The sequence below is a fragment of the Trichosurus vulpecula genome, chromosome 3 (genome assembly GCF_011100635.1).
Source record: "Trichosurus vulpecula isolate mTriVul1 chromosome 3, mTriVul1.pri, whole genome shotgun sequence".
NCBI lineage: Eukaryota > Metazoa > Chordata > Mammalia > Diprotodontia > Phalangeridae > Trichosurus > Trichosurus vulpecula.
This window is the reverse complement of record NC_050575.1, coordinates 257769696-257913874: the sequence shown is the minus strand read 5'-3', so window position 1 is coordinate 257913874 and position 144179 is coordinate 257769696. Positions and strand designations below refer to the sequence as shown.

The 144179-nt window shown below is 36.2% G+C and overlaps 1 protein-coding gene across 1 annotated transcript; it reads right to left on the bottom strand.

Moving 5' to 3' along the window:
* Positions 1 to 63887: 63887 nt before the first annotated feature.
* Positions 63888 to 141156, bottom strand: AGPAT5 (1-acylglycerol-3-phosphate O-acyltransferase 5). The gene is made up of 8 exons (XM_036750287.1): positions 140459 to 141156; positions 129305 to 129374; positions 118667 to 118782; positions 113631 to 113720; positions 101233 to 101323; positions 86870 to 87031; positions 74428 to 74551; positions 63888 to 66557 (listed from the first exon to the last, which is right to left on the bottom strand). Exons 1-8 carry the CDS (start codon positions 140678 to 140680, stop codon positions 66332 to 66334), a joined length of 1101 nt encoding a protein of 366 aa, XP_036606182.1. The 5' UTR covers positions 140681 to 141156; the 3' UTR covers positions 63888 to 66331.
* Between the last annotated feature and the right edge of the window lie 3023 nt (positions 141157 to 144179).

The following is a 144179-nucleotide window of genomic DNA, read 5'->3' as shown; positions in this document are numbered from 1 at the left end:
AGCCCCTGGCCCACACAATGGGAGAAATCAAGGGGCAGATTAGAGTGGGAGTTCAGGGAGTGCTTTACAGGCACAGAGGCAGGGTTCTCTTGCTTTGCCCTGCTTGGATCTGGGTCGCAGTCCTAGTTGGCAGTTCTTGGGGAAGGAGGAGTGCTGGTGTGGCAGAGCTTGCAATGATTATGGAGAGGGAGTCCTCCTACTAGTTACACAGCAGAAAGGAGTACTCACACTCACAAACTGAGCACAGACCAGGAGAGGAACATCATAACACCTCAGAATAGAAGTAGCTCCAAAAACAGTAGTGCAAAACCCCTGAAACTTAGGACAAAGCACTCTCCACTCTGAAAGGAGTCATACCCTGATAAAAAGCTCAAAAGTCAAGTAATTGGCTGGGGAAATGAGCAAGCAGTGTAAAGGGACTCAGACTATAGAATCTTTTTTGGAGACAAAGAAGATCAAAACATACAGCCAGAAGAAGTCAACAAAGTCAAAGATCCTACATCAAATGCCTCCAATAAAAATTTGAATTGGTCTCAGGCTATGGAAGAGCTCAAAAAAGATTTGGAAAAGCAAGTAAGAGAAGTAGAGGAAAAATAGGGAAGAGAAATAAGAATGATGCAAGAAAACCATGAAAAACAAGTCAATGACTTGCTAAAGGAGACCCCAAAAAAATACTGAAGAAAATAACACCTTTGAAAATAGACTAACTCAAATGGCAAAAGAGCTCCAAAAAGCCAATGAGGAGAAGAATGCCTTGAAAGGCAGAATTAGCCAAATGGAAAAGGAGGTCCAAAAGACCACTGAAGAAAATATCACCTTAAAAATTAGAATGGGGCAAGTGGAATCTAGTGAATTTATGATAAATCAAAAAATTATAAAACAGAACAAAAGGAATGAAAAAATAGAAGACAATGTGAAATATCTCATTGGAAAAACCACTGACCTGGAGAATAGAACCAGGAGAGATCATTTAAAAATTATTGGTCTACCTGAAAGCCATGATCAAAAAAAAAGCCTAGACATCATCTTTTGAGAAATTATCAAGGAAAACTGCCCTGATATTCTAGAGCCAGAGGGTAAAATAGAAATTGAAAGAATCCACCAATCACCTCTTGAAAGAGCTCCCAAAAAGAAAACTCCTATGAATATTGTTGCCAAATTCCAGAGTTCCCAGGTTAAGTAGAAAATATTGCAAGCAGCCAGTAAGAAACAATTCAAGTATTGTGGAAACACAATCAGAATAACACAAGATCTAGTAGCTTCTATATTAAGGGATCAAAGGGCTTGGAAAATGATATTCTGGAGATCAAAGGGGCTAGGATTAAAACCAAGAATAACCTACCCAGCAATACTGAGTATATTATTCCAGGGCAAAATATGGATTTTCAATAAAATAGATGACTTTCAAGTATTCTCGATGACAAGACCAGAGCTAAATAGAAAATTTGACTTTCAAATACAAGAATAAAGAGAAGCATGTAAAAGTAAACAGAAAGGAGAAATTATAAGGGACTTACTAAAGTTTAACCATTTTGTTTACATTCCTACATGGAAAAATGATATTGTAATTCATGAGACCTTTCTCAGTATTCGGGTAGTTGAAGGGAATATACATATATAAAGACAGAGGGCACAGGGTGAGTTGAATACGATGGAATGATATCTAAAAAAAATTAAGGAGTGAGAGAGGAATATATTGGGAGAAGGAGAAAGGGAGAGATAGAATGGGGTAAATTATCTCACATAAAAGTGGAAAGAAAAAGCAGTTATAGGGGAAGGGAAGAGGGGGCAGGTGAAAGGGAGTGAATGAATTTTGCTCTCATCAGATTTGACTTAACCAGGGAATAACATACACACTCAATTGGGTATCTTGCCCTACAGGAAAGTAGGGGGGAAGGGGATAAGAGGGGAAGATGATAGAAGGGAGAGCAGATTAGGGGAGGAGGTAATCAAAAGCAAAAACTTTTAAACAGGGACAGGGTCAAGGGAGAAAACTGAATAAAGGGGGACAGGATAGGATGGAGGGAAATATAGTTAGTCCTTCACATCATGACTATTATGGAAGTCTTTTGCATCATGATACATGTGTGGCCTATGTTGAAGTGTTTGCCTTCTCAAGGGGGATGGGTGGGGAGGGAAGAAAGGAGAGAATTTGGAACTGCAAATTCTAGAAACAAATGTTCAATAAAAGTTCTTTTTACATGCAACTGGGAAATAAGATATACAGGCAATGGAGTATAGAAATCTATCTTGCCCTACAAGAAAGTAAGGTGAAAGGGGATGGGGGGAGTGGGGTGACACAAGGGAGGGCAGAGTGCGGAAAGGGGAAATCAGAATATGTGCCATCTTGAGGTAGGAGAGGGTAGAAATGGAGAGAAAATTTGTAACTCAAAATCTTGTGGAAATCAATATTGTCTATATTAAAAATATTAAATAATAAAAAAATAAATTAAAAAATAAATATCTAAGGCTGGAAGGCAACATGGAACAGGGGTGGGGTAGGGTGGGAGAAGGAAATAAGCATTTATTAAGTGCCTACTATATGACAGGCACTGTGCTAAGCACTTGACAATTATTATTTCATTTGATCCTCTCAACAACTCTATGAGATAGGTGCTATTATTATCACCATTTTACACATGAAGAAACTGAGACAGAGGTCTTCACAGAACTAGTAAGTGTCTGAGGCTGGATTTGAACTCAGGTCTTCCTGACTCTAGGTTCAGTGTTTTATCCATTTTGACACCTAGCTACCCTAAGAATAATGGAGAGACAGACAATCAATCTGAGTCAGATATAACTGAATTCATGCCCTGCTGCTGACACACACTGGCTGTGTGACCCTGGGCAAATCTCTCAATCTCCCAGTGCTCCCAACAACTAGAGCCCCAACATTATAACTTGCAGAGGAGGTATCTGTCAGTCTGTACTGATAAAAGGAGTTTCCTCACCAAGACTATTTGCCAATTCGTCTGGTTAAAAATAAACTGGAGGGGCAGCTAGGTGGTGCAGTGAGCACTGGCCCTGGAGTCAGGAGGACTTGAGTTCAAATCCGGCCTCAGACACTTGAGACACTTACTAGCTGTGTGACCTTGGGCAAATCACTTAACCCCAATTGCTCTGCCTTCCTTGCAAAAAAAAATACAGTGAAAATATCCAAAGCCCATGTCACTGTTCCTCCCCATGTATTATTTTTCTTCATTCCCTCTTTTCTGTTTCAGCTATCTCGTGAAGGCACACGACTGAAATGATGACAGCAATAACAATAATTGGTATTTCTAAAAAGTTCACACGTCATACAATATCATATTTGAGCCTCACAACTACCTCGTGAAGGGGTAGTAAAGAGATGATTATCCTCATTTTACAGATGAGGAAACAGCAGCAAAAAGAGGTTAAATAGCTTGCCTATGGCCGCATAGCTAGCCACTATCAAAGGCAGGAGGACTTCCTGGCTCCAAGTTGATCACTGTATCCACCATGCCACACATGCCACTCTTAAATCATCTAGATTTATCCACTATTTTTCTGATATTGGGTCTTATACTAGCATGGCCCTATATGGGTTTGGAGTTTGGATCAATTACCAACACTTTCCGTGACCTTGATTTTCAGAGTCAACATAATATTAATCATTATCTTTGGATTATCCAAGTAGCCAGTGAGATGGGAAATACCAAATAAAATTGAAGTTTACAATCCAGATTGAGAGTTAAGGACATCTCCCATGGAAAAGTACCATGGAAAAAGCCATAATTTCGACCACACAGATACATGCATTATGGTGCGGTCATAATTACAGCATTGCCCCTCAGGGTTTCCATCATAAATGGGGATACAATTCTTTCCAGCTGGAATACACCACTGACAGGTTTTCTGTCCCATGGGAATTTTAATGATTTGTTTTGCAAATTGAGGGTGGGGATAGGGACAAAAAAGCTATGAACAGAATGAAAGACACGGAATTTTATACTTAGCTAATTCTTTAAATTGAAACCACACACTCAAAATAATAATCCATAGCCAGCCATGAAAGTTGGTCAAGAACATAATGCCAACCCTAAAGTGGAGAAATTAATGTGGTGTACCAGAAAGGGCCTTGGAGTCAGATGTCCAGGCCTGGTTTGGCCATCAACAAGCTGTATGAACTCGGGCAAATCACATTCTCTTTGGTTCTCCATTCTTTCATCAGCAAAAATTGGAAAATAATACCTGCCATTCTCATCACAGATGGTGGTTGTGAACAAAGTGCTTTGTATATTGTGCAGCTCTAGAGAAATGTAAGATACTGTTAAAATCAGTTCGGCAAACACTGATTAAGCAACTACTACATGCCAGACACTGTGCTTAGTGCTGGGGATACAAAGATAAAATAAAAACAAAATTTAAAAAAGGAGGTCACAGTCTAATGAAGAAGGCAATATACAAATGACAATGTACATATATATATATATATTCATATATACAATATATAAAGATATCTTGTTTGTACATGTTGTTGTTGTCCAACTCTTTGTGACTCCAATTGGGGTTTCTTGGTAGAGATACTGGAGTGGTTTGTCATTTCCTTCTCTAGCTCATTTTACAGATGAGGAAACTGAGGCAAACAGGGTTAAGTGACTTTCCTAGGGTCACACAGCTAGTAAGTCTCTGAGGCCTGATTTGAACTCATCTCCCTGACATCAGGTCTGGCACTCTACGCACTCTACTCACTACCCTAGTTGACCTACATAGTTTGTATGTGGTTATTTACATATTATATATATATATGAATATACTGTACATTTGTATTTGCATATTTACGTGTGTATGTATGTATAGGTGAAGTATGTGGAAGTTAGAGAGAAACCAATGTTGATTCAATTAAAGTTAGAATTTTCAATCTAGAAGTACCTAAGAATTAAGTTGGGTGCCTCTTGGGGGTTAGCAACTTCCTTACTACAGGAAAGAAGCCATTTCATGGAATGAGGATTGGACCTGAAGTCATGGTTAAACTTGGGTTCAAATCCCAACTGACACTTGCTAGCTGTCTATTTCTAGGCAGATCATTTCACTTCTGAGTCTTAATAGGGGTAATAAGACCCTTAGCATGTACCTAATAAAGTTGTTGTGAGGATCAAACAAGCATATCAAGCCCTTTCCACAGTGTCTGGAACATAGTAGGTGCTTAATAAAAATTTAATGAGTGACTAAAAAACTTAAAGCACTTCATAAATGTCAGCTATGATCCTTCTCATGGATCCTGGGCAGCTAGGTGTAGTGGATAAAGTGTGGGTCTGGTGTCAGGATGATTCACCTTCATGAGTTCAAATCTGGCCTGAGACACTGTGTGTCTCTGTGTGACTCTGGGCAAGTCACTTTACCCTGTTTGCCTCAATTTCCTCATCTGTAAGGAAGCTGGAACCGGAGAAGGAATTAGCAAACTGATTCAGTATCGCTGCCAAGAAAACCCCAAATAAGGTCACGGAGAGTCAGACATGACTGAAAAATAACAACAACATGATCTTTGTCACAAGCAGAGGCTGGATGGCCATTTGTCAGTAACGTTATAGTCTAGATTCATCCCCCCACATACAAAGTTGACCTAAATGACCAGAAAATTCTCTTAGAACTCCAATATTGTATAATCCTAAGAGTGCCCATAGAGAGATAGTAGGTAAGGATGAGGGAAGTAGTGATAGGGAACTAGTATAGGAATAAGAAAGACCTATGTTCAAGTACCGCTTTTGATGTCTGACAGACTGTGTGACCCTGGTCAAGCAGCAAACTCTCAGAATCACAGATCCAGCTTTTTAAAATACCATATTCATACTTTAAGAACCATTGATTTCATCGGTGTCAATACTTCCACAATCACGAAGCAGTGTGACATATTAGAAACAGTACTTCAAATCATAGGATTTATATTTGAATCTTGATTCTGGTACTTAACATCCCAGTTGACTTAGTCAAATTATTTAACCTCTCTGGGCCTCAGTTTTCTCATCTGCAAAATGAGAAAGTTAGACTAGATATTCCTTCCTAGTTCTAAAATCTATGATCCTATGAAACAACTTTTCATCCTCTCTACAGTAGATATTGAGAATTTCTGTGGTTGAAAAATTCATCACATTGTGGCCTCTAATAACAACAAAAGGACATGGAGCAAATCTAATATTTAGGGAAAGGAATTCCCAGTGTCTATGTGAGGTTTCTCTGTATGGTGTTACGGTATAGACACAAATGAGTTCAACAAAAGTATTCAGATCCAAGATGTCATTCTCAAAGGTATTGAGTACATGAGGGTCCGTTGATTTTTCCCTTGGCATTTGGAATGTAGGGTGATTAAATCTAGAAAAGGAGTTAATGGAAAAAAAGATCCAAATTGAACTTGGTAAGCCTACAAAGACTTTTCTCAGGATTTGGGTAATTGATTCAATATTTAATCTGGCTAGGTTTGAGTTGGATCTGAAATGAATGGTCAATTCTCTTTTTGTTTTATTTTACTTAAGCAAATATCCAGAGAGAGTATGGCATAGTCCAGGATGCAGGGTGGGCCCTAGAGTCAGAAAGATCTGGGTTCAAAACCTGACTCTGATACATACAGGCTGTGTCTCTGGGAGAGTCACTTAATCTCTCTGGACCCCAGGCAATTTTATAAGACTTACAGATAAGTTGCTTTTTTGCTTTTTGTTTTTTTTTGTATAGGTGGAGAGTATTTCCTATACTGACGAAATCATAGGCCTGGACCATACATATAGATATATAGTCATAATTGTAAATTATAAAAAGCCAATTCCTTATAAAGACCAACATTCCATTGACATTTTAATACATTTAGCAGATGTTGTTGATCTTGTTTACTGCCATAATGAATACAGTTGCTGCTATCTATTTTAATACAAACATGTCAAGTTGTGCTCACATTTTTTTTTCATAAATGTGTTAGAAATTGCCATGCTTTTCCTCTAGCATACAGTGTGACTTAGAGATTCTTAGAAGACAAAATGCCTTTATTATTTCAGGCTGCAAATATCTCCCCTAAAAAACAGACCAAAAGTTCCAGGAACTGTGGTACCACTAGGTGGCACTCTTTCCCCTTAGTCAACCCTGCTTACCAGCCCTGGTGGCCTGAAGATGGAGAAGAGACCATTTTCTCAGCCTCAGCTCATTTATTTAACCTCCAGATGCTCCCCTATTGCATTCAGCCTTCTAAGCATCAATTTGCTTAGGTTAAACTTAGGCACATCTATCAGTTTTTATTAAGTGGTGGTTATATTAGACATCCTGGAGTTTGCTCCAAAGTATCATCACCACAAGGGCTAAGAGTGCTCTATTTCCCAAGATTTGCTGGACCAAATATGGAATTGAAGGAGTATTCAGAGAATTTTAGTTGTTTTACTACACCTATTCATTGTTCTCACCTCACCACCCCCGTGCCATATCCCCTCTCCCCCCAAAAAAGATCAGAAATTTCCAAAGGACCTTAGAATCCATCCAGTCTAACCTCTGAATTTTTTGAATAAGGAAAATGATCCAAAGAAGTTGGATGTGTTACCCAAGGTCACTCAGGCAGTAACAGGTTCTGTGATTCCAGAGTCAGTGGTCTTTCCACTATACTATCATGCCTCCTTCCATATAGATTCAATATTTTGTTTAATGTTTTGAAATCGGAAACAAACAACTGGAAATTTAGGCTGGGATACTTTAACTTCTGAAAGAATGGAGCAGGCATTTCCCTCCATCTAGATGCTACAGAAAGGCTCAAGTATGAAAATTTTACATAGACTCTCACGGTTACCAAAGCACTTTACATAATTAGCTCATTTGATTCTTACAACAAACCTGTAAGGTGGGTGCTGAAATAACCTCATTTTATGAATGTGAAAACTTAGGCTCAGGAAAGTTAGGAGACTTCCTTTGGATAACACAACTAGTAAGGGTAGGAGGTTGAATTCAAACCAGGGTCTTCCTGATGCCCTACCCAAAGTTCTATGTACTATGCCACTCTTTTCTGAATGGATCTGAGAGATCAAAACGTATACTTTTTGTGAGAATACACACACCAAACTCTCACTTAGTGTTTCAGTCTATTTGGAAGCTACACAGGGAGCTTGAACATTGGGAGGTTTGATTCATTCTCTCTAAGCTTATTCTATAGACCAGTTTTCTATTCTATAAGTTCTCTAAGCCTTTTCTATTGTCTGGTTTTCACTTCTGAGCTGTGAGCTTATCTGTGCTGAAGTCACTTCTTCACCCCATCTTCCTATAAGTTCTAAATTTGGGACTCATTGATGGCAAGGAAGAGGAAGGTAGCCCTTCATAGTCAAATCTGTGCAATATCTCCTGACCAAAAGTTCAGACCACTTTACCAATGGTAAGGAATGTTCCTGGCTGGGAAACCACAGGACAGAAATTCCTAGCTTAGCCCTGAGTCTCAAGGACACTAGGACACAGACCCATTAAATGATTGGCTCTGGACTGTCCCACGGTTTCCATAGCAAAAGCAGAACAAAAACGAACTCTCCTCTTGCCTCTCCCAGGACTGACTTCCAACTATTTTGGCCAAATAATTTATGGAGGGAAGTGAGCATTTTGTAGTTCAGAAAGAGCACACTTGAAGTTCCCATAAGGTCTTCTTGAATAAAAAGCAAACAAAGGAACTGATCATTTGAATCTTTCTGGTAGGGAGAGGTGGGGAGAGAAGGTTACTGGTTCATAGAAGTCTTCATCCTTGGGGGCCACAGCAATGAGAAGTCTCCCCACCATCCCAGAGAGCTAGCCAGTGGACCATGATATATTTACTGAGAAAATTTTAATAAATAAACCACAGACTTGAACCCAAGAGCTTTTATAAACCAGCCAATTCCCAGGGGGAGTTCAGGAGTTTTTAATGGAGAAATACTGTGTTCTCATGAGAATTTTATTAGAAATCAGAGACTTGCAATACACCAGGGCAGGGAATTTATGAGCCTACGTGGGAACCATCACTTCTTTCATTCCAACACTCTTGCCTGGGAAGAAGCTGTCTCTGCATTGTGTTACTGAGTAAGGCATATACTCTGTACAACTTTAATAACAGTCCTTATCTCTGATCCCTCAGCAAATTCCAGACAGCTCCTTAGTTTCACAAACTATTCCCTTTGCATTTTATCCTTGAAAGGAGATAAATGGTATTTGATTCTCTACAAAAGAATCCTAACCTTCCCTCCTCCGAAATTTTTTTAATTGTATGGGAAACAAATGTTGCCAGTCAAAAACATTTCATGCCAGGCCATTCCAAATGTCAAAAAATAAAGGAACACTAAGCATCATCTATTAAGGGTGTTTGGGGTTTATTGAATTTTTTTGACAATTGTATATTTGCCTTTAATCAAAATTTTAATTTTCAGCATTATTGCTTGAGATGTTGTCTAAATGCTTTTAAAATTATCTTTTGTGATAAGTCCAGTTGAAATTTCACCCCCTGAAAAACCTGTTGTTTATCATCGTGTAAAGAGATTTGGAAGAGAGCCAAAACCCCAGAATAGATGTTTGTGCCGGTGAATTGGAGAGGAAGCACTCTAAACAAGTTTCTCCTTTTGGGTAGAAGCCAACATTGCATTAAATTGTCTGTGCTAATGGGAGGGGAAAGAAGTGTGAGCCAGGATTGGCCCAAACTATAATCTAATGACTCACTATTTAACCTTTTACAAACCAACTGACCCTCATGGCTGTCCCTGTCCCCTCCTTGGCGTCTACATCCCGGGCAAAATTGAAAGGCCGTTAATTCCAGGAAGATGGACAAACTCAGTCCAAGGTTATGTTTTTCCAAATAAATACTTTCGTTAATGCTTCAGGTTTATTCAATTGCCAAGATAGTGTAGTTTGCTTAGTTAATTCATTTGGGAAGGGGTGGGTTGCAGGAGTAGGTTCGGGAAATCTACCCATTGCCAAAAACTTGTTGAGGAATCACACAACAAATGTGTGTGTGTCTCTTTACAAACACACACACACACACAAGACAATGTATGATTAAGAGTTGACCTTAAAGGCAAGAAGACCTAGGTACAAGTCCCATCTCTAATACTTGATAGTTTTGTTACTTTGAGCAAGTCACTGAATCTCTGTGTTTTGGGAACTCACTTCATTTATGAGTTGAAGAGAAGTACTAATCTGTATAGATAGTGGGAGTGTCTTCATCTAGGTGTTCTATATGTCAATAAATTACAGGTTCAGCCTCTATACTATACACACAGGCATTCAGAATGAAGCAACTAAAAGAAAAAGCAACACTCCACACTTATCACTATCATTTTTACCAGGCACTTTCCAATGGAGCCCCATTATCTTCTTAACTCTCTACAATCTAGTTTCCGACCTCATCACCCAACAGAAATTGCCCTCTTCTCCAAAATTACTAACAATCTCTTATTTGCCAAATCCAATGGCCTTTTCTCAATCTTCATTCTTCTTGACCACTCTGTAGCCTCTGACACTGTTAATATCCACATCCCACTCACTAATCATGAATATCCCACAGGACTTTTATTCTGGACATTCTCTTCTCCTCTCTCCTGTTTCAGTTGGTATTCACATCAGTTCCCAAGGATTCAATTATCGTATCTGTAATGATGATTTTCAACTCTACTTATTCAACCGTATCCTCTCTGCTGATCTCCAGTTTTGCATCTCCAACTTCCTTTTGGACATCTCAAGCTTAATGTCCCATAGACATCTTTAACTATATCCAAAATTGAATTCATTCTTTCCCTTGAACCTCCCCCTCTTCCTAATGTCCCTATTAACATCAAAGGTACTATCATCCTCTAAGTGACCCAGAACCACAACCTCTATGTCATACTCAACTCCTCCCCTATCACTCTGTTTGGTGTCCTCTCCCTACCTTTTTAGTCTTCTTACACCTTATACCCCCTTACATACTCTACAATCCGGTGACACCAGCCTCCTTGCTAAACAAAACATTCCATCTCCTGACTCCATGCATTTTCACTGGCTGGCCGCCATCCCTGGAATATTCTCTCTCATCTCTGCCTCCCAACATCCTGGCTTCCTTCAAGTCCTAGCAAAAAATTCGTCTTCTACAGGAAGTCTTTTCTGATCTCCCTTAATTCTAATGTCTTCTTTCTCTTGATTAACTCCAAGTTATCCTCTATATAACTTGTTTATATGTAGCTGTTTGCATGTTTTCTCTTCCATTAAACTGTGAACTCCTTGAGAGCAGGGACTATCTTTTGCCTTTCTTTATACTCCCAGTTCTTATCACAGTGTCTGATATATAGTAGGTGCTTAATAAATTCTTACTGCTTACTAATTGAATGACTAATAGAACCACTTCCTGACTGATAGAACCCCTTGCTCCAGGGCTCTTTTGAATTCAAAGAGCATATCAGTTAGTCAACAAGCAGGAACTAAGAGTACCAAACTAGGCCTAATGAGGAAACAGAAAATGTCATCTTCACTCTCAAGTTCATAAACTAACTGGTTAGAAAATACATGTATCAGAACAAATTAAATTCAAAAATATTTTAACAATACTTTTTTTTATTTAGTTATCTATGTATACAATGTGCTTCTCCAATAGACTGTAAGTTCCTTGAGGGCAGGAACTATTTAGTTTCTGACTCTGTATCCCTAGCACTAAGCACAGTGGATCATAGTACTAAGAGTAAACTTTTAATAAATGCTTATTGAAAGTTCGACACTGGAAAAGTCTAGGCAAGAGACCTAAAGTAGTGAAGCCCATGACAGAGCTATCCTCACTGGGGTGACCTTCATTCAATAGTATGGCAGAAATGTGCAATGTATCATGCTTACTTTCCTAATCTGTTACATAAGGAGGGAGGAAGGGTAAGACTAGATGATATTTAAGGTCACAGGATTCACCCAATCTCAGAGTTGGAAGGAACTTCAGACGTTACTTGGTCCAATCCCTATCTTAACAAGGATCCTCACAATTTACCCAAGGGATTACCCATCTTTTGCTTGATCCTCATAGCAATTAAAATTATAGGTAACCAAAAGTAAAACAGAGTGACAGATTGAAGGCTGAAGTAAGCTGGCACATGTATGCCAATCACGACTTACATTCAAGAAATGGTCTAAAAGCCATCATCATTCACTCAATCAATCAACAAGTATTTATGAAGTACCTGCTATGTGTCTGAAATGAGTGAGGCATTGAGGATACAAATACAAAAGTTAGACAATCCCTGCCCTCAAGGAATTTGTGGGGGGAGGGAGGGATGGGCAGAAGAATCTCAGGGAATGCATTTTGGAGAAGTTTGGCATGAAGTGACTTTGAATGCCTGTTTAATATAGGAGAGCTGTTGTATCAAAGATATAAATGATCAAAAAAAGGATTGATCTTGTAGCAACAGCACATGTTACATATGAAAAAATCTTCCTAACAATTAGAAATGTCTATGGGGGTATGGCTGCTTCTCTAGAGTCAGTGTGATACCTGTCACTGAAGGTCTCCATGGAGAGGCTAGAAAACTACTCCCTTTATTAAGGGAGAGGGGATTCTTGCCTCCCATGAATGTATTGGAACAAATGAAACAATGTAAAGTGATGGATGACAGAGAGAGACAGAGAGAGAGAAAGAGAGAGAGAGAGAGAGAAACAGAGAGAGTGATGATGATGATGGCATGTGTAATCACCTCTGAGTTTCCTTCCAACCCTCAGATTTTCTAGTTATATAATTTTATTCCTAAGCCAGGCCTCTAGATAGTGGCAAAATCAGGACTAGAAGATTTGTTGACCCAGTCCAGTACTTATTCCACTATGCCTTGCTATCAGCAAATAATGATAATAGCAATAGCTAGGACTTATATAGCACTTTGTATATGTTATGTCATTTGATTTAAAGCTCCTACAGCTTTCTCTCCCTGTTGGAAAAAAAAAAGTTTGGAGAGTCAAAATTGAATCTCGGAGATGTGCAGGAAGGTGGGCATGCTTGCATATATTCTGTATCAAATCCAAAAGATTAATGGGTTACAGGGAATAACTTGTGAAGAAAGACTAAAAAACAAAATCTAGAGAACCTGACTCTGTGACAGTTAAGAGGAAGAGACTATGACAATTCTACAAACAGCTAGAGAAAAACAAAAGGAGAACAGTGTTATTGAGCTTAGCACTCAGGGGTTACAGAGGAGCACCTCAATGAATGTGTAATATTATCGGTGCAAATCACAACCAAGTTATTCTTTGTAGAAGGGATGCCCCATCCTAATGTTGAGGTGCTGCTGGGTTTTTTCAGTAGTCCTGTCTATAGAGAGTGTCAGTGAGACCAGTAGAACCTGTGGGTTCTCAGATCTGGGAGTCAGGGGGAAAGTAATGGCTTCTATTAGGTAAAAGGACTTGCAGACTTTCCCCACATCCCTAGTTTGGTCAGCAAAAGACCAACAACAGGACAGTTTCAAGCCCTCCTGGAAAGAAAGACAAAAACCCTCCTGCCAAGATGGCTGCCTAAATGGAAGGCAGACTACCTCTGTCCTCCATACCTACTATGGCAAAACTCTTAACTTTGCACCAGACCTAATAATTATCAAGTATTTTAAAGAGGAACTAAAAATAACTGATCTTTTATACCACAGAATGTCACAAAAAGTCAGCCAGAAGACTATGGGCAATAGGAAAGTGATTGCCTCAGGCAAAAAGGCAAACCAGAGACTAGATACATAAAGCCTTCGAGGTTGTGGGTATGGAGGCAGCAAGCGCAGAGGACTCCTGAGAAAACCCAAAGGTGGTGAGAAAGCCCAAGGGTAGGGAGCTTGGAAGCCAAAGGAACAGCAGTACATAACAACCAACCGGCTGGCAACTACCACTCAGACTGGCACAGTCCCAGGCATTCTAAGGTCCATTATACTCTGTCCCAAAGCATCATAGAGGCCCCTAACAATTGAGTGCTCAGAACCTAAAAAAATTCAACAGGTTCAATCCCCAGGAGATACAGATTCAAGAACTCAGGGGACCCAGGATAAGACCAAACAAGGCCAACATCTCTACCCAAAAGTAATGAAAGTATAGGAGAGGGAATTAGCATCTATATAGGCTCTGCTATATGCCATGCACATTCTAAGCATTTTTTTTACAAATATTATCTCCTTTGATCAGAAGATGCTGGCAGAAAGCCCCAATTCATGAGTTAAAGCTAGAGAGATGAGTAAGTCAAAGAAAGTACAAAAAACAAATCATTGCAAATCTAATTCTACATCAACTACAAGTGAAGACTCAAAGGAAAAAAAAAGATTTTCAAACAGAACTACATAAACACAAAGAAGAAATGAAGCAGGAATTTTTTTAATGAAATAAAAACTCTGGAGGAAAGAATGGGAAGAAGAATAAGTAGGTTTGAAGAGAAAAATGTGGTCATTACCCCAGAAATGTAATCCCTGAAAACTAGACAAGATCAAATAAATGACTGTACAAGAAAACAAGAAATACTAAAACAATCTAAAAATTAAAGCTATAGAAGAAAATGCTAGATATATAGGATATCAAAACAACAAACTTAGAAAACAGATGATGGAGAGTTAATTAAAGTTTCATTAAACTACTTGAAAACCATGATAAAACAATTTTTCAAGAAATTTCAAGAAACCATAACTTAAAATTGACCAGAGAACAAAGTAAAGACAAAAAGAATCCACCAATCACCCATATTGGTAATTAAGGCACTTAATTAATTTAGCATTCTAAAACAGCAAAAAAAAAAACCCACCTTAATTACTACTACATCACCTTATGAAATGAATTTCAGAAAGAAAAGTCCCAGGAGTGTCATAGCCAAAATCCGAAGTTCCAACATCAAAGAAAGAATATTGTAAGCATCCAGAAAAAGAAGCAGTTCAAGTACCAAGGAACCACAATCAGCATCACACAAGACCTTGTGGCTTCTACTATAAATTAAAGGAGATCTTGGACTACAATATTCCAAAAGGCAAAAAGGGTAGGCTTACAACTAAGAATAACTTATCCTGCAAAACTGAGTATAATCCTACTGAAGGTGGGGAGGAGGAATAGATTTTTAATGGAAGAGAAGACTTTCAAGAATTTCTGATGAAAAGACCACAGCTAAACAGCAAATTTTGATATACAAATACAAGAGTCCAGAGAAACCAAGAAATGTACATTTATTTGAGCGATTGGAGGGGGCTATAGGATGACATAGTGCTAACTTTCTAATGAGAGAGAAGAAACAAGTGTCCCTTCAGAACCTTAATGCCTTCAAAAGAAGGAAGGAAAGAAACAAACTTTCATTAAGCACCTACTATGTGCTGGATATTGATAAGCACTTTAGGAATATAACCCCATTTCATCCTCATAACAATTTTGTGAGGTAGGTCATTCTACAGATGAGGAAACTGAGGCAGACAGAGGATAAATTACTTACTCAGGGTCACATAGTTAGTATCAGAGATCAAATTTGAACTCAAGTCTTCTGACTCCAGACCCAATGCTGTATCAACTTTGCCACCTAGCTGCCTCTGGACAGCGAATGAAATAAAGAGGAAGTTAAATAAGATTAACAATGGTGGGAGGTGGGATGGGACATTGGCTCTCTTCTGAGGGTTTTAAGAGGGAAAAGTGAGGGGGATGATAGAACAAAGAATACACTATTAATAAAACAGAAAAGAAGAGAAGGGGATAGAACTTGCCATTTGTCATAATTGGAGAGTACACAAGAAGATCAGAGAGAAGAATGGAAGATCATCGAGAAAGATGGAGGGAGAGGAAGTGGGCATCAGATGAATTTCATTTTTATTTGAATGGATAATAAGGGGTGGAATACAAACAGACAGAGAGAGAGAGAGAGAGAGAGAGAGAGAGAGAGAGAGGGAGAGAGAGAGAGAGAGTTTCATGCAGAACTATATCAAACTCAATGGGGGAAAGAAGAAGGTATAAGGAAGTACAGGTCAAGGAGGATAACACCAGAGAGGAAATAGACATAAACAAAATCTAATTCCTGTTTTCCACCTCCTGACCAAGAGGTGATAGTCACAAAGTGCAGAAAGATACACACATTTTTGGACATGGATTTGTTTTGCTTGACTATGCTTACTTCTTACAAAGATATACAACGTATATCTCTTTGAACTTCTTTGTTACCTTTTGTCCAATTTCTCACGACAAATGGAGAGAGGAGGATTTAGCAATAGTAATGCCAAAAAAAAGAGGGTCACTGTAACACTTCTCTTTTTTAAAAGGCACAGAAAGATTATAAACTCCCCAAGGGCAGGGACTGTCTTTTGCCTCTTTTGTATCCCTAGCACATAGCACAGTGCCTGGCACATAGTCAGTGTTATGTTTATTGACTGATTGATGTTCAGAAGGAAGCCTAGACAAACAGGACAATTTTGAAAGTAACATGTAGAATTATATTATGTACTTACAAAAAAAAATACAAACAAACCAAGCAACATCAAATGAAGTTTCACAGTTTCGTATAGAATCCTCTTTTTGTGTTCTGCTGTGTATATGGAAAATGCTCTCTCTTTTGGGGGTATTTATGTTCACAAGTTTTAGAAAATGTAATTTAAAAAGAAAGGCCAAGGTATGGCTTTTTGCCTTCACTGCAAGCGCTAAGTGTAATTCAGCCAGACAGGTCAGTTCATTGATTAGGGTGAATTGTCAGAGCTGGAAAAGGAAAGAGAGATTATCAAGTCTAACCCCTTCATTTTATGGAAGAGAAAAATGAAGCTTTCTTCCAAAAGAAGTGGCAAAGGCCAAAAATATTCCAGGGGCTGGACAAGAGCCTAAGTGTTGCAGCTCTTAGTCCCGGTCTCTTTCCATGAGACTACTCCATTTCCCTAGGTTCATTAATCAGGATCATTAACTCTGTGGTCATAAAGGTGTAATTGGGTGAGTGGCAGCTCCAGTGGATTAGAGAGCAAGTGGCAGAGGACAAGCAAGAAAGGAAAAATTTGTGACTGTGAAATACGCTATTAAAAATAGGAAACAATTATAATCGCCAAATTACTATGAAACTATTATGACAGTTATAATAATTTCATATACAATTTTTTATTCCTAAGTAAAATGTCAAGTATATTCAAAATATTGGTCAGATAGAGAACTTGAGGGAGACATAATAGCCAGCTGTTCATTTAACAACCACATAATAAATACTTACTGTGTGCTTTACTCTGTGGGAAATAGGATCACAGAGCTAGTGCTGGAAAGGACCATAGACCATCTAGTCTAAGCCCTTTTATAGAGGAGGCAACTGACATCCAGAGAAGTTAAGTGACTTGCCTAAAGTCACACAAACAGTAATTAGAAGACCCAAGATTTAAAATTTATCTCTAGTCTCAATTTTTTCCTTTTTTTCTTCGCTCCATACACACACACACACACACACACACACACACACACACATATTTATGTCTAATGGTAGCCATCTCTAGGGTGGGAGGAAAGGAGCGAAGAAAAAAAGGAAAAATTGACTCCTAATGGTGAATAGTGAAGGTTTTATTGTGGAAGTGGCATTTGAGCTAGGCCTTAAGAGATGGGTGGAATTTCCAAGGAGGGAGAAGAAATAACAAATACATATGGAAGAGCATGAGCGAAAGCTTCCGGGGAGTATGACACATATGTAGCAAACTATTTTTAGCTAAGGCTACAAAGGTAGAAAGCATGCCTAATTAAGAAATGTCTTGAATTTTAGAAAAAAGATTTCAAAATTTATTTCATAGGCAAACGAAGGTTTTTGAGCAGGGAAATGATAATAGTCATGAGTTATAACCATGTGTTTGGAGAAGATTATTTTGGCAGTTCTGCAAAGAACAGACCAGAGAAGGGGGAGAATGGAGTCAAGAAGACCACTTAGAAGATGTGAACATAATCCAGATGCAGTGATAAAAACTTGAGTCTAGGTGGTCCCTGACTCACTTCAGTGTGGAACTGAAAAAGAAGAATCGAGTGGGCGAGGCACTGGAGTGATGGTTTTGGATTGGTTTCTACTAAGGACTCAGAGGTTGATCCCTTATCTGACCTGTGCTAAGTTCACCTTTTCTCTGAGATCCATGCCTGGGACATAATAGATATTTAATAAGTGTTGATTGACTGGAGTCTACCCTTATTTGAGGTCTATTTTCCCTTTGTGAGCCCTTTATAATATTACTCAAGAGACAGCATATTAGCCACCAACATGGCAATTTGACAGATGCTTTCTTATGCCTCCAGATAGCTGTGTGAACATGGGCAAATAAGCCACCCTTAGCCTCAATATCCTCACATGTAAAATGAGTATAATAACATCCCCTTCTGAAAAAATATGGATAATATCTGCCTTATGGAGTTGTTGTGATACTCAAATGAAATAATGAATGTGTTTCACCAACTTGAAAGTGCTATACAAATGTCAATTTCTATTGGCATTAGTGAATATTAACAACTGTCATTCACAGTTTCACCTCATTCAAAAAGAAAGTGATGATCGTGCAGGGTTAAGAACAAGTTATTTTTCTTTTTGTTTGGCATTACCCAGGGTAAAAATCAGGGAATGCTACAGATACAGTAAAAGGATTTAACAGCCTAACAAAATCCCTATGGACAAAATGAAGACACATGGGCAAGATGACAGTTCAGTTAAACAGATTCACATCTCATTGAATTCTGGGTCCTAAGGAAAATTAATTTTAATGATGTATCATTTGATAATCAATATTAAAATGTAACATTCCCTACCTTTCAGTCTAGCTTTTAGAGATCTCTCCCATTCTAGCTAAAGAATGTCATTAACTTCCCAGGCCCTCCCAAGGTCTGGTCTCCATCTCTCTGTTTACCCTATAAACAGAAGCCAACCTGAGCTCATCCATGTCAACAACAAGTGACCCTTGTGTCCCTGTTCTCTAATCAAAGTAGTGGGTGATTTGGTCCACAAAGGGGAAACTAAGCTAGGGAGATATTGATTAGAGTGGTTTTCTTTGCCCAGATTGCTAGAGGCAACTGAGTCTTAAGACCAGGCCACTTACCTCTGGTGGTGCCCCTCCCCTGCCATGAGGAGGAATTGAAAATTCTTAGGCTTCTCATTAAATGTCCACCAATCACGGTTGCCTTTCATTTGTTAGGGGAAGTAAAATGATATACTCTCAGAAGGAAGACAACTAGATTTAAGGGGGCCTGGGACTCTTACCTGGGGTCTTTGATTACTGAGAGAGAAAAATGACCTCCATTTATTGGTGATTTGCTAGTTTTACTAATAAATTGATTAATCATACCCAGAAATCTGTCTCTTGGAATTTCATCCGTGTTAGTCTAGAGTGACAAACTGGTGGGAGATTCTAGTGAATTGCCATTCAATCAATGAATCAATCAACAAACATGTATTAAATGCTTACTATGTACAAAACACTGTTCTAAGTGTTAGAGATATAAGAAAAAAACAAAAATAGTCCTTGCCCTGAAGGATCTTAAATTCTAATGAGTTCTCTCTGTCCTTGGTCCAATCCTACTCAATTTTTTTTATATGAATAGCTTAGCTTAGTTGAAGATAATGTTTATCAAAATTTCAGATTGCTTAAAGCTAAAGAGATAGTAGAATTGGAATCCAAAAAACAAAATGAAACCAAAAACCCTACATAGGCTGGAATGATTGATCAAACAGGGTTCAAAAAAAAAATCAAATAAACTAAAGTAGGATATGGGAAGCATGGATAAACAATTCACCTCAAAAAAACAGCAGCCAGATAACCTAGTGCACCATTATGCCATGTTAAAAGAAGTACTATTTCCAAGATGAGAGAGGAGATAGTTCTCTTACTCTGGCACAGACAACTAACATTTGAAAATTTGTGTTCAGCTCTTCACTTGGGGTCAGGTGTTTCAATGGAGGAGACAAAGGGGAGAAGAGTGTTATAGGAATTAAATTAGTAACAGAATTCACCCAGAATAGGGAAAACATTTACATTTACATTCTGTAATAAAAAGAGAAATCTTCCTACCCACATGGGCTACCTTAAAATGAAATGCCTTTTTTAGGTTGTGGGTTTCCCATCACTGGAAGTGTTCAAGCTGAAACTGAATAACCAATTGTTGGGGATATCGTAAAAGGGATTCATTCACCGCGCAAAGTGTTGAACTAGATATCCTTTAAGATCTCTTCAATTCTGATATCCTGTGATTTCATGATTTATATCATAGGTTATTTTCCAAATGAAAAGTCATAACAAACATTATTTGACTTAGTTGATAGGAAGAAATAATCCTCATGGCATCACAGAAATTACAGATGGAAAATACCTTCGAGGTAAATCTATCCAATCCCTGACAGGCCAGGGCTTTTCCCCAATGACTTCACTGGCTAGTGTAGTAGGGCTTCCTTCCATTAAGTCTCTAGAGAGATTGGGTACAATGTAATGAACTTTCACAGCTGGACATTTCCTTCCTCCCATTTACTAGGTCACAGTGAAGTAGTGTCATTTTAAAAAGTGGATTCTATTTTTTTTTTTAAAGAGTAGTACATAGCATAGTGGGAAAGCACTGCATTGAAAGTCAGAAGAATTAAGTCCTAAATTTTGGCTCTGTAAATTACTAATTACACGACTATGGGCAAGTCACTTCAGATCTGTGAAATTCAGTTTCCTCATCTATAAAATAGAGACAATAATACCTGTCGCACCTATATCACAGAGTTATTGTGAAGATAGTGTGTTTTTTTTAATTCCCAGTAAATAAGTATTTATCTTCTCCCTTCTGCCTCCCTAACCCAATCACCTATTTAACAAGAAAAAGAAAACCCTTGAAACAAATATGCATAGTCAAGCAAAACAAAGTCTCACATTGCCCATAGGTAGAATAAAATAAACATTTATTAGTCTCCTACTGTGTATTAGGTGTGTGCTAAGTACTAAGGATATGGACATAGGACAGAGTTTTGTAAAACTTAAAGTGGTATATAAATGTGAGCCACTTATTTATTTAAGCTTTAATATGGCAGGTTCTCTTTGAGAGGTGGAAAAAAGGCATCTGTTTTAATATGTACGTGTTTTCCATAGATTTCCAAGTAGTTATCCTTTGAGTTTCAAAGTGGCTTGGGTGAGTCTGGCAATGAAGTCAATTTTGGCCAGATTTCTATAGGTATGAGCCATGTTCAATAGGCAAAGGAATTAAGTAAATTTCCTTTTCAACAAAATCTCATGAAGGACCTGATTCTCAGCTTTAAGCGGCAGTCTTTTTCTCTGTCCTTTCTCTGGAAGCAAAGAGGGATGATTAGAAGAGGAACTTATACTTCACGTTTTCTAGGCATTGTGGCCAATACCTTCTGAAAGTCCCCTTTTCCCATTAGGACACAAAAGCACATTCTTATGTTCTGTTATTCCCCTTTTCTGAGGCAAGAGGGAAATGGACCTGTTATTTTTTATTTGTTTTGGGTCACACAATGAATTTCTCTCCTTTTGCCTCCTGAAACGAAAACAGAGATAGTTACCTTCACATGCTTCATCCAGAGTAGAAACATCCCTCATGTCATAAGTCAACTTCAGCAGGGAGAGTTTTTATTACAAGTGTTCAAGACTTGGTAGGACCTAGGCATCCAAGACTGTGGAGCTGCATTTTTTTATTAAATTTTATTTTTTTCAGTCGACATAAAGCTACCTTCTCTCCAACCCCTAACCCATTGCAAAAGAAAAAAAAAACTCCTGTTACAAACATGTATAATCAAACAAAACAAATTTCTACATTGGCCATGTGAAAAAAAAAATCTCAATCTGCACTCTGAGTCCATCACCTATCAAGAGGTGGTTAACATGTTCCAATATGAGTCCTCTGGACTTATGGTTGGTCATTGTGCTGATCAGAGTTCATAAGTCTTCCAAAGTTGTTTGTCTTTATAATATTTTTGTTATTATATAAATAATTCTCCTTATTCTGCATACTTCACTGTGTCAGTACATGAAAGTCTTCCCAGCTTTCTCTGAAACTGTCCTCTGTATCATTTCCTACATAAAAAATGGTATTCCATCACATTCATATACCAAAGTTTGTTTAGCCATTTCTCTATTGAGGGCTACCCCCTCAATTTCTAATTCTTTACCATTACAAAGAGCCACTATAAATATTTTTATACACATGGATCCTTTTCCTCTTTCTTTGATCTCTTGGATTTGGTAGTGGTATCATTGGGTCAAAGAATACACATTGTTTATGGCTTTCAGGGCATAGTTCCAAATTGCCTTTCAGACTGACTAGACCATTCCATCAATAGTGCATTAATATATCTATTTTCCCACAGCATTTCTAGCATGTCATTTTTCTTTTTCATAAACATTGACAATTTGATGGGTGTGAGATAGAATATGAGTTAAATTTTCATTTTTCTAATTAAGAGTGATTTAAAGTGATTTTGGGGGTAATGTTTATCAATCACTTAGATTTCTTCCTCTGAGAACTGCATATTTATATCTTTGGATCATTTATCATGGTGGGGGGAGAGGGATGGGGAATGGTAGAGTTGCATCTTCACTAGAAAGATTTAGCTAGAAGTTTCTAGTCACAAGCCCCATGCCGTTTGTGCGGCCCCTGATATTACCCAGCCTCAAAATCTTCAGCCATCACCATAGAAGTCCAATGAGTGGTACAGTCCAGTCCTAACCAAAATAGTAGTTATCAAAATTTTCCTTCAGTGGTCCCAGTCTTCTCATTCCATGTTCTTCCCACTGACATCTTCTTCCCACCTCATTCAGGTTCTTGTGCCCTCTTCTTCCCTACTCACTTCATTCACTTAACGCCCTCATCTTCCCTCCCTCCCTCCCTCCATTCTTCTTTGAAACATAAATCCCTGGAATTATAACAGTTCCTTATCTTCTTTAAAAGGATTTTAATTTTATTGAATTCAAAGCTTGAAGGTTTAAAAAAAGGCAACTCTAATAGTAGCGAGCTGGTAGAGGAGGCATTTTAGTCACAGGAGGATTTTTCCTCCAATTACAGGTAATTTCTCCTATGCACAAGGCCACCCCTAACACATAATATAGAACTGTGTCTAGCACAGTACTCTAAAGATAACAGTTGATAGATAAAATATTTGTTCATTCATTCATTTATTCAGCAAACATGTATTGATCCCCTGTAGTATGGACTGAAGGAATTACAAGATTTAATTAAGATCTTGCCCTTGCCCTAAAGAATTAAGATATTGTGGAATAGCACAAGCTAATCCCCAAAGTAAACCAAATGGTACTTGTCCTTCCTTCTTTCTTTCTTTTTTAAAAGAGGAATTTGAGCTGGCCCTCTGAAAACAACTCAGTGAATATCGTTTATAACCAAGGTGAATCTTTTAACTTTCATGAAAAGTCATGTTGACCAGTAACACCAGATTGACCTAAATTGATGCCAAGTGGAATGGTTGGACTCATTTTCCTTTTATTTAAACTCATTTTTGATTAGTTTGGATTCACCCCAGCATTATTTCTTTCTTTCATATGGACTTAGCCTAGAATGGTCACAGAGATTACTAAAGACTAAATTATTTCTACTTTCCCTTCAATGTTTCTAAACAGCTGAGCCATGGATTCAAAGGAAAGCTCACTCAGCTGACTAAAAATTATGTTCAGGGCTTGACTTAATTGGAAACATTTAGTGCCAAAGTAAAAGGGATCTGAAATCCAAAAGGGGTCTCAAAACTGAGGATAGGGATGGGGATGAGAGCATGGAAACAACACAGAAATGTACTATGAGAAAATCTGATGTCACTATAACTACGGAGTCTAAGAAACTGCTGTGTGTGCTGTCTGAACGCTCCTGGATAGAAGATGAGTAAGTCAACAAGTCAGTAAGCATTTATTAAGCACCTACTATGTTCCAGAATACCGTGCTGAGTACTGGGTATACAAGAAAGAGACAAACAAACAGTACCTGTGCTCAAGGAGATCATGTTCTAATGGGGGAGATAGCATGCACAAACTATGTGCAAACAAGACATATACATGAAGAACTGGAGATAATACCAGAAAAGGCTTGCTGCAGAAGATCGAATTTTAGCTGAAACTTGAAGGAAGCCATGAAGTAAAGAGGAGGAAGACAGTTCCAGGTATGGGACACAGTCAGTGAAAATGCAGGTAGGAGTTGGAGTGTCTTGTACAAGGTATAGCAAGCAGGCCAGTGTCATGGCATCATAAGAATATAGGGGCAAGTCAGGTGTAAAGAAAATAGAAAGGTAGGAATAATTATAACAACTGATGTTTACATAGATTTTTAAGGTTAGCAAGGAACTTTGTATATTCCATCTCATTTTATTCTCATAACAACCCTGTGGAGTGACAATTATTATTACTAAGAAAACTGAGACTCAAGAGAAATCAATTAACTTATCCAAGATCCTATTTTTAGTGAGTATGGGAGGGACATGAACCCAGGTCTCACCTGACTTCAAGTCAGTAGTCACCTGCTCTTGCCTCCATATTATGGTGCCTTTCATGACCTGCCTAGAGCAGACCTTAGCTAGGATGAGCCTCATACTGCTTGCGTGACTGATATTGTCGGGCCCTCAGGCCTGTCTACCATTTTCACCCCCACCCCTGTCTCATCTATACAGACATTTCCCAAAGAGAGGCCTCTTGCACTAAAACCAGAAGCTGGGTGGTGTGGGTGGTGTGTGTGTGTGTGTGTGTGTGTGTGTGTGTGTGTGTATGTGTGTATCAGTTAGGACTTTCAGATAGCCTCCTCCCAGGCAGGAAACCCATTGCTGTTTACTGTTGCTTTGATAACACAGACAGGAGGCTCTTCCCAACCGGAGGCGCTGCTGGTGAATCCTCAGCAGGGGGCTTACTGGCAGTAAGCCTCTAAGCTAGAGCATCTGGGCTTCTGGATCACCATGTTTACAAGGCAGGGCACAAATTTTTTAGTACCCACAGACCAAGTCAGTGGTTGAAACAATAGCCACCACATATATCTGATGGAAATTCTCTTTCTGCTTGTGTTCCCAGTGACTAGGGACATACCAGGATGGGACAACACATAATGTGATTACACAGCTCTGGCCCAAAGCAAACTTGTGACTTGTAACATCCTCTACCGTCACTGTCTGCAGAATACCGGATCATCCCATGACAAACAGGAAAGAATGGCAGTCTCAATGGACAACAACATTCCTAGCTGCAGTTCATTCTCATTAAACTTGTGAAAAGGAAGTTTTTTGCAGATAATTGAGGGGAAGTTCCTTTTTACTCCCTGAAGTGGGCAGGAAGAGATCACCAGATTCAGAACTGGGAGGAACTTGAAATATCAGCTAATCCCAACTCTCATTTTAAAGTCACAGAAACTATGACTTAGAAAGATTATTACAATATGCACAAATTAAAAAGTAGAAGAGCCAAGATTCAAATCCTCAGCCTCCACATCTAGTACTCTTTCTTCTACATCATGGTCTAGCCATTGTCCTTTGGTCCCCTTTTTCCATTTAGTGTATAAGATAAACTGAAATAATAATGCCCTGAGTTTACTCTAAGATGCTTAGGATGTTCAGCAGACATATTCTAATTCAGCCTTAGGAAAAGAAAAAGGAAAGCTTTTTCCTTATCTACCCACAGAAACAGACATTGGGTATTACTTGCCTCCTTTGTGTCAGCCATGATTTTAGACACATGCCCAGCAATTCAGACTCATTTCTGATCTCACAACATATCAGATCAGCTCCAACAATAGACCATCTACATGGCAGCTATAAAAGCTAAGTGAAGGGGAGGTAGGCCTCGCCTGTAGGGTGACTCTGCCTCCCAACACAGTCAAAAATAATTGATTTAGAGCTGGATAGAACCTTAGCAATTATCTAATCCAATCCTGTCATTCTATAGAAGGAACTGAGATCCAGAGAAATAAAGTGACTTGTTCAAAATAACCTAAGGACCAAGTAGCAGAGCTAAGATTTAAAATCAGATCCTATGACTATGGTTTTCAGTTCAGTCATGTTTGGCTCTTCATGACCCTATTTGAGGTTTTCTTGGCAAAGAAACTGGAATGGTTTGCCCTATCCTTTGTAGTTCATTTCATAGATAAGAAAATGAGGCAAACAAGGTTAAGTGACTTACCCACAGTCACACAGCTAGTGAGTGTCTGAGGCTGCATTTGAAATCAGGAAGCTGAGTTTTCCCGAAGCCTGGCCCAGAACTCCATCTACTGTGTCACCTAGCTGCCCCTGTTACTCCAAATCCATTGTTATTTCTCTGGTCTAAACCATGCTAGTAAATTGTTTTTAGGCACTCTCATCGCCAATGGATGAGTTCTATCCTCTGCATTTCTGACCATCTGTTTACATCTAGGTTTCCTAGTGTGGTAGCATTGAGGTCATACAGTCCAGTAACAATACAAGAGATATTCATTAGCTTCATTTTGTTTCATTTGGTCAGTTTCAGGCTTTGAGTCCTGACAAAATCTTTATGTTCTGGAAAGAATTTAAGCTATTAATTATCAGTCAGTTATGCCTTATTATATCAGCTTAGTAACTGAAAACAAGTTTTGAAAAGTAAAGAAGGAATCATGAGTAACTTGAAAATCTGAGGGAGAAGGGGAGGATGGATGGGAAAGGACACAGAACAAGAAGGCTGAGGAGTGAAGGCAAACTTTGCTACACGGTTTTAGGACAGAGACCCCTGTTACTTAGCAAAAAAAAAAATTGCCACAGGGAAATCTTGGAGTATGGTCCTCCCATGCAACTGATGCTACTCTTGTAGCAGTGGGTGATACAGCTCATATTCTGTTTTTCTGTGATCATTGTGTGTCATGCCCTAGACCTCAGGTTTAGGACTGAACCATCTTGTATATGTTCTTAAGTAAATATTTTAATGTGGAGTCTCATTACCTGTGTATTCCACAGTGGTAGGTTTTTCAGAGGGGTGACCACAGAGGTGGCATTTTGTAATGAAAAGAACACTAATGTTTGTTTGAAATAGAGGAAATAGGACAACCAAGACATTTCCACAATCCTCCACACTATCCATTTTGTGCAATTTACAAAGGATACTTTCTTGAAGAAGAAATTTTGATAGAAACAGAGAATCTCAGATTTGGAATGGACCACAAAGGCCAAGACTAAACATCCAAAGTGGTACAAACTAATCCTCATATAGCATGAAGCTGAAGACCTTCACTATTCTGATTGCCCTCTTCTAAATGTTCTCTAGAAAATCAATATAATTACTAATCTATGGTATCCAGAACTGAGTATACTATTCTAAATGTGACTGACCAGTACAAAATTCAATGAGACTATAACTTCTCTCATACTAGGAACTATATCTCTCAAAAGAGATTACATTGTAAAGTGCTTAACATAGTGCCTATCACATAGTAGACACTTAATAAATGTATATTCCCTACCACCCTCTCCTATATACAGCCTAAGATCAAATTAGTTTTCTAGGCTTTCCAAACATACTTTTGAGTTGCAATTCACTTTTTAAAAAGCATTTTCAGATGAACTAGTATCTATTCATAGCTCTTCTATTTCATATATATGAAATTGATTTTTTTAACCCAAATGTAAGACTTTTCATTTACTTCTTTTAAATATTTTCTCAATTTGGTTCAATATTCTAGACTATCAAGGATTTTCTGAATCTTGTCTCTGTCATATAGTTTCACATAGATAGCCCATTTAATTCGGTGTCATCTGAAAATTTGATAGGCACGTGCTCTTTCCTTTATCCAAGCTATTGAAAACAATGTTAAATACATTAAAGCTAACATAAGATCCTTAGCGTATTCCCCTGGATAACTCCAAGTTGACATAGAACCACTGGGTCTGACCATTCAACCAGTTCCAAACACAATTAATTATACTCTCTTTTAGCTCACATGCCTCCATCAAGGTTACCATGACAGATTTTGTCACATGTTTTGCTAGAATAGAAGTAAATTATGGCACATTTTCTTTTGGCAGTAACTGTGTAAAATAAAAGGAGATGAGAATATTAGCAAGGAGATTACAGCAACAAATTACAAGGATTATACACTATAACCAGGTTGGTTTTATACCAGAAATGCAAGACTAGTTCAATATTAGGAAAACCATCAGCAAACTGAGTATACCAATGACAAAACCAAAAGAAATCATAAGATTCTCTATAGATGCAGAAAAAGCTTTTGACAAAATCCAATACCCATTCCTATTAAAAAACAGCAGAGAGCATAGAAATAAAAGAGCTTTCTTTAAAATGAGCAACATCTATCTAAGACCATCAAAATGCATTATTCTGTAATGGGGATAAGCTAGAAACATTCCAAACAAAATCAAGGGTAAAGCAAGGATGCCCATTATCACCACTATTATTCAATATTGTACTAAAAATGCCAGCTATAGCAATAAGAGAAGAAAAATAAATTGAAAGAATTAGAATAGGCAATCAGAAAACAACATATCATTCTTTGCAGATGATATGAATGTATGCTTAGAGGATCCTACAGAATCCACTAACAGACTAGCTGAAATAATTAACAATATCAGCAAACACGCAAGATTTAAAATAAACCCAAATAAAATATCAACATTTCTATATATTACCAAAAAGTCCAGCAGCAAGAGATGGAAAGAGAAATTCCACTTAAAATAATGATGTACAATATAAAATAATTTGGAGTCTACTTGCCAAGACAAACCCAGGAGCTACATGAATACAATAATAAAACATCTTTCACATAAATAAAGTCAGAACTAAACAATTGGAAAATTATTAGTTGCTCACAGATAGGCTGAGCCAATGTAATAAAAATTATAATTCTATTCAAATTAACTTACTTATTCAGATTAAACTACCAAAAATTATTATATACAGTTAAAAAATAACAAATTTTATCTGGAAGAACAAAAGGTCCAGAATATCAAAGGAATTAATGAAAAGAAATGCAAGGGAAGATGACCTCACTGTGACAGATCTAAAAATGTATTATAAAGCACCAATCATCAAAATTAGAGTAATAGAGAAATAGAGTAGTAGATCAGTTGAATGGATTAGGTACACAATACCTATAGTAAATGACCATAATAATCTTATGTTTGATAAAGCCAAAGACTCCAGCTTTTGGGACAAGAATTCACTATTTAACAAAAACTGCTGGGAAAACTAGAAAAAAGGCTGACGGAAACTAAGTAAAGTTCAACATCTCACACTTTATACCAAGTTGAGGTCAAAATAGGTACATGATTTAAACATGAAGGATGATACCATGGGCAAATTAAGCTAGCATGGAATAGTTCACCTCCCAGATTAATGGATAAGAGAAGAATTTATAACCAAATAAGCACTATGAGACATAAAATGGAAAATTTTGATTATATTAAATTTAAAAGGTTTGCAGCTAAGATTAGAAGGAAAGCAGAAAGCTGGGAAAAATTTTTATAGCAAGTATCTCTGATAAAGACCCCATTTCTCAAATACATAGAGAACTGAGTCAAATTCATAAGAGTATATGTCATTTCCCAGATGACAAATGGTCAAAGGATATGAATAGACAGTTTTCAGACAAAGAAATTAAAGCTATCTATATTCATATGAAAAAATACTCTAAATCACTATTGATTAAAGAAATGCAAATTAAAATGACTCTGAGGTATCACCTCATACCTATCAGATTGGCTAATGTGACAGAAAAGGGTAATGATAAATGTTGGAGGGGACGGAGAAAATTGGGATACTTGGTTATTAGCTGTTGTCCTTCATTCCCGGAGAACCAAAATGACATCACTATGTTAGAATCAAGTTACTGTGTGTCCAACTGTGGCTGATCAGATCAATACAAGCTTGGAATGCTCTACCACAGGTCAGGCACAAATAGTCCATATGAACATTTGGGGTAGATTCTCTAAATTTGTGTATCTTGCATTTCTTTCGAGCTATTTCAATTCTGCTTTGCTCATAGAGCACAGCACCTTCTCTGATGAGGGCTCACCATACTGGGCAGTCCTGTGCTGGTGTCTCTAATGTCATGCAATCAATTTCAAAGTTCTTAAAAGAGACATCTTTGATATTCACCCAATCCACCTAACTCTCACCTGTGGGATACTAATGCACTATTGGTGGATCTGTGAATTAATCCAACTATTCTGCAGAGCAATTTGGAATCATGGCCAAAGGGCTATAAAGCTGTGTGTACCCTTTGACCTAGCAACAGTATTACTAAATCTGTATCACAAAGAGACTCTTTAAAAGTGGGGGAGGGGGAAATGGATCAATTTGTACAAAAATATTTATAGCAGCTCTCATTTTGTTGGCAAATAATTGAAAATTGAGGGGATGTTCACCAGTCATGGAATGGCTGAACAAATTATGGTATATGATTGTGATGAAATACTATTGTGCTATAAGAAATGATGGGCAACCAAATCACTATTGATTAGAGAAATGCAAATCAAAACAACTCTAGGTACCACATCTCACCTGTAAGATTGGCTAACATGACAAAACTATGACAAATGACAAATGCTGGAGAGGATGTGGGAAAATTGGAACATTAATGCATTGTTGGTGGAGTTGTGAACTGATCCAACCTTTCTGGAGAGCAATTTGGAACTTTACCCAAAGGGCTATTAAAATGTGCATACCCTTTGACCCAGCAATACCACTTCTAGGGCTGTATCCCAAAGAAATCATACAAGTGGGAAAAGGACTTGTATGTTCAAAAACATTTATAATAGCTCTTTTTCTGGTGGCCAAGAATTGGAAATCAAGGGGATGCCTATCAATTTGGGAATGGCTAAACAAGTTGTGGTATATGAATGTAATGGAATACTATTGTGCTATAAGAAATGAGGAGCAGATGGACTTCATAATAACCTGGAAAGACTTATATGATCTGATGCTGAATGAGGGGAGGAGAACCAGGAGAACATTATATGTGCTTACAAACACATGGTATCTCTGATCACTAAGTGTGATAAGACTTGGCTGTCCTCAGCAATGCCAAGGTTCTAAGACAACTCCAAAAGACTCATGATGGAAAAAGCAATTCACATCCAGAGAAAGAATTATGGAGTCTGAATGCAGATTGAAGCAAACTATTTGCTCTCTTTTTTTTTGTTTGTTTTTGGTTTGGTTTTGTTTCTTCTTTCTCATTGTTCATTCCATTGGTTATAGTTCTCCACAACTTGACTATTGTGAAAATATGTTTAGTGTGAAGGTATGTGTAGAACCTATACCAGATTGTATGCCATCTTGGGTAGGGAGGGAGGAGAAGAAGAGGGAGAAAATCTGAAACTCAAAAACTTGAGGAACTGAATGGCGTAAACTAAAACTAAAAATAAATTAATAAAAAATATTATTAAAAAAGAAAAAAAAAGAAATGATGAACAAGATATTTTCATAAAAACCTGGAAGAACTTACATGTACTGATGCAAAGTGAAGTGAGCAGAACCAGAACATTGTACATAGTAATAGCTATACTAAATGAAGATCAACTGTGAATGACTTAGCTCTTCTCAGCAATACAATGATGCAAGACAATTCCAAAGGACTCACAATGAAAAAATGTTACCCACTTCCAAAGAATTGATGGAACCTTAATGCAGATCAAAAAATACCATTTTTTCCTTTAATTTTTAGCCAGTTTTCTTTGATCTGTGTTTTCTTTCACAACATTACTAATATGGAAATATATTTTGCAAGACTGCACATGTATAACCCATATCAAATTACCATCTCAGGGAGGGAGGTGAGAGAAATTGGAACTCAAAAGTTTTTAAAATGAGTGTTAAAAATTGTTTTTACATGCAATTGGGAAAAAATAAAATATAATTAAAAACAAAAAAAAAATTTAGAGGATGTAAGGCTACCATCGCATGACATATTCTTGCTGAAACTATGCTGATCCTTTGCAATCACTTCATTTTCTAGATGTTCACTTACTTTCCCTTTATGTTTTAGAATTTTGCTAGGAATTAAAGACCATGGTATTTTTTGCAGTTTCATTCTCTTCCCTAATTTCCCAATTTCTATCGAGGGTACCACCATCTTCCCAGTCACCCTTAATGTTATCCTGGTTTGAAAGAGGGAAAATGAATAATTCACCTGAATTAACATATCACACAGAACTACAAACCTCCAGTGAGGCCTTAGTGCTTCCAGCTGGTTTCTCTTTTCCTGAGTGTAGGCTGATTCCTTTTCGTAATTCCACGGGGTATATTTCTTCAGGCAACTGTCATTTGACCCAGAATGACCTCTCCATTATGCAGCAATCTAAACGATAGAACACAAAGAACAGAATGTCATTGGAATGTATTTTCTAACCAGCCTTTATCTTCATTTGCCTTTGCATTAAATAGAAAAGAAATCTTCTTCAAGCACCCAAGTCCTAAGTGCCAATGCAATGTAGAAAGTTGGCAAGGGCATGACTCTGACTTGACTATAGTTTCTTGCTATGTGACTCCAAGGGCAGAAAAAAATACTCTCAGTTAAGAAAGTGAGTAATCTGAGGTAATTCCACATAATGCACCTTTAAATTCCAAAGAAAAGGGGAGTAATAAAATTTCCTAAATATGTCTTCCAAGCCAGATATCCCAGAGAATAGCTACAGAAGAACATTAGAGATACCTAGAAATCCATCGAAGACTTGTGTTTTACAAGAAAGGATCCAACAATAAAATCCGTCATCTCTGATATAAATATACATGTTCTACTCATCCTCTCACCTTAAGCTTGGGTCCCCAGAAAGCTATCCTAGATTCTAAGTATTTTGCGGATGAATATATTCTCAAGGTCACAGTTCATAGGCCTCAACTGATGGGTTCTCTTTTACTAATCAGCCAGAGGAGACAAAGTTCGAAGAAGAGCATTTAATTAAATACCACAGCAAGAAAAATAGTAACAAAATGCCATACCCACTATAAACCTAGAGTTTACTGTCTCACAAGGCAAACATCCTTAGTGTATACAATTATGTGTAAATTAGGTATATACAAGATCAAAGAGAAGGCACTAACTTTAAAAGGAATTAGGAAAAGTTAGCTGTGACTTGAAATAAGCCAGGAGGGAGAGATGAGGATGGAGAGTATTCGAGACATAGTGGACACAAAGTAAAACTGCCCAGAGTTGAGAGATGCATTATACTATGTAAAGAATAGCAAGAAGGCCAGTGTTAACAAATCAAAAGACTGGAAATGGAGGAAAGAGCCAGTATATAAATGACTTTAAAAGCCAAAGAGAGAATTTTATATTTGGTCTTGGAAGAAATATGAGCTACTGGAATTTATTGAGTAGGGAGGGGATATGGTCATAAAGTATGTGGAAGAGAGTGAGGGTATAAGGTATAAGAAGACTGACATGATCAGATTAGGAAAATCACTTTGGCAGCTGAGAAGAGAATGGAATTGAGAGACTTGAAGCTGGGGGAACAACCGTAAGACTATTTCAATAGTCCAGGTACGAAGTGATGAGAGCCTGAACCAGGATGGTGGCAATCTCAGAGAAGAGCAAATACATAAAAGATGTTACAAAGGTACAAACTACAGGAATTGGCAAGTGATTTCATATGTAGATGATGGGGGAAAGAGAATGAAAAATTGAGGAAGACACCTAGGGTGAAAGCCTGGGGTGACTGGGAAGATTAACCTCCACAGTAATAGGGAAGATAGAATAGGGGAGGGCTTTAAGAGAAAGATAGTGAGTTCAGAAAAGGATAGAGAACAGGGCTTGGAGTCAGGAAGACCTGAGTTCAAATTTGGCCTCAGACACTTACTAGCTTGTGTGACACTAGGATAGTCCTTTAACCCTGTTGCCTCAGTTTCCTCATCTGTAAAACGAGCAGGAGAAGGAAATGGCAAATTACTTCAGTGTCTTTGCCAAGAAAACCCCAAATGGGGTCAGAAAGGACCAAACATGACTGAAGTAATTCAACGATCTTTGACAATGCAAAGCAAGACCAGAGGTTCAATCTGTGCAAAGAGTGGTATTTGGTGAAAAACAAACAAAATAAAAAACAACTTTTACATTTCCAAAATGTTGATGACCTTTGTAATTTCCAAAAGGAACTCACAAAATAAGAATTAATTTTTGATGACATCAGTATACACATACTAAACAAAAACAAAGAGGTGACTATATTCAGAAATATCTATAGTTTCAGCTACATAACGAAATGAAAGTGAGGTTGCCAATCCCCTGATGAGCTGTTTTACAATGTTAAAAGAAATGTTAACTATTCTAGAGCATCTTACATCATTTGACAATAAAATTGATTATAATTTGTTTTACTTGTCCAGTCCACAAACCAGCTTGAACATTTCCAAAGCATGTGACCTTACTCAAAGTCTCTCCAATGGTGTGAAGCTTTTTTGATTTGGAATCTGATAGGGAACTTTATAGGACTATCTGAAAATAGCTTTGTGCAAATTAGCAAGTCCAAGTTTTAAAAGGATCCTGGCTTTTTCAAATTGACCTTTCTTTCCACAAAAATGAAATTGCATCTTTTGATGCATTTTCAGGATGGACAGATGTGATGTGCTCTTCCAGATTTTCTGGATTCATACTTCACAAGAATTTTTAGATGCAAAAAACACTTTTTGGCTTTTGTGTCCCATCATGTTTATTAATGCAAGTTAACTGAATAATCCATATCTTCATTATATTTCTTTTACTCCAACATTTCAACTTAAATTGGGTCTATAAAGAATATAAAATGAATCTAAAACAAAATAATTGATTCAATTAATGTATTTTTTAAAAAATGTTTTATATTATTTTTAAGTGGTTAAGAAGCTAGGTGGGGCAATGGCTAGAGTACTGGACTTGGAGTCAGGAAAACCTGAGTTCAAAATCTGACTTCATACACTTGCTAGCTGTGTGACCTAGGTCAAGTTACTTAACCTCTATTTGTCTCAGTTTCCTTGATAGTAAAATGGAGATAACACTAGCATCTACCTCCCATGGCTGTTGTGAGGATGAAATAAGGTAATATTTTTAAAGTGCTTAGCATTGTGCCTGGCACATAATAGGCACCATATAAATGATATATAATAAATAATTCATTTGATGTCTGCATAAAATAAGTAATTTGTATTTTAAGTAAAATGTAAGATATTCAAAAATGCATGTAACAAGTAAAGTAAGCCAAGTTTATAATTTTTCCAAAGTATTAACACTTTTAGTGGCTTTTAACCCTCGGATAGACATGCAGATTGCAGCAGTATTTCTAGAGTGAAGTCATTACTAGAATTTGTTTTTTACTGAAAGCAGGGTCTGGTGAAATTCTATGCCTTCGCAGAAATGGTTTTCATTATAAACAACACTTGAACAACATACTAAATGTGGCTACTTAGACATTGCAACAGTATACAAAAAAAGTGCATGAAAAAGTAAATAAATAAAAAACCCTGTCTACCCTCAGAACTTAACAACATGTGCATGATCCCTATCATTATACACTCTATTTATACAAAGTTACTTTAAATAACACACTACAATAGTTAGGTCAGTTATCAGATATCTTTGAACTTGCCTGGTCTACACTCATAGTCCATGTGTCTATATTAGCCATATACATGTCTATCCATATCCTAAAATGCCATGCTGCCTTAATGTTATTTTAAAATTTTCATTTGAATTGCACAATTTTACAAAACTTTGGCAAACAATGAAAATGACTCACCTTTTTTCACACAGTGATCAACAAACAATTGTAGGTGTATGTGTGTGGGTTAGTATGACGAAAATATGTGACTTCACTGTTTGGTGGTTGAATGCTATTAGTTGCAGAGTTTCTCAATAGTTTGCCAGCTACGTTGCATTAGTATTTGTAGATAGGGAGACTGAAATCATATGCAGTTTAGTGACAGGTCTAATAGCCACAGTAATTTTGAAAAAGTGATGAGTAAACAATATTTTGAGATATTTTCAACAGTGATGTGAAAATATTACTGATTTCTGTTGGTGACAAAGTCACTAGCATTGATATGACTGCTGTGATTTGCTACCATGATTATGTTCATAGTTGAAGAACATGATATATTTCAGTTAGTGGTTAATGAAAATAAAGATTTCTTTTTCCTATCCTAGTTTATGAACTCCCTGAAGTCAATATACGAGTGCAACCTCAGGCTAAGAACTCTTGCTCTAAGTGATTCGCTCTCCCTTCTCTGAACTCCTATGATACTTAATTTGTACCTGTCCTGTAGTATTACATTTTTCCTTAAATTTTCATGTATTTTTATATGTCTTTCCTCTCCTTCTTAGATGATGAGCTCCTTGAGGTGTTATAAGTTAAGTAATGATGATAATAGTCAATATTTATATATCATTTAAGGTTTAGATATATTATCTGTGAGAGGTGAGGGGGGAGGAGCCTGAAATAACTGAGGAAACAAAGGTTTGAGCTTCTGAGAATATCAATTTGTTAAGCAATACATACTTGCAATACAAGCCAATTGCATAACAAATTGGGACCAGGCCTCCTCAGCTTGGCACTGGACCCTGAATACAAGGGGAGACAGATTTTTATGCATTAAAAGAAAATGATCAATAGGAAACAAAAGAGGATACAAGATTAGGTAATCTGGTTTCTAATTGAAGGAAAGATTAGGGGCTTTCCATGTTGAGATAGCGAGAGCTAACAGGTGTAATTCCATGAAATCAACAAAAGAGGTGTCCCATTCTCCCTCCACCAAATATTTGTATTCAATCAAAGGTTGACCAGCATAGGGCTAGTTTTCAGGAAAGACATATGGGCTGCTTAAGATGTATAATTGTGAGATATGACTGGGTTTCTGGTCAGCATAACTTAGGTCCTTAGTTAAGAGTTTCTAAGCAACAGGCAGAGGTGGTGCAGATTCCCAGCCATGCATGGCTGGATTTAAACAATGTAATAAAGTTTTTTCATGATTCCACAGTAAATACAGTTTGGACTAGACTTATAATTAAATAGAAAGGGAACTGAGCTAGTTCTAGAATTGAATTACAAGATGGAGTCAGTGTGGTTCCCTCAATTCCCACAACTCCCTCATATCTTATTTCCTCTCCACAACAACCTTTAAGATAAATGTTATTATTAATCCCCATTTTATTGATTAGGAAAAGGTTAATTAACTTGCCCAAGGCCATAGAGCTAGTGACCATGGTAGGATTTTAACTCATTTTCTTTACCAAAGTACAGCACTACTATATCACTTCCCTGCCTGGATTCCCCTTAGTGCATTGTTTGTAGTAAAGAGTTAAGATGTGTTTTATAAATGAATGGCCTATTTCCAGACCCAACAAATGAATGAGATTTTTCATAACTTTTCCTAGGCCTAGATGATCACTCTCTCCTATAAAATCCTGCCTGCATTATTCCTTTGGCACTTAACTCAAGCTTTTCATCATTTTGTTACTTACCATGTGTATACACACACACACAAACACACACACACACACACACACACACACACACACACACACATATATATATATGTATATCTGTTTGTATATCCTGTCCAAGTAAATTATATGCTTTCTATAGTACCTCTTTATGACCCTAGCACCTAACATTATACCATAGAAATTTATCTATGTATTTATTTATCTGTCTGACTACCTATCCACATTGAGTGACACTAAAGGTGAAGGGATGTATAGAGAAGGCTCACAAGGAGTTATATCTATGTTGGCTTTTTAAAAGATGGGTAGGAATTCAGAAGATGAAAGATATAGTAGATATTTGTGGAAGATAGAAGTGTTAACAGAATAATGGACCACAGAATGCTCAGTGTTTTGTGTTAAAGAGCTATCACAAAAAAGGACTGTGCTTTCATCTACTTAGAAGTAAGATAATTAGTTTCCAGCAATTCTTATATTCAAACTTAGATTGGAAAATTCTAGAATATATTATTAAAGATATGGATAAATAATATCTAGAAAAAAAAGCAATGATCAAAAGACATAGGGTGGCTTCATAAAGGTCATAATATATTCATTTTATTAGTTCACATATTTTATTATCTCATTTGATCCACACAATAACCCTGAGAGGTATAGGTGCTACTATTATCTCCTTTTACAGTTGAGGAAACTGAGGCACACAGAGGTTAAGTAATTTGCCCAGGGTCACAGAACTAGTAAGTGTCTGAGGCTAGATTTGAACTCAGGTCTTCATGATTCCAGGCCTAGCATTATCTTCATTGTGCCATTTAACTGACTTAGAGACTTATCACATTCATAGATCAAAAGAATGCTTTTAGTTTGCATAGATTTTAACAAATTTAATAAATTCTCTCATGCTATTCTTGTAAAAAAAGATTAAGTGAGCTTGTATCGCCAAGGCAATATTCACAGTGGTTGCTATTACTATGAGTATGCCAGCATGGTTCTGAATCGCAAAATATAACAGATATTCCATATAGAAGACAGAAGCAAAACATTTATTCAGACACCAGAAAGCCAAATCCCAACACCAGTAAACCAAATTCATCATAGTAGCAAAGAAATCTATACACAATAACAATGCAAGGAGCACCGTCATTCCCAAACCTTCCTCAGCTCTTCCCACCCCACCCCACCCCTCTTTCCACAAACACTCACAGCACAGCTAGCTTACCTCCTCTGTCTCCCTCAGCTCTAACTGCTCTGACCTCACTTCCTCTCAGTTCTGCTTCACCCTTCCTGCTCCACCAGTTCAGCAAGCTCCTCCCACCACGTGACTTAGGCTTGGGTCAGATGGGCCTATTAATGGATGGGAAGATCTTCAAATTAAGCAAAAATACATTAACAATACAGAGCTATACAAGGTGCCCAGCGATGTGTCAAAGCAATGAGTTTGGCATTGTGTAATTTAATGTTTGTCAATGATATGGATAAAGTATTAAAGGGAATACTTATAAATTTGGAAGATGACATAAAGCTGAGAGGGATAGCTAATAGAGTGGATAAAAGAATCAAGACTCATAAAGGTCCTGACAGGTTACAACATTGACGAGTCAAATAAAATCATATGGAATTTAGTGGTTATAAATGTAGAGACTTTCATTTGTGTTCAAAGAATCAACTTTACAAATATAATTTGGTAAAAGTGTAGTTAGATAGCAGTTCATCTGAAAAAGATCTGTGGTGTACTGCAGACATTGTGTCAATAATGTGACAATCAGCAATCCAATTGAACATTTATTCAGCCCTGCAAGGCATTGTACAAGATTTTAGGGATAAAAAGGCAAAAATGAAACAGTTCCTGTTCTCAAGAAGTTTATGTTTTACTGAGGGGATAAAACATGTAAATAAGTGAATACAAAGTATATCCAAAGTAATTTCAAAAGATTGTAGATCTAGAGCTGGAAGGAAACTCAAGACACTGTCTAGTCCAATCCAAGACCATCCACTCCAATCCACTTATTTTAACAATGAAGAAGATAAGGCCTAGGGAAGTTAGGTGACTTGTTCAAGGTGATGAAGTTAAGTCTCAGAGAAAGAATTTGAATCTAGTTTCTCTTGTGGAAAATGTGGGTTAGATAAGGTGTTTACTTATTTCCAATATGTCAAACTGCCTCCCATTTTGGGAGATAGAGCTAATGATTACAGAAGAGGAAAGGGGGGAAGAAGGTGGTAATCAGGAAACATTTCATGTAGAAGACGAAATTTGAGATGACACCTTTGAAAAAAGGAATTCTACAAGAAAGAGGGGAGAATGGTGGTGGAATGTCTTATAGAAAAAACAGCTATCAGGACAATTTGCCTGGAATGAAAAGTGCATGAAATAGTTATTTTAAATAATATGATTGTAATGCTTCTACCTAGTCCCATCTCTACAACTAGCATGATGAGCCTAGATAAGTCACTTTCCCTCTCTAGACCTCAGTTTTTATATTTGTAGAATGAATAGATTTTTGCGATATAGTCAGAGGATCATTCCATGTCATAGAATATGTCGAGAATTCTATATTTTCTTCTTAAAACGTCAAGAAACTGTGGGTATTTGCATAGATAAGAAGAAAAATAATCTGACTGAAGCCTCTTTCACACTCTTTTACTTCCTCTTTTTGATAATTGTGAATGAATAAATGAAAAAGCATTTTTAAGTACTTACTATGTGTAATTAGGTAAAGGTTAAGCACTGGGGATATAAATAGAAAAGCAGTCCTAGTCCATGATCTCATGAACCTATTTAAAAAATGTTATTTTATTTTAATTTATTTTATTTTTAGTTTTCAACATTCACTTCCGTAAGTTTTAAATTTTCTCACCCTTCCTTCCCTCCCCCTCCCCAAGAAAGCACGCAGTCTGATAGAGGTTCTACATATACATTCCTACTAAACATATTTTCACATTAGTCATGTTTTATAGAAGAATTAGAATGAATGGGAGCAACCATGACAAAGAAAAACATAAAACAAAACAAAACAAAAAAAGAAAATAGTCGTCTTCCATCTGCATTCAGACTCCATATTTCTTTTTCTGGATGTGGATGAGTCTTCTGGAATTATTTTAGGTCCTCGTATTGTTGAAAAGAGCTAAGTCTATCAAAGTCAGTCACTGCACACTGTGGCTGTTACTGTGTACAATGTTCTCCTGGTTCTGCACACTTCACTCAGCATCAGTTCACACAAATCTTTCCAAGAGCTCACATCTTAATGAAAAGGCAGTACATAGAGGAGGTTTCATCTGAGGTCAAAATTGAGTGGTCCCATGGTCCTTAAGGAATAGTGAGAAAGCCAATGGCATTGCATCTTCTTAATGTCATCTCTAATGATAATCCCATATGCAGTCAAACTATTTAATAATGCCAGGGACTTTGGTGATGAGAACTTTCTTTTCTGGATCTTCAGGAGTAGCTGCTGAGGAGGCAGGAGCTGCAGCTCCTACAGAAGCAGTTACCAGGTTGCATCTCCACAATGGTTGCTTCACCTGGATGACTGCTCTGGAATCTAAGCTGGGAGCACAGTTGATGGTCTAGGGTGAGAGGGTGGGGAGGGGAAATGCTATTCCCAGGGCACTTGGGCTCAGGTCCTTGCTGCTTCAAACATTTACAATATGGCTCCAATTACTCTTTCTAGCCTAGTTTCACCTTAGTCTCCTGAACACACTCTATATTCCAATCAAACTCATCTACTTGCTGTTCTCTGTGAGGGAAGTCCTATCTTTCACAATTCCAGGCCTGTAACTTTCATGAGCTATCCTCCATGCCCAAAATGTTCTTCTTCCTTACTTCCACCTCTTATAATTCCTAACTCCTTTATAGGCTACACTTAGGTGCCACTTAAAGCCTGTTCTTGATATCCCCAGTTTATGCTCTCTTCCTGTTGTCTCACCCCCAATTACTTTGGATATTTTGTATTTACTTGTGTGTATGTTATTTTTCCCCAGCAAGCTCTTTGAGAACTATTAAGAACTATTTCACTTTTGTCTTCGCATCACCATTGGCTAGCACACAGCAGATCCTTAACAAAGGCTTGGTGAATTAAATTGAAAAAATAGTTGAACACCAAAAAGAGGAATACTTTAAAGGCCAAATCAAAGATTTTATATTTTACCCAAGAGGCAAGAGAAAACCACTGAAGAGGAGAGGAGAGGGTAGGAATGATTATAGCTATTTCTCTTTTTCTGGAATAAAAACTAAGCAGATTTATGGAGGATTGTTTAGAGAGGAGAAAGATTATGCAGATATCAATTAGGAAGCTACTGTAATAGATAAGAGAAGTGATGAAGACATGAAGAGGCGTAGAGAAAGTATGAGTAGAGAGAAGGGGATAGAGAAAAAGTTGTTGGGGATATATAATCAATAAAACTTGGCAACTTGTTGGATATGGAAGTTGAAGGAAGGGGAAGAGACAGAGTGACTACAACATTGTGAGATGAGATGCCTGCAAGGACGATAGTATAGTCAACAGAAATAAGGAAATTTTGAAGAGGGATCAGTTTTGGACATATTGAGTTTGAGGTAGGCTTCCTGTTGAGGCAGTGTGGCAGAGTAAAAAGAATGTTGAATTTGAGGTCAGAGGACCTGGGTTCAAATGTTGACTTACTTGTATGACCTTAGGCAAGTTCTTAACCTTCATGGTTCTCAGTATCCTCATTTGTATAAGCAGAAGTTTGGACAGAATTACCTTTAATATCCTTTCCACCTCTAAATCTATGATTCTATAATTCAGGTAGAAATGGCCAAAGGCAGTTAGTGATGCAGGACTGAAGTTCAGTAGAAAGAGGAGGGATGAATATACAGATGAGAATCATCTTCATAGAGATATTATCTGAACATGTGGAAGCTAAGCTCATTTAGAAACAGAATGTAAAAAGAAAAAAGAAAGAGGGTTAAGGCAGAGTACCCACACTTAGTGGAAATGAAGAGGATATTGATACAGTGGAAATTATTGAAAAATGATCAGACAGGAAGGAAGAGGACCAGAAGAAATTGTCAATGAGGAGGAATGGGATGGTGAACACTGGCAAAAGCAGCATTCAGGTCAATTAAGACTTTGAACTGAGAAAAGATCAATTTATTTAGTAGTTAAGGTTGTTGGTAACATTGGAATGAGTAGTTTCAATCAAGTGGTAGGCTCAGAAGCCAGGCCACCAACAAATATAAACTGTACAGAGGATGAGGAAATTATTACCCAGTTAAGAAAGCTAATCTTAGATACACTAAAACTGAAATAAGAAAGACAGTGTCCAGGACTAAGACAGTGATAGTCTCAGTACTCTGCCCTGATCAGATAGTGTATCAAGAGGGCAGAGTTTATAATCTCAAAGAGGATCATAAACATGTCTGAAAGGTTCGGAACCGCCGGATATAAGAAACTCTCAAAGTAGAAGGCAGAAGAATCAAAACATTTATTTAGGCTCCACAGTAACCAACCCATGAACCAGAAGCCCCATTTTGATATGTTGATCAAAATCTTCCAGGCCCAATAAGTACGCCTTGCAAGAGTAACCAGGAGGCTACAGAGAAGCATGATTGCGTAAAGCAAAATCATGCTTCCCCCTCGATGGTAATAAGATTACCCACTGGCCTGAAGTCTTTGTTCAGCTTCCTCCCGTAGATCAGCTCTGCTACTGGCAGCTCCTGCTTCAGCTGTGTCTGTGGCTGAAACTGACGTAACTGTCGTAACTGCCTCTGTAACTGCCTCTGGCTCCAACTGTCGCTGTAACTGTCGCTGTAATGGCCTGAAGTCTTTGTTCAGCTTTCTCCCGTAGGTTAGCTCTGCTACTGGCAGCTCCTGCTTCAGCTGTGTCTGTCGCTGTGGCTGTAACTGACGTAACTGTCGTAACTGCCTCTGTAACTGTCGTTGTAACTGTCGCTGGCTCCAACCGGAAAAGGAAGAGAGAGAGAATCTTCAAGCTGTCCTCTCCCCTCTTATAGAGTTTTTTACATCATCAAGCTCCGCCCTAATGACCAGGGCCGATTGGTTCCTGAGTTGGCCCCTCCCCCTAGCATAGCCGTTAACACCTCCCCTCAGCCAGCCCCATGACTCATCACACAGGAAGTTGTCTGCTTCCCTGGAATGCTCCTTGGGCCTCCTGCCCCGGAAGAGCAAGCCCCAGCGTCCAGGGAAGCTCAATGGGGTAAACTGAGTCATTCAAAGAAAACAAAGGCCATTCTGGCTACAGATAGCTTGAGCTTTATCAACTAAGAAACATTTATTACTTGCTTACTCTTCACCACGCAATATACTACAGCACTGGGGGCACACACATACATACAAAAAAGGGCAGAAAACAGTCCCTGCTCTCAAGGAGGCAGAAGTCAGAGATAAGGAGTGGTTGCAGACCCTGGACTATGTCCTAAGAGAGAAACAAGTAAAAACACAAGGAGCAGCAATGTGGCTAAGATCCCAAGAGCAGAGTGGGCCTCAGTTTCAGTTTCTATCCCAATCTGAAGCCTGCAGAGAAATAACCAGGGCAAGAATCCCAGACTAAAAAGTTCTATCATTCCAAGCTGGAAAGCTTCCCAGATGGCTGAAAGTGACTAAGTTCAGATGCAGTCTGCTGCTTTTGCAGCCCAAGTTTAGGTTAAGCACTTGCAGAGCTCAGACCAGAGAGGTAGCATTCAGACTTTACCCTGGATCAGCCCACTTTGGTAGCACTAAAAGCTTGCCCCAGAATGAGATATCCATGAGATCCTGTAATAACACAACACTCAAAGGTAAGGGGATGGATCAGAATGCTTCAACTGAAGTAAAAAGAATCATGATCTCATACAAAGCAAAAGCAAAAATTGATCTAATTAAAAGAGATAAAAGAAACTATAATTTGCTAAAAAAAAAAAAAACCATAAACAATGAAGTAATGTCAATACTAAACATATATGCACCAAATGGTATAGCATCAAAATTCTTAAAGGAAAAGTTAAATGAGTTACAGGAAGAAGTAGACAGTAAAACTATACTAGTGAGGGGCCTCAACTTTCCCATCTCAGAACTAGATAAATCTAATCAAAAAATAAACATGAAAGAACTTAAGGAGATAAATAGAATTTCAGAAAAGTTAGCTATGATAGACTTCTGGAGAAAGCTGAATAAGAATAGAAAGGAATATACCTTTTTCCCAGTGGTACATGACCCGTAACCAAAATTTGATCATGTATTATGACATAAAACCCTCACAATCAAATACAGAAAAGCAGAAATGTTAAATACATCCTTTTCAGATCATAATGCAATAAAAATTACATGCACTAAAAGGCCATGGAAAGAGATTAAAAATTAATTGGAAACTAAATAATCTAATCGTTAAGAATGAGTGGGTCAAAGAACAAATCACAGAAACAATCAATTAATTCGTTAAAGAGAATGACAAAAATGAGACAACATACCAAAATTTATGGGATACAGCCAAAGCAGCATTTAGGGAAAATTTTATATGTCTAAATGTTTACATCAATAAAATAGAGAAAGAGCAGATAAATTGGGCATGCAACTAAAAAAAAAAGAAAAAGAACAAATTAAAATTCCTCGACTAAACATCCAATTGGAAAGCCTTAAAATCAAAATAGAGATTAATCAAATTGAAATTAAGAGAACCATCGAACTAAAAAAATAAAATCAGAAATGTTTTATGGAAAAGTCAATAAAATAGATAAACTATTGGTTAATTTGATTTAAAAGAAAGAAATCCAAATTCAAAAATGAAGAGTAAGTTCACCACTAATGAAAAGGAAACTAAAGCAATTATTAGGAGTTATTTTGTCCAATCATATGCCAACAAATCTAACAATCTAAGTGAAGTGGATGAGTATTTACAAAAAAATATAAACTGCCCAGTCTAACAGAAGAGGAAATAGAATGCTAAATAACCCTATCTCAGAAAAAGAAACTGAACAAGCCATCAATGAGTTCCCTAAGGAAAAAATCCCCAGGATCACAAAGATTAACAAGTGAATTCTACCAAACATTGAAAGAACAATTGATTTCAATAATATATAAATTATTTGGGAAAATGGGCAAAGAAGGAGTGCTACCACCTTTTATGACACAAATATGGTGCTGAAACCTAAACTACAAAAAGTGAAAACAGAGAAAGAAAACTATCTACAAATTTCCCTAATGAATGTTGATGCAAAAATTTGAAACAAAATGTTATCAAGAGGATGCAGCAGTATATTACAAAGATCATATGCTATGACCAAGTTGGATTTATACCCAGTAATGCAGGACTGATTCAATATTAGGAAAACTATCAGCATAACTGACCATATCAATAACAAAACCAACAAAACATACGATCATCTCTATAGATGAAGAAAGAACTTCTGACAAAATTCAACACTCATTCTTATTAAAAACACGAGAAAGCATGAGAATAAATGGAGCTTTCCTTAAAATGATAAGTAGTTATCTATTTAAAACCATCAACAAGTATTATCTGTAATGGAGATAGCCTTCCCAATAAGATCAGGGTTTAAAGCAAGGATCCTCATTATCACCACTATTATTCAATCTTAAAATGCTAGCTGGGAGCCGTCTCCAGTTATTCTGATCAATACTGGACCTAGATGGCTCTGAAGGAGAAAGTGAGGCTGGTGACTTTGCACAGCCCTCCTTCACTTAAATCCAATTCACTTGCAAGTTGTGGCAGCACATTCCTGATCTTCGAGAACAAAGGACAAACACCAACTTGTGAGTAGTCCAACCTGCCCCACTGGGGACTCAAATGGCAGTTTCAGTTGGGCAACACAGCTCCTTCCTTCCTTCCTTTTTCCCTTCATTTCTCTTCCATTCCCTTCCCTTTTTCCTTTCCCTCTGTCCACATAGGGTGTCATTGCCTTACCTGCAGGTGCTCTGCCCAAAGGAATTTAAATTTTGATGGCTGAAACCTAGCAAGATATCTTGGGGTTTACAGGCTAGATTTCTTTCTTAAAGACCATGACTTAAGCCCAGTTCACTCTGGATCTCAATTGATTGGCCAACAGTAGGCCCCAGCCTAAGCCCCACTTATTGGTCATTGTTTCTGCCCTGAAGGTTTAATAAGGTAAAAGGGAGTTATTGCTCATCCCATTTCTTACCTAGCCTTAATCACTGAATGAACATTGCCTCAATCAGACTGAGCCTTGAGATAGACCTTAGCTTAAAAAGGCCAAGATCTCCCACTGCATCTGGGGTCATCTCCAGTTGTCCTTATCTATATCTTGCCACTGGACCCAGATGGTGGAGAAAGTGAGACTGGTGACTTTGCACAGCCCTCCCTCACTTAAATCCAATTCACTTCAAGTCATGACACCACCTTCGTGATGTCATGGTCTCCTTTGATAAAGGATAAACAACAAGAAGAAATATTAGATATAGCAATGAGACAAGAAAAAGAAATTGAAGAAATTAGAATAGGCAATGAGGAAACAAAAGTGTCTCTCTTTGCAGATGATATGATGATCTAATTAGAGAATCCTAGAGAATCAACTAAAAAAACTAGTTGAAATACTCAATAACTTCAAGAAAGTTGTAGAATATAAAAAAGCCCACATAAATCATCAGCATTTCTATATATTACCAACAAAGTCTAGCAGCAAGAGATAAATTCCACTTAAAATAATGGTAAATAAATAATATAAAATACTCAAGAGTCTACCTCCCAAGACAAACCCAGGAACTATATGAACACAATAACAAAATACTTTTCACACAAATAAAGACAGATCTAAACAACTAGAGAAATATTCATTGCTCATGGGTAGGCTGAGTCAATATAATAAAAATGACAATTCTACCTAAATTAATTTACTTATTCAATGCCATAGCAATCAAACTACCAAAGAATTATTTAATAGAGCTAGAAAAAAATAACAAAATTCATCTGGAAGGAAAAAAGGTCAAGAATATCAAGAAAATCAATAAACAAAAAAAAATGTGAATAAAGGTAGTCTAGCAGTACCAGATTTCAAACCATATTACAAAGTGGTAATCCATCAAAACAATCTGATACTGAATAAGAAATAGAACAGTGGATCAGTGGAAAAGATTAAGTGCTTGACACATAGTAGTAAATAACCATAGTAAACTCAGTATATGATAAATGCAAACATCCAAGCTTTGGGGACAAGAACTCACAATTTGACAAAAATTGCTGGAGAAACTGGAACACAGTGTAGCAGAAACTATGTATAGATCAACATTCACACTGTACACCAATATAAGATCAAAATGGGTACATGATTTAGACATAAAGAGTGATACCATAAGCAAATTCGGTGAACATGGAATACTTTACCTGTCAGATCTATGGATAAAGGAAGAATTTATGACCAAACAAGAGATAGAGAGCATTGTGAGATATAAAATGGATAGTTTTATTATGTTAAATTGAAAGATTTTACACAAACAAAACCAAGGCAGCTAAAAATAGAAGGAAAGCAGAAAACTGGAGAAAATCTTTTATAGCAAGTTTCTCTGATAAAGACCCCATTTTTCAAGTTTATAGAGAACTGAGTCAAATTTATAAGAATAGGAGTCATTCTCCAATTGATAGTCAAAGGATATGAATGAGCAGTTTTCAGAAGAAGAAATCAAAGCTACCTATAGTCATGGAAAAAAAAATTCTAAATTACTCTTGATTAGAGAAATGCAAATTAAAACAACTCTGAAATACCACCTCACTTGGCTAATATGACATTAAAGAAAAATGACAAATGTTGGAGGGAATGTGGAAAAACTGGGATATTAATGTACTCTTGGTACATTTGGTACAGGCCCTTTCTAGAGCTTAACTACCAAGCATTCAAAATCTAAGCCAGAGAACGCAACTCTGATGAGTTCACCTTGTTGTTCTAATGCCAAATGTAGGTTTGCCTAAAAGACTATTTTATGGAGAACTCACACAAGGCAAGCACATATATAGAAGAAGCAATACAAGGACACTCTCTAAGGACAAGGTCTCTCTAAAGAACTTTGGAATTGATTGTGAGACATGGGAGACACTGGCACAGGACTGCCCAGCATGGTGTGCTGGCAGTAAAGCAGAATTGCAGTAGCTCAAAGGAGGGGTGAAATGCACAAATTCAGAAACATCTCCACTTCAAATGTTCATATGGGCTATTTGTGCCTGACCTGTGACAGAGCTTTCCGACTCATATTGTTCTGATCAACTACAATTGGACACATAGTGTTGAGATTAAGGGGTGTTTGGGACCCCGAAATACCAACACGCCAGGTTCTACCTGAATGAATTCAACCCAAGCCTTCTTTCAGCCAAAGAAATTTATTAAAAACTTTATTAAAGTTTATTAAAAGTTTATTAAAGTTTAGTAAAGATTTGCCATATTGGGTGGACTCTTAAGGAGCCTGAGCATTTGTGACATTTGTATTGACAAGCAGTCTAAGCTAGATTGAATCTGAGCACCTTCATGGAGACAAGATGGATCTTATCTACAGAAAGACTATGGGAGGGATCTAAGGGTGGTTCTGGGGTGATGGGAAGAGGGGTTTAGGGAGGGTCTTAAGGAGAAATCCAAGGAGGATTCTTGATGGTACTGAGGTGATTAGGTCAGACTCCAGGAATTGCATTAAGGGTGGGAAATAGCCGAAGGCTACCTGGAGATAACAGACAAGGGAGGGCTAGGCTAGGTTAAGGGTAATAGAGATTTGGGCCTAGTGATAAAGAAGGCTTATGGCCTCAGGTGAATGCCAGATCAAGTGGGAAGATTCAAGGAGAGTTGGGGGTCAGGGTTCCCAGAGCCTATACCCCATCATTCCCCCCTCAAACAAATGGAACCTAAATTCTTCTGGGGTAATAGGTCAAGGTCCCACCTTCTGAAACTGCTTCCTGCTGGGAAGGGGTATAGAGCTGTTCCTGCTTTGATGGGTCTCAGTCAAGGGATACATAGCCTGAGCAGTCATCTGGAAGTTGATGGCTTGGATCCTGGAAGAGACAAACCCGGCAATGAGGTTAAGCAAACACGGACCAAACAGGCAGTATAGGAGTATAGAGAAAGGACAATTTTCCTGACATAACCCAGGGGGTAGGGATTTGGCCTCTATGGTGTGGTAGAGACTATTTTGTACCTACTTCTCCTAACTACTTGTTCTGTGTACCACACTGCTTCAGGGTTCAGGACTACACAGCACATCTGAAGAATTAGGTCAGGGATATCTAAGAGCAAGGCTAGATATTTGGTGAGCTTGTAGCTAGCCAGCCACTGGAGACCCTCTGCTTCCAGGATGCTCTGAACTTGGTGGGGAATCAGAACTTCCAGGGGTTGGTCAACTAGAAGTTTAGAAGCTTCCTTAATTAGAATGGCTATAGCAGCCACAGAGTCTGATTGTTTTGAAAAATAGGCAACCAGTCTGGGGTCAGGTCCTAAGGACTGGGTTAGGACTCTCAAAGCCTGTCCTCTCCTTTCATCAACATAAAGAGTGAAAGGTTTTTCTAAATTGGGTAGAGCTAATGCTGGAGTAGTGGTCAATTTAGCTTTCAGAGTCTCAAAAGCTATAGCCGGGTTGGGGCCCCACTCTAGAGGGAGTGAGTCAGGACCTTGAGTCAGAGCAAATAATGGTTGCAGTCCTTCCCAGGCCTTGGGCTTACTTGGATAGTGAAGGTGATGGGGGCACACTTTAGGATTTTGAAGGCAAAATATGGCTGGGGTAGTAGAACTGGCTCACTCAGGAATTCCCTGATCCCAAACAATTGCCTCAAGTGTCTCCCACACCTCAAGGGGTACATGGTGTTAAACCTGAAAATTTGGTTGAAGGAAACAACAGAGCTAGGTGATAGAAAAATCCATGTTGTTTATTATTTTCCCTTAAAGCTAGCACGGCTAGCTTACTTGTACGTATAAGGAGTCAGAGTATAAACTCTGGCTGCCTGAACAAAGCAATGAGAAAACTTATATACATTATTTTAGCAGAGCTAGCAAGCCTATATTACCTCATTTTTTATGACCCCCATGTATGTTTAACCATGATACAAGAAGAGGATTTTCCTTAATGGAACAGAGTCATACAGGATGTTGACAAAAGTCAGTTGAAACTACACCCCAGCGTCTCTGTGTCTCATTACATTCCATAACATAGTATATACCTGTAGAATATTAAGCAAGGTAATCTCTCTTGGGGTTAGGGTAATGTCCTTAATGATCTGGCCTTGTTGACAGAGGTAAGGGTATTGCCTGAGCAAACTTTTAGAGAGAACAAAGAAGCCCAGGTCCTGGATCTTCATCCAGTTACTCATTAAATCAGGCTCTGGGTCTGGTTGAAATTAGAAAATGATATAAAATAGTATAATATTTTCCACAATGGGGAGGTCTGGTAAACAGAGGGAAAAGAGAGTTGGAAGGCTTAACTAGAGAAAGTTGGCTCCCCAATTTCACCATCAGGTCCCTTCCCAACAAGGGGGCAGGGCAAGAGGAGAACATAAGGAAGAAGTGTTCAAACAACAGATCCTCAAATAGGCAGGGGAGGAGGTATGTCTAGAGACATCCCTTAATTCCCCTTTCAATGCTCATGACCTGATAGGTTGAGGGGCAGGTAGGGTCAGAGCAACTAGTTAAAACAGAGAACATAGGTGTGATAAAGTGGGTAACCTTACCTTTGGCCTTGAATTTTGCCCAGGGTTTGTCGAGAGAGATGGACAAAGTGGGAATGCTGCCAAGCAGTCATTCCAAGTCTTGAGAAGACTGGAGGACAGAGCCCTCTTAGGGCAGATCCACCACTTTTAAAACCTTAGGACAACCCTTCCTCCAATGTCCCTCCTGGTCACGTGAGCATGGTCCCAGAGGCATCGGTTCCTGGGGCTCCCTCGGGGAGGGGGGAGGGGAGGGTGCCCTGGAGGGGCACTCCTTAGACCAGTGACCGTCCTTGTGGCATCAAAAGCAGGTTTCCCCACTGCCCAAGTCGCTGGGCTTCCTGTGAGGGGGTGCCCTGGAGGAGCTCTCCTTAGGTCTTTTCCTGGCCATGGCAGTAGCCAAAAATTGAGCATGTTCTCTGTCTCTAGCTCTTTTCCCTGCATTCTCTTTCCTCTGTTTTGACTAAGCTTCTATTGTTGAAGACTCCAAAGGCCATCTCCAGTAATTGGGCCTGAGTGTTTGGGGTCCCATTGCCAATTTCTGCAGTTTCCTCCTAATATCTGGGGCAGACTGATTAATGAAATACATGTTAAGGATTACCACCCCTTCCACAGAATCAAGATCTAAGTTCATTCGCTTCTTAATAGCTTCTACTAGCCTGTCTTAAAAAAGGGCAGGGTTTTTCTTTTCTCCCTGAGTAATTTCCTTAATTTTTTGAAAATTTGTTTGCCTTTGAAATGCCTTTCTTAGGCCTTCTAACAGGCAAACTACTACGATAAGATCTCTTTCCCCTATCCGAAATCTTTTGTTATTCCCATCCTGGGTCACTAGTGGGAACAGAAGCTGTTCCTGGGAGATATTTTGTGGGGTCATTGCCAGCCAAATGATCCCCAAATTTTGGGGCTTGTTCCCAGATTCTCTTCTTCTTCTCAGCGGTACAAGAGGTGGAGAGGATATGCAAACCACCCCAAGAAAACTCAAATTGTAGGGACAGATCCCTAAAACCCTCAGTAAACTTAGTGGGGTCATCTGAGAATCTCCCCAGGTTCTCTTTAACTTGAATGAGATCCAAAACGGAGAATGGAACATGCACTCTAATTGTCCCACTAGGGGAGGCAGGCACTTCCCTCAGGGGAAAAAACCCTGAAGACAATGTGGGGACAGGGGCCTGGGGAAGGAGATAGTAAGTCCCACTTCTTGTGAGGGAGGGGCTGGGGGGTCCTAGCTGAACTAGATTAGACTGCAAGACCAGGGGATCCAGCTGGCAAGGGGAAAGATCAGCTGGCACCTGAGGGGGGGTAAGTATCAGAGGGGGACATATTCCAGAGACTGCTGTGGGGGTGGGGCCCGAAGCCTGAGTGGGTGTCACCACAGGAGGAGGGGTCCAAGGGGGAGCTGCCTCAGGGAGACCTGTGGCTGGGACTTGAGCAAGGGTCACTGAGGGGGGAGGGGCCATGGGAGGAGACGCAGGGTAGGAGATGCGGAAGTTGAACAGGCAGAGAACAAGGGGCAGGCTAGAGAAAAAGGGAAGGAAACCAAGGGAAAGACGGGGTGTCCAAGAAGAGGGAGAATGGTAAACAGGGGGTGCTGGGGGAGATTGGGGTAGGGATAGGAGCTGGGAGGGTGGTGGGAATGGGGGCAAGGAAGAGCAGGGAGCCAAAGCCCTGGGGGCCATAAGAAGGGGGTCACCCAAAGAGAAACTAAATTTTTCCCAATTTTGTAAAAGACAACCCAAAGGCAAACTTTTGGGAATCGAAAAGGATTGACCCATTATAGGCGTTGGAGCTGGAAGTCCCTTCCTCCATAAAGGAGAATCTAGAAGTAAGCATCAGGAAACAAACAAGACAAAACAAGATAAAAAACGCAAAAGGGTACTCAAAGTTTTCCCAATTCCTTAGTACCAAGAGAATCAAAAGAATCCAGCATACACACTTCCAGATGGGGCATCTGTACTTGTTCTCCAAGCTTCAGAAGCTATGCCAGGAGGTCCATGGCCTCCAACATAACCACTGGACCCAGAACCTGAGAGTGTCAGGTTGAGTACCAGACAGCTTCCTAGCTGTCTTACCTAATGGGAGCTGAAAGATCAGGCCCTGAAAGTACCTGCAAGTGCTTGGAGGGTAAGAAGGGTATAGGGAGAGGGGAAGGCTTACATACCTTTCAGTTTTGGCTGGAAAAGAACTTGAGAGTGGCAGTTTTTCCTGGTGTCAAGGTTGAGGTTTAGGGGTGCTTGGGATCCCAAAATACTGACACTCCAGTTCTTGCCTGAATAAATTCGACCCAAGCCTTCTTCCAGCCAAAGAAATATAAAGTTTATTAATGATTTGATATATTAGGTGGACTCTTAAGGAGCCTGAGCATCTGTGATACTTATATTGACAAGCAGTCCAGATAGACTCTAAGCTAGATTGAATCTGAGAACCTTCATGGAGGCAAGATGGATCTTGTATACAGAAAGACTACGGGAGAAATCTAGGGGTGGTTCTGGGGTGATGGGAAGAGGGGTTCAGGGAGGGGCTTGAGGAGGAATCTAAGCAGGAACTTGGTGGGACTGGGGTAACTAGGTCAGACTCCAGCAATGGGATTAAGGGTGAGAAATAGCTGAAGGCTACCTGGAGATAACAGACAATGGAGGGTTAGGCTAGGTTAAGGGTAACAGAGATTTGGGCCTGTAGGAGCAAACAAAGTGAGACTTTGTTTTCTTTTGTTTTGGAGTAATTCTCAGTACTGGGGCAATCAGGTGCCTTTGATTGAATTTTGCCTTTGTAGGATAGCCCACACCCTTTTGCAAGTTAGGTCATGAGAGGTGTGGAAACCCTGGAGAGGTGTAAAGCACTCTGAGCCTGAAGAAGAGTACATATACTCTGAGGCTAGCATTTTGTTTGGGGACTGACTCATTGGAAGACTGTTGGTGTGGAGACTCTGGGTAGCTGTTCCTTTCTTTTTTTTTTTTTTGATAGGAGAGGGCCAGGCAATTGAGGTTAAGTGACAGCTAGTAAGTGTGTGAAGTGTCTGAGGTCCACATTTGAACCCAGGTCCTCCTGACTCCAGGGCTAGTGCTCTACTCACTACACCACCTAGCAGCCCACTCTGGGTAGCTGTCAAGCAGCCCCCTCCTCCCACTTTGAAAACCCAGATGTTGGTGCCTCTCTCTGGTAACTATGTAAATCTTTGGTCAGACAGAGTCCTGCTTGTTGATCTCTGTGTGTTGTTTGCTCTGTTTATATAATGTATGCTTATAATTTCTGTTTGTATTTGCCCTGAAGTAAGTGAATGATATATGCATGTTTAACTAAACTGAGATTGTTAACCCCCTAAAGTTGCTTTCCTTGGAAAATCTGATTAAAGAATTTGTGCTATCAACCCTTCTGTGTGCTCTTGTTGTTGGTCTTTCACCCCCACAACAGCTGCTAGAAATATTGTTGTTATAGGGCCTAGTGATAATGGAAGGCTCAGGGGACCACCAGATCAAGGGGAGAGTTCAAGGGGGTTCCCAGAGCCTACACCCCATCAATAGGACCTTGATCACAACAGTCATATCATTTTGGTCCTCTTGGAGGACAACTACTTTGTTAAGTACTTAGGCACTTAAGGCACTAGTCATTAGGTATTTAGGTAAACATGCAATTAGGTAATTAAGCATTTTAATGCTTGGCCCTTAGGTACTTAGCTACTCAGGAAATTAGGTACTTAGTAATTAAGTACATAAGTACTAGGGCACTGGATGATCACTTGTACTGTGTATGGCAGTGGACTTTTTTTCCCAGGGATGGATTGGAAGAGATGGCTGCTGAGATCTTTCGCAACATTGAAAATTCTGTGACTCTTTCAAAAGCTAGTAATTTTTTTACTTGCCTCATAATCTCATCTTTATAACTGTGGATCTAATTATAAGTTTTGCCTAGTCCCTCTCCTTTTTTCTTTTTATACTCTCATTTGATAACCTCATCAGTTCCTAAGGGTTAAATTATTATCTCTATGCAGATGATTTATGGGTCTAGGTATTTTCCCCTAGCATCTCTCCTGAGCTCCAATAACATATTACCAACTAACCACTGGGCACTTCCAACTGGATATACCACCTAGCTGCCATTGTGGACTCCTCATTCTCATGCCACATCTCACTTGTCAGATCATGTCATTCCTATGACTACATTTCTTACATATTCCCTTTCCATTCACACAGCCACTGAATTATTACAAAAGTCTTGTAATGGAACTCCATGCCTCATCAAAACCACCCTCTGAGATAGAGGGACCAAAGTGATTTTTATCAAGTGCAAATCTGACTATATCACCCTTTGCCCTTAATAAACTTCAGGAGTTCCCTATAAATGCTATGATTCTGTCTGGCATTTAAAGGTTTTTATAACCTCACCCTTCCTGCCTTTTCAGTTTGCTTTCATATTACTCTCTTCTAAACACACTGCAGTCCCAACAAACTGACCTTCTTCCTCTTCCCCTTTGTGCCTTGGCATTGGCTACCCTCCATGTCTAGAATTCTCTCTCCTCACTTCTGCCTCTTGGGAGTTCCTGGCTTTCTTCAAAACCCAGCTCAAGTGCCACTTTCTGGAGGCCTTTCCTGGTCTCCTCAGCTGCTAGTGTCTCTTCCAGCCAAGGTTACATCTTATGACTGCTTTCTATTGAGAATTTATATTTAGTGTTGTGTCCTCCAAACGTTACTGGAATAAATGAAACAACCATTTATTAAGTGTCCTAAGCCTTATACAATTATCTCATTTGATACAACAACCTTGAGAGGTAGGTGCTGTTATTTTACAATTGAGGAAATGGAGGCAGAGGTTAAATTACTTCCCCAGGGTCAAACAGTGTCAGAGTTTATGTATTACTAAAGGGATACTTAGTTAAAATCAAGAAAAGGAAGTGATGAGCTCAGAGCCAGAATGGCTCAATCAAGAATGTCTAGCCAAAACAACTTTGATTTTTTTAGTGGGGTGATTAAACTGGTAAATTGGAAGAATTCTGTAGATGCAATTTACCTATATTTTAGCAAAGCATTTGCCCAACTTTATCATGTTATTATTGCAAAAAAATTGTAGAGAGATGGACTAGATGATAGTGAAACTAGGTGGGTTCAGAATTGAAATAATTTGAACCTAATGATCAGCATTCATTAATGGTTGATTCTCAATGCAGAAAATCTCTAATAGTGTCCCAGGGATATGATCTTGGTTTATCATTTTAACCAATAGCTCTAAAAAATACTCTAAAACACACTGATTAGAGAAATGCAAATCAAAACATTTCTGAGGTACCACATCACACCTATCAGAATTGCCAACAAGACAAAACAGGAAAATGATAAATATTGGAGAAAGATGTGGGAAAATTGGAACCCTAATGCATTTTTGGTGGAGTTGTGAACTGACTCAACCATTCTGGAGAACAATTTGGAATTATGCCCAAAGGGCTATAAAACTGTGCATACCCTTTGATCCAGCTATACCACTACTAGATCTGTATCCCAAAGAAATTGTAAAAAAGGAAAGGACCCACATGTACAAAAATATTTATAGCAGCTCTTTTTGTGCTTGCAAAGAATTGAAAATTGAGGGGATGCCCATCAGTTGGGGAATGTCTAAACAAGTTGTGGTATATGAATATAATGAAATACTATTGTTGCATAAGAAATGATGAGCAGACAGATTTCAGAAAAACTTGGAAAGACTTACATGAACTGATGCTGAGTGAAGTGAGCAGAACCAAGAGAACATTATACACAGTAACAACACCATGCAATGATGAACTTTGATACACTTGGCTCTTCTTAGCAATACAATGATCTAAGACAATTCCGAAAGACTCACGATGGAAAATGCTATCCACATAGAGAAAGAACCATTGGGTCTGAACACAGATTGACACATACTATTTTCCCTTTTTTTCTCTCTCGTAGTTTTTTCCCTTCTGTTCTGATTCTTCTTTCACAACAAGACTAATATGGAAATGTGTTTAATATGATTGTCCCTGTATAGGCTATTTAAGATTGCATGCCATCTTAGGAAGGGAGGAGAGGAGGAAAAGGGAAAAATTTAGAACTCAAAATCTTACAAAAATAAATGTTGAAAAAAAATAAATATTTTAAATGCTCTGCATTATTTAATAATTTGATATTCAGTCTGATATGACAGCCAATTAAATATGGTTGGCAGGTGAGAAAAGGAAAATCTGAGTTTAAGAAAAAACTTCCTTATGATTAGAATGCTCCAAAGGAGGAATGCGGTACTTCTCCTACAGGTAGTATGTTGCTCCCCTACCCTAACCCTATTAAAAGTCTTCAAAGCAAACTACTTGTTAGATATGTTGTAGAGGGGAATCTTTATCAGGTACCTGTTATAGTCAATGACCTGAGATCCTTTTCGTATCAAAGATTCTATGATCCAGTTAAACTTTATTTGGCAATTCTTTGATACTTCAATAGAAACAAGATCACATTCACATGAATACATGCAAATTGCAATCTGTGCTCTCCTCTCCTATATTATGATTATTCCTCATACCTTCATATACATTCTACTTAAGAGGACTGATCCAATGAGGAGTCCTTTTGGTTCTTTAAATATGTGCAACACATAGATGATGTACAATCCTTCATTCTTATTACATGACTGGTCTATCTCCTTTCTCAGTTATACATGCTATTGATGTTATCTATTCTAATTGTTATGTATTGTATGATGGTGTATTCTAGAATCTACTTATACCCAATTTGTGCCTTTCATTACCCCTTTGTTGTTAGTCAATTTTTAGCCATATCTGACTCTTCATGACACCATTTGGGGTTTTCTGGGCAGAGATAATGGAGTAGTTTGCCATTTCCTTCTCCAGCTCATTTTACAGAGGAGGAAACTGAAGTAAACAATATTAAGTGACTTGTACAGGATTACAGAGCTAATAAGTGTCTAAAGCCAAATTTGAACTCAAGAAGGTGAGTCTTCCTGACTCCAAGCCTAGCACTTTATCCACTATGACATGAAGCCGCCCTCTACTACCTACCCCCCTTAGGTCATCTGAAATATTATGAGAATCAAGCAATGGTTTGATAACCTCTTTTTGGCTTTGTTGTAGAGAGGGACTACCTGTCCCTTCCAACATTGTGATTCTGTGAGATCAGGGAGTTTTATGACTTTTTATCACATTATAACATTGGGAATCAACTTCTGAAAACATGTCTGGCAACTGATTATATTTCCTTAGTTGTTTTTTTTTCACATTGAGCAACAATTTCAGACTGTTCAGCTCATAAAAATGCATTGGCAATTTTATATTCCGGGTTTTCTTATTTTCCTATCATCTCTCCATAAGCAAATATTCAAATGGAGATCCAAGTAGATAGAATTACTCTTTCCCCAAAGTCCTTACTCCTCTTGCAAAGCAGTGACAGGTGTTTCTTTAGCTCTAGAGTGTACACTCCCTTCTCTCATCTGATACTACCACTATCCTGAAGCAGGCCCTCATCTCCTCGCACTGGACTATTGGCAATAACTTGTGGTTAGTCTTTGCCTCAAATCCCTTTGCTACTCCAGTCCATGTTCTGCTCAGCTATCAAATTAATCTCCCTAAAGCAGGCATTTGACCTTGTAAAAATATTAATAATAATAAACATTAGATAAAATAACCTGCTCCCTTCCTACCTTTCCAGTTTCCTTGCACCATCATGACCATACTTTGCAAACCTGTGACAATGGCCTCCTTCGCTGTTCCTCAGACATGATGCTCCAGCTCCAGACATTCAGTATTTTTGTCTCTTATACCTGGAATGCTCTCTGTCTTCAACTCCACCTCTCCTGGATTCCTTCAAGTTCCTGCTAATATCCCTTCTACAAGAAGGTTTCCAGACGTCCTTTACAGTTAGTGCCTTCCTTCTGTTGATTATCTCACATTTATCTTGTATATATCGTTTGTATAATTGTTTTCATGTTTTCTCCAACTATTAGATTGTGAGCTCTGATAACAGGGAGTTCTTTGTTTTAATTCCTGAGCATTTGGTAAAGTGCTTGGAATATAGCTTAATAAATGCTTGCTGACTTGACTTGCCAACTAGCAGTAATTCTTCCAGTGAAATTCTATCATGACCAAAGATAAACAATTATCTGGAATTCATCATACTTGGATTCCTCTGACTGTTTAATTCAAGTCACAGAACCACAGAATGTCAGTCAAAAGGGATGACAAAGACCATCTTGGTCAGCCCATACCTGAAAAAAATGTACAACACAACTGATAAATGATCAGTCATAGTTTTTGAAGACCTTTAATGAAAGGAAGTTCCTATTCTCCCAGTGCAGCTCATTTCACTTCTGAAAAGTTTTAATTTTGGGAAGTTTTCCTTACTTAGGTCTAAAACACTTGGTCTTTTTAACGTCTATCCATTGCGTCTAGTCCTGTCCTCTGGGACTGAAAAAGAGGAAGTACTAACCTTCCACTTTATAGTTATTCACACACTTGGGGACAGCTAGCATCTCCATCCTAAAAATTTTCTTCAGGTTAAATATCTCCATTCCTTCACAGCAGGAGCTCAAGATATTTTACAATTCTGGTTTCCCTCCCCTGGAGCCAAGAACTGAACATAGTATTCCAGATGTAATTTAAGCAAGAGAGAAAATTTAAACATTTGAGTGCTTATTAATGTGAAAGCTAACAAACTATGTGAATACAAAGAAGAACGAGACATGGACATCATCATTGTCTCAAGACACTCATGATCAAATTAGTTCTGAAATTTATGCTTCTTCAATCCTTCTGCCCACACCCATCGGATAGGGTGGAGGGTGGACATCAGAGAGTTCTATCCAGATCCTCTACTTAAGGAGAGGGCCCAAGGCAGACACCTAATCATTTTCCATCTGGCTGCAGGACTTTATCATTCCCACAGACCAGAGACCAGTTCCCCTTCTACTCCTCTCCCGACTCTTTCAGCGTTGTTGTCTACCATTAGATTATGGGTTCCTTAAGGGCTACAGAGCTTAGCACATAGAAGTACATAGAAGGCATTAATAAATATTTGGCTGACATGATCCATTACCTTAAGAACAACACACACACACATACACACACACACACACAGTTATATAAACTGTGATAATGAACAGGGGAAGAGTGATCCAAGAACTCCCAGAGGGAAGAGATTACTTCTGATTGGGAGAGCAAGGAAAGCACCCATGAAAATATTAGGCCCTGGGGGTTGGATAGGATTTCAATTGATGTAGACTAGAGTCAAATATCCCAGGCATAGGCAATAGAATGAGCACAGGATTTATGTTTATGTAAGAATTATCATTCCTACCTCTGTAATATAAATTTTCTGTGAATCACTTTAACACCCTTCTTTTTTCAACCCCTAAAGAGTTCTCCTGTGAAATATCCTAGTTGATAGACCACTGGCACAAATAAACATTCTATCCTTTTTCATTCAGTACCCTTAGCATCGATATAGTTCTTTTTAAATTTTACCTTTGTTTGCTGGTAATTAAAGACCTACAGAGAATTACCCTGATCTCCCTTTCCATCAAATAGATATTTAAATCAATTTCTCATTACTCTTAAGAATTCAGGTAAATCAGTTTCAATTACCTTTTAATGTAACATTAATCTCTAATAAGGAGGAAAGTACTTACTAAGAGTACTGCTGTTTCCTTTCCAGTGAACTGTAGCATCTTAGTTAAGACAAATTAACTGTTTTCCAATATAAAGTATTTTCTCTCCCTTTTATATATTTGTTCAAGTGATCAAAATTCAAAATCAAATTTTCCACATATTCAAATGAATGTAGAAATTCAGAATAGGATTTCCTTTAGCTTCCATCCTCAAGATATTTACAACCTAGTTGAATAGGGGCATTAAATGTTAAAGTAATAGCAAATAACAGATGATTGACTGAGACTGTCTGAGAGGATTAGACCCACCAGAGAAGGCAGGACTCTTGAGCAGGGTAGTAAGGGGAAAGAGGGATAGGGACAGCTCACATTAAGTAAAAATATCTTTCATATGTAAGGACAAATGTATGAGTTGATGTTTTGTTCTTGAGAACATTAGAAAACCCAGACTACCAAGGGAGAAGGATAATTGTTGGATAAAAAAAAATTGTTAATGCTCCTGCAGTATAGAACATTAAGAACAAAAGAGATCATTATGTTCCCTTCTGACAATTCTCCACTATGATATCCACAATGTCCTATGTGAATACTTTCTTCAAATTTCATTTTCTTTTCTTCTTTCCCTTTTTTCCCCATAAATTTCTTATTTGAAATTTAAACTTTCTGAAATCTCAGGATTTTTTAAATAACCCATTTAATTTTTTTTTTCTGCATACCCCTAAGATATCAACAGCTGAAATTTTCAAAATGGGGAATTCTTCTAGTTGTGAATTATAATGCATTATGTGATTTGATCCATGTTTGAATTTAATCCCTTATGCTTTTAGTTACTATCATAAGACATGTTACCATTCACTTCTAAATGAAGGCCACAGTAATTGTTTAAAATATACTGTATTTGTGACAGGAAAAAAAACAACACTGAAGAAGCATTTCATTTCCATAAGTAATACAAAAGGTAAACTTAATTTTATAAAACTATTTACAGCTCTATTGAATGACAAGGGAAAATAACATAAAATGGAATAATTTTAAAACTTGACATATTTTACCCATATCTTCTATGACTAAAAATATTTTTAAAACAATGAAACTCTGTTCAAAAATTATCAAGCCATACCAATTTAAGCTTAATAGATCACAGTATTATGAAATTCATAAAATTTAGAATAGGATGGTATATCTAGTATAACTCCTTCATTTTATAAATAAGGAAAGTGCGGCCCACAGAGGGGAGCTAACTTGCCTTAGAATGATCACATATAGGTAGTAAGAGTCAGGATTTACATTGAACCCTTCTGATGCCAAACCAGGACTCTTTCTACCACATCAATATTTGAAAACCTCTTACAAAATATGAATACATCTTAGTAAGCAAAAATTGACTCAGTCTGTGCATTTTGTGAAAGATTTAAAAACTTTATAAAATACAATTTTAAAACTGATCTTACCTTTATTAAGATATAGAGGTAGTAGTAAATCTACATTCAAAATTCTGACAACAGAATAGAAGTAAGAACTTTAAGCATGAGCACTTGTCATCCTGAATGGGAAGAGGCTAGCCAAAGTGGCATGAAAACTGCCAGTATCACCAAATACTGCATAACAGTGCTCTGTGGCTTCTTCATGTATGCATAATGTGGGCATGACTATCAGGCAAGTCTTTCCAGCTGGGGCCTGAACACAAATAATAATCATATCAGGATGTAGCATTATCTTCAAATATGAAAAGCTAAATAAACATACTGATACATCTTTTGCACATACACATCTAGAAAGGACATGTAAATTAAGACAGTATTAAAAATTTGGCTACAAAAATTGAGTAAGGAAATGATAATGTCAACAAATTCTTACAAGGGCCCACCTTATCACATCAATTACTATTTTAAGGGTAACTATTTTAAGGGTAGCTTTAAATTTTACAAAGCACTTTCCTCACAACAACCCTGTGAGGTAGGTGATATACACATTATATAGATGAGGAAACTTGTCCATTGCCATATTGCTGGCAAAGGCTGGAGCCAGATCCAGGTTTCCTCTCTCCAAACCACACTCTTTTTTTAATGGAATGGGGTAAAGGAACCTTCTCTTTATATGGGGCTTCCTAGAAAATAGTTTCAGATTTATTTCTCCTCAGGATAATAATCAAATCAATTGACTTAAAATTCAAGTCCTATAGGAATTATGTACTTATTGCAAAAATTTAAAACATATTTTATTTGTTCACACTTCAACTACATGAAATGGATGGCATTTCAAGGTGACCAGTCTGAAAAATAGTAAAGTAATGACATGATCCACAATACTCTAAATTATGCAGCTGAAAAGTGAAAAATTCAGTTAGTAATCTAGATGTACTGCTTGTTGCGTCATCATATATTTGGAAACTTCCTCAGTCAAGATGATCAAATTCCAAGTTATTCATTCACATTTTTTGTATCATGTCTGTATGCGATGCAAATTGCCTTAAATGGCAGGTTGTGATATTGATTTTGCTGAATTTACTCATCGTAAGTAAATTGCCCCAACTAAATACACCTTGAAATATAGTATATACTAATAGACAAATTTCTATGCAACAGACCGAATTGAGTACTTAAAAAACATTTTGCATCACTAGGAAAAATAAATATCAAAGACATTCTTTTCCCCATATACTGCATTTCATCACATACAGATGTTTATTTGATGACTTTCAATATTAGATTTGAAATTATACATACAAAATATTACCTAGACCCAAGTATTTTCAATGAAATATGTGGCTAATACACATCAAGAAGTTTCTAAGAGTCTGCATTTAGTTAACAAAACAATGAAATAGCTAAACTGGTTACTTTGGCCATCTTTACCACATAATTAGTAAAAGGGAAATGAGAAGACTTTTGCATGGAGTTACGCCTTGTTTTTTTATATTTAGAACAGCAAAACCATTCATTAGTTAAAATTACGTAAACAGCAAAAGAAAAAGAATGGCTAATAATATTATTTGGCATGTTTCTTAAAGAAGAAAACATGACAAGAAAATGTAAGGATATCATTGATACGAGGACATCATTTGATATAATGAATGGCTGGAACTAGCATTCTTACTCACTGGACTTTTTTCAGTTATCAAGTGGTTAATTTATTACTGCACTAATGATTGTCCATGAAGTTGCCAGCAAGTTTGCTCCAAAATCCTCCTACCATTAATCATAAATAATATCTGTTGACAGAGACATACAGAAAGAAAAATGATCTTATGCACTTGGGGTATGATCATCTATGAAAAAATACTTATCTCCCCACAACATCTTAAAAAGGAAAGGATTACCATTTTATAAAGCTTGAAAGCATAGCTAATCACAACATCTATTCTCTGCATGTAATTGCTCATGAATTATTTCAGGCTCACAAAATTTTAAGTAGCACAGACATAAGAGTCAAGGAAAGTTTTTATTTTGCTGACTTCCACACAAACCCTCTTGCTGAAAAACATAAAATGCGTGCACAGTGACTGTATTTTGTAAAGAACAACTAAGCAATAATTCATCTGTAAACAATAATGATACAAACAAAAGCTTAAAGAGATATTTTATGAGAACACTTTACTAAAAGTAAAAATGAAAATGAGTATGAGGCCCTTGACTTTAATAAGGAAAAATTCAAGTTAATATCAGTGCATGTTAAGAGCAACTAATTTTCCAAACATCTTGATACATAAGCAAATGAACTTATAAAATAACAATTATTTTATTAGGCTTTTCCAGTCTGTGAGGAAAGTGTCAGTATAGTCAAAAAGTAGAATGTTCAAGATGATATTCATTCTATTCACACTGCTACTTTGTATCACTGCAGATGAACATAATTTAAACAATGTAACGCACTTTAAAATTTTACCTATGGAACACCAACTGAATACCCAGTTATTAGGTGAAAAATAAGTATCATAATTTTTTTATGGAGCTTGATATTATTCTAGCTTAATTGGTGGTGTGTGTGTGTGTGTGTCTGTACTTGTGTGTCTTAAAAACATTTTAAAAGAGAGTAAAAATTTGTTCTAAAGTTCACGGTAAAGGAAGTTTGAAATAAGTTTGGCATCAGAACACTGAACATAAGTCTGCCTGTGTTGGAGTTAAACCAGTTTTATGCTGCTCATGTATGCCATACTTGAGTCTTCACAGCTGTTACTTAAAATAGTTTACTCACTCTAGTTTCAGAGAAGCAGACTGTATTGTATTAAACATCATTCATTGTAATTGTTTTCATGATTCATCATGATTTAATTAGTGTCTCTTGCCTTAGTCACTGATACTATAAATCCAGTAACAAAAACCCAGAGTCAACAAATCTAAATCTAGAATTGTGACTACTATCAACAATAAGAAAGAAAAGTAAAATACTTATTGCAAGCTATATCTTGTTCTAAGGCTGATGAGCTAAATTACCAGTTGCCAAAACACAATTTCTTAATTTGATTCAGTGAGCCACAGACCCATGAAAGCTGAGCAATATTAATCTTTTATTTTGTGGCCAGGTCAAGATTTTCTAACAGAACTGAAAAAAAAAAAAACAATTTTTTTAAGGGAAGATCATTCTCTTAGTCCTGCTTGATGGAATAAATATCCCATTGCCTCTAGGAACAAGAATTTCTTGACGTCAGACAACTGCAAATAGCATTGGCAGTAGTAGTGAGAACCTCCATACAAAGTGTTCAATTTAAACAGGACAAATACTGGTTGGCTATGGCTTTCTTTCACTACTGTATAAACCATACATCTCAACACTACAATCTCCAATCCAAATGAAGATTACTAAAATATGATGGAATTATATGACAGTAAAATAAAGATCATTTTCTTTTTTACAAATAACTAAATTAAAAATCAGACTCGTAGGCAAAAGGCACATGCTTAACAGTTTAGTAGAAACATTTGAGTGCTTTATGTTACCTCAAATATACTCTTGACCCATTAAGTGTAAAAGGATAAACATACAATTCAAATTGATTGCTCAGATAATTATGAAGTAACAGAAAACTTAAATGATCTACTATTTATGGCACGTATGTTCTAGTTAGCTTAGCTGAAATCTTTATTGAACTGAACAATTCTTTTAAATGCTTTCCTACAATTTGGTTAGGTCACAATTTTAGCTTAGACTTAATTTTCATTATACTTTACACATTCTTTTGTGCACAGAACAGGGTGTGAAAATTAGGCTGATTTGATTAAAAATTAGAGACACAGTTAAAATGTTTCACATATGTAAGTAATTAAATCAGCTAGACTTGGTAAACAGAGCTTCTTCCCCATAAACATTTCTTGTTTCTTTATACATTTCATGATCCAGGTAGTAATTTCATAGACTGGTGTGAAACAACACACTGAACAAAAACAACAAAAGTCACAAAATTGTAAAACACTAGCTTTGTTACCTACAATTAGTATACAGTCACAAGTGGTGAATAAAAAACCTGAAATAACAAAAAAGGTGAAAGAATATGTACTGAAAAGTAATATCCAGGAATATATTCACTGATCCACTTGAATTACATAAAAAATAACAAACTGTACAATTCCATTAATCTTCTGTAGTTCATCCAAAACAGACATTAAGTTCATGGGGAATGCAAAGTATAACATAACTCAGTATATCTACTCACTTTACAGCAAATTCAAGGGTAACCATGTAAAATTTTGTATGCTTATCCGAGACCAACCACAAATAGGCTGAAATCACAAATTGTAATTTATCCAATGTTCAATCAATAAGGCTTTATTTACACTTTTTTATAAATTCAGGAAACAGTTTGGTGAAATATGCAGCTGCCTCTCAAGAGACAGGATAGCACATTCCACTGATTGGAGACAGCATTTGCTTACACTTTAATATTAACCAACAAGCAGCCAATTACGGTTCCATATATCCAAGTTTTGACATACAATTTCCTTCCAGACTCTGTCATGAGCATACTAGCAGTCAGACCACCTAAGAACAGTAAAGATGGCAAAGTTTTCTTGAGGCTTAGTTTGGAATTAATACATTTCCCTGGAAACTTGCTTCTTCTTTGGGAATCCGGTGAATCATAGAATTCTATCAGCAACCTATGGATACATGAAATAAAAGTGGAAAATTGTTTGCTTTTTCTGGGTAATTTCTTTCTTAGTAGCTTACATTTAGTATTACAGAATGACAATGTAAATATCTGTTAACATACAATGCCATATAGTTAGGAAGCTTAATGTCATTTTCAAGGAATATAAATTTTTTGAGGTCTACAAAATTTGGATTAATTCAATCTACATTTAATTAACATCATTTCATTTAAAACATCTTTGTTAGAAAAGATGAACCTCTGAGAAAGGAAAGGGGCAGAGACATGGGGGAAAATCTAGGCAATATAAAAATATTTTAAAAATCTAATTAAAAATAGAAAACTGGATAAGAAAGAAAAGAAGATATGGAAGAAACTCAACAATCCAATATTCAATATACCAAGTACATAAATTATGTAGGAAGGAATCTTTATTTGACAAGAACTGCTAGGGAAACAGGAAAACAATTTGGCAGTAATTAGGTTTATATAAAGATCTTATATCATGAAACAAAATCTCTTCTAATCTTGGTTGCAGTGGCTCTGTTAAATTATCCATTTTGCACTTCCTAATGTTCTCTATATCCTGTTTGGTCATAAATACTTCCCTTCTCCATAGATCTGACAGGTAGGTATGACCCTTTATGTCTAAATTAGGTACCCATTTTGGCCTTATCTTGGTATATGGTAGAAGATGTTGGTCTATACCTAGTTTCTGCCATATTATTTTCCAGTTTTCCCAGCAGGTTTGTCAAATAGTGAGTTCTTATCCCAGACTTTGGGTTTATCAAAGAATAGATTACTATAGTCATTGACTACTGTATCTCATGTACCTAACTTATTCCAATGATCCAACCACTCTATTTCTTAGCCAGTACCAAGTAGTTTTGATGATTGCTGCTTTATAATAGTTTTAGATCTGATATGGCTAGGCTACCTCCCTTTGCATTTTTTTTCATTAATTCCCTTGATATTCTGGAACTTTTGTTCTTCCAGAAGAATTTTATTATTTTTTCTAGCTCTATAAAGTAACTTTTTTGGATAGTTAGATTGATATGGCACTGAATAAGTAAATTAACTTAGGTGGGATTGTCATTTTTCTTGTGTTAGCTTGGCCTACCCATGACCAATGAATATTTTTCCAGTTATTTAGATCTGACTTAATTTGTGTGAAGTGTTTTGTAATTCTATCCATATAGTTCCTCAGTTTATCTTGACAGGTAGACTCCCAAATATTTTATGCTGTCTACAGTTACTTTAAATGGGATTCCTCTATCTGTTGCTTCTTTGTTAGTAATATATAGAAATGCCAATGATTTCTGTGGGTTTATTTTATATCCTGCAACTCTGCTAAAGTTGTTTATTATTTCAAGTAGGTTTTTAGTTAATTCTATAGGATACTCTAAGTATATCAATCTGTAAAGAGTGATAGCTTTGTTTCTTCATTGCCTATTTTAATTCCTTCAATTTCTTATTGTTAAAGCTAACACTTCTAGTACAATATTGAATAACTGTGGTGATAATGGACATCTTTGTTTCACTCCTGGTCTTACTGGAAATGCTTCTAGTGTATCCCCATTACATATGATGCATGCTGATGGTGTTCATTTTAAAGAAAACTCCACTGATTCCTATACTCTCTAGCATTTTTAATGGGAATGAGTGTTGTATTTTGTCAAAAGCTTTTTCTGCATCTCCTGAGATAATCATATGATTTCTGTTAATTTTGTTATTGATGTGCTCAATTATGCTGATAGTTTTCCTAATATTGAACCAGCCCTGCATTACTCCTACCTGATCATAGTGTATTATCCTCATGATATGTTGCTGTAATCTCTTTGGTAATATGTTAAAATTTTGCATCAATATTTATTAGGGGAATTGGTCTATAATTTTCTTTCTCTGTTTTGGCTCTTCCCAGTTTAGGTATCAGCTCCATATTTGGATCATAAAAAGAATTTGGTAGGTCTCCTTCTTTCTTTATTTTTCAAATGGTTTATATAGTATTGGAATTAATTGTTCTTTAAATGTCTGGTAAAATTCACTTGTAAATCCATATTGCCCTGGAGATTTTTTCTTAGGAAGTTCACTGGTGGATTGTTAAGTTTCTTTTTCTGAAATGGGGTTATTTAAGTATTTTATTTCTTCTTCTGTTAATCTGGGAAATTTATATTTTTGCAAATATTCATCTATTTCACTTAGATTGTCAGATTTATTGGCATACAGTTAGGCAAAATAACTTCTAATTATTGTTTTAATTTACTCTTCATTGGTGGTGAATTCACCCTTTTCATTTTTGACACTGGTAATTTGGTTTTCTTCTCTCTTTTTTTTAAATCAAATTAACCAAAGTTTTATCTATTTTATTGTTGAGTTTTTTTTTCCACAAAACAAGCTCTTAGTTTTATTTATTAGTTCAATAGTTTTCTTAATTTCACCTTCTCTGATGAGGGCTGTCCTGTGCCAGTGTTTCCCATGTCACACAATCAATTTCAAACTTCCTAAGAGAGACACTTTGATGTCCACCTGATCTACCTAACTCCCTCCACTGTTGGTGAAGTTGTGAATTGATCCAACAATTCTGCACAGCAATTTGGAATCATGCCCAAAGGGTGACAAAACTGTGCATACCCTTTGATGGATAGCACTTGTAACTCTGTATTCCAAAAGGATCATAAAAAAGGGAAATGGACCCACAGGTACGAAAATATTTATAGCAGCTCTTTTTGTGCTGGCAAAGAACTGGAAATTGAGGGAATGACCATCAACTGGGGAGTAGCTGAACAAGTTGTGGTATATGTGGTATATATTCATATAATGGAATACTAATGTTCTATAAGAAAGGATGAGCAGGCAGATTTCAGAAAAACCTGGAAAGATTTATGTGAACTGATGCTAAGTGAAGTGAGCAAAACCAGAAGAACATTGTACACAGTAACAGCAACACCATACAATGACCAACTTTGATAAACTTAGCTCTTCTTAGCAATACAATGATCTAAGACAATTCAAACAGATTCATGATAGAAAATGCTATCCACATCCAGAGAAAGAACCATGGAGTCTGAATGCAGATTGACATACTATTTTCTCTTTTTTGTGTGTTTTGGGTTTGTTTTTTTCTTTCATATGGTTTTTCCCTTTTGTTCTGATTTTTCTTTCATAACATGACTAAGGTAGAAATATGTTAATATGATTGCACACGTATAGCCTATATAAGATTACATGCTGTCTTGGACAGGAGGGAGGAAAAGGAGGGGGAAAATTTTGGAACTCAAAGTCTTATAAAAGTGAATGTTGAAAACTAAAAGTAAATAGATAAATGAATTTAAGAAGTTTTTTTTAAAAAGAAACAAAATCAGTATTGTTGAAGGAGTATACCATGAATCATAGGTGTCAAACACTTCCTAGAGAACAAGATTAAAATGCCATTGGGAAATGTCAAACAAAATAAATAAAAATACAATTCAACATTTTTAAAAAATGACCTGGGATACAAGCCCAGAGACTGAAGATAGCTAGTGGCTACAGCATGTAGGATGGATGGACCCAGAAATAAGGAACTGCTTACACCTTTCTAATGTAGTATAGCAAGAAACCAGCAGTAGGAAAAATTTAGAGGAAGACTGTAAAAGACAGGCGACCTTAAAGTTCCTGTTTTCTCCTTAGGAATGTCTCCAAGGACCCCTCCTTCCCCAGCCCCATTGTGGGTTGGGATCTGTGAATCCAACCAGCCTCCAGGGTCTGCCCAGACACAAGAAAGTTTGTTGTTGAGAAAGTAATATAAAATAAACAGGGTTGGCGAAAGTAGACAATGGGCAGTAACCTTGCAGTCTCCCTTCAGGAAAGACCCACTTGGTCACCCTTACGCTTTGAGGTCTACAAATCTCATCCAATCTTAATAGTCTAAGAGAAGAAAGCAGGCAGCAGAGTCAAGATAGCACTGGGCACAGAAGAAGGGAGGGAAGTGACTGTAAGTGTATCAAAAGGGGGAAAAAAGAGTGCCTGGATAAAGACAGATTAAAAACTAACAAAGGAGGGAAAACAAGCCACTACAATGATTACTTTTCAGTAAAAGAAACCATCAAAATGCTTAAGGAGGAAAATATTACAATAAATTATGCCAGGCTGATAGAAATGACAATGAAGAAAACTCCATGAACCTCCAGAACAGTTCAGAAGAAAAATAAAAGAATTAAGATAGCAAAGAAACTACACCTCTCAAAGAAGAAATCTCCAAGTTGCAGTCAACAAGCTTTCTTAAGCACTTCCTACATACAAAAAAAAGAAAGAATTAAGAAAAAAAGACAGACTCAAAAATTTCTAAGAGTAGATTGTTGCAGGTGGGGAGAGGGGGGGAGAAACGACAGAATGGGAAGTGCAGATTGCTAATGTAGAAGGAAAATCAAGAGAACAAAAAGGAAAAAATAGAATAAGATTAAGCACTCAGCAAAACAATAATGCTGAACTTTAAGAGAGACTGTACAGAAATAATTCAAGGATGCTAGGGTTTATAGAAAAACAAGATGGAGGTGGGGAACACCTGCATATCTTATTTGAAAATATTATACAGGAAAACTACTCAGAAATATTGGAAACAGATGGCAACATTGATTACTAGCTTAAGTGGCAGGATACAAAATAGAGCCACAAAAACATAAGCATTTTTAAATAGTTTTTTAAGGAATAAATTAGGATGAGAAATTTAATTTAAAATAAAATACAAAAAAAACCCCTAGCAATATACCAATATACTCAGTTTTATAAAAATATGACTAAATATACTTTACAGACCAAAAAGAAATCAATTAACTGGAGAAATATCAAGTGTTCATAATTTGGTCATATGAATATAATAAAAATGACAATATCTAGTTTACAGATTTAAGGTTGAAACAATCAATTAACTAAAAGGATAGAACTTTATAGAACTAGAGAGGATAATATAACAATTCATCTGAAGGAACAGCTTGCTTCTATTACTTTCCTACCACAATGAAGTGGAGCTAAGAATATTTTCCTATATATTGGCCATTTGTTTCTGCCTTCTGCTTCCTTGGGGAATATGCCCATTAGTTGAAATCAATGGGTCAAAATGATGCAGTTCATTCACTTTTTTATCAGTTCAAAACAAACACATCCAATAGCAATAACAGTAGATTAGTGTTACTGTATACCCGTCACCTCTCAAAAATTTTCCTTTTTTTTTTTTAACAGCACATTCAAAAGAACACTAAAGCTGTTTGATAAGACTATCATTTTTGTCACTGTATTCCAAAGCTTTGAAGTTTGCTTAGCAGCAGGTTGGTGCAGAATAAATATGCCCTTGACAAAATCTTTGACAATTTGCAGGGTGGGAGATAAAACCTTAGGGTTTCTTATATTTTTCATTTGTCTTCTAATCAGAGATTGGAAACACATTTTCATCTGGCAATTTATATTATGTGATTCTTCTCTGAAAAAAACTATTTGTTCATATCTTCATCCCCATCTATAGTAGATCATCCTCAATATCATTTATTCATGTCAAGCAACATGAGAGGAAGAATTCAGAAAAATGCAGTTTTGTATGAAATGATGCAGAACTGGAATAAAAAAATACTAAAATATACAATTTACTACAATAATGGTAGTGGCAAGAAAAATCATTAAAGGATGTAGTAATAAGAGGAAAAAAAATCCTTGTGGTCAGAGAACCAATACACACAGGAGAGTAACCATTAGGACTAAGGCGTTAGTCACGATTCACTATTAACCATGTTTTTGCTTCATTGTTTCTTATCATGAGGTAGGGTTTTATATACATATCTAATCTATCTATCATTATATATAGATAGTTATAGTTATATATATAGTTATATATATATATATATATATGTTATATATATATATATATATATTATTATATATATATAATATATATATATATATATATTATTATATATAATTATAGATAGTTATATATATAGTAGTTATAGATATTGGAAGGCAGAGATTATCACCAAAATAACTAGGATGTAATGAATATATATATATATATATTATATATATATATAGATAGATAGATAGATAGATAGATATAGATATTTGGAAGGCAGAGATTATTCACCAAAATAACTAGGATGTAATGAAAAGGTATCAATAAACAAATTTTTCAAACCTTTGCAAGTCTTTCCCACCTTGACTGTGGCTCCCCTTACAGTTTCATCCTTAAATGCCCTTGGAATGACTTTGCTTAGTTGGATTTCTCACCAACCTTTCTTTAAATTGTTTTTTTTCTCCCTCTCCACTGCTTCATGCTGTTTATAAAGGTAATATTTATTGCTCATGAACTTGCACCATCTTTCTTCATAAGATTTCACAAAGAAATTTATATTCTAAACTAACATCGTCCTTAGCAAACTCTCTTTTTAAATTAAATATTCATAGAATACGGATCATTTTGTTTCACTTGTTATGGTAAATGATTTACATGAATTCAACATTTAAAATCATTGCTATAGGAAGGCAGGTGACATAGTGAGTGGAAGTCAGTAAGACCTGGGTTCGAGTCTTCCCTTGACACATCTTGGCTATATGGACAAGTCACTTAAAGTTAGGAGTATAAGATGTAGATGGATCTCCACTGATAACAGGATTCTACTCACTGGACAGTTTCCTATACTAATGACATCACAGATCCAAGAAAAAAAAAATTTATCGTAATCTGTGTCAATAACTGGTTGAAATAGGTCAGAATGCAGTAGTTTTAAATGCAGGTCTTATTTTCATTTTTGCTTTCTCTTCTAGTTTTTATTCATTTTGACCTTTGTTTTATTTATGTCAGTAGGCTGAATATACAAAAACAGCTGATAAAAGAAAGACTCGCACACATTTAGTAACTCATTTCTTCTCAGATAAAATATATTTTCTTTCTAATGTTATTTCATGATCGCCATATGTCTAGCACCTTCTAAATATTTTCTAAAAAAAAATAATTACAATGTATAGGCATGAGGCTTTAGGGAAGTCTACAATGTTTAGACTCTTCCAATTCATTTTTGCTGACCTCTATTTTTCAACATTTTTCACTTTCCTCACCTATTTCCAATTTACTTTGAAGTTACTGAAAAACAAAGTATAAACTCATTTAATCTGATGGGTTCTATGGAGTTCTCTGCAGAATGTCTCCACTTCATACTCTGAAATATAAATTAGCATTTAATTATCTTCATGTCGGTCTACTTACAAATACACATGAGAACTGTAGGACGATCTGACCAAGTGTCCCATTAAATTGTTTCTTCTTGTCTCTGGACACAAGATAAGGTTAATTCCACCAACTATTTTGTTTCCCTCTCTCCAAGAAGAGCTTTTAAGTCATCCTCAAAGTTAGCTGTAACTTTCTTTTCCTTTCTAACTTCATTTACATGAGAATATTAAGATTAAAAGAATTTAATTTTAGAATATTCAATTCTTGAAGCTGAACAAAAATCTCATGTTTAGAATACAGTTATGTTACAGATGGTCTAAAAGTTATCCAATTCATGATCCATTCTCTTCTTTTCTGACCCTCTATCACCAACACTGAGGAAGCAAAAGGGGTCACATAGGACTGAAGGCATTTTTTGGATTTTCTCTGTTTTGTCTGTTATCATGGTAAAAGAACTTTTTTTCCTAAACAAAATTTTTAATGTATGTGTAAAGAATAAAATAACTCAAAATGAAAATATCTACCAATTCAATTTATAAATTCTTTTGGTGACATAAAAATGAAGACATTTACCTTACTCAAAGAATGAGATCTAATAGACATTATTTGCATAAAAATTTTCTTCAGATGTTAAAGATGAAGACACTCAGTCATATGCAGAATAGTTTTAAGTATACACGTTACTTACTTATCTTTTATTTCAAAGCGGTCATGAAGCCATCTTCTCATAGACAACTGTTCTTCTGGAACATCTTTTTTGTCTATGCGATCAATATGAATGTGAACTTTTGGACATTCTTTGCAGAGAAACTCTAAAAGAGAAAAAAAGACAAATGATACCTATTTCTATTTTAATAAAATTAATGGAAAATTCATGCTTTTTGGTTCCATATTGATACAGAATAGTGGAAATATGGTTATTTTATTTCTGCCATAACTTCAGAAGGCTATTAAACTGATAAAAGATTATATTTTTTACTTAATAACAGAAAAATGTAATATTACTATACTGATAGTAAGATATTGAGTCTGTTTTCACAATGGTGTAGCAAGAAAGACCTTGTGAAAGGTAGACAGTTGAAAAAACTAGGGATCTAGGCTATAAAGGAAAAGGAAGTTGGAATGCAGCAGTTAGATGCAATCTTCTCTACCTGTTACTTCATAATACCATCCAAACAAAACTGGGATACCTTTGAAATCTCTTCACAGTTTAGCTGTCCACCCCTCCCCCACCACTAATTCACTGGAATAGAAACTGTTTTAGTCTACTACCCTAAAATTTCCAAGGAAGATGAAGTATTATAATCTAATATAACTCACAATTATTATTTAATAACTCCAATACCTAACCTAGTACTTCTTAGACAGCTGATAACTAGATAGGTATATGTCCCAGAATAGCAGAGAAATTTGGAGCTATAGAACCATCATTTGGCTGTGATGCTAAAGAAAGAGGAAAAAAGAGTTGTATATGGGAACACCAGAATAAAAAGGGAAGCTCAGAAATCGGAAAATTTCTCAAGGAAAGAAATGCGACTTGTGAATTTTTTTTAATTATTGTAATTTGTTGAGGTGGTTTGCCTCAAAGAGAACAAGATTATGGAGTCCTTTGGTGGATGTGTGTTTGAAGAGAAGATACATCCTAGGGATTATAGGTCAGTCTGTCAATAAGTGTTTATTAACCATTTACAAAATCCTAAGCACTGTACTAAACCCTACAAATAGAAAGAAAGACAAAAATATGATGCATGCCATCAAGAAGCTTACGATATAAATGAGAGATAAACTCTGAGAAGGTACTAGTAGGGGAGAGGAGAGAAAAAGTGGGAAAGGGCTCTTCCAGAAAGGAGGGTTTGAGCTCATTCTTAAAGAAAGAATTGGGGGCAAAGATGAGGTGGGAGGGCACTTCAGGCACAGGGAGGGCAGGCAGTAAAAGGGCATGGAGTTGGGAGATAGAGTTGGGGGGAGTAACATGTTTTAGGAAAATCACTTTGGCAGCTGAATGTGGAGATTAGTGTGGGTTGAGACTTGAGCCAGGGAGAGTAACCAGACCAAATAGAAGCCTGCACCTGGGTGGCAGCTTAGAGCAGAGATAGGGACATATGCAAGACATGTTGCAAAGGTAAAAATGATAAGACTTGGTAACAGATTGGATATCTATGGTTTGAGGATAAGTAAAGTCAAGGATGAAAATAGAGCTGCAAGCCTGAGTGAAAGGAAATACGTAACAGTAGTCCTTAATAGTTATATAATGTAAGGAAAAGGGGATTTGGGGGTAAATATAAGTTCTGTTTTGTACATGTTAAATTTGAGATATTTATAGAACATGCAGTTTGAGATGCCCAGTGACAGCTGATGACGTTAAAAAAGAACACAGGAGAGCTATTAGGGGATGAATAAACCTGACAATCACCTGCCTAGAGATGATAACTGAATCCATGGGAACTTAAGATAAATCACCAAATGAGATAGTGTAGAAAGAGAAGAGGTTGTTTTGTTCCTTCTTTTATATATATAACATATTATGTATATATGTGTATACACACACACACACACACACACACACACACACACTTGGCATCCAACACCCACAACACTTAATTAGATAGACTTATTAACATACTGCAATTAACACCTTAAATGGTATCCTGACCAGATAAATGACAACTATATCCTTAACACTTTTTAAGCAGTGTGGCACAGTCACATATACTATAAATGATGCATCTTTTTAAATAGGGTCTGTGGATGACATGCCTGGAAAACAAACTTAATTTCCAAGATATATGTAACATCAATTCATATTTATAGAAATAAGAACCATTCTGTAATTGACAAATGACAAAAAGATAGGAATTGGCAGGTTTATTTTAAAAGCATTTTTAATCTTTTTTTTTTTTTTACAATTTAAAAGCATTTGTTTCGTTTCCCTTCCAGAACCCAATCCCTCCAACAAAAAAGGTTATGTGAGGGTAAACAGAAAATCAAAAAACCTTTAACAAATAAGTAGAATAAGTAAAATGCATCCCCAAATTGGTCATGTGCAAAAATGTGTCTTATTCTACATCTGGAAACCATTACCTGTCAAAAGAAGGGAAGTACCAAGTTTCATTCTTGGTACTCTGAAATCATGGTTTGTTCAAATCTTTGATCAGTTATTAATTCTTTCAAAGTTGTTCATTTTTACAAAATCATTATTATACAAATTGTTCTCTTGCTTCTGCTCACTTCACCCCACACTGGTTCACGATGATCAAAATCATCCCAGATTTCTCTGACAACAACTGTTCATAATTCCTTACAACAAAATATTTTTCCATTACATTAATTTATCATAATTTATTCTACTATTCTATTTGTTGGGCAACTTCTTCTTTGCCACTACAAAAAGAGCTACTATAAATATGTTTGTACATATAGATCTCTTCTCCAGTTGCTTGCTCTCTTTGAGGTATAGGTCAAAAGGTCTATAGGGATGGGGTACCTATGGCCTTGAGGCTACATGTGGCCCTCTAGGTTCTCAAGTTGGCCCTTTGACTGAATTCAAACTTCACAGAATAAATCCCTTTAATAAAAGAATTTATCTGTAAAACTTGGACTCAGTCAAAAGGCTGCATCCAAGGACCTAGAAGGCCACATGTGGCCTCAAGGCTGCAGATTCCCCACCCCTGGTCTACATAGTTTAGTAACATTTCAGGCATAGTTCCAAGTTTCTTAATAGGATGATTGGCCTCCTGAAGCAGTCCATTAATGTGCCAAACAGGCAATTTTAAAAGAAAAAAATAGAAGTTATCTTCAGTCAAATGAAAAAAAAAAATGCTCCATATCACTAATAATGAGAAAAACGAAGGTTAAAATAACCCTGAAGTTCCACCATCCATTACAATGGCAAAGTTAACACAAAAGGAAAATGGGGCGGGGGGATGGGGGAAATAGACTGCTGCAGTTGTAGTGAATGGAGTTGTAGATTGCTTTCAGCCATTCTGAAAACAATTTGGATCTATGCCCAAAAAGACATTAAATTGTTCATACCTTTGACCCAGTGATACCACTACTTGGTATATAATCCAAAGAGATTAAAAAAAAAAGACCTATATGTACAAAAATATTTTTATCAGCTCTTTTTTGTAGTGGCAAGGAAGTGAAAATGAAGGAATAGCAAAACAAATTATAGTACATGAATGTGATAGAGTATTATTGTGTTGCTAGAAACTGCCAAAGGAATAGTTTCTGAGAAACTCAGGAAGACTTTATGAACTAATGAAAAATAAAGTGAGCCTCATCAATTGGAAGAACGTTTAAACCAGTTATAGTATATGAATGTGATAAAATACTATTTTGCTTTAAAAAATGATGCAGGGAACAATTTCAGAGAAACCTAAAAAGACTTGAATGAACTGATGCAGAGTAAAGCAGAAACAGGAAAACATTTTATACAATTAAACATTATTGTAAAGACAAACTGTTAATGACTTTAGAACTCTGATTATCTCAATGACTGAAAACAATTGCAGACAATTTATGCTGAAACACGCTCTCCTGACAGAGAAGAGATGGACTCACATTGAGACATTGTGAGGGGGAGGGGAATGGAAGGTACATGGCCTATGGAGGAATTTGTCTAATTCACTATAAATGTTTGTAACAAGAGTTTTTTTCTTTCTCAATTGGGTAAGGGGAGAAAGGGAGAAGAAGAGTAAGATAAATTTTTGTTGATTGAAAAATATTAGTTTTTTTTAAATTATAAAGATATGTAAAAGTCTGAAACCCTTATGAACTATGATTAAGGCAAGTAGCAACCATGATTCCAAAGGATCTCTGATGGAAGTTTGCTACCCACTTCCTCACAAAGATGTAATAGGCTCAAGATATAGAAGAAGACATACATTTTTGGATATATCCAATGTGAGGATTTGTTTCACTTGACTATGCCTATTTGTTAAAAGGTTCTTGTTTTTCTTACTATTTAGTAGTACACTAACTCTTGTGTTTTCATTTTTTTCATTCCTGTACTAGCAAAATGTATACTACAAATTCTAAAAGAAAAAGTATTGTATCTATGATGCTTATTTGTATTATAATTTAAAAAAAACACAATTTCCCTTTCCTCTTCCTCATACATCAATCTGAAGGCATTGAGGAGACAATGGAGAAAATTTGGAATATATTCCCAATGATAAAAATATTAAGATGGAAATTAGAGAAATAAATAGGATCATAAAGTTTTAGAGAACATTATTAACACTCTCATTTTACAGATAAGTCTCAGAAAGTATATGTGATTGACTATGATCACATAGCCAAGTAATTGTCAGAGCAGGAATCTTCTGAAACAATCTCTCTAATGATACTAATATGGTTCTAATGAAATTAAATAGTAGCATTGGTTGTTTTGTAGAGCCATTAACTTTCACTGCCTCATGCTAAATTAACATTAAAAAATAAGAAGAAAAATACACTTGTTTCATTTCAGTTCAACACATATTTATTAAATACCTACTGCCTTTGAAAGGGGCTACAGAATATTGATTATAAAGGCTAGAAATGGAAGATGGTGAATGAACTCTTAAGTCCCAAACATAAGGCGATTACTTTAATTGGCTTAAACTTAGTATCATAAACCTACACATATGTCCAAGCAGTAACACAAGTAAGGAGAATGGTGTGGGCCCTCCCCTATGATCCACTAAGGACCCAGGTAAGGAAGGAAATCCACCACTGATGACAGAACATTGATTTCACAGATGACATCAGGTAGTGCATACAGAAAGAGGAGCAAGTGCAACCTCTGTAGACAAACTTTTGTTTCAAAGAGGTTTCCAAATCCCAGACAAGAATGAGATCTCACTCACCCAAGTTATCTAGTAATGAAAATACTACAAGTCAAGGAGAAATTGGAGTAGGAGCAACAGGCAGTCCCAGCAAGATATCTGGATCACCAAGTAATTGGTGACTAGATACCCTAGGCAGTAGATTGATTTCATCTACCACAGTTATCTCTTTTGTTTAAAGCAATACTTTCATAAAATATACCTACTTTGACCTAGAGATCTCATTGTCAGGCATACACCCCAAGGAAGACAATAAGGCCCAATTATGTACCAAAATATTTATGTCAACCCTTTGTAGTAGCAAGGAGCTAGAAAACAAAAGTACCCATTATTTGGAGAATAGCTAAAACAAGTTGTGATATGAATGGAATGATTTCTCATTAGCTCCCATTCATTCACAATCATCATTATGCAGAATATACTATATACTATCTATATGTATATATATATATGTGTATATTACACACAAGTACATATATTTGCATAGGTAAACATGCATACATACATCACCCTTATCTCTCTCACAAAGTTCCACTCTAACAACCAACTGTCTTTTGAATATCTCAAACCAAATGTCCTATAGCCATCTCAGCATTATTGAACATGGTCACTGTAGCAAATGCTTTTGCTTAATTTGCTTAATTCCTTTATTTACAAGGAAGAGTTCCAAAAAAGAAAGTATTAAAATGCTGGGGGGTTTTATTTTTAATGGGAGTCTAAAATTAACCACTTCTGATGTTTCAGCTCACCAGGCATCTTCCCCAACTGGAGTATAAATGAATGCTAAACAAGGTAATGGGGTGGTAAACAACATCCTTGTCACTTTTCTCTACTACTAGTCTACTCAGACTGGAAATCTAGCACTGCACTTATTGGTATATATTTCACTATTCCCAAGGCAATTGTTTCACTACACAAAGATTACAAGGTACTTCACATGTAGCATGTTTTAAAGCAAGAAAATATAAAGGTTTATAATGAATGGCTTCCACTTATCATTCCTTTACCATAAATAGGAGATGAAACCAACTACAGGAAATAAAGTGAGAAAAACTTACTAGCTAGATTTAATCCTAAAAATATATGTGAGCCTAATTACCTTGTCATTTGAAAATAGATTGGAAACATTATGAATATTTTATTTCACTGAATAAGCAAGCTTAGGATTTCTGGTATATTTTTTTTTAAGTTATCTGCTCAACAAAGTCAAGAAGTCTCTTTCTATATTGAAATTTTGCTGACTAGAATTCTAACTTCTTTTAAATGCATGCTATATAATGCAGAATTATTCATTATAGAAACAAGATAGAGGAAATATCAAATTTAGACTGCTCTAATTGAGAAAGTTCTCAACTTAGTCTCCTACTTAACACTTGAATCTAACTCATGAAAGATAAAGGGAATATTCATTCTAAATCATTCTCATTACATTAAAATTATATGAACAGTCAAACACTTAATTCTTTCCTTTGCCCCCACAAATCAGCTGTTCAAAGATAAAGGGAAATACTTTCCCAAAAAATACCCAGGTCACTGACATAAAAACTGTGTTTAGGGGCAGTTAGGTGGCACAGTGAATATAGCATGGGCCCTGGAGTCAGGAGCACCTGATTTCAAATCAGGCCTCAGACACTTGATACTTACTAGCTGTGTGACCATGGGAAAGTCACTTAACCCCAATAGCCTTGCCTTCCACCCTCCAAAAAAAAAATACCTATGTTTTAATATCAATAAACACAATAGCCTTACACTCCCCATGTCTTATCTCCATATTTAAGAAATACCACCATCTCCTGAGATTCAGAGCAGGAAGCAACAGAAAGCAGCAAATATTGCAGAGTATACTTTTCCATTACTTTAATCATTCCTTTCCCTGACAAATGGATATCATAATCCACTAACAGATTATTTCTCCCTACATGCTTTCTTTTGTTCTACCTGAAAATATTCAACAGCTGCCTTTGTTGCCTAGGGAATAAAGTCTAGTCTTTGTGGCTGAGCATTCAAGGCCTTCCACAATCTGGGAGATCCACAAAGGTTCATAGATGAATCTCATTCTTGCTCTCTAACCTTAACTCCCATTATTTCCCTATACGAAACCCACACCCTAGCCAGAGATCTTTTGTTTGTGTCAAGAACTGACCCACATTCTTAACTCCAAACATTAATGCCATTTCCCAGCTAGAATGCCATCCCCTCTCCTCTAAGTAGTGCCTTTACTTTAAGCCTTACCTCCTTTCATGAGAACATTATGGACTATCAGAGCTCCCAGTGATAACTATTTTCAAGGGCACCCCTTTAGTACCTATGTGTTGCCTCGACCACTCTTGGATTTCCTTAATTAGACTTTAACCCCATGACTGCAGAGGCCACTTTATTTTCTATCACTGGAATCTAGCAGTGTTCTACATAAAGAAGACAATAAATAGTTATTGTTGCTAGTGTTTTTACTTTAAGTATTTCTTTATATGGTAACATTATTAAAATTACAACCCAAAACTAGCTTCACAAGCCATTTACTAGTTGAAATTAATGTATGCAAATGATTAGAGAAAAAAGAACAGAGGAATGAAACTTTTGCATTTAAAGAACAAAGTCAAGAGACAGAACCAAAAAAGAACAAATAATAGGATAATAAAGAAAAGATTTTTAAGAAAGAAAAATTGGTCAACAGTGCTTTGAGTTCTTATGAAAAAACTTCCTGGGAGGCAGAGCCAAGATGGCAACTGGAAAGCAGGGACTTGCATGAGCTCCCCACCAGGTCCCTCCAAACACCTATAAGAATGGCTCTGAACAAATTCTAGAACTGCAGAACTCAAGGAACAGCAGAGGGAAGCAGGGCTCCAGCCTGGGACAGCCTGGATGGTCGCGAGGTAAGGTCTATTGCACGGAAGTGGGAGCAGAGGGGAGCAGAGCCCAGCATGAGCCACACCTGGACCAACCAGACTGGGAGCTGGGCGGAACAGGCCCTAGTGCCCTGAATCAGTGAACTGTGCCAGTTACCAGACTTCTCAACCCACAAACACCAAAGACAACAAAGAAGGTTAGTGGGAAAAGCTGCAGGGACAGAGTGAAAGGAGTTTGAGGTTTGGCCACCGCCCCGGGGACAGTGGAGGTGATGCAGCTCTGAGGCTGTTTACAGAGCTACAGCTGCAGTTGCTTCCAGCCCCAGGCCAACCTGGTTGGAGGAATTAAGTGGGGGATCTGAGTGGGAGTGCAGAGCCTGCTTAGATCTGAGTCTGGTCCAGGATGGTGGTTCTTCTGGGAGGAGTAGTGCTGGTGTGGCAGAGCTTGCTATGTAGAAATAGCTCTGAAAACAACAGCACATCCCCTCAAGCTTAGAACAAAGTACTCTATACTCTACAAGCAGTCATACCCTGACAAAAAACTCAAGGGTCAAGTAAGTTGGCTGGGAACATGGCCAGGCAGCGAAAACAGACTCAGATTTAGACTCAGACTTTGGAATCTTTCTTTGGTGACAAAGAAGACCGAAACATACAGTCAGAAGAAGTCAACAAAGTCAAAGAGTTTCTAGTAATGAAAATACTACAAGTCAAGGAAAAATTGGAGTAGGAGCAACAAGCAGTCCCAGCAAGATATGTGGATCAAAAGCCTCCAAGAAAAACATGAACTGGTCTCAGGCCATGGAAGACCTCAAAAAGGATTTGGAAAAGCAAGTTAGAGAAGTAGAGGAAAAATTGGGAAGAGATATGAGAAGGATGCGAGAAAACCATGAAAAATAAGTCAATGACTGGCTGAAGGAGACCCAAAAAAATACTGAAGAAAATAACACCTTAAAAAATACACTAACTCAAATGGCAAAAGAGCTCCAAAAAGCCAATGAGGAGAAGAATGCCCTTAAAGGCAGAATTAGTCAAATGGAAAAGGAGGTCCGAAAGACCACTGAAGAAAATACTACCTTAAAAATTAGATTGGAACAAGTGGAAGCTAGTGACTTGATGAGAAATCAAGATATTATAAAACAGAAGCAAAGGAATGAAAAAATGGAAGACAATGTGAAATATCTCATTGGAAAAACCACTGACCTGGAAAATAGATCCAGGAGAGATAATTTAAAAATTATTGGACTACCTGAAAGTCATGATCAAAAAAAGAGACTAGATATCATCTTTCAAGAAATTATCAAGGAGAACTGCCCTGATATTCTAGAGCCAGAGGGTAAAATAGAAATTGAAAGAATCTACCAATAGCCTCCTCAAAAAGATCCCCAAAAGTAAATGTCTAGGAATATTGTAGCCAAATTCCAGAGTTCCCAGATCAAGGAGAAAATACAGCAAGCAGCCAGAAAGAAACAATTTGAGTATTGTGGAAACACAATCAGGATAACACAAGATCTAGCAGCTTCTACATTAAGGGATCGAAGGGCTTGGAATATGATATTCCAGAGTTCAATGGAGCTAGGATTAAAACCAAGAATCACCTACCCAGAAAAACTCAGTATCATGCTCCAAGGCAAAATATGGACTTTCAACAAATAGAGGACTTTCAAGCTTTCTCAGTGAAAAGCCCAGAGCTGAATAGAAAATTTGACTTTCAAACACAAGAATCAAGAGAAGCATGAAAAGGTACACAAGAAAGAGGAATCATAAGGGACTTAACTAAAGTTGAACTGTTTTGTTTACATTCCTACATGGAAAGATGATGTGTATAATTCATGAGACCTCAGATTAGGGTAGCTGAAGGGAATACACACACACACACACACACACACACACACACACACACACACATATACATACATACACACATATGTATATATGTATATGTGTGTATGTATGTATATATATGTGTGTATATATATGTATGTATACATATATGTGTGTGTATATATATATATATATAGACAGAGGGCACAGGGTGACTTGAATATGAAGGGATAATATCTAAAAAAATAAAATCAAATTAAGGGATGAGAGAGGAATATATTGAGAGAGGGAGAAAGGAAGAGAAGATAGAATGGGGCAAATTATCTCACATAAAAATGGCAAGAAAAAGTAGTTCTGTAGAAAGGGAAGAGGGGTGAGGTGAGGGGGGAATGAGTGAATCTTGCTCTCACTGGATTTGACCTGAGGAGGGAATAACATACACACTCACCTTGGTACCTTACCCCACAGGAAAGAAGGAGGAAGGAGATAAAAAAGGGGGGACCATAGAAGGCAGGGCAGATAGGGGGAGGAGGTAATCAAAAACAAACACTTTCAAAAAGGGACAGGGTCAAGGGAGAAAATTGAATAAAGGGGCATAGGATAGGAAGGAGCAAAATATAGTCTTTCACAACATGAGTATTGTGTAAGGGTTTTACATAATGATATGCATGTGGCCTATGTGGAATTGCTTGCCTTCTTAGGGAGGGTGGGTGGGGAGGAAAGAGGGGAGAGATTTTGGAACTCAAAGTTTTAAAAGCAGATGTTCAAAAAAAATTTTTTGCATGCTACTAGGAAATAAGATATACAGGCAATGGGGCATAGAAATTTATCTTGCCCTACAAGAAAGTAAGAGGAAAGGGGATGGGGTGGGAGAGTGGGATGACAGAAGGGAGGGCTGACAGGGGAACGGGGAAACCAGAATATATGCCATCTTGGAGTGGGGGGAAGGGTAGAAATGGGGAGAAAATTTGTAATTCAAACTCTTGTGAAAATCAATGCTGAAAACTAAAATATTAAATAAATTAAAGAAAAAAGAAAAAAAATAAAAAACTTCCCATAAATCAAGATAAATCAATTTTAAATGACATTACATAAATGCCAATTAATGTTATTAAAATGAAGTTTAGTTGTAAAAGAATTCAAGTTTCAGCTTACTACAATGAGACTTTTTCCAATCTTTTCTAGTATTTGAATACATTGCAGTCAGTAGGCACTTAAAAGATGTTTGTTGAATCAATTATTTTTATTTCATTCACACAGGATGTACTACGGCTGTTTTTCGTTTTTGTCCTTGCATCCTCAGAACCTAGCATGTAACTATGTTTGTTATTGTTTTCATAAATATATTGCTTTCATGTTTGGTTTTCATGGTATAGGTTTATTTACTATATGTCTTAAATCAAAGTTAAGTTGAAAAAGACTACCTACTAATCATTTTAAGATAAACAGAATATGGGAAAAAAATGAAAGACTAAAGAAAAAGTGTGGACAAATTCCAAAGCACTTGGTTATGAACACGAGGATAGGAATAATTTTTTTTAATTCCTTAATTTGATTTCTAGTTACCTTTGTTAAAGAAGAATTTGACTTTTAAACTATTTCCCCACTAGTATATTTATTATTGTATGCCAATCCAATTTTATCTGGAAAATCAGAGAGAAGGGTGTAAGGATGGAGTTACCAAAGGGGATAAACGAGGACCATTAAAAACAATGTTACTAAAATATTTACAAGAGAATTCACAGAGGAAAACAAAATGAAGTTCAGAGGGAGATACAGAAAGGACAGCTTTGAAAGTATTTGTTGGAATTTTTTTTAAGCAATAAATTTAGCAGAGATGAGCAATTTCATATACACTTTTGACTGTAGAAATGATCTTTTCAGAGAGGTATTCATTAGTGCAGATAGTAAGTTACATGAAGACTGGAGAAATAGACACATACGTACATATACATACACATGTATATGAACACACAAATTTAGAATGTTTACAGTACAACTCAATGTGCCATGCCAGTGTTCTCCAAGTGGTATTACAGACATGTAGTGATGTGTCTTTGATTCTCTTCCCACCTAATTTACGCTGGTTGATATATTTTCTGATTAGCTATACACTTCAGGTAAAAATGTGAGCTCGAATTTGAAGTAACAAAGAGAGATGAAAAATAAATGTTTCAGGGCAGAAAAAATATTTCAACTACAAATCTGTGTAGGAAGACATAAAATTGCACATAAGCAATTTACATGCTAATTTTCTGCTTTTCTTCTTAAGGCATATACGTTTGTAGGTCTAATAGCTGTTTGATATGCCTGAATGTGATTCATGCTAAATATCAGTAAAAATTCTAAGATTCCACATTAACAATAATAGCTTAAAATTGTATAACACACTAAGTTTTCCAAAAATGCTTTCACATTATTATGAGAACATTTAAAGGGCATGCAAATTAGTCTATACCCCATTAATGACTAAATTACTCTAAGGTATGTATTAACATAGAAAATAAAAAGATTGCTATCAATTTCAGTTTAATTTTTAAAATTAATTTTTGGATGTATTTGGTAAAATGTATACATCTCTGCAAGCTTCCATTAAAAAATAAAATTAGTAAAGTGAGAATATCAGACTCACCAGTCATAGAAGGTGCTTCTTTTCTCTTTCCTGTTTGATCCACAGTACCTTCATATGCTACCGTAACATCATAAATTGCATCTAAGTAATTCTTCATACAGTCAAAAGCAACGTATGTTGCCTTTATTCTTGGTGTCAGGACATGTTTTAACACTGCAAGGCCTAAGGAAGGAAAAACAAAATTCCACAAAAGTGAAGGGACAAAGAATTAAAACTATTCTATATGCTCCCTATTATGAAACAAGATGATTTGGTATCGATTATAATTTAAAAATGAAACCAGTAAGATCTTTCTGAAAATGGTTCTTTTTAATTGCCAGAAATAGCCCATATACTATCTTAAATTTCCACCAACTTTTGACCCATTTCCTCATTTGCAAAATGGTGGTAACACTTACCCTACCAATCCCTCGTGCTTTTTTTCTTCTTAAAATCCCTACCTTGATCTTAAATACTTTCTTCCCAGCTTTTTGCTGGGAAAACAGAAAAGTTTATAGGGGGAATGTAGTGTAATTTTATATCCTGGGTATAATTTTGGGGGAGTTAATTACCAGAGCCTACAAAAAGTGTTTCTTAACTTGACTTCTCCAAAAAATGATGAGCTTTAAGACCAAAGCTTGGGTGGTAGTGGGGGCATAAGGAGAGATGAGGTAGGTAGGTAGGTAGGTAGGTAGGTAGATAGAAAGAAGGAAGTTGAAGTATCAACAATTGTGATAGCATGTGGAAAGAATATTGTTTTCTAATCTTGATTCTACTACTTACTACCTATGTAACCTTCAGCAAGTTCCACAAATAAGGGAACTATCTAGCTTATCTCTACGATTCCTTCCAGTTATAAATAATAACTTCATTTGAACCATCTCTTTGGTAGTAATCCATCTTCAGTAACTGTGCTCCCAGGAAGGTTCTCTAATCTGAGCTGAGAAGGCTAGCAAAATTTTTCTACATTCTCCATTTCCAATACTTAGGGCTACTAATCTCTTAATGAGTTGGATTAGAGAACTTCTCAGGGCCTTTCCAGGTCTAACAATGTGATTATGACTCTTTCAAATGGTTCCTCTGATAATTTCATGTTTAAGTGGTACAAAAGACTTTATCTATTACATTTATTTGGCCCTAAACGAGAACAGACTGTAGTTTGCATCTCAAATCACTGTCCATTTCAATCATCTTCTTACCATTTGTACTACAGTCTGAGGCCGAGGGATTTAATATGCTAAGCTCTTGAACTCCTGCCCTATGGCTGAGCTGTCCTGATTGATGAGTGAGTCTATAATTCAAAATTACTTACTGCATATCTGGACAACCACAGGTCATGTTTCAAGGAATATAATAAACAAAAACTAAAAACCTTTAACTAGAAAATATATAAGTATATATAAATACATACATAAGTATATGTGTATGTGTATACTCACAATTTAAAACCTTAAATGTGAAAAAAAAGTTTGAAAACCTAATTCTTTATAAATGAACTTTACATTTCCCTTGTATTATGAATATGGCTAGATCACTTACCTGCTCTCCATCCACTCACTCTACAAGTGTACTGAGGTAGAATGTATTTTAAGTTAACTTACATAGAAACCTGCCTTAATATACAATTAAAATGGAATGATTTTCCTTGACAAGTCAACAAGTAGTTTTTTAAGTTTATCCCATGTACCAGGCACTACAAAGAAACACAAAGAAAGGCAAAGAGTCTCTGCCACATTTTAATGAGAAACAAAACACATAAACAATAATGTGTATCTGCTGTGTGTGTGTGTACACACCCAACAAATTGGAAGTAATCTCAGAGGGAAGGCACTAGCATTGAGGGGAACTGGAAAAAGCTTCTTGAAGAAGGTGAGATTTTAACTGAAGGAGACTAGTAGGTGAAGATAAGGAGAGCACTCCAGGCATGGGGGAACAGTAAGAGAAAATACAGTCAAAAAGGAGAGTGTGTTGAGTTAGGAAGCCAGTGTCACTGGATTACAAAGTACATAGAAGGAAATAACATGTTAAGAAGACTGAAAGGCTGTGAAAGTCTTTAAAATCCGAGTATTTTATATTTGATCCTGGAGATAATAGGGAGTCACTGTAGTTTACTGAACCGGAAGAGTGGTAGGATAAAATGGGAATACCTACTAGTAGTAGTAGTCTGTAGACTGCTCAAGGTAGGAAGACCAATTGTATTGTTAATGGAATAGGAAGATCTTCCCCATCCATTAATAGGCCTATGTGACCTGCTTTAAGCCTGAGTCACATGGAAGCCCGTGGTAGGAGGAGCTTGCCTAAGGGGTGGAGCAGGAATGGGTGGAGCAAGAAGTGGAAGTTAGACAGAGATAGGAGAGAGAAGGCAGAGGCATAGCAGCTAGCCTGAGTGAGATAGGGAGAATTTTACCTAATGGAGCTTGTTTGTGGGGATGCTGGAGGGAGAGAAGGCTTGGGGATGGCAGTGCTCCCTGCATTGGTAATGTGTACACACTTCTTTATTACTATGGTGGATATGGCTTTTTGGTGTCTGAATAAATATCTTAGCTTCATCTTTGAGGAAGACAGTGTGTTATATTTTGCAATACAAACCTGGAAATACACCAGCATATTCATAGCAGCTACTGTGGGTATCACATTGGCGATATACCAACTAGTCCAGGAGGAGATGAAGACCTGCCACAGAGTGGCAGCAGTATCAGAAGAGAAGGAGCATGTGAGAGAGACTGCAAAAGTGGGGAGTTGGCAACAGACTAGACATGAGGGGTGAGATAATAAGGTTGTGAGCCTAGGTGACTGGATGGTGGTATTTTCAACAGTAATAAGGAAGTTAGGAAGAGGGAAAGGTTTTGGGGGAAATAGAGTGAGTTCAGGTTTTGGACATGTTGAAGTTTAAGATATTTATAAGATATCCAGTTTGAGATGTCAAATAGGTAATTGGAAGTCAGCTACAAGAGTAAGGTTGGACAAGTAGTTCTGAGAATTTTCTGCATAGAGATGACTAAGGAGATCTCTACATAAAGTGGAATAGAGGAAGGACAGAGCCTTTGGGGAGCCCCATGGTTAACAGCTATTATAGATACGGAGATGAAGATCCAGCAAAGGAGGCTGAGAAGGAACAGTCATATAGGTAAAAGGAGAAACATGAGAACAGTACCAGAAAAACCTAGAAGAGGGTATCAGAAAAACCTAGAAGAGGGTATCAAGGAGAAGAGGCCATGTCAACCATGTCAAAGGCTAGAGAGGTCAAGGAGAATTGAGAAAAGGCCATCACATCTGGCACTTAAGACATCAATGGTAACCCAGGAGAGCGATTTCAGTTGAAACTGAGATGGGCATGTTTGCAGGAAGCAGGAAAACAAATAAACAGGGTCCAAGTAAATGAGAGAGTGGGGGTAGTAGAAGGCACAATATACTAAAGAGGGGATGGAATAGGATACTATATTCATGTATAAGGGTTTGCCTTAAAAAGAAGAGCCATGCTTCATGTGAAATAGGGGTGAAGGAGGAATTGGTGCAAAAAGGCATCTGAGTGAAGTGAGATGAAGAGGAGGGGAAAAGAGGAAGCTCCTGGAAAACAGTCTCTTTTTTTCCAGTGGAATATGAAGTAACATCCTCAGCTGAGAGGGCGAGAGAAAGAAAGCCGTAAGATGTTTAGGGAGGGATGAAAAGGTGTTATGTAGGGAATCAGATAGCTAATTGATTAGGAAAGCATAAAAGCATTTCCTTGATGCAATGAGGGTACAGTTGAGATTATATAACAAAATTTTAGTGGACCTAGTCAGTAAAGTTTTGTGATTTTCTCTAGCACTCAATGCCTATAGGAGTAAAGGTAAAGAATGATGGGAGTAATCCAAGGTTGCAGTTTGGCAATATAAGATCAAGGATAACAGAGCAAAGGAGCACATAGTGGGGAATTGAACATGGGACCAAGATAAGGAAGAGTGGAGGGTATATCCTATGCAGAGGTAATAACCTGGGAAAGAACTGGGGTCAAAGGATTAGAGGTCATGGTTGGAATGAACAGGATTATAATACAGGGAAAGATGAAAAGATTAACAGATGATCAGAAAAAGAATAAAAGAATTTTCTTTTGAGGCAATGAGTTCCCAGTACTAAAGTTATTCAAACAGGAGTATGGACACAACTTGTTTGAAGATGTTTTAGAAGAGATTCCTATATTATAAGAGAGGTTGGGCTGGATGACTCCTGGGAACCCTGACAAAGCTGAGGTTCAGTGACTGGATCTTTAAGCATTGGAGCAGGAAGGAATCTGGGAGATCCTATAATCCAATTAACCCATTTCACAGATAAGAAAAAGGAAGAAATAGAGAATTATTTAAGGTCACTCAGGTACTGAAAAAGTCAGGATTAGAACAGAGTTTCTGATTCTACTGCTCATTCTACATTCTTCTGATCAAATATGGTTGTTAAACTGTGTTACCATGATAGTTACTTAGATTTAAAAAAAAATATTAATTGCAAACTATGTACAAAGCACCAGGGATAAAAAGACAAATGAAAAACAGACCTATTCTTAAAGAGTTTATATTCTTTGCGAAGAATGGCAACATTAACCACACAAGTAAGTTCATATACTATAACCTGAGGAAAGAAAGACCACTAAATTGTAGGGAATAAAGACAGGATTCCTACATGTGGTAGCAAGGAGCCAGTGTATTCTAGGCATGCAGAACAGACTGTGTGCAAAAGCACAGAAGTAGGAGAAAGAAGGCTAAGTTAGAGGGAACAGCGAATAGTATAGCTTGGTTGAAATATAGAAACAATATAGAAATATGGAACCAAAATGTGAAGGGCTCTAAACATTAAGCTAAGGACGTTGAAGATTCTTCAAAAGGAGGTGACATAATTAGAGCTATGGTTTAAGATGATTTTAGCAGCTATGTAAAAGATGAGTTAGAAAAAAGAATAGATTGGAAGAAGGCTGACCAATTAGGAAGCTGCTGTCACAAAACTGATAAATCTTTAGCTAATCTTATTAAAAAGAAGAGGAAGGAGAATCAGATTACCAAAATATAAAACAAATGAGGTAAAAATCACAACAGAAAAGAAAAAGAATAGAATCTACTACAGAAAATCATGTCAGCAAAGCTGAAATTTAAAAGAAATGAAGGTTTATGTGAACATAGAATTGCTGAATAAATGTTTTTTTTGTTCATTCATCTTTCCAAAAAAATAACCAAACTACAATAACACAAAAGAGACCCCATATACAATTCATTTTCAAAAAGAACTTAAAATTAGCTATAAAGAAATTAACTATAAAGGAACTATCAGAGGAAACACCTGGTACAAATGGAGTTAAAGATGAACTCTATCATAAACTTTTAAAGAACAATTAATAGCTATACTACACAAATTGTTTTAAAAATTGATATGGAAAAATTTATACCCAACTCCTTTTTATAAGACAAATATAGTCCTGATATATGAACTAGGGAAAGGTAAAGCAAAGAAAGAAAACTATAAGCCAATGATAATAATAAATATTGACTCAAAAATATTAAGTAAGAGCAAAATTAGCAGTTTTTAAAATTCACCATAATCAAATTGGATTTATATCAGAAATTTAAATATGGCTCACCATTAGATAAAGCATTAACATAGTCATAAGGTTTAGGAATAGAAACAGGATCTCTGATTTCATTAGTATAGGGAACTTCCTGGATGAAAAAATCTCTACCAGTGCAGGCCAGCATCTTTTTCTGTAACTTACAGTCATAAAGAGCACTGAGAGCAAGTGACTTGCCCAGGGCCATGAAGAAAAAGGCCCTAAACCCAAGTCTTCCTAACTTTGAGGCCAGTTCTCTACCCATTATGCCACACTGCATCTCAACATGATCAACATAATCATTAAAAACAAAACCAAAAAAATCTCAGATCACATTATCAACTGACACAGGAGCCATTAGAATAGTCTAGATGAATTGAGAAGGACTGTGTAAGTGCTTATCATCTAAGAATGACATACTGCACAGCTCTGTGTGAATCAAGGACCTCATGCTTCTATGATTAAAGCTTTTTGACTTGAAGTTCTTCCAGAGGCATATAGGGGGAGTTTTTCAAACTAATAAAAGACAACCACCACACCTCAAGCCTCAAGGGATGATAAAGCTGAAGAGACCTTATGGCTATCTAGTCTAAACCTCCTATTTTAGACAAATGGGGAAACTAGGGCCCCCAAGAATACTAGTATAATTCTCCAACTGGCATAAAGAACACTTTCTTTACCATTTCATTAAAAATTCTACTCTAAGTATTAAGGATAATGTTTAGGTATTAAGTATTATTTTCTTTATTTTGCAGATGAAGACATTGAAACTCAAAAGAGATTAGGATGACCAGATATATACATATTCATGTATGCATATGTACATGTATGTATGCATATATACATGTGTGTATGTATATATACATATAAATACACATTCATTCATACAGACATATATGTATTTGTGTATATATGAAGGACCTAAATTGAAAATCTCATTTTCCATTTCAACAAACTGTCCTTAACATCTGACTATCTTACTAATGATAACAAAAGCTGATAATGAAACTTTGAGGTTTACTAAACATGTTACATGATTATCTCATTGGAACCTCATAAAAATATTTTAAAACGGGCATTTTACAAATATTATCCATAACAAATGGGACAACTGAGGCTCCAAGAAAAAAATGATTAGTCAGCGGTCACATAGCTAATAATTTTCAGAAAGGAATCAAGCCCAGGTCTTTTTTGACTCATAATTCAATATTCTATCAATCACACTGTATTTCTCACCAGGAGAAAAGACAAGAAGCATACCTAGAAATGTTAACTTCACTTTTCTTTAGCTACTACCACACTCTAGGAAAATTAGTTGCATAGACATCAGCAATAGGATAGTAGGATTTCCCTGTAAAAGCATGTTTACAATGGACAGGGGCCAGTGTGCAAAAGAAAATATTTCCCCTAACCAACATATTTGATTTAAATACTGGGAAGGAAGTTGTTTCATTTATTTTCAGTCCAACCTAAAAGGATCCAAATGGTTATGAAATTACTAACTTAATTAGGTAAAAATTTTTCCTTCTTGGGCTACTGAATCTTATCCAATTTGGAAATCCAAAGGTTGAAAGCAACATTCTTCTATAAAGCTGAAGAAAAATGACTTCTTGCTGATATGTATAAAAGCAGGAATATTTTTTAAAATCCTATAATAAAGTTCTGCACATGAAATTTGTAGCTGAACATTTTGCAGAGGGACAAAAATAAAATTTAGTAGGATGGCACAATAGATGTAAAGGACTCAGTCAATAAATCTAACATACTAAAACAATATTTACCTTCACTAAGGAATATACTTTTAAATTCCTAGTGTGGCATTTACCACCCTCAATATAGACGACTACAAGTTTGCAAACTTGCAAACACATATTTGTCACCTATGAAGTAATCCTATACACCAGGGACACATATAAAACAATCAGTTCCCAACCTCATGGATCTTACATTCTATTTATCTTCCTAATTCTGTAAATTAAGTACTATTCCCTACATTGCCTCTTTAGATACACTTTAGCAGCTATAATCTGTTGTTGTTCAGTAATTTCAATCATGCCCAACTCTTCATGACACCATTTGGGGTTTTCTTGGCAGAGCTACTGCAGTGGTTTGCCATTTTCTTTTCCAGCTCATTTTACAGATGAGGAAACTGAAGCAAACACAGTTAAGGGATTTGCCCAGGGTCACATAGTAAGCAAGGCTGGATTTGAATTCAGGTCTTCCTGACTCCAAGCTTGGCACTCTTTCCACTACACCACCTACCTTCCAGCTATAATCTAGCTGATAGTATTCTCTATTCATTTGTCACAGCTCCCTACAGTGAACTTACTGCCATGTTATTTTTTCTTTTTAGGGCTTAGGAAACATTTGCTGATTTTAAAATGAAACTTATTAACTCATTTTTAAATAATATTGAATTTTGAAGGCCAGAAAGAAACACAACCAGGACAGATCTGAAAGCTACAGGTTGAATTTATTATGTACTTAAAAAGAAAAGCAAACTACTTTACAGAAATCTGCAGTTTTATGTGTAATTCTCTTCTGTTCTCTCACATAAATGCAAATGCCCATATTACTGAGTAAGTTCAGAATAAAAAATAGATTTGGAAAAAGAAGATACAAGAAGGCAGAGAAAAACCAAATTTCCTTTTACCATTTAAAATAATTCCTTACTTCTTTGGCTCGGTAATGTGATAAAAGCACATTTAGGTGGCCCAAAGAGTACATTTCCAATTAACAAGCTAAATATATTATTGTCATATCTAATAGTTAAAAATAAATAAGTGCCTACTGGGGCAAAGAATTTTTTACCCTTTGTATATATATATATATATATATATATATATATATAACATATATAGTTTATATATACTATTGAGTTTTTATCCTGTTTCAGACATTGAATTACGCAAATCTCTCACCCTTTCCTCATCTATAAAATGAATATAATAATAGCACCTACTTCGCAAGGTCATTCTGAGGATCAGTTAAGATGACATATTTAAAGCACATTGCAAATTTTAAAGTACTATGTATAAATTTTAGCTGTTATTACTTAGTTACATGATATTGATTCCAACCTTGCTACAGAATCTTCTCATGTAATTTAAGAACTTGAATTTTTAAAAGACTAGAATACAAGCAAATATTCTTAACATGAAAAACAAAAATTTCTTTAGTATTCTAGTTGATATTTTGATAGCTTTAAAGTGATTCAGGGTCATGATTAAAAAATCAACATGTTATGATACCTAAACAACATTCCTTTATTCCCTCTGGCTCAAAGTGTTCCCTCCCTCCTCCAATTTTACTATGAATGAATGAAAAAGCATTCCTCACCTAGTGATCCAACCTATCAGAGTTGAGCCTCTCCATATCTGGCTAGGCCGGGCCTCAGACAGAAGATAAGAGTTTGTCAATGAGACCATACTTTAACACTTTCCAGCTTGATAGAAGCTGCCAGAGCTTGCATTCCACTGGCAAAGCCTTTGAGAACCCAGGGTCATCTCCATGCCACAATGGGGCATCAGAGTAGGACTTCTGTGGAAGCAGAAAACTTTACATCACAAGTCACTAGAAGCAAGTGAAACAGTAGAGAACATCTACTCTTCTTTATAGTGGATGTAAGAAATACTCCCTAAGGCTTCTTTTTTCTCCTCTTCATCGGAGAGGATGAAAATGCTTATTTTCTAGACTAGGAAATGCAGTTGGATAAACAATCTGAAGAGTTGATCTATGAGAGACAGAGTGCGTGTGTGTGTGTCTGTCTGTCTTGTATAAACACTGCAAAAATATGAGTTGGCCTCAAAATTAAAAAGGTGGAGAGCTGGTCCCAGATTGCCTTTGGAAAACTGCAATGGTCTTTTAACAGTCTCAAACTTCTCTCTTTGAAATAAATGTCCACCTTTTTAATGTCAATGTCCTTCCAGTAATAATGTATGACTGCTCGTTGTGGAATATTATAGTTTTCAAAGAATTAGAGATGACTGCCACCCAGAGGCCAATGGAGTGGTGCTTGGTGGCTGGGGTTGGGTAAAACATATTACAAACAATAATTTATGAAGAAGCAGGATAATGAATCCTATCAAAGAAATGTATAAGCATAAAAGAAGATTGAATACAATGTGGTAAAAAGTGATAGATAGCTAGGTTTGTGCTACTGGCACCTTTGCAATGTTAAGAGAAAGTGACAAGTGTCTAATATGTTCAGTGGATCACTTGTGTCACACGACAGACAAACATGAATAAGTTGCTAAAAAATAATGATTCTCTTTTAAAGTTGCCACTAAGAATGAAAAGAATCACTGTTTAGATGAAGTTAAATGTAACAGTATGCTAAATCCAAGAACATTACTAAGGTCACATTTAGTAGGAAATTAGAATTTTACATAAAAAATAATCAAACTACATATATACAACAATGACAAATAGCCAGAAGAAAAGTTAAATATTTTGAAAAATATAACTAGTTGATTCCCAAGACCCATTTTCTTCATTTATAATAAACTTTTAAAATAACTACAATAAGTTTACTAGTTACTTTTTTTTAACCTATGAAATGCAAAATTAGGCTTTATAATATCTGACTCATCATTAAAGACTTAGTCTTCACAACATATGTGTATCAAATAGAACAAATTTAGTAATAACTAATATTATGAACAATGTTGAATACTCCTGGTAAAATGAACAAAGAAAATTTCCTCATTTTAAAACGAAAATTTCACACTGACTCAAGATCTAACCTTGTGTTTAATAATTATACAAAATATAAACTAGTCTGTGGCATTCAGAAAAAGAAATTGAAGGAAATGACTATCTTAGAATTTAAGTAAGTACAGAGCAGTACATAGATATAAAGAATGCATATATACATTCACAGAAATTAACAAGAATCAGAAGGAAAAGATAAGCCAGTTTATGGCTAAGTTGTATAGTCTAAATATCACATGTGCTTCTGGCTTCAACTCTATTCAAGAAAAATTAACTTAACAGATGGACTAGAGGGTTCCTTTGTTTTTATTTTCAACTAACAGTTTACTTGTGATCTCAGAGGAAAAAAAAAACAGGACATGTTTTTTTAGATTACACTGTCCAGAAAGCCTAACTTCCTTTGTGCACAGTGCAGGGGGAAAAATTCAACTCCATATTCACGCTGAAAATAGGTCACCCAAAAAATAAAATGGAAAAGTTAAGAATGTCAACAACCTAGTATTTAAAGCTTAACCCTGACTGGCAAATTTCTTATGTAATTTCCTTTGAAGGTTTCTTACAGAATTCTACTTTTTACAGAAAAAAGTAGAAGATCAAATAAAAATAACCAGGGGCATAGAATTCAAAAATAAAATTGTGCCTTGGACTGTGACAATAACTGGCTTTGTGACTCTTAGCAAGTTCCAACCTATTTGTTTCATATCTCTTACAAGACAGTTTCTAAATGTTTCACATGGGTATTATAAAAATTAGAGTAAGGTTTTTAAAATGAGCATTATAGGCTGCATTAGGAAATAATATTAAAATAATATAAAAACATAAACCATGTCCATAGATCTTTTTATACTTAGTAACAAAAGCCTATCTCTCCTCCAAACTTCTCTATTTCTGTTAAGTGCACCATTATCCTTTCAATCACCCAAGTTCAAAATTTGAGAGTCTTCCCTCTCAATGTCTCCTCTCCCTCCCAAACCTCCACATCCAATCAGCCAGCCAAATCTTGTCAATTCCTCCTCCACATCATTTCTCCTATTTGACTACTCACAGAGACTCTAATCCTAGAGGTCAGACAAGAGATGGAACAGGCCAACTAGAGGCTGTCTGAGTTAACAGAAGGGAACAGGTGGGTGAAATGGTATGGAAATGGAATAACCTCATAACTGGACTGTTTCTCCACCTTCTCTAATCTATTCTCCATACAGATGCCAAATCAATATTCCTATAAAACACATCTACTTTATCTACTCAAAAAATTTTAGTGGCTCCCTCTTACCTCCAGGATAAAATATACAATCCTCAGTCTGGTATTTAAAATCCTCCATAATTTATCCCCCACTTACTTTCTTGACTTATTTTATAACGCTACTTTGAAGGCATTATTCATTCTAGCCAAACTTTCCTACTAGCTGTGTACTGAACTTGACATGTAAGAACTATTAGAAATGCAGAAAGTCCTAAACAGAATTCATTAACTTTTCCCCTAAATCCACTCCTCCTCCTACTTCTCTATGTCTATCAAAGTTACTCCTATTCTTCCAGTCATCCAGTTTAGCAACCAAAGAGACACCCTTACCTCTTTACTCTCTATCACTCCATCAAAGTCAAATTAATTGGTAAGTCATATCTATTCTGCTTCTATAATATCTCTTGCATCCATATCCTTTTCTCCTTATACCACAACCACCCTATTTCAGGCCTTCATTACATTTTACATGGACTACTAAAATAACTGTTTAAACTATTTCTTCCTCTAGGTATTTCTCAAATTCATTGTCCAAACAACTACCAAACTGATAGTCTTATAACACAGGCTCAATCATGCCTCTAGGGTAAAATATATTATTTCTAGAATAAAATACAAAATCCCTTCTTTGGCACAAAAAGCCTATCGTAACTAGGTTATACAAACTATCCTTCTAGTAAAATGTGCTCTCTCACACACCATTCTAGTCAAATCTGCCTTTTTTCACTAATGGCAAATTTCCCCATGCACAATATTTCACCTTCTATATGCATCTAGTTGAAGCAACAGATATAAAACTAGACCTGGATTCAAGAAGTCCTGAGTTGAAATCCATCCTTAGATCATTCTTAGTTGTGTGAATGTGGGCAAGTCATTTAATCTCTGCTTCAGGTTCCTCATCTGTAAAATGTGGATAATAAAAGCATCTAATTTCAAGGCATATTGTGAGGATAAAATGAGATACACAGAGAGCCCTTGGCAAACCTTAAAAGCACTATATAAATGCTAACAGATGATGATGATGATGATGATGTTATCTTTACTGTTTTCTCCCATACCTGGAATGCTCTCCCTTCCTCACATCCACTTTTTGTAATAGCTAGCATCTATAAGGGCAGCAATCAAGTGATACCTCTGCTCTACCAGATGCTTACAGATCACTTTACATACCCAAAGTTATTTATGTACATTTTATTTTCCACAACAGAACATAAGCTCATTCCTTTAAATCAGTAGCTGTTTCTTCCTAACAATGAGTGGTATACAGTCAGAACGTAAGAAATGTATGTTGCTAACACAGAATCTAGAAGCTTCTACATTGAGGGATCAAAGAGCTTGGAATATGATATTCCAGAAGACAATGGAGCTAGGATTAAAACCAAGAATCACCTACCCAGAAAAACTGAGCATCATGCTCCAAGGCAAAATATGGACTTTCAACAAACAGAGGACTTTCAAGCTTTCTCAGTGAAAAGACCAGAGCTGAATAGAAAATTTGACTTTCAAACACAAGAATCAAGAGCAGCATGAAAAGGTAAGCAAGAAAGAGAAATCATAAGGGACTCACTAAAGTTGAACTGTTTTGTTTACATTCCTACATGGAAAGATGATGCGTATAATTCATGAAACCTCAGTATAGGGTAGCTGAAGGGAATACACACACACATACACACACACACACACACACACACACACACACACACACACACACAGAGGGCACAGGGTGAGTTGAATATGAAGGGATGATATCTAAAAAAATAAAATCAAATTAAGGGATGAGAGAGGAATATATTGAGAGAGGGAGAAAGGGAGAGAGAGAATGGGGTAAATTATCTCGCATAAAAGTGGCAAGAAAAAGTGTTCTGTAGAAAGGGAAGAGGGGGGAGGTGAGGGGGAATGAGTGAATCTTGCTCTCATTGGATTTGACCTGAGGAGGGAATAACATACACACTCACCTTGGTACCTTACCCCACAGGAAAGAAGGAGGAAGGAGATAAAAAAGGGGGGACCATAGAAGGCAGGGCAGATAGGGGGAGGAGGTAATCAAAAACAAACACTTTCAAAAAGGGACAGGGTCAAGGGAGAAAATTGAATAAAGGGGCATAGGATAGGAAGGAGCAAAATATAGTCTTTCACAACATGAGTATTGTGTAAGGGTTTTACATAATGATATGCATGTGGCCTATGTGGAATTGCTTGCCTTCTTAGGGATGGTGGGTGAGGAGGAAAGAGGGGAGAGAATTTGGAACTCAGTTTTAAAAGCAGATGTAAAAAAAAAAGTTTTTGCATGCAACTAGGAAATAAGATATACAGGCTTGCCCTACAAGAAAGTAAGGGAAAAGGGGATGGGGGGAGGGGGAGTGGGGTGACAGAAGGAAGGGGCTGACTGGGGAACGGGGCAACCAGAATATATGCCATCTTGGAGTGGCAGGGGGGAGTGTAGAAATGGGGAGAAAATTTGTAATTCAAACTCTTGTGAAAATCAATGCTGAAAACTAAAAATATTAAATAAATAAATACTAATTAAGAACTTGGACACCAAAAAAAAAAAAAAGAAAGAAATGTATGTTGAATCGAACATGTGTATAAGAGGCAGTATAATCAAAATCTTGGCATCAAAAGTTACCATAACATGATCTTATTCCACTTACAGCCAATTCTTGACTATATGTTAGAGACAACAGAGAATATGTAAGAGAAAAGATGTCATTTGTAGGGAAAGAATGTGTGTGTGTATGCAGGTGAGCATGCATGGTCAAGGAATTTACTTCATGAGGGAATATAATATATGAATTAGCAGAACAACATGTTAAAAATCAACTCTGAAATTAAACACTGAAATTTTAAATTTCAACTTACCTTGTTCAGCAGCATATATTTGACTAGCTGAAATAACTTTTGTTAGCTCTGGATTGTACCTTGTTCCCTCTGGAAAAATCACAAGATACATCTGTGAAAGAAATATATATGTATATGTACGTATATGTTATTTTAAACAAAGAAAATATATCAACCAATCCAGATCTAACAGAATTTTTTAAATGAAAAAATAACTTTTCCTTCTACATAAAATCTGAATTTTAAGTAGGGTAGTAAGCATGTACAAATAGACCCACCAATGACTGAAAAATAATATGAAATACATTTACATATCATGAATTCTTTGTCAGGGCAGTCGAGGGCTTAACAACAGTTCCAATTTCATTATTAGCTCAAAATTTAACTGATATATTGTCACATACTATCATTTTTTGAGAATTTTTTTAAATGGTTAACATTTTTTAAAAAATCAGAACCAATACATCACATACATATACAACTTGTATAAAATATCTGAATGCAATTAGAGTGATTATTCATTTTAGAAAAAGGGTCGACTTAGGATACCACTAAATAAAAAGCTCTCCTAGAGCACTTAGAATGATTCAATTTACACGTAAGTTTTCAGGAAGAAAGCTAGTAGACAGAAGTAGGCATACTTTTAAGTGGAAAAGCTAGATTTGAGAAATCATTACTGGATGTTAGTGGAGTAATCACTTATCCTAATCTTCAGTCTTTTCCTCTTAGACAGAGATCAAGAAACAAAGAAGGCTAAGGGAAGCTCAGATTTTTTTTAACCCCTAATCTAATTTGAGAACTGGAAAAGCTACAAAAACTATACTGGCTTAGAGATGTGGCTTAAGACTCAAAATAGGTCAAAAACAGAGAATCCATGCCAGTTCTTTTCAATTTAACAGCATTCAGAGCACACACAATCACAGGAACAAAGAAATGGAAGAGAGCTCAGATGATGGACACATTTTGTTCCTTTCAATCTCTGAGATATTTGAAAAAGGATATTGACTAGTTGCTCATTTGCCAAAGAAGAATTTTTCCTTATTGGATTCTCTTTAAAATCAAAATCCATGCTTTATTAAAGGTATAGGACCATGTGAGGAATTTAGAATTTGAAACTTATTTGGTTAGACTACCTAGACAAGAATTGGACTATACAGTCATATAATGTTATCAATGTAATTGTATAATGTATCAAAAAGAGGTAGAGGTGAAAATAAATTGAAATATGGTAAGGATATAGGAAATACCATGGAATTCCTGTTTAAAGGAGATAGGGAGAATTAAAGAGGATATGAACTCCTATATAGATAGGTCTCATTATTTGTATTCCCCAGAACCAAATTACTTTATTTCTTTAGATGACTTATGTTCTCTACAACTGATTTTTTCATCCAAAAGATTTTCAACCCCAGTTCAATTAAGTCAAATTACAACCCATATAATACAACTTCCAGATACTACACAGAAAAAAGCCACACAATCTGGTACAGTAGTTCAAAACATTTAAGTATCACCAAACAGGAAGTAAAAGGCAAGATCTCTTTAGTTCTGAGATAGGTGTGTAGGAAGGCAACCAGATAAATGCCACTGCTGGTGGACTTCCTCTGCCCTCCACTATCAGTAAAACATGTAGGAGACATCAGAGGGGGCAAGTATAGGTTCACAAAAATCACAAAATATCAGAGCACCTAATCAAGCATACCCAAATAAAAATTCTATAAACTTTGGTGGAGAATTAATAACTGAGGAAACACCATCTGAGTCACATGATTTATTAGCAAACCACGTATAATAAGTGGGTTGGACTCCCCAGTAAGTCCAAAGACCCCAAATACAGAAGAGATGGAATTTTTTTATGCATTAAAAACAATTAATCAAATAAGACCAATTAATTAAAAGAAAACAATTAAGCAGGATACAAAATTAGGCAATCCTTTCTAACTGGAGGAAAGATTAAGGACTTTCCAAGTTGGGAGAGGGAAAGAGAACAGGTACAATTCCCTGAAATCAGAAAAAGAGGTGTAGCACCACCCCAAGTGTCTGTATTCAATCAAAGGAACATGGAAACAATAACTGACTGACCAGAACAGAGCCAGTTTTGAGATAAGACATATGGGTTGCTTGAAATGTGTAGCTGTGAGACAACTCCTTGCAAAAATCTTTGGATCAGACTGTTTCTAGTCTGCATAACCCAGGTTCTTAGTCTCTAATCAACCTCTAAGTGAGGTGGTCCAGCTTCCCAGTCCCTCAGGGTTAAGTTCAAACAATGCAATAAAGTATTTTCACAATTCCCATAACTGAATAAACTTTTCTCACAAGATAAAAATTAGACTAGACCCATAGTTGAATAGAAAGGGAACTGAGATAGTTCCAGAACTGAATCACAAAATGGAGTCAGTGTGGTTCACTCAATTTCCATACTACCACATTAGTGGTCATCTAATCTTTGCTTAAAAGTAACCCATAACCTCATGAAGTACACTCCATTTTTGAATAGTTCTACTTCTCAAGAAACTTTCTTTGTTTAAATATCAAGCCTATTTTTCTTTTAAGTAATATAGTTATTTGAATTTCTTTTGTTTTTAATTGCCTTTATTTCATAATATCTCTCCACTACTAATCATCCCTTATAACAAAAATAGAGTAAAAATATCAGCAAAACTTAACCAATGTCAACCTAGTTTAACAGTATATGTGATGTCTGACACAGCATTCAGTTTCAATGGTTTTGGGAGTTGTTCTTTCCATTTACATTGCTATAGTTATTTTGATATTGTATTGTTGGTTCTGGTTACTTGATTCTATATTATTTCTTATGTTTTCCATCACAATATTGTACCATGATTTACTCAGGCATTAAACAATCCATAGACATCTACTTTGTTTCCAGGTCTTTGCTGCCATAAAAATTTATGCTATAAATATTCATAACTATATTCTATCTTTGACTTCCTGAGGAGATATGCCTAGCAAGAGGTGATATCTCTGGGTCAAAGGATATGGATATTTTCATCACTTATTTAGCATCCCAAATTGTTTTCCAGAATGGTTGAGAAAATTCATGGAATATATATCGCTTTTTGATAATTCTTAAATGTTTCTCATATTCCAGTACCCCTGGCTCTGCTGATATACTTCTCATGATGAAAAAGAGAATTTCCCAGTGCTGAAGTTGAGAGATTTGCGATGTTTACAGTAGCCCAATAAAGTTTGTAATCTTATTATAAATAAATTTTGTAGTTAATCCAAATGTTTTATGTTCTATTCTGACTATCAAAGTTAATAGAATTAGTCCAATACATTCTAGTATCTATGTTTCCTTTATCACTGAGAAGCAGGGATAGTTTTTTCAACATAAAACTATGCTCATAGACAAAAAGACAATGGTCAAATGATAACAACAAATGGTTTTTAAATAAAATACAATCAGTAACCATCTGAAAAACCATAAAAATCATGAAGAGAAAGAAAATTTTGCTGCTGTATCATCTCCCATCCATAGGCTAGCATATGTTAGAGGGGCTACGAGGAAACAAGAATGCTAATTTACAGCTGATGGAGTTGGGAATTTGTTCACCTATTCTACAAGATAATGTGGAATTCAACAAGAAATAAATTACTCCGCACCATATGACACAGGTTTCAGTATTGCACCAAGAACATCACTAATGGCAAGAAAAGGCATATATTTAAAAAATGTGTAGTGCAGCATTTTGTAAAAATCTAAAGACAAAATACAAGCCTAAATATTGCAGATGCCAAACAAAGTAGTGGTCTACGGACATACAGAATGGCAAATATCGAGGATTTAGAGAAACATAGGAAGATGTGAAATAATGCCGAATGAAAACAGAATGAAAAGATATAAATGACAAGAATGTAAATAAAGTCTATATAGAAGAACTACAAAACTATAATCAATATTAAAATACCATATTATCAAGGTTCAAGGGTAATGGTAATTTATTTGAACACCCTTTGGCTACCACTTTAAGAGTATCTAAAGAAAAAATTAAAGATAATTCATAGATATACTTCAGCATGCTTTAATATTCTTTTCAAAGCAAACTTCCATTGGAAAAGTTGGTAAATCCATCAAACCATTTCTGTTTATTGGTCTATCTCAATAGTTGAAATACATTTTGCCCCACCCTGATCTTCTTAAAAACACAATACAAAATTTTGAGTTCAATGATATGTGATTTTTTCTGATTCATTTGCATGTAGAATCACCATTAGGTTGATATAAAAAATGTTTATAGACCCACTCAAGCTCTTACTTTTCTCACTGTGCCCTAGTAAACATGGCTTTCATGTTTTCTGTCCCAAACTCATCTTCAGGCATGTAGTATGTTTTCCCCAAAGGACAAGGAAATAAATCTTTCAAATACTTCTATAGCCTGAATGATTAATAACAGTAATAATGAACACTCATGTTAACCCTAGAAGCTTTCCTTGGTGTTGTTCCCAAATTACTGGCATTATCAGATTATTATCAATTCATTCACTGATGGCCTATTCAAAGAGTCTGCATTCATTATATATAATACTATATGGGGGCAGCTAGGTGGCACAGCTAGGAGAGCACCAGCCCTGGAGTCAGGAGGACCTGAGTTCAAATCCAGCCTCAGACATTTGATACACTTACTAGCTGTGTGACCTTGGGCAAATCATTTAATCCCAATTGCCCGGCCTTCCCCCCTCCAAACCCCCCCCCCAATAAAATACTATTTATACACACATATAATATGCCTATACTATATTATCCATACACATCATATTTGGGAGCTATTTTCTGATGCCACTGGGTGAAGAATATCTGGCTAGTATAGCACTAGGGAAGCATATAAAAAAACCTCTCTTTTTTAGCCTGTGATCCAGCAATACCACTGCTAAGTTTGTCTCCCAAAGAGATCAACAAAAGGGAAAAAAGCTTATGCATACAAAAATATTTATAGCAGCTCTTTTTGTGGTGGCTAAGAGTTGGAAATTGAGGGGATGCAGATTGACTGGGATTTGTCTGAACAAGCTGTGGTATATGATTTTGATAGATCATTACTGTGGTATAAGAAATGACAAGCGGGATGATTTCAGAAAAACCTGGAAAGACTTACATGAACTGATACAAAGTAAAGTAAGCAGAAGCAGAAGAACATTGTACACTTAGCTATTCTCAGCAATACAATGATCCAAGACAATCCCAAAGGACTCATGATGAAGCATGCTATCTGCCTGCAGAGAATGAACTGGTATTGTCTGAATACAGACTGAAGCACACTATTTCACTTTCATTCATTCTGCTGTTGTTGTTTGAGTCTGCTTATACAATATGACTAATACGGAAATGTTTTATGATTGCACACATATAATGTATACTGGATTGCTTACCATCTCAGTAAGGGGGGGAAGGGAGAGAAGAAAGGAGGGATAAAATTTGGAACTCAAAACTTTTAAAAAATATTAAAAATTGTTTTAACATGTAATTGGGAGGAAATTAAAATATCACTTTTTAAAACCTCCTCTTCAGTAAAACTGAAAATATTAAGACTTATTTCTCTAATCTAAAGAAAAAAAACTCCACTCTTAAAAGTTTAAGGTGGGATAAGTTGAGGACAAAAACCCTTTCCCGGGAAAATGGATTAATCCTAGGGAAATGGATTAAGTCTGATAGCAAAACTTAACTCTGGCCTACATGTTATCATCATCTTCCAACCACTTAAGCAATTGTTGCATAAATCAACCTAAAGGCAAGGTTCTCTTTGGCACTGAGGTGAAGGTATTGATTGCGGGTAAGAAATCCTTTTCAAACCCTGAAGCAGTAGTCTAGAAGAAGGAACTGGCTACTCTAGAATGTTAACCCCAAACTGCATTCTAACATATTACCATCCTTTCCTTGTTGAATAGTCTTATAAATGCTACCTCAAGAAGTCTTGGGGTAGGATAGATATATTAGAAAACATGAGGGAATTATACCAGTTCTGACATCTTCTCCTAAAGACTTTGATATAAAATAATAGTAAATTAAATTTAAAAAATTTCAGGCAGACTTGTACCTAAACACAGGGTATAATATTAATATTCTTCTTTGACAGCATTATCATATATAGAAAAGCATATACATATTGGTAATATATAGCAATTGTCAAAGAAACATATCTATTTGCATGTGTATATCATATATACATATATAAACATAGTTTATTTTTGTTATTAAGAAGGAATTTCATATATTAAACATTCCAGAATTATCATTATGAATACCAATCAAAACCTGATTTCCCTGTTTCTGTTAAGTGATATCAATCATCCAATCCTTTAGGCCAACTACAAAAATTAATATAATAGCTGGTACTGTCAAAATCTAATCTGGATTCAATGGTCAACAAATCATATCCTCATAATGGAAAGAGCCCTATATTTAGGGTAAAAAAAAAATTTAAGGGTTAAAATCATGTCTCTGCTGCCTTCTAGCTGTGTAACCTTGATAAATTCACTCAAACCTCTCTAGACCTCACTTTTCTCATCTTTAATGTGAGGGGGATTGAACTCATGATTTCATAAATATTGTGCAGGAAAGGGAATTAGCATTTATTAAGATTCTACTCTATGTACACTTTACAAATATTATTTCATTGATCTTCAAAATAATCCTGGGAGATAGGTGCTATTATTATGCCCATTTTACAGTTGAGGAAACTAAAACAGAAGTGAAGTGACTAGCCTTGGGTCACATAGCTATTCATTATCAGAGGCATGATTTGAACTTGGGTCTTCCTAACTCCTGGGCCCAGCCCTCTATCCACTGCACCAACTAGCTTCATTCATCTTTAGCTTCAGACCTATGGTTCCAAGAGTTAGAGAAACTGAATCAAGTTCATACTGGCACCCCCACATAAACAAAACTGAAAGATAAATGGAAGCACAGCTCATAGGTCTTCCGGGAAAAGGACATGTAATAGAATTGATTTAAGCACTGAAAACAATCAATTAGCATTTATTAAACACCTATTATATCAGGCACTGTGATACATGCTGAAAATACAAAAACAAAAGGATTCATCAATATTCAATTGAACAAATATTTATTAAAAACCTAATATGTATACTGCAGTATACTAGGAAGGGAAGAGAATAAGCATTGCATAGTGTCTTCTATGTGCTATTATGTCATCTGATCCTTACAATAACCCTGCAAGATGGATGCTGTTATTATCCCCATTTTACAGTTGAGGAAACTGAGACAAAGTCCAAATGCCCAGAGTCATATAGCTATTAAGTGTCTGATGCAAGATTTGAACTCAGATCTTCCTGACTGTAGGCCCAGTGTTCTATACATTGCTACTTCACCACCTCTTGTGAGAATGCTAAAATAAATATAACATATGCCCTGCTTTTAAGGAGTTTAACCAAGAAAGGAAAGAAATATACACAAATAACTAAAATAAAAGGAAGACTGAGATAAGTACAAAAGAGAGTTTGAGTCTAAAGAATCATTTTCACTTGGGGGAAAAGAAGGGGAGAGGTCAGAAATTTCCATCTAGTTTAGCAATTAAATCTAGAACACTTAGTTTAATTAACCCCTATTATTTTTCTAGTATTTCTGAACTATTTCACAAAATAATCAGGGAAATGGGAGTAGCTCCAATATTTTCATTTGACAAAGGCAAAAGAATTAACTATACATTGAGTACCATACGCTGTCCCTCAAGTCCATATCTAGTCATCGGCCAAGGCTATCCAGATTTCCACCTCCATAAAGTTCCTCAGAGACATCCCCTCTATTCACACAAGCACCAAAACCTAGACTCCCTTATTGGTACTTGCCTTTGCCACAATAAGCCCTCTAACTGGTCTCCCTGTTTTCATATTTCCCTTTCATCAATCCATCTATCCTCTGTACAACTAAAATAATCTTCCTAAGGCACAAATTTGAGCACATTACTACTCATCATAAAACCTTAATGTGTTCCCACTTGCTTCTACGATAAAAAAAAAAATTCTTCAGTTTAAAATGTAAGACACTCCATAATATGGCTCCAACCTACCTTTCCAGCCTAATTTCAGATCATTTTCTTTATAAATTTTTCCATTCCAATCAAATTAGACTACTTTCTTTTCCATGATATGCCATTCTCTGCTTAGGCATTAGCCCAAATCATACTACAAAGCCTGGAATTCACTCGTCCTTCATCTTAGTCATTCAAGATCCTTATTTTCCTTAAATGCTTAGTCAGGAAATACCCTTTTCCACAAAGCATTCCCAAATTCCTCCTAGCCCTTACCCACAATTGCTAATGCTCCTTCCCACCCCAAATTCTCCTCCAATGCTTTGCCTGGAATTCCCTATCTTATATTTTACTTATATAGCTGCTTGTTATAGCCACTCCACTTCCCTAGAAAATAAAAGTTCCATTTAGGAAAGAGACTTTCATTTTTGTCCCTACATTCCCAGCAGTGAACACAGTTCCTTACACTTAGGTGTTTAGCGTTTGCTGAATTCCTCTTGCTGGTAGGCATAGACTTTTAAAGAGCAAGGTATGATTCTTAAAGTAATCTAAAATTCAAGTTTTACTAGTGAACCAATAAAGACTTAGAGACCTCTTATAATACTAAAATATCTTTATTATTTATAAAAGAAGCAAAGTAACCTAAAAAGATTAATTCTATGTTATTAATATTTCTCATCTGTGTTTGAAAGGTATCTGTCAAAACTACCAAGTTACCAAAATTTGCAGGAAACTGATAAGAATCTTAAGACTATGTACAAAAAGGACCCAGATGAGGAATAGAAGCTGAAGACATAAAAGAGGGATTACTAATCTAAATTCAAAGGGGGGAAAAACAAAGTCTTGAGAACTGCCTAATAGTATTTCTTTTTAAATGAAAGACCCAGTGAAATGGGATTCTTTGGGGGAAAATAATCTTAATCACATATACAAGATATATGTGTGTATACACAAATAAATCCTGCCATTCTCCATGACATCAGTAGTGTTTGTTCACCTCCTATGTCTGATAACAATATAGGCTATGTATACTTACAATGAATGTATGAGTGTAAATGCAACTGCACATGATAGTATAAAATAAGCTTTTAAAGGGGTAAAGAGAAAGAATATTTATTAAACACCTACTATGTGGCAGGCAGTGTGCTAAGTGCTTTACAAATATTATCTCATTTGATGCTCATAACTACCCCGGGAGGTAACTGCTAGAATTACCCCTTCTTGAAAGTTGAGAAAACTGAGGCAACAAGAAGTTAAATGATTTGCCTAGGATGGAATAGCCAATAAATGTCTGAGGCAGAATTTGAACTCAGGTCTTCCTGACTTCAGATTCAGCACTCTATCCACTGTGCCAACATGGCTTCCAAAAACCCAAAGACTCCAGCTTCTGGGATAAGAACTCGCTAATTGACAAAAACTGCTGGGAAAACTGGAAAACAGTACGGCAGACACTGGGCACACACCAATATCTTACACTATATACCAAAATAAAGTCAAACTGGATTCACAATTAGATATAAAGGCTGATACTATAAGCAATCTGGGAAAGCAAAGAATAGTTTACCTGTCAGATTTATGGAGAAAGGAAGAATTTATGAGTAAATGAGAGATAGAGAACATTAAGAAATGCAAAATGGATGGTTTTAATTACATTAAACTGAAAAGTTTTTGTACAAACAAAGCCAATGCAACCAATATTAGGAGGGAAGCAGAAAACCAGGAAAGAATTTTTTACAACCAGTGTCAATGATAAAGGCTTTATTTCTAAAATATAGAGAACTGAGTCAAATTTATAAGAATAGAAGTCATTCCCCAATTGATAAATGGTCAAAGGATATGAATAGGCAGTTTGCGGAGGAAGAAATTAAAGATGTCTATAGTCAAATGAAAAAATACTCTAAATCACTATTGATTAGAGAAATGCAAATCAAAACAACTGTTAGGTACCACATCACACCTGTAAGACTGGCTAACATGACAAAACAGGAAAATTATAAATGCTAAAGAAGATGTGGGAAAACTGGAACAGTAATGCATTGTTGTGTGGAGTTGTGAACTAATCCAACCACTCTGGAGAGCAATTTGGAACTATGCCCAAAGGGCTATAAAAATGCAGATACTTTTGACCTGGCAATGCCACTTCTAGGGATTTATCCCAAAGAGATCATACAAATGGGAAAAGAGCCTGCATGTACAAAAATATTTATAGCAGCTCTTTTTGTGATGGCAAAGAACTGGAAATTGAGGGAATACTCATCAACTGGGGAATGGCTGAACAAACTGTGATACATGAATGTAATGGAAATACTATTGTGCTACAAGAAATAATGAGCAGATGGACTTCAGAAAAACCTGGAAAGACTGAACTGACGCTGAGTGAGGAGAGCAGAACCAGAAGAACATTGTACACAGTTACAGATACATTATGTGATGAGTAACTTGGCTCTTCTCAGCAATGCAAGGTTCTAAGACCACTCCAACAGACTCATGATGGAAAATGCTATCTACATCCAGAGAAAAAATTACAGTGTCTGGATGCAGATCGAAGAATACTATTTGCTCTCTCTCTTTTTTGTTGTGTCTGTTCTTTCTCATAGTAGAACCATTCCATTGGTTCTAATTCTTCTTTGCAATATGACTAATGTGAAAATATGTTTAATGTGAATGTATATTTAGAGCCTATATCGGACTGCATGCCATCTTGGGGAGGGAGGAGAAGGAGGGGAGAAAATTTGGAACTCAAAAGCTTGTGGAACTGAATATTGTAAACTAAAAATAAATAAATATTTTCTTTGAAAGGCATCAATAAAACTTTAAAACTTCAAAAAAAGTAATTAAGTACTATTTATAATACTTATTTAAGGTGTTAGATTCTTCCCTTAAAAATAAATCTTTGAAAAATCAGAAAATCCTGTTCTAATTACTATCTTCTTCATTCTTGGTGGCATGGCCTAATTTGAGGCAATACTATTTTGGCACCTAGCGCTGCCATGTCCTCAGAGGTTCAAGACTTTGGACTAGTGCACTGCCTTACTAAACTCATACTTAATAAGTAGTGATTAAAATTAAAGAATACACTAAAGTGAAACACCAGGCTGTGTAGCACTTTTAAACAAAATTTTTTAAAGTTCATGCTTAAGGAATGACTTAATATACTATTGTTTTAAATATATTAAATACATATGTATAATATATAAGCTATTTAAATATATTAAATTTTACATATAGAAAACCAATTTTGCTAGCTCTGTTAAATTATAATAAAAAAATTTTTTGATTTTGCTTACTTATAAACAGCCTATATGCTATGGTGGATAGAGAACTTGGGTTCAAGTCCTACATCTGACACTTACTGGCTATGTGACCTTGGGTAAGTCACTTAGTCTCATAGATTTCTGGGCAATTATCTAATACTATACAGTATTGTGGAATAGATGTTGATCTCCATTGGTAAAGGAAGTCCTCTCACAGGGAGTTCCCAATTTTCCAATGCCAAGTACATTAATATTTTTAAAGTTTTCATGTTGATAAATGCAAAAACATTCAGTAATAATAGGGTTTTTATGGTAAGAGAAAAATACAAACTTATCAATATTAAATTTATTCATGATTCACTAGAATACATTAAAATTATCTTCTTTAAAATGACCTGTAATCTATCACTTCAGTTTGAGTTAATTGAACAGAAAGTTATACCACACTATAACATCAAGAACAAATAAAAACATAACAATTACAATCACTGAGCTTTGGTGCTAAAAAGAAGTCATTTGGAAACAGGGAAAATGTCACTTGGTAACAAACAACATACTTTTAATGGAAAATTATGGAAATTTTTTTTGGTAGCAAAGTCATGTCATTACAAAATATCAATAAAAATGAATGGTTATATTTTTTATGTTTGTAAATTTATGAATACTAAAATAACTTTCAGATAATTCAATGAATACAATTTTAAAAAAAACTATCCTCAACAAAAAAGGTTTACTGTTGAAAGGCAGAGGGTCATTTAGTTTTTGCTAAGTCTGTATTATATTTGTGCATTGAATAAAAGAGACAAAATTTAAAATGTTAATTTTAGCCAAATTTTTAGTTAATACTAATGACTGAATTGACTGATTCATATTAATCTTAATAATCAAGATGAATAAAACCTTTATTCATTCATTTTGTGTTTATCATTTTATCTATACATAACCCCAACAAAAATGCACTGAATAGATTATAGAATTTGTAGCTAAAAGGGACTTTGCAGGTTATCTAATGAATAAGAATTGTCAAAAAAAAATGAAACCTTAATTAAAATCAATGTGAAATTTACACTAAGAAAAAATGGTTTCTTCAATTAAAATATAGTGGATGATAGGCAAATAACAATTACATTAACAAAGGGAAAACATAGCATAATCTTACTGGAGTGCCTGCATCCATCTGGCTCTGCAGCTTGTTCCTCATTTCCAATTCATTAAATTTGGCACTTCGCTTTACATAGATTCCTCCATGCTTAAAAACAGAAAATGTAAAAAAATATATATATATTTCATCTTGAAATTCAAATAATCAGTACTCAAAGATAGTGTTAAAAAGACAAAATTTATATAAACCAAAACAATAAAACAATTTTCTTAAGACACTAGAACTACGGAATTCTTAGTATCCCTTACACATTATTCTTAAATCAACAATTCTATGTATATTCAAATAGATTGTTTCTATGATACTACATTAAGTAATGGGTATTATACAGAATGGGCCGATACAAAGAAAAATTTATGCTTAAAAAAGAAAAAAACTTTCAGTTCTAATCAGTAGCAGTATTTCTTTTTCTATTTATACTTAGGGGCCAATTATTTTTTATATTAAGCTCTCTTTAAAGTAACTGGCATTTTCAGCCAGCTTTGTTCTTTTCAAAATGTAATATTAGAAGTAATTATAATTCACATTTATATAGTGCTTTAAGGTTTACAAAATACTTTTAAACAAATTATTCCATCTCAGTCTTACAACAATCCTATGAGGTAGGCATTATTTTACAAATAAGAACACAGTAGAGAAATTAACCATCACACAGCTAGTAAGTGTCAGAGGTGGGATATAAAACCAGGACATACCTATTAGTAAAAATTTTAACATAAATCTCTAATCTATATATGATTATTTATGTCAATAGTCCAGATAAGTGTTAAGAGCCTGAACTAGAGTTGTGGCTCTGTGAGTACAGCGTATGGCAACCAATCAGATATATAGAATGGAGGAAAATGAGGATTCAAAGATGACAGGCTATAAATTTAGATGACTAGAAAGCGGGTGGTGTTCTTTATTATACATAGATAAATTTGGAAAAAGAATGGATTTGTGGAGGAAAGATATTCTAAGATCTATAATGGGTTATACCCCATCCATGCCTGCTTATTATACATACATACACACACACACACACACACACACATACACACACACACACACATACACACACACACACACACCTCAATCAATCCCATCCAAAAAAAACAGAAAAAGGGGAAGGGGAGTTATGATGGCCATGCGAACAGGTCAGGGTTCTTACTCAAAAATCACTAACTCAGAACCAAGTCTGGCCTCCGAAGGATCTCTGCTAAAGGCAAGAAGTGACCCTCGCTCGAGCTTGAGGGTTGGTGGCAATTTTCCCAAAACCATCTGATCTCTGGCTGTTCTGAGTATCATACAGGAGTTATAACTATCCTGAAGGCCATGACACCCAGCTGGGAGTAGGTAGGCAGTGAAGAGGTTGGTAGCTTGCAGAGTTGAGGAGTCAGATTTGGGTCCTGTTTAAGGATCAGAATAGGTGCTGTTATGTTGGAGATGAGCCCCACGATTGGCTACTGAATGACTTTTTAAAAATATAAAATAGCAAAAACTAATGGATAATGTTAAAGATATACATATAAACCCTATATAGTAATTGTTGATTTAAACAAGGAAAATTTCAGTTTTTCAAAAGACAATCCTCCCACATACATAAACCTTAAAAAACATATAATTCTTAATCTGTTTATACAGTGAATAAATAAGGGCTTTTGGAGAATTTGGGGTTTTTTTTGGCACTATGGTAATATTGCTATTTATAGGAACAAACATGGTATAGAGACTGGAAAGCTGGTTTAGGCAATTCTCTAAGACAGTTCCCAGTACAAAAGGTACTGACCTGCATTGCTTAAGGGAGTAAGATAGCAGAGTTTAAAAAAAAAAAACTGACCAGAAAAACAGAGCAAAGAGATATCATTAAGAATCATTGGACTCCCTGAAAACCGTGTTAAAAAAAAAAAAAAAAAAGCTTTGAAGTTATATTACAAGAAAACACAAATTAAAACTGCCCAGGTCTGTTAGAACCAGAGATCAAAGTAAATGTGGAAGGAATCCACTAATCATCACCTGAAAGGATTCTCAAAAGGAAAAGTCTCAGGAATGCTATAGCCAAAATCCAGAGCTCCTCCAAAGAAAAAATACTGCAAGCATTCAGAAGGCTCACACAAGATTGGACAGCTTACATTATATTCAAGAGGAGATCTTATAATATTCCAAAAGACAACACTAGAATGACTTACCCTGTAAAGTTGAATACAACCTATGGGGAGAGGGGGGAAACGGACCTTTAAAGGGGAAGGGAACTTTCAAGCACTTCTGAAAAAAAAGACCATAGCTGAAAAGGAACTCCTCTATCCACCTAGCTGCCCAATCTCACCCCTCTATTCAATCAACTCCAGGAGCTACCTATTATATCCAGAATTAAATATGAAGTCCTATATTTGGCTTTTAGAGCCCTTCATAACCTGGCTCCCTCCCACCTTTCCAGTCTTCATATACTTTACTACCTTTAGCATACTCTACCAACCATTGATACTGGCCTTGCTGTTCCTCAGACAAGACATTCCAATTCTAGACAGAATTTTTGGCCCCTACGCCTGGAATATTCTCCTTCCTCATCTCTACCTTCGAGCTTCCCTGGTTTCCTCTAAGTCTCTGCTAATGTCCCACCTAAGAAGCTTTTCCCAGTCCCTCCTTCCCTCTGAGACTATCCCTAATTTATCATGTATGCATGTATGTATGCATAGATAAATATCCATATATCTTGTTTATTATATAGTTGTATGCATGTTGTCTCTCCCATTATACTGACAGCACCTCCTTTGAGAGCAGGGGCTGTTTCTTGCCTTTCTCTAAAGCCTCAGTACTTTGCACAATGCCTGGTACATAGTGTTGAATAAATGCTAGTTGACTAATAAATAATACTTATACTATACCTACTTTACAGGATAGATCTGAGGATTAAATGCGATTCCTAGAAAGAACTCTATAGAATACAACTTAAATATAAGTAGCTATTGTTATCATCAACTGCTAACTCTGATACTATCTACCTCATAGGGTTGTTTTAAATGTGTCTATATGTATATGTGTGTGTACATATATATGTATACACCCATACATATACATATATATATGCACACACATATACATTTTTTAACCACAAAGCACTATATAAATAGAAGATATTATCATTAATAAGTGTAAGGAAAAGAGGAAAACCCCACAGTTATGAAAGTTTGGATAAAAAAATAACAAAGAATTTACAAATATACCAGCAGCTATTAATTAACCCTAGGAATCTTTTAAAAAATTAACATACCTACAAGCAATAGCCTACTAGAAATTACGTTAACTTTAAATTTCATTGAAAAACCTATGTAGACTCAACTCTGTTATTTATAGACTCAAGTTTTCATGAGTGAAATTGGGGCAATGGCTGGGTGATCATTAATGTCCCTTTAATTTTGACATTCTTTGACTCCACATCATTATCTTTGTACTCACTGATGATATAATAGTATAAAGGGTAAATAGAAAGGATGGAAGTTTTATACTTAGGAACTAAAAAACAGTAAGGAGATACAAAATAACTTCTAATAGGAAAGAAGTGAGTAACAACTGGTGTAATAGTAGGCAAAGCAGATAAAAAATAAATTTAGTAAATTATTATTGAGGCCTCTTTTTGGCCCTTTGACAATTTTGTCCTAAAATCTTAAGACAAATCTTTAGATAAAACTGTCCAGGCCAGTTTGATTTGTCTTCAAAGACCCCCATTACCAGTCTTTGTTGTTTCCTTTATTTGATTCCTATTTCTGATAAAAAAAATAGTTTAGTCAAATTCTATATAGACAAAGCAGGTCACAAAGAACTTAGCAATTATAAACCTCAGAGCAAAATTCTGTTTACATGTCCACTGTATTGAGAACTTTTCATAAAATGAGTTTTGGTTTTGTCACTAAGTGTGAATAAAAATAATAGGTCTTGACTATCAAAGAAAAATAAGAATAACGCCTGTTGTTAGATAAGATGTAACAATATGAACCTGTTATAAAGTCCCAAAATCAGTAATTATTTTTCTTAAAATATATATACACACAATAAAGGAACACATATACACTTTTTTTTTTGGTGCAGACCTTTGACTATTCATTCATTGGTATAGGTGTATCTGAAGAGGAAAGTTCCTCCTATCATTACATTTTTGGTGCCTGCTTTATAACCTAGAAATATTTTAAGCAGGGCTTCTTAATCTTTTTTGTCATGGACCTCCTTTGCCAGTGTGATGAAGTCCATGGCTCACACATAACACATACTTGCTTTTATTTGCCAGCAAGATAATATGGGTATTAATTTTAAGAAATTTGGGGAGGAGTAAATAGAGCAATAAAGAGGAAAATATAGCTTAGCAAAATGAATGAAAAATATGTATAAAATATAAATATAAATAAAATCAGATAATTAAATTTATAGATGACAAAAACTAATGGGGGTATGCAATATTCATGGTAATAATACAAAACCTTTCTAGTCAGACATCTCTAAGACTATACCATAGAATTTTTATCTGATTGCTATATCCTTCAACTATTTTAAAAATATCCTCCTATTGGGGGGAGGTGAAAGGAAATGAGTGAAACTGACTCTAAAAATAAAAAAATTTTTAAAAAAATATCCCTCTATTATAAAAATGACCCATACAATATGATAATTTTCTTATATATGATCACTTTCATACTTGAGAAAATTTTAAATGTCAAATAATTTTAGCACGAAAAATAAAAATATGGACAGTTACACTTTATGAAATTAGGGGAAAGATCATGAGGAATTAATGACTACTAAGGGATACATAATCCTGGAAAACATTATTTACCTTTACAATTTTATTCCTTAAGGTAATATCACATGAAATATCATACCATCACAAATTACTTTTACCTTTTACACACTTTAAAGTTTTAAATTTACTACATTTTAAAATTCTTTCAAATCATCCACATATACCACTAGAAAGAAGCTTATCATAAAAGTAGTTCAGTTTAGAATAAGATGCTGGGGCCTACAATAACATCATAAAACTTAAAAAAATGAAAAAAAATTACCTGAGAAAAATACCACCCATACAATGGAAGCCACTTTAAGCCATTTTTCAGAACATAGCGTACATGTCCAAGAGCATTCTGCCTGATTGCCAAAATGTCAGCAATAATCCAGTCAACTGCCAAAACAAACCCAAACTCATTAGTGCAAAACTGCTTCAAAAGTTGCCTAAAAGTTCCACCTACTCCATAATTTAAAACAAAATGATAATGGACATAAATAACAACTTTAGATGTAATAAACTTATAAAATTAGTCCCTAAAGGAAGCAAAATTCTATTACATTTTTTAAAACATAGGAATTAGTCATTTTAAAAAAAAGTTATAAATAAAACTTATTTAAGGAACAAAAAAATATAAAAATATGGAAAAAACAATTTTGTCTTCTAAAATGGAAATGAGAAATAACACAAAAAGGTAAAACTTTGTGCTTTTTTTGTTTTTAACTACCTTCCTTTGACTGAAAAATTCAAATGGGATCCATAATAGAAAAAACAGCCTAGATCAGGGGTGAGGAACCTGAGGCCTTCTTCACCCCTTAATAAAATGATTTGTTCTGTAAAACTTGCATTTGGTCAAAAGGTGGCACCCACAGGCCTAGAAGATCACATGTGGCCTCAAGGCCACAGGTTCCCTACCCCTGAGCTAACTGAAAATACATTTACAGAGCAAAATATAATCCAAGCATAACATAATTTAGCACAAAAAGGCATAATTGATTTTTTAAAAGTGTTAAACAGAAGCAGAGCATCTGGTAAAATCCATAACAGAAAACTTTTAAGAAGTTATTTTTAATAATTTTTAATGAGAAAAGGGAGGACGGTATTCCAAGCAAAGGGAATGTCAAATATGTAAGCAGAGAAATGTAAATACTCAAATTACATACAGATAATGGCCAAGTGAATTAATTTCACTTAAAGAGAAGGCCTACGAAATGTAATAACAACAGGAAATGGGATAAAAGAAAGGTGCATAACTGATATAAGGCATTGAAGACAGGGAGAAAAATCTGGATTTGTTGAAACAAGCAATAGATTCTTTAAAAGAAGAGAAAAACATGGTTTGTGCTTGATAGGGGTATTTCTTTTAGTTGGGCATAAAACTGAATAAAAAAATATACTGAAAGAGAAAAGACTATGGAGTTGTTACAACCATCTTGGCACAAGATCACAAGGTCCTAGACTATGGAAATGGGAAGCATAAACTCAAAACCACTGCATAAAAAAGTAGGTCATGGTGACACATAAGAAGCAGCAAGAGATAAAAGACAAGAAGAAATCAAAAATATTCTGAGGCTATGGGCTTTGGGCAGAATACTAATACTGAGAGCAATCTAGAATTCATAAATGGGCAAAATATATTTTGGGTGATGAAGTTAGCAATGTTTAGATTAACATATAAATTTCCACATTACAAATTTAAAATATGGGATTACAGAAAGGACTGTAGATGTCAATTTAGAAATTTTCTTTATAAACATGGTACTCACCAACTATAAGAAAGATTAGTATCTTATTGGAATGAATGAAGGTTTAAAGGCATTAGGCATATTTAGCCCAAAGAAGGGAAGACTTAGGGGGACATGAAAACTGTCTTCAAGTGTTTGAAGGCCTATCATGAGCAAGAGGAACTAGACTTTTTCCATCTGGACGTTAATTTGCAGAACCAAAAGCATAGGGAAATGGTACAAAAAGGGCAAATTGAGATTTGATGTTAGGAAAAAACAATAAGAACTGTCCAAAATGTCTACAAGGCAAAGGTTGTATTTACCACCTGTTGGGCACATTTTAATAGAGATTTCTTTCCTATGAGTTGGACGAAATGGTCATTAAGGTCCCTTCCAAATCTCAAATTATATAATTCTTCTCTGGGAAAATCCAAAGGCTGCTCTTATAGGATAAGTAATAATTTTACATCATAGTACTTAGAACACGGTACAATCTTGATGGGCATTACCTTCCTGTTACCCAGAGTTTGTCCCACTCTCTGTCACTCCCATCTCAACAATCCTGAAAATAAACAGGTATTCCCAGGGCCCAGTTAGAACCTCTTTGATTCATATCCCATCTAATATAATGGAAAAAATTTTGTTTTGAGGTTGCTGTTGGTGGTGGTGTATCCCAGATCCCTCACAGAATGGAAAACAACATGATATAGAAGAACAAGCATTGAAGTCAGTCAGAAATCTGAATTCTAGTTATAGCTCTGCTATGGAGTTAAATGATCTCTTAAATGACAGTCAGCTCTAAGGATATTATTTGTTTAGTCTTCTTGATAGCTAAGAGTAATCTTCCTCTCTACAAATGTTGCCTCCTCCCATCTTGAAGCACCAAAAGTTCATCCAAAATCAATGAAGAACTAACCACTTTCTTGCCTATATATAAAGAATACACAAAACATAATTAACCTATTCTTGATGACTTGGGGTCACAATTCTAAAGTAAAACAGCTTGATGGGGGTGAAGAGCCAAGATGGCGACTGGAAAGCAGGGACTTCCCTAGGGCTCTCCCCCAGGACCCTCCGAACACCTATTAAAAAATGGCTCTGAACAAATTCTAGAACTGCAGAACTCAAGGAATAGCAGAGGGAAGCAGGGCTCCAGCCCAGGACAGCCTGGATGGTCGTGAGGTAAGGTCTATTGCACGGAACTGGGAGCGGAGGGGTGCAGAGCCCAGTGTGAGCTGCACCTGGATCAACCAGACCAGGAGCCAGGTGGGACAGGCCCTAGCACTCTGAATCAGTGAGCTGTGCCAGTTACCAGACTTCTCAACCCACAAACACCAAAGACAACAAAGAAGATTAGTGGGAAAAGCTGCAGGGACAGAGTGAAAGGAGTTTGAGGTTCAGCCACCACCCTGAGGACAGTGGAGGTGATGCAGCTCTGAGGCTGTTTACAGAGCTACAGCTGCAGTTGCTTCCAGCCCTAGGCCCACCTGGTGGGAGAAATTAAGTGGGGGATCTGAGCGGGAGTGCAGAGCCAGCTTAGATCTGAGTCTGGTCCAGGTTGGTGGTTCTTCTGGGAGGAGTAGTGCTGGCGTGGCAGAGCTTGCTGTGTAGAAATAGCTCTGAAAACAACAGCACATCCCCTCAAGCTTGGAACAAAGTACTCTATACTCTACAAGCAGTCATACCCTGACAAAAAACTCAAGGGTCAAGTAGTTGGCTGGGAGCATGGCCAGGCAGCGAAAAAAGACTCAAGAGACTCTTTGGTGACAAAGAAGACCAAAATATACAGCCAGAAGAAGTCAACAAAGTCAAAGAGCCTACAACAAAAGCCTCCAAGAAAAACATGAACTGGTCTCAGGCCATGGAAGACCTCAAAAAGGATTTGGAAAAGCAAGTTAGACAAGTCGAGGAAAAAGTGGGAAGAGAAATGAGAAGGATGCAAGAAAACCATGAAAAATAAGTCAATGACTGGCTGAAGGAGACCCAAAAAAATACTGAAGAAAATAACACCTTAAAAAATATACTAACTCAAATGGCAAAAGAACTCCAAAAAGCCAATGAGAAGAATGCCTTGAAAGGCAGAATTAGCCAATTGGAAAAGGAGGTCCAAAAGACCACTGAAGAAAATACTACCTTAAAAATTAGATTGGAGCAAGTGGAAACTAGAAACTTTATAAGAAATCAAGATATTATAAAACAGAACCAAAGGAATGCAAAAATGGAAGACAATGTGAAATATCTCATTGGAAAAACCAGTGACCTGGAAAACACATCCAGGAGAGATAATTTAAAAATTATTGGACTACCTGAAAGCCATGATCAAAAAAAGAGCCTAGATATCATCTTTCAAGAAATTATCAAGGAGAACTGCCCTGATATTCTAGAGCCAGAGGGTAAAATAGAAATTGAAAGAATCTACCAATATGCCTCCTCAAAAAGCTCCCTAAAAGTAAACTCCTAGAATATTGTTAGCCAAATTCCAGAGCTCCCAGATCAAGGAGAAAATACTGCAAGTAGCCAGAAAGAAACAATTTGAGTATTGTGGAAACACAATCAAGATAACACAAGATCTAGCAGCTTCTCCACTGAGGGATCAAAGAGCTTGGAATATGATATTCCAGAGGTCAATGGAGCTAGGATTAAAACCAAGAATCACTACCCAGCAAAACTGAGTATGATGCTCCAAGGCAAAATATGAACTTTCAATAAAATAGAGGACTTTCAAGCTTTCTCAGTGAAAAGACCATAGCTGAATAGAAAATTTGACTTTCAAACACAACAATCAAGAGAAGCATGAAAAGGTAAACAAGAAAGAGAAATCATAAGGGACTTAGTAAAGTTGAACTGTTTTGTTTACATTCCTACATGGAAAGATGATGGGTATAATTCATGAGACCTCAGTATTAGGGTAACTGAAGGGAATATATATATAGACAGAGGGCACAGACTTGAATATGAAGAGATGATACCTAAAAAAAAAATCAAATTAAGGGATGAGAGAGGACAGAGGGCACAGGGTGACTTGAATATGAAGAGATGATACCTAAAAAAAAAAATCAAATTAAGGGATGAGAAAGGAATATATTGAGAGAGGGAAAAAGGGAGAGATAGAATGGGGTAAATTATCTTGCATAAAAGTGGCAAGAAAACAACTTGATACAAGTAAAAAGAACAGTGGGCTAGGAGTTAAAACACTGCAATCTCCCATCTGGCTCTGACACTGACTGACTGTAACCCTGGACAAGTTAGTTATTTCACTTCCCTTAGTCTTTTCTCTAATCTGAAAAATTAAGGCATTGGGTTCAATGATTTCTCAGGTACCTTACAGCCCTAACTAACCTGCTGTTTTACTATGGGCTGACAAAGTGATACCCTCAGCAACTATGGAAGTACATAGAGATGTGGACCCCCTTAAGACTGCTCTAGACTGCAGGATTTATTTCATCTCTGCTTTTTACACTTTTCCTCCCTCCTTCCATGACACCAGGAAAACAGCTGTCACTTTTCAATGACATCAGTATGCCTGCCTAACAGTGTTTCTTCCCCAAGTCACTGCAAGCTAAGAAGCCAGGTAACAAAACCTTCACCATACACAAATTCTAATGAGCAAAAAGGCTTTGAATAAGTGGGGGAACAGGTGGGATGGGCAGAATGAGTTCTACTATAAAGTGCAGCTTGTGACATACACTTTTGCTAGAGTTCTTACCTATGTTCTGGGTAAAGTTGCCATACGGATAAGCACCAACAAGTCTTTCTGTCCTAATATTCATTACAAGTATAGTTTATACTTAAGGTATCAGCAAATGTTTCAAGTAATATTACCCAACATTGACTCAAAAAACACACCTCCCTCCTGAATAATTTTGGCATTTTTTTCTTATAGTGGCAATATAGGAGAGTGATGATATGATAATAATTATTCATATTTACATAGTGCTTTAACATTTAGAAAATGTTTCTCCCAAAGCAACCCTAAGTTAAGAAGTATAATTATCATCCCCATTTTGCAAATGAGAAAATGAAAACACACAGTGAAAGTCAAGGGACTTGTCCAAGATAAAGTTCTGTCACAATCTGGCTCCAACTTATCCAGATCTATTTCATTTAAAACCAATTTGCATATCCTATATTCTAGCCCAATTAGCATACTTACTTTATACAATATTATGTTCTCCTATCTCTGTACCTCTGTATCAGTATTTAAGGTGGGACTTTACTGTTTTCTCTTTTAGCACTTATTTTATCAAGCGCCCTGGAAGAGTCTGGCCTTTGTTTCTTGATTGGATCAGGAGTCTTCGATGACCTCCCTGCCTCAAGAAAAAGCCTGGTTTGCATGGGTTTGAGTCACATATCTGTGACACTTTTGTGACACCCTTTGACCCTGAACAGGATATGTAAACTCAGAGGTTTTTCCCTTGGGGCTCTCACTCACTGGAAGAGTGGGGTATGACTCTGGACAAACCGTTTTACCTGTGCCTTGGCTTTGCTAACCCAGAAGTTGGTTTGTATTTGGTCTGTTTATAATGTATGTTTGTAATTTGTTTGTATTTGCTCTGAAGTTCAGGTTGCTGGCTTTTCCTCCTGAACTAAGTGAGTGATGTTTGTACGTTGGATTAAAGTGAGAATATTAACTCTTTAAAGTTACTTTCCTTAGTAAAGCAAATCAAAGAACCTGTGCTGGCAGCTCTTGTTGCTGGTCTTGTTGGGTCTTACACCCCATGACAGCTCCTAGCTGAATTGTTGCTACAACCTTTTCGAACTGTCCTCTATACTTGGAATTTTCTTCCTCCTCAACATACCCACATCATCCTTTTGAGATTCTAGTCAAGTAGCATGTCCCAGGCCTTTCCTGATTCCCCGAGTCATTAGTGTTTTTTCCATCTCCAAATTATGGTTGATATACTGTATTTTGAAATTACTCGTCTTTGTACATGCTTTCCCCCATAAGAAAAATAAGGACTGACCGAATAGGGGAGAGTAAGCATAAATAATTAAAGAAAATAAAAACCAAAGAGCAATTGAGAGGTAGAGAATTTCACAGAAGACAAGAGAAAAAATATCAAAAGTTAAATAATGATTGATTACAGTAAAAGTGATAAATTGACAAGAGATTATGGACATAAGAGAAGTGATTTTATTGGAAAGATTAATAAGAGGAAAATGCACACATCTAACAGTAAATAAAAATTGTATTTACACGTCAAACCAGAATTAACATGGACGTGATTAAAATTATAACTTGCACAAACATTTAGCTATAATTTTTGTTAAGTAAAGATGGAATAATGTGTCCAAGATTAGCAAAGAAACAGATATAACAGTTAAGAGGTTGAATGAGTTATGTTATGGATTTTCCCAGAGAAGAATTATATAATTTGAGAGTTGGAAGGTACCTTAATGACCATTTGGTCCAACTCATGGGAAAGAAATCTCTACTAAAATGTGTCCGACAAGTGGTAAATACAACCATTGCCTTGAAGACCTTTTTGGACAACTCTAATTGTTTTTTCTTGACATCAACTCAATTTTCCCTTTTTGTACCATTTACCTATGCTCTCCGTTCCCACCCCATTGTGAGGTAATTAGAAGTGCTAATGCTCCTCAGTTAGGATTTGGACTAGTTCAAAATTGGGAATGCTACAGGCACCTGAGGATTCTTTTCCAGAAATGAAAAGACAGATGCACCCCTACCTCCACCCCAAGATCCCAGTGAGAATTTTCAACCTCCTCCAGTAACTCCTGTTCACTGAGATTCTCAGAGCACCACCTCTCTTGGGCCTATCAGCATTCATGTAGAAGAGGCAATTCAATTTAACTAGAATTTTATTCAAGCAGTCAACAAGCTTTAATTAAGCACCTACTATGTGCCTTCATAGTTTCATACCTGCCAAGCACTGTAATAAGCAGTAGGGACAAAAAGAAAGACAAAACAGTCTCAGAACTCAATGAGCTCACATTTTACCAGCAGGGATAAGATAACATGTATAATACAAGGAAAGATACAAAGATGGCAAAAGACAAGTTAGATGAAGTGCTTCAGGAAAATCTGAGGAAGAGAAAACTTATAGCTAGGGAACCAAAGAAGGTGGTAGAAATGAAGAAGTACATTATAGGAATGGAGGCAAGTGCAATATGGAAATAAGTCAGCAGTCCTGTAATTTCAATTTGGCTAGAATATTGACTGCATGAAGACTGGAATTAGACCATGGAGATTATTAGTCTGTCAATCTCAGGACTACATATTTAATCTCAAAGGTAATGGGAAGCCAATAAAGGTTTTTGTACTCAGAAATGACTTTAGGAAGATGATTTTGCAAGTTTTAGAAAGGATGAAAGGGAAAGATTGGAGGCAGAAAGAACAGTTAGGAGGTTATTACAATAGATAATGAATGTCTGAACTAGAATAGAGAAAGGCTGTGGTCTGAAATGACAAGTGTAATAAGAGCTGAAAACAGACAGAATTTATTAACTGACTGGATATGGTATAGGGAAAGGGGACAAGTCAAAGATAACTCTGAGGTGAAAGACAATAGTATCAAGACTTACTGTTTTCCCTCCCATATCCACGGAATTTTGGGGAAGCTGGCCAAGTATTCTTCCTTCTTACCTAAAAACCAGGCACTAAACAGTCTATGATTAACTGGCAAAGTATCATTATGAGGTGCCTGAAAACTCTAGTGGACCTAGGAAAAAAACCTTAAGAAAGAGCTTTTAATACTGTAAGGTTTTGGAGTTTATACCTGCTTAGAGTTAGATGGGTTTCCATCTTATAGATGAAATGACTTTGAAGAACTTAGGGAAATAAATTCACCCCATATTTCCTCAAGGCAGTACCTTCTATTTGTGTATCTGTACTCTAACAAAAATATCAGCTATCACCTGAATACTAATTAGTAATAATGTATTTCTAATAATAATAACTGTGCTAATAGAAAGAAAAGCAAATTATAGGAAGAAACTTAACAAAATATAGGGCATGTTTTTAAGAAGCTATCGACCAAGTCACATAGGTATTTTCAGCTATAGTCATGCTAGTAAAATCATATAGATCCTGCTGGTTACATTAATCAGGGGCAGGGAGAATATGGATATATAAAGCTTAAAATAAACCCCAACGCTTCATCGTAGCCTAGGATTTCAAATTATTCTATCAAAATTGTCAACATAGAGCAAAACCAAGCAACTTCAGTTTCATCTTTTATTTCTCTTGCCTTCATTCTGGTCTGGGTGCCAAAGGTATCTATACTAAGTGCACCAATATAGTGAGCATCAGAGAAAAGGGTACACCAGATTGCCTAAGAAGAGGTGAATTGACCCAGGCTAGAAATGGAGCAGGCCAGAGCTTCCATACCAATCAGTAGAATCAAGCCCATTAGTGGCTACAACAAATACTTTTTGGAGTCCCAAGTCTTCAAAGAAAAGGTTTAACTTTAAAAAATGGGAATGAAAGGGAAATTGGAGCTATGTCACCAAAGGCATACAAAAGGGATAAGGGAAGATGTTTAAAAACTGGATTCATCTTAAAGTATACCAAGTTATAAAAGCAAAGACAAAGTGCATAATAAACAAAATGACATTAAACTGTAACAAAAATGAAGCAGAATTTAAATACAGCAAAACTCTGTATCAGCAGATATTAAAAACTCTCCTATACAATTCTTTAATAAAAGAAGAATTTCTATAACAACCTAATCTACCTCTTTCCTCATGGTCTTAGGGAAGAATTCATCTGCAATGATTAGAATATTTCTATGCCTGAAAGACGACAAATGGATCAAGTATCAAAGCCCTTTTCCATTTCTAGTCATTGAACTCAAACTGCCAATATTCCATATGCATTTAGATTAAACTGAAAATATCTTATTTCTGCAAAGGTTATACAGTGTCCTAAATAAGATTGTTTATATATGAACTATGAAAATCCTATATATCTAAAACAAACCACTCTTTCCCAAATATTTTTTGTAAAATACAAAACCGAAGTATTTAATAGAAAAAATTAAATACAACCACAAAAAGAACACTGTATAATTATAAGAAACAAACTTATCCCTGAAGAGATAAGAAAATACATCTCCCTCTCTTCATTAAAGATGTGTGGGTCCTCAATGTGAAAGAATACATATTCTATCTTATAAGACTCAATTGATGTGTTGGTGACTTTGGCTGCACTGATTTCCTTTTTTTAATTTTTCTTTATATTTATTTTGTTGTTAGTGGTCCACTCACTAGGAAATGATAAAAGGATATAGTTTCAATTGAAGGTGATGTAAAAACAAAGTACATCAATAAAAATTTTAAGATATTTTTAAAAAAGATTTACAAGATATAGATTTTCCACAAATATCAGTCTTCTGCAATGCCAACTTCACCACTTTTGTGTAACCAGGCTAGAGACAGAGATAGGGTACTAGGCTTGTGATTTCATTGGGACAGGGAAATCCCAAATGAGGAAACTGTCTCCACCAAAGTAGTTCAGCACCTTCACTATAATTTATAATCTTAGACAGTTGCCTAGAACGCTGAAAGGCTAAGTGATTTGCCCAGGGTCACATAACCAGTACATATCAGAGGCAGGATCTAAACCCACACTTTGCTGGCTCTCTATCTGCCTCTCCTTATGTAATACAATGTACTTATAAATGATATCAATATAAAAGTATAAAATTATTGTTATACATGAATATATTTCTCTGAGATATATATTCATACATACATATTTCTCCCAGAAACCTAAAGTAAACATGGTATTCTTCCCAACTCATTAGGAGGTGGGGGGAGGAGGCAGAAATAGTACTCAGGGGGAAATCCCCTTGTAGAACAAAGCAGATATAATACAGTGAAACGGTGTTCATCCAAATCCAACATGAAATGTATCAATTATCACACTATTTCCAAGGCATATTTAGCCAAACAAGTTTTTATAGCTCCCTAAAAAGGCATTTTGATGAACCATTTTAACTGGTAGTGATTTAATACACCACAAATATTTATAATAGGAAGAGGGAAGAGGTTTAAAAAGTTTTAACATCTCTGACTTTTCAAAAACATGTGCAATAAGCTCAGGTACATCCACACTCAAGGTACATATTTTACATGGTTCACTTAAAAGGTTAAGGCTGGTAGACCTATTTTTATTACTTATGTACCTTAAAAAAAAAAAGACCTAGGTTGCAGACAAACAAAATACAAACCTGTGCACTGATGATTTGATAAATATATTATATTTTCTTTATGTTTTGGCAAATCCCCATATAGTATTATCTAAAAGATAAAACAACAACAAAAAAGAAAACATTACTTTCTGGTGGTGTAGTTTTTAAACTTAACATTCAACACTTTTACCTACAAAATAAGATATAACAAAAATAATGAAGTATTAACAAAGGCACATATACATACAAGATGTCATGAACAGAAATTTACACAACCAACAACATCAGTGATTTAAACTTAGGGGCCCCAAACAGTCACAAGACCAAGCAGCACCAAGAAATAGGAAGGTCAGAAGTGGAAAGGTGAAATTATAATGATCAAAACAGTCATTTCTACTGTGTTCTCATCACACAGATGTTATTAAGAATAAGTTAATTTAGGTGCCAGACTTGGGAGTCAGAAGTAATCTTGGCTTAATTCTGCATCTGACACTTAGTACTTCTGGGTCATTGGGCCTGGTCACTTAACCTCTTAGGGACTAACTTGGTTTGCTCATCAATAAAATTGAAATAATACCATCAGTACCTACCTCACAGGGTTATTTTTGAGAATCAAAGCATTTTGCGAATCTTTTAATTATTACTTAAATACAAGTTATTATTATTTACACTCTACTACTTATGGGGAGGGGAATGGAGAGTAAAAGAATCATCTACAAGAATAGCCAAAGTAAATTTTTTAAATATTAAATAAGCCAAAGTGATATATTAATACAAATGAAAAGTCATTAATGATAGTATATCTCTTTTTTAAATGTTTAATTTTTTTTTTTTTTGCTAGGGGGAAGGCAGGGCAATTGGGGTTAAATGACTTGCCCAGGTCACACAGCTAGTAAATGTTTCAAGTGTCTGAGGCCGGATTCGAACTCAGGTACTCCTGACTCCAGGGCCGGTGCTCTACTCACTGCGCCACCTAGCTGCCCCCAAATGTTTAAATTTTTTAAAAATCAAATTTAAAAGTCTTGTCACTCTGAAATTTGCGATCCTTTTTTAAAAAGCATGTAATGCTCTAATTATTTTGTCCTTCCCCTAACCTTTCAAACCTAATCTTTCATTTACATCAAATTACTCCTTTTAACTCCACTTTGAATTCAAGAATATTTTCATTATAAAACATACATATGTTTGTGTGTACGTATATATTTCTGCTGTTACAATAATTCAACATAAAGGAAACATAAAAAACTTCTCTTGTATACCATTATATGAAAAAATCTTTGTTAATTAAATATACTTATGACCTATAGCCAGCTATCCATTATTCTATAACTAATTATGTAAATTATGGATTATCCAGAACAATAATGGCTTTCTTCTCCATTTGGTTTGCCTTTTGGTCATTTCATAAGTCTTTCAACCAAAGAAAGGAGTCAAAAGAAGTCCATCTGCTAACATTATTAATTATGGTAGTAATTTTTTATAAATATTGTTTCTTAAAGTTATAAACAAGCAAGTAGTGATCAAGTCTCACAATTTTGAATCTTTCTGTGCCTAACACTAAGCATAGGGCAAGAATACAATAAATTATTATTCAAACTATTTTTGTTTACTTTTAACACATTCTAGGAAACAAAACTATAAATGTAGGCTTTTAATCTACAAAATAAAGCATTAATTAAAAATAAACATCAAATAGATCTGTTTCTCTACCTTTAGAGACAAAAATTAAATTTCCTGTACTCACTGCACAAAGTTTTAGGTGTAAAATTAAGTATACTTGGAGAAAAAGTATGTGTAGGGGGGGTGTAAAACAAGGTACAGATATAGCAAACCAAAACATACTTTAGTATTTATGGCTTAATTTTCTGGACAGAATATTCACATTTAAACTTTTGGGGCTAATTAGTTCAATCCAAATTCCTCCCTTTATAGACATGCCTTGACACCATGGAACAATCTGCCACAGGTTAAAAGCAATGCTTAAACAATTTAAGAAAGTTTCATTTCCTAAGTGAGTAGAGAAAGAAGCCACAGTCTTTGGACACTCAATAAGCTTCAGAAATTCTTCATAAACTATACTACATCACAAAAACACAAACAATATTGTTCTAATTACTGCTTAAAAAAGTAAATATACTCATCTTCTTAAAAAGACCATCATATCCCTATAAATAAACAAACACAAAGTTTCATTAAAAACCATTTGAGCATTCTAGGCAGAATAAATTCAGCTGGATATTAAAACTACATAAAGACATAAAATCTACCTACTCTTTAGTCCAGAAAAAAAAGAATATGAGGTTTTGGGAGGCAGAGCAATATGAACTTCAGTGGAACAATGTTGTTGTTCAATGGTGTTCAACTCTTCATGACCCCATTTGGGGTTTTCATGGCAGAGGTACTGGAGTGATTTGCCATTTCCTTCACCAGCTAATTTTATAGATGAGAAAACTGAGGTAAACAGGGTTAAGTAACTTTCCCAGGGATACACAGCTAGGAAGTGTCTCCAGTCTTCCTGACTTCAGGCCCAGCGCTCTATCTACTACACCACTTAACAGCCCAAATGGAAGCCAGTGGAATAGTTGTAGCTCCCTTGGATTTCTAATTTTAAAATAGAAAACAACCTATGAGAAGTATAACTTGATTATAAAGTTAAAGCTAAAGTAGAATTTACTGTGTGACCTTGGGCAAGTCACTTTACCCCAAATGCCTTGCCTTCCCCTCTCATAAATAAACAAATAAATGAGAATTTGGAAATCATCTAGTCCTACCTACCTCCTCATTTTACAAGATAAGAAATTGACGGATAACGGGGTTAAGTGACTTGGTCAAAACTGTGCAAGTAATGATGAATTATGAGCTTTATTTTAAACTCTAGTCCCCTAATCCAGAATCATTTATCATTTCTTATTTCTCTGTGTACATTTAAAGTTGTGTGACTCCAACAACACTCACTAGATATATTTTTCCTACAAATTAAATTCTTTCCCTTATATGAACACAACTCAAAACTGTCCAACAAAATCTTTTCATTAGATCAAGTTGCAAAATTCAACACATAAAACATTGCTAAACAAGTGTGGGCAATATCTTGAGAAAATCCTTTATTTCATGGAGTAATAAAAAAAATTAAAGAGAAAAGATTTCAGTTAGTTGATTAAGAAAAGCTCATGAATTATATCATCAGTTGCTGCTCTTAGTAAAACCCCCTTAATAAGGGCTGCTCTTTCTCTCAAGATTCCTCAACATGCAAATATATCTGGACTTTCCAGAAGTACTTTGCAGCTATTATGCAACAGAGGATGGCAGCCAAAACCAACACGTTTGCACATGATTGAAAATCTTCATGAGTAATTTTATCAGGGAGAGATTTTCTCAAAAGATATTTGTGACTGATTACACTTTTTCTCCCTTGAAATAATTGTTTATTTGTCCATGACTTTCAAAACAATTCTTAACAGAAATAAGGCATGGGGAAAACTCTTTTTGTTACAATGTAAAGGGCAGAAATATCTGAAAATATCATACTAGAGATTACAAATTGCAAACTATTATTACTCCAAAAAATACTATTCCCATTAAGTAGAATCATTAAATCTCACAAGATAAATGAGATCATGATCAAAAAGAAAGCAATACACAGGTAATAACATTCATAAATTCAAAGAAACTACAATGTTGGAGTCTTTCATAATTTTGTTAATGTTTCCAACACTATAAAACTATGTAGCTATAAAAAAAATTCACATCCCTATGCATAAATATTAACATAATAAAACATACATTAAAATTTCACCTGACATTTTAAAGTCATAATATTCCTACTTTATATTTCATATACTTAACAGAATCAACAAAGTTTTTCAGTGTTGATGGCAATTTTTAAGTCATCTTGTGAGGTAAGCTACTGGACATTTTAATGTTCAATGGACAATTATTACTTACTAGTTAGAAGTATTGGTGAATCATTTGTGGTTGCAATTGTAGTTGCAACCTTTTTCAATTCTTTTTCATAGCCAAACAAATAAACATAAACACTATAATCACATCTATGAATAATGCAAACAAATTAAACATGTATATCATAATTAAATTTTATTTCAGAAAACCAATGAAATATTCTGTGGATCCCTGGGGTTCAAGACATCATGAGAGCCACTGTTCTTTGTGCTTTTTTTCAGTGGTCTTTTAAAAATGTTACTGTTCATTTAGTAAGAGTTACTTTTCCATCTAATTCATGTAAAGTAAGGTCCTTAAAAAGAAACCTATGAAGAATATTTAGTAATTTTATCAGCACTATGAAGAATAATTGTCAAAATTTTACATTTCCTATCAAATACAAAAGTATAATTCTACATCATTTCTCTTAATACCTAAAGCCCAGTCAGTTCACCACGTTTATATGAAGTGACTATGTTCTATTTTATCTGTTAGGTCCTATTTAAGAAAGTCATTTTGATAAATAAGATGTAAATAAAAACTTATAACTTGATAATATGAAGTTCTATTATTCTCTTCCAAATTAAATATTTCTGCCACCTTTTAGGACCTTTACAGGAGAGTAAAAGACAAAATTCATTGTTTTCAAATCGGTATAATAAGAAATGCAATAGGAAAAAAAAGGAACAAAATTATCAGTCTCTCTACATAAGGAATACTATATGCAAATAATGCCCTTTTCATCAACGCAATTTAGATAAAGGTGTAAAATACAAATTCATAAATGTGTTATTTATGAAGCCTCAGGGCATACACAAAAGAGGGGTTACAAATGTACTCTAGATATGAAAGCCTTGAATGCTTCCCTTAAGAATCTGAAACTATGTTTCAGCTTTAAATCACTGTATCAACTTCCCTAAAGATTCACAGAAACATCAAACAGTAGATTTTCTGGTTTTTTTGCTCCCTTGCTATAGGCCACTGTTTAAAGACTGTTTTGTAATTAAGGTATAACACTTAAGTAGTTCAATTTGTTTTTATATGAATTTTAGTTTTAAAGTAAAATACAAAATCAATTGTCATAGATGAAAAGGAGGCAGAAGAAATGTAAAAGAAAATTACTATAGGGACCCACTGATTCCCTACATGTTCAAAACCACAGCATAGAAAATCACATTTAACATTTCCAGTACTTTAAGTGAGATACAAATTATGAAATGAGCATAAAAAAGCTTTACACAGTTTTAATCTCAGTTCTGTTATTTACTCTCTTGGACCCTCGGCCAAGTTATTTAAGCTGTCTCGCCCTCAGTTCCCTTATCTGTAAAATGGGAGGAGGTAGAGAAGAGAAGAAAAAACTATATAATCTCTAAAGACTCCTTCTGCCTCTAGATTCTATGATCTGAATGAAGCCATAATATAGTTCTTGAAATATTTCTTTTACTTTAAATAAAAATTTTATCATTTATATTGAACTTTAAAAAATATGGTGAAATAGGATCTTAGTTAAATTTAAATTCTTTTATGTTCCCTTTTTAAGTTGTTGATATTAAAATAAGTCAGATGTAAAACTGCAGTTTAACAAACTGTGACTGAAAATTAAAGGAAAGCTAAAACTATAATGTGATTTTTTTTCCTTTTCTCTAGCTTATAAGAGTATAAACTGGTTGAACTGGGAAGAAACTAGAATCCAATGAAATAATCAAAAATATTTGTTAAAAGCAGGTTTACCTGCCAAGCACAGAAGATCATGAACTTCATGGATCTACTTCTCTTCATCTTAAATATTCTATGTAAAGGGGAAAAAATTCAGTCACCGTATAACAAATGATTTTCTTTGTTTGAAAACTGAGAGAAATATACCACTTCAAAAAGAAACTAACTCTAATTCCTTCAATTTTATGGTAAAAATATTTTGGGGGTCATTTCAATTTAATTAACTTTTATTAAGTGCATGAGACAAGAGGGAACATAGCATAGTGAATACAGAATCTAACTTTGAGTCAAGAAGACTAAGTCCTGCTTCTTATAACTTATTTGCGGTTAACCCTGGAGCAAATCATTTAACCTCTTGGTGTCCCTAAGGGGAAGGGGAAAGGAATAAGCATGTATACTTTATTATATGCCAGGAACTGTGCTAAGTGATTTACAAATACTCTCTCATCTAATACTCACAACAACTCTGTGAAGTAGGTGATATTATGATCCCAATTTTACAATTGAGGAAACTGAAGCAGTCAGATGTTAAGTGACTTACCCAAGATGACACAGATATTACATGTCTAAGGTCATATTTGAACTTAGAGCTCTTAAGACCGGTTTGCTCACATGTATAGTGGAGGAAGTTTTCAGTCAAGAGTTCTTCACACCTACGAAACTTACAAGATGACTAACTCAATAATAGGGATACAGAAACAAAATGGAAATAGTCCTTTGCCTTCAAAGGCTTGATTTTTTTTTTCTTTCTGTTTTTATTTGCTTTTTTATTTCTAGAAAAGGAAAGCAATATTTAAATACAAAGAATATAAAAAATAATTTTTCTTAGGGAGAGATCAGGAAAGATCTCCTGTAGGAGATGGCATCTAAGTAGAGCCTTGGAGGAAACATAAAAATAGGTCAAGAATATCTTCCTTGGTGAAAAGGAGAGGAATCACTACTGCTCTAAAAGTGAATAAAATGAAATTTTTTTTAAAAAGTAAAAAAAAATAGCTGAAAGAACAAGGAATTAATTTCTAAAGTTTCATAACAAGATCATTTAAAAACTACCCATGGAGAAGAAAAATAAGTTATTTAGTAATACATCCGTTTCCCTTTAAGTTATTTGAAGAAAAAAAAATTCATTCAAGTTTAGACCAAGAATCAAAGACAGGAATGAACAGCTGTTGAAATATTACTAGAGAAGGGGCACCTCTTTCATGAAGATCCCAGACTTAGAAAGTGCCCTCTTGGTAACTGCAAATTTCCCTTCCACACTCCCTTTATTTCAAAGAGCAGAATTAGGAAAATGATTTTCACCAAAATAATGCAGGTATATTTGGATTTAAATGACCCTATTTTGCCGTTTTAAAAAATGTATAGTAGTTAGTGGCAATCACTTCTATAAATGTGAAGTAATGCTATCTTCATCCAGAGAAAGAATAGAAGTATGTATAGAATGGTTTTACACACACACACAGACACACATTTGTGTCTAAGGGTTGCCATCTCTAGTGGAGGGAAGGAAAAAAAGAAAGCTACATAATGTCAACATTAACATTCCTCAACAATGGTAACTTTATTATATATTTAAAAAGAATAGCAAGTTGAACATAATTGATTTGCAATTTCATGTGCAATCATCTTTTTTTTCCTACTCCACTATGTTATGGAAATGCTTGTTTTATTTCTTAAGTTCAGAATAAAATAAAATGCATTAAAAAATTTAAACTGGAAAAAAGAAAAATAACAAAAAAAGACAATGACTAAAATTCATTATTTTAGTATGTAGAATTATGTACCAACTGATATCCTTTATATTTCTAAATTAGGATTATCCCTGAATAGTAAGGGAGGAGCTAAATCCAAGGTGTTCTGATTCCCATGTTTCTTTCAATGCCATAAAGAACCACCTGTTTTTTAACTCAACATAACCATAAAAAGGTGTTTGTTTTTTTTTTAAATTCTGACTCCATCTCTTATTAGCTCATTGAACTTGGAAAGAGCTGTCAATCTCTTAGGGGCAACAAGGTGGCACCACCAGGCATACAGCAATGGACCTGGAATCAGGAAGACTTGAGTTTGAATCCTGCCTCAAACACTTGCCAGCTGTGTGATCCTAGGCAAGTCACTTAAAAAAAAAACTCTGCCTCAGTTTCCTCATCTGTAAAATGGAGGTAATAATAGTATCTACTACTTTAAGATCAGATGCGATATTTGCAAAGTGTTTAGCAAAGTGCTGGGCACATACATAGCAGGTTCTACACAAATGTTTATCATCATCATTATCATCATCTTTATTAATCTACTCCAAGGCTCCATTCACCATTTCAAATTAAAATTACTCTAATGCCATTACTCTCCTAATATGTCTTAAATTCTCCCATTATTAGATTAAAAGCTCCTGGAAAAAAGAAGCTGTCTCCTTTTAAAATTTCTATCTCCTCAACACTGTGCTTGGCATATCGTAAGAGTTACTTTAGTGCTTTTTTATTCATTTATTCCCCAACATACTAGCTATGAGACCAGGGATGTCACTTACCATCCCTACAATAAGATGAGACTTAAAATGTTCTTGAAGTACCTAAACTCAAAAAGCTTGCATGAAAACATTTTGTATCTGTTTATATTTACAAAGTAAGATATTTATATTACTAATAAAACACCATGCCAGTACAAAACAGCATATAAAATAAGATATGCAATTTTGCAAATTATTCTTTTGGCATGATAGAAACTGCATAATGGTGGCCCTGCGTATTTTACTACTATGCAAAGAGTAAATTATATCTTAAAATGGGAACTATAAAGTACTGTACAGATATAAGTAAGGCATTATAATTGTTATGCTTTTTGTTGTCCAATTCTTCATGACACCCAGCAGCAGTTGATATGCTAGTCACTTACATATGGCACCAACAGTAGGGTTAGCACTTTTGAGTTGTTTTTCCAAAGGAGATTTTGTACCCAACAAAATCACACTCTCAACCCTGTTCAGCAATCTGAACATTGAAAGGTCCGAATACTTAAACTACATATCAAGTCTCAATATTTCAAACTAGTGATAGGGAAGGAAGTTGAAAAGATGAAAGCAAGCCTAAATTAGTGAGGGAAAGACTAAATTATAAGTTTTTAATGCAATTATGACTTGCAATTATCCATGGTAGCTGGAATAAAGTTGAAGGTATTGCCTAGAGGAGGTCCAGAACCTAAATGTCTTTCACATTTTTCATATAAACCTGTGATTTTGTCAGTATAGAAGCTCTTCATGAAGAAATTCCCTTTACCAATGCAGATTTGAAACTCTTCTAGAATTTATAAAGTGACTTGCCCAGGGTCAAAAAATCAGGATGTGTCAGTCAGGACTTGAATCCAGGTCCCCCAGACTCTTCTTTCACAAAGTCAGCACTTCAATGAATCCAATAACATGGCTTTTTGTAATACAGACCGTAAATTTTCACCCAAATTAAAGTTAATTACTATTTAAATTGAGAACACTGTTTCATCAGTATTTTTGAAATGTTTATTTTTAAGTCATCAATCTATTTCCCTTACGAATATTGAACTTTAGGGAGAAAAGATTTACTAGGCAAATTAAATACACTAGCAAACTGGATTACTCAACTCAACTCCGATCTAAAATGATCACAAATTCTGAATTAGTTAGAAGCAAATAAATAAATGAAGTTTTATTCTACTATTTCTGGGCATGCTATCAATATAGCTATTAAATAGTTATGTTGAAGAATATCCAAAATGGGACTCCTCAAAATAATGAATATAAGGGTAAATAAAATTTTTATATTTTCAAAAATTTCCTTTTATTGAATCAGAAACAAAACTATTATACAGTAAAGTTATCTAATCTTTTTCATCTACAATAGCAAAACCATATTTTAGCCTACCAAATCCTAAACTTATTATAAGTGGTGTACAGAGAAACTGAAATATAAATATAAATATATATATATATGTATAAATAAGGGCATGCCAAAATGCTATCTAACCACAATCTCCACCAAGATCTATTTTTAAAGTAATTTAACAGAATAGTCTGAAACAATGCTTCTCTCTTCTGTTCTGTGAACCACTTAAACAGCTATTGCTTAAATGGAGGTTAGCTTCCATTAGATTCCATTTCTCTTTTTTAACCCTCTTTCAACTCTCCTCTCCCTCCTCAATCCAGCTTTAACAAAACTTAAATGAAAATTAGCTACTTCCTTGCAGAGTCATCAGTAGCTGAATGCCAAGTGTAGAAATAAAAATAGCTATTCTCAAACTAAAAACAGACAAAAAGCTAGGCCTAGGAGTCACAAAAGTGAAAATTCTAATCCATATTTCACCATTTACTCTTAGATATAAACTACCTCGGTCAGTAAAATGAGTTAAAATAAGTTTTCCAACTACATGTTGAAGGCTAAACAATGTACACAGCATCTAAAAATCAAAGTCTAAATTATCCACACTATAAATCAACAAAGTAATATTAAATATAGACTATATTTTTCAAATCATAAAAATCAGGAAAAAAAATCAGAACACCTATTTTTGTTGTATAAAAAGACTGCGGCTGAAATTAAAGTTAGGGTTAGAGTTCCTGATACATCTTATTGCTGTACCCTGACATATTCTGTGTATACATTTGTATTTTAACTGCAAACATGAAGGAGAAAGGATAACCGTTCTGCGATTGGTAAATTTTTAAAAATCACAAAGCTATCAAAAGAAGATTGGCCAAATGAGAGACCAATTCCTTCACCCACAGATTACTAATACTGAAGAAGAATTAAGTCTTTGTCCATAAAAATTATGTTTCATTTCCAAAAGATAATATCTGCTCATCTTTACAGACCATTTTTAGGAAGAAACCGAAATATACTCCTGAATTCTGCAATAAACATATCATAACATTGGAAATTCTCAGCTAACTCTATGGCAAAAAGCCAGAAGTGATCAATTTACATGGACTTGAGTACTAACTAAGCTATACTCAGTACTTTGTGAGAGAGGAAAATTAACACTTTTTCGATTCCCCATTATTTATACTTAAGGCAACCACAGAAGCACTTCCTTTCTCTTAACCAGTGGTGGGCACCTTCATCTAGGTGGAAAAACAGTGGGACTACTTAACGTAGCCCAAGAGTCTGCGGACAGACTAGACGGAACTGGGGCATCTGTTGAGAATCTTCCCCAACCTTAAAGCACAATCTATGCCTGCTAACTTTTTGGTTCCAAAACTGGGCCAGCCGTGACAAAAGCATCAAAGAGGATCAATGAGTGAGGTTGGAAGGGACCTTTTTCAACGTCTTTCCAAAGAAAGTGGGGCCTAGAGATTACAATCGACCCCATGTCCTATGCTATGGATCCAGCCTCGATCCCCACCACGTGTAGGGTCACTGGACGTCAACCCCTTGCTCCTCTGAGTAGCAGGAGCTACTAGTAGTGGTAGGCAGCCGGAGGCCCAGGGGAGGTGGGGAATTGAGGTACTTGGGAGCAGAAAAGGGGCCTCTCTGGAACGGGGAGGGAGGCCGGAAGGACAAGGAAAAGGCGGGTGCTCACCTGGACGCCGGTGTAGTTTTCGAAGAAGAAGAGTACCATGCTCTGGTAGATGGTGTAGAAGCGATCGTCCACCTCCTGATAGATGCGTGCTCCCGGCATGAACAAGGAGAAGAGGCGCCAGCCCAGCCAGGCCAGGATGTAGGTGGGGGCTGTGCCCAGCATCACGGCGGCCGGGAGAACATAGCGCATGGAGTACGTGTGGAGCACCAGGGACAGCAGCATCTTCCTGCTCCGGCGCTCGCGACGCTGCGGCCCGGCTTCCTCCTGCTGCTGCTGTTGCTCCTTCTTCCCTTCCTCCGCGCGGCCAAGGGATCACCGAGCCCAAAGGAGAGTGCCTAGCCACTGTCTGCCCGGCCCCCTCCCCCTGCCCGCCCTGGAGCCGCGGAGCCCGCCGCCTTCTACTCCCCTTCTTCTTCCTCCTCCTCCTCCTCCTGCTCCACCACCACCACCACCACCACCACCGCAGGCGCCGCAGCCCCTCAGCTGCATGGGCTGCCCTACTGGCCGGCAGGCGGAATGCTCCCTGACCAGGAGCCCAGCTCCCCCGACTCCCTGCTCCCCAGTGGACAGAGACACAGAAGCTAGGCCAGTGAGGGCACGGCGACCTGGCCCAGGCTGCAGGGACCTTGGGCTCGGGTTGCCTCAGAAGGAGTTACGGTTCATGACCCTCCTCTGACACCATACTGCCAAACCCGGGTGGGGGGAGGGGCCCTCCGGGCAACAAAGTGGCCTCTGATTGGCGGAGGCAGGGCTGCCGGTTGGAGGGCAACCAACAGTGCACTGTGCGCCTCGCGCTGCAGCCTGCCAGACTAGGTGCGCATGCGTGGGGCTGACCTGCCATCCGAACTGCTTCGCTGGGGGAGTTTTCTGCTCTGGCTGTGGTCCGTGGAGTTGAAAATGGAGATGACTGTGTCCGGGTCTGGGTGCGGACCTGGACTAAATGGAGAAAAAGTCGAGGGGGCGAGAAAAAGAAAAGAAAAGGCTGTAGGGAAAGGGGAAGGATTATCGGAGAAATTATTTCTTCTGGATAACGAGTTTTCCTGTCATTTTCGATGTCTCCAGGTTCTGTCACAAGACAGAAGAAAACTTGGCTGACAGGAATTCATTCCGATCATTGCGCTTCTACTTGGTGCAGAGCTTTGTACTGAGTGCTGAGGAGGGTAGTACAAAGTTTGGATAAACTGGTACAGCCGTTCAGCTTAGTAGCAGGATGATACACCTGCCTATTAGAGAGGTGCAAAAATGTGCTTTATGAGGTCTAAGGGGACAGGTTGTTACAGAGGGAGGAGGTCTGTGAAGACATCCTGAAGTGGTTGGCATTTGAATTGGGCTTTTAAACATAGAAGACTTGAACAGGCAAAGGATGACATTCCAGGCCTGGAGAACAGAGAGGTCAAAAGCACAGAGATGAAGTGCAGTGTATTTAGGGAACTCTGACAAAGACTTGGATTCTTCTCCCGTATTAGTAATATGTGGGTGAGGAATACTATATTTGCAATATGTGATTGTTTATAAATTTTCCAGTTTTGCGGGATCATAGATTATAAGAAGAGGGAAATATGAGAGAATGCTAGAAAGGTATGGTGGCACTAGGAAAAAAAGTCTGACCTTTAGTCAGGAAATTTTGGGAACCACTGAACATTTTTGAAGTTGAGGATTAATGTGACCATCGAAGATTATTCAGGAAATGATATGAAGGGTAGATTGAAGAGGAGACTGGAAAAAGCAAAAAGACCTGTAAGGAGACTTTTGCAGTAATCCAGGCAGGAAGTAATAGGGATCTGAACTAAGATGATGCCAATGGGAATGGAGAGCAGCAAACAGATTCTAGAAATATGGAAGTAAAGTGAGCAAGATATTTAGATGTTAAATTGAATTTATTGGATTTGAAACAGTAGGGAGAATGAAAAATCAAAGATAACACCTAGGTTTTGAACATAGGAGAACTGACTAATATAGTTATATCTCCAGTAGATATAGTGAAAGCAGAAGAAGAAGCAGATTTGAGAGAACACAATTGGTTTGGTGTGTGTCAAGTTTGGTTGCCAGTGTGACATCTAAGTAATGTCTTGTAAGCAGTCAGAAATGTAAGTCTGGAGCCCCCAAGTGAGGTCAAAACTGGGATTGGGCCAGTAGAAGTGATAGCTGAGCTTTTGGAATAAATGGCCACAGGGAGTGTAATGGAAAAGACAATAGAAGATCCAAGGACTGAACCTTAGGGCATTGTCACCTTAAGAAAATGAAGTGGCAGAAAAGGAGAAGTTGGAGAGATAAGAGGAAAAAACAAGCAAATGTACTGTGTAGGAAGACAAGGGAAGAGAGATTGTTCAATAGGATGATACAATGTTTGACACTGCCAGATACTACAGAGGAGACAGAGGAGAACTGTGAAAAGGCTGCTGGTTTGGGAAGTAACTGACCTTTGAGAGAGTAGTTTCAGTAAAGAGTTTGTGATATGAAAGAGGGTCCACATTGCAAGGTGATGAGAGTGAGAAGTGAGGAATTGAATCATTTAGTGTAAACTTTTTCAAGTTTAGCAGTGAAACGGAGGAGAGAGGTGGAAACATCCACATTGGAGTAAATGGAGCAAAACATTTTCAAGGAAAGGCTTTTTTTAAGATTAGAAAGCCCTCAAAACTTTCATAAACATATGTAAGTAGGTGATTGAAAATTCAAAGAAGAGGATAACTACTGGAAAAAAATGGTAGGTAGGAATGGAATCAAAAGCCCAAGTAGAATAATGAGGAATAAGACTACCTCTTCTACTACCAGAGGAAAAGAGGAGAGTGAATAATGATGAAGAGCCTTAATTTTAGGGAGGGAAAGACACCATGAAGCAATCTTACATTCAGTATACTCATACTTCTCATAGAAATCAGAAAATCATTATCTGGTATGTGATGGAGAGAGATGTAGTCAATGTGAGAAAAGAGAAAAAGGTTTCAAACAGTTCCTACATAGAATAATAGGGAAATCAGTAAGAGTGAAATAAAAGTATTTGCAGTTCTATGTAACATAAATTTATAGTGGGTGAAAACTCAATTTCATTATTTTCTTAAGTCACACTTGACATCCTGGGGAGGAGGAAGGGAGAAATTGGATGATAGTCATGTAAGTATAGGTATAAGAATTAGTAGGCAAAGAAGGTAAAGAAATTCTACCTTAGTGACTAGTGAAATATTAATAGTGGAGATATCAAACCTAGGTGTCAAGGAAAGTGAAGGCAGATTGAGGAATTAAACTGGAGGAATTAGAATGGATCAAGAGGCTAGAGAAGGGTAAAGTAGATTTAGTATAAATAAGAAAAGGGGAAAGCTAGAAGTATAAAAGATATAGTTGGAAAAGGAAATTTCAAATTAAAGGTTTTTGAAGGAAGAGTTATTCTGAGACATGGTAAGATCTAAAGTGTAAGCAAGCTGCTGTTGTGTGGCTGAAGTTAGGTGGAAGAGGAAGAATCTTTCTACTTGTGGAATATTGAGGAATTCTGTAGTCACATTTTTGGGGAGGGGTGTCAATATTAGTACTCAGTATTCAATACTCAAGGGTGATAAGGTATGGATATAATATTCTTTGGTATATGTGATTTCTTTTGGGGAGGGGCAAAGAAGGAAACAGAAATTTTGTCAATGTAAAAACCATATGCATACATATAGATATAGGTATTTAAAGACAGGGTTGAATACAGAACCAAGTCACTATGAAGTTAGAAGAATGACCTGGA

Coding starts and splice junctions, on each gene's coding strand:
- AGPAT5 (XM_036750287.1), bottom strand. CDS start 140,680: ATGCTGCTGTCCCTGGTGCTCCACACGTACTCCATGCGCTATGTTCTC. Junction 113,721..118,666: donor ATGGGTGGTATTTTTCTCAG/GTAATTTTTTTT, acceptor TCTGTTTTTAAG/CATGGAGGAATCTATGTAAA. Junction 74,552..86,869: donor AGAAGCACCTTCTATGACTG/GTGAGTCTGATA, acceptor TTTCTCTTTTAG/AGTTTCTCTGCAAAGAATGT.